Source organism: Cottoperca gobio, chromosome 1 (genome assembly GCF_900634415.1).
Source record: "Cottoperca gobio chromosome 1, fCotGob3.1, whole genome shotgun sequence".
NCBI lineage: Eukaryota > Metazoa > Chordata > Actinopteri > Perciformes > Bovichtidae > Cottoperca > Cottoperca gobio.
In genome coordinates, this window is record NC_041355.1 from 6,552,460 (window position 1) to 6,679,448 (window position 126,989).

Genomic DNA, 126,989 nt, shown 5'->3' on the forward strand with positions numbered 1-126,989 from the left:
GTTACAACAATGACATCAGGCTTTTATCATGGATTAAATAAGGGAGGAGTAGAGCCTTGAACTCTGAAACCTTTGGAACAAAAGTTGAAAGCTAAGCAGACTGGTTGGAGTGAGTCTCCCATGATGAGGATTATCTGATCCGACAGCTTGGAGACAGTGTACCGACAAGTTCAGTGATGTATTTGCTCAACTGGAGTCCAAATCTTGGTCGCTTTGTGTCGAGAGAGAGAGAGAGAGAGAGAGAGAGGGGCTGAAAGTGACCGTTTTAACTCATTAATCCCTCAAAGGTGATTAGGAGCTAATTTAGTTGCCTAAATCGTGTTTCATTATCAATAAATAAAAAAGGAATTGTACTACTGGGAAATACTGACACAAATGTGATATACATTGTAATAATTCATGCACTTAGTAAATACTTTTTTGGCCATTTGGTTTTCATTGATATATTCAATACTTGATACGTGAGCATGAAAGTCTTTAATTTAACTTGGTGAACCCTGCAGCAAACCTGACGTAGCATAAAACCTGTCCATTTTCTAGAGATAAGATGTTATATATATTTTGCCCTTCAACAACATGTTGCTTCATTATAAATATTTCACCAAGCCATAAATATACACAGGTGACTTGCCTCTGGGTCAGCAGCACTGAGTGTCTCTCCGCTCAGGACAGCAGCAGTTGGGTTAGAAGAAGAGAGGCTACTTTATTCATGGGGACATGAATAATTCACTCTGTCAGGTTCTGCCAGGGTTCAGTCAGAAAATAGAGACACAACTGCACCGAGCGCTCAATCTTTGAAAATATTTGATAAATCCAGGATTTTCTGAATAATAGGCTCCTTGTCCACAGTTTCTGTGGTGCATTACACAGCCAGTGGCACAAGGTGATGCATGACCTGAAGTTCAACAGATTATTGATGTTTAGTTTGTAACTTAAGGTTTTTAAAAGATTGTACATAGAAGCAACGTACGCTTTATTTGACGATGGTACATCTTGTTTGAGCAAGAGGCTGGAAGCTTAATGTGATTTTACGTAACAGACCAGATTTATATGGCTTGACTACATTAGCGCTGCAATCAGTCACCTTCTGCCACATGTGAACGATGAACTGCAGTCCTTCTGCTGTTGCCAAGAACCGCTGTACTGTGAGCGTTTGTCTCTGTTTGCTACACGCACCTAAAAGGTGTCATTTCATATCCTCTGTGTGTGAAAAGAGCATTTTTGGCAACACAGCCCTTTTGTCTTTGGTATCTTGGCAGTTGTAGCTGGGGTAGTGTGTGTGTGTCTGTGTGCTTTGTTGCTGAGAATATGCTCAACGCTCAGTCTATTTTGTGTCCTTTCCACTGTAAACAAGACATGGAAATCAGAGAGATAAGCCAGTGCTGTGAAGAGGGTTCTCAAATGGACATGAAGTCCGAGGAAACATACTGAGCTGCTGCACAACACAGAAACACACAATCCAAGTGGTAACACGCCAATAGTGTGTATTTGTTTATACTTCTTGTACAGTTATGTTCATTTATGTATATAATAGCAGCCATGTGGAGATTCTCCTTGGGAGCCATAAACAGGGCCTTGACATTTGTGGTGGTGGAGATGTGAAGCAGTACGGACTCTAAAGACAGGAGAGAGACGAACAGGAAGTTTAAGCATCTCTCAGCTAGGATTGTGATTGGTTGACGGGGAAGCCCGCAAACAAATCCCCAGTTTGATGACGCATTATAAGGATTGATTCCTGCTTGAACTTGTGCTAAAAGCTTCATTAGTCGCTCGATTGACATGAACAATTCAGAAAGTCATTCATCAAGAAACAAGACCAATAGTCTACAGTCATGCCAGCAGCTCTGTAATGATGAGTACTTAAATAACTCAATAAAGTCCCGTCACTGACTGCCGCCTCACCACTGTTTGGACAAGTAGAGATCAAGGTGGTCGAAGGGATCAAAAACAAACATGTCCGACAGCGACGTCCCACTGAGCCCTACGCAAAACGTCTCTCTGCTAACGAGCGTTCCCATGGTAATGATGATGGAGCAGGACTGGCCAAATTCCTTGTGAACGCACCTCTTTGCCCCTACGGTGTCAGTGAAAGACCTCGACTCAGCGGGGTGTTCACTGACCCTCAGGAAATTGAACTGGAAGTTAGCAACAGGGGATTATTATAGCAGCCGGTGGCGCCTTGACCTTCAGCATTACAATTGTGAGTGAGAGCGGATTTTATTTGTTTTGGACTTAGTGGCCCCCTGGAGGCTTGTTGACAGTTACCTCCGGTTAAAATCCTTTTTCAGTCTTTGGGTTTTTTTATAGAACAAGAAAAGAAAAACATTCAGAAAGGCAGTCAGATGTCTGACACGTGACAAATGAAAGTAAAAGACCACGTTAAATGTTTCTGGCATATATTCTCCAAGTCTCTAGACCTCTGCTGGACGGATGAACAACACATCTGTCCAAAATATCTCTTAGGTTTAATTAGATCAAGAACTGGTGGCTGTAAATTCACATCGTTTTAATACTTTTCAACCCATTCAACCCACCAAGTCTGAATAATATTTTGACCTGGGTGTGGTCCCAGTTACCAGAACCCCTCCCTCAGATTTGTCTGGTGATTCCTTGGCAGACCACTGCTGTTGGAGACCATTTAATACTTCCATGTTAACTTTGACCTGCTGATCTGGGCTGTGTTACCTGTCAGACACTAATGACAGTGGGTGTGGTGTCTCTTGTCTCTAATGAAGACTGATGGGGGATGCCTCGGGGTCAACAACAGGTGGACCTTTTTTGATGAAGCGCCACAATCTGTCTGTGTTCATTCATGGCAGCAGGTGGATGTGAAGAATTTGGACAAAGAGGCTGCTTTTCACTCCCTCAGGGCTTTTCTGTATACTGTTACTGACGGGTGCGTTTCCTCTGTGAATCATTTTAGGGAAAGGATGTCAGTTGAAATATAATTAAATGGGAAATACCACAACTCAATCATCACTGTCACAGAGTTGATTTCTTTAGAGAAGCAGGAGTAATGTGTCTGGAGCCTGAGCAGGTTAACTCAGTGCTCAAATGTCTGTTTTACTACATTTACAGAGCAGACAGGAAACACTTGGGGCTGTCTCCATGTGTGTGTTCAGTTTAAAGAAGGGTTTGGCAACTCATTCGCTTTCTTGCCGAGAGTTAGAAGAGAAGAATGATACCACTCTCATATGACGCTACAACCAGTGATGGTTAGCTAGCTTAGCATAGCCTGGCTCTGTCCAAAAGTTAAAATAAATCTGCTTACCAGCACCTCTAAAGCTAATTAATTACCACATTATATTTAGTTTTTCATATGAAAAATGTAAGCAGGAAATCATTTATTGTTTTACGGAACTTGCTGGGACATTCCTAACTAGGCTACTTCCACCTTTGGTGCTAAGCGAGGGGTCTCCTGGCTGTGGCTACATATTTAAAGAAATAGTTGGGCCTTTTAGGAAATGTGTTCATTCGCTTTCTTTGGCGAGAGTTAAGGACTTTACACACCGTAAGGAGGAGCTAGCTTTGGTCTTTCTGAACTAACTTTGGACAGAGCCATGCTAGCTAGCTCACCCTGTTTCCAGTATGCTAGACTAAGCTAGCTGCCTCCTAGCTGTAGCATCATATTTAGCATAGGCTAAGTGTGTTATCGATCTTTTCATCCAACTCTGGAAAAAACGTTTATTTCTCAAAATATCTTTTTAAATCAAGAGAGATAAAGGCAACAACACAGGCCGGCAGACAGTTTAACTCTTTTTGCTCCTGTGTTTGCTCCATCTGTTAGAGTGGCCACATTTTTAGTACCACAGAAGAAGATTACTCGCTGTGAGGTCAGATGTTCTTGTGAATTAGACATGAGTGACGGTGTGGTCCTGCTCTGAGGACGGGACAGCTGAGCGTGGCAACATGAGGCATTTGTGACGTCTGCTTTATTAATTAGTCATAATCTCTGGGTATCGGGTGGAAAAGGCAGCTAACTAACGGGAGGTTAGCACTAAGATGTCCCTAAGTTGTATAGGAGGCAGAGTTGGTTCTAGAAATGACCTGCGAAGAGGCCGTGTTTGATATCGACTATTTATTATTATTGTTCTATCCAAAGATAGTAAATGCCCAAATTATTTTCATTAAGGTAATTATCGCCCCCATCCGTCCCATGCCTCTAATTTATCTCCAGTTATTTTGGCAGAAGCACCATTCATTTCTTTGTTCAGCTCAAGAAGCGTATCAGATCACCGTAGCCTTGTCAACTGTGACAGTGAGTGATGTGTTGTCCTGAAACAGAACCAGTTTCTCTCCAACTGAGAGCGACAGTGCAGCCGCTGATCGACAAAGAGACAGACAGGGGAGGGGAGGTTTTCCTTCTGGTCTGTGCGGTTGTTTTCCTGTACTCATTAACCACAACATCAATAACCACTTATGTGTTAAATATATTACAACAACACACAAACAACATCCAGTACTGCAGTCAGTACTGGATGCTGATTGGCCACCAGTATCTGTTCCTCTGATTTAAATCAGGAAATCTGTCACTGTTGCTTTTCACCTGACTGGAGTTTATCTAATACCGTCTCTTCAATGAATTAATAATTAAATGGAATTAATTAAATATTGTTAGAATTGACAGACATAACTAATTGAACAGATCACCATCAGACAGCAATTCTATTATAACGTATATTTATTTATTTGGCTAATTTAATTATCACGTTTAAGTCCACCTGATGCAAGTACAGTAGAGAAGCTCTGCACTATATAACGCATAACATTGTTAAATGAGACAATTCGTTTTTTGTTTGTTTTTACTATTTGTTACCTGCAATAACTTTCTTTCTTAGTGGCCCCGCTACATGAGAACTTCTTAGGAATAAAAATGATACCTAACTGTGTAACAGAAGCTAAGCTGTGGATGTAATGTCTCTGACATTACACACCCCAGAGCATCACTTCAAAGCCCTTCAAAAGTAGAAAAAAATAGGACTTGCCATTTCCTTCATTGTGATTCCCTTTGACTGGGTACCCCTTCTCTTTTGATCTGTCGCACGCCTTAATGTCCCCTAATTTCAGATTGTCCATGACAATACGCATGACTACCTTTGTATAATCCTGTCCTATGTTGTTTTTGTTGCTCTCATAGCTCCATGGCCATCGCAGCCGCCCGCCCTTTCCCCCTGGGAGGTAACCTTCAAAGGCTCTACTCAGCACGATGGATGACCAGCTGAGTGATGGAGATGGACAAAATCAAAGGACGTGCTCCCTTCATTGTGACCAGATGAAGGGACTCCTACCTTCTTCCGGCAGTGAGGGGACGTACACTGCAGCAGTTTGATGTTCTGCAGAGCCAATTGATGCACCTAAAAGATAATTATTTGGAAATAATTTTGAAAAAGAGGACCCACTGATCAGATAGAGCTCATATGCTGACTGCTTATCTCTGTGATGCTTGTTATGAGTTGTCCATCAGCAACCAATGAGCCGGAGAGCTGCAGCAGCGAGGGAAGCAGCTGCACTACTTCCTCCATCACCACCTCTGACCCGTCCTCTATGTCTGGACACACTCACACCACCCTACCTTCCCTCAGCGATGACCCTGACACCTCTAAGCATGAAGCTCCCCCACCTCCTCCCCTGCCACCAGCACCTCCACCCCCTCCACCCCCAGCGAACACGTCCACCAACCACAGGAAGAAGCGCCGCGTCCGCAGCTTCTTCTGGAAGCCGATACCGGAGGAGAAGGTACGCGGGAAGCCCAACATCTGGACGATGTCGGTGCGGCAGCAGCAGCAGTACCAGATCGATGTCCGCTCTGTGGAGGAGCTCTTCGGGCAGCAGGAGGAGGCAGCGACAGGCGTACGTGGGGCGACGCAGGCCGCTGGAACCTCAACTCGTCTCGCTCGGTCTCGCTCCTTCAAGGAGAGCAGCAAGGATGAGGTGAGTGGTTGGAACACAAGCAACACTGGACATTTTGTCTCAGCAGTTAAGAAAGGAGACAGGTGATGGTGGAGTTCAGAGTGCGGACACAGTGATTATACATCAATCCTCTTAAAAGTAAAGCGGCCCACGTCTGGGAAATAATTCCATGGATTTACTTCAGACCAATAAGAAATGCCCATATTTGTGTTGTGTGCCAATGCGTTCTGCTTACTGAACCTGATGAGTGTTTTACAGGTTTAGGGTTTATGTTTGTCTTATTTAAAAATATATATATATTTCAAAAAACCTTTTGCACCCCATTAAGTCTTAATGACTCTTAAAAGCATCTCTAAACTGAAAAGAAACCAGAAACCTTGTCAGTCACTTACCTTATCTACAAGGTAAGATTCCAAAAAGCTCTAGGATTTGATTAATTATTAGATTATTTTGACTATTTTCTGTTTTATTCTCTGATGCGGTCATCAGAAACCTCAGATTGAGTAAATACACAAGCTTGATTACTGTAAACATGGAGTCCTGATGCCTGCAGACTCTTATATCCACTGCAATTATGTTTTGCAAACATGTGCAAGCCATGCTTGTTACCTCAGGTCCTGAACACACCACTGAGAGGATCAGAAAAGTCTCAGATGCATAACACTACAATGCTACAGTACATGTGTGTGTAGATATCCCTGCAGGAACAAGTTAGGTAACAGTGCTCAGTTACAGCTTGTCTTTGAGTGTGCAAGAAATCATTTGTGTTCATATACAGAACAAAAGCATGTTTGCGTTATTGTTGTGTCTATTTGCTATTTAAAATCCCTACTTAGGTATTGTGAGTACGTACTGTACAGTCACCTGTTAAAGGAAGGCAGTACAAGCCATTGTTAATGAAGGGGGCGTGAACCACGCGGGGCCCTGTGGAATTTTAGTTTCCCATAGGGTGACTATAAGTTGTGGTGGGGGGGGGGGGGGGGGGGGGGTGGACTGTAGGTAACACAAGCAACAACAACAAGGAGCGGTTAGAAGAAGGGAGGTGTGTGTGTGTGTGTGTGTGTGTGTGTGTGTGTGTGTGTGTGTGTGTGTGACTATAAGTTGTGGTGGGGGGGGGGGGGGGGGGGGGGGGGGGGGTGGACTGTAGGTAACACAAGCAACAACAACAACAAGGAGCGGTTAGAAGAAGGGAGGTGTGTGTGTGTGTGTGTGTGTGTGTGTGTGTGTGTGTGTGCGTGTGTGTGTGTGTGTGTGTGTGTGTGTGTGTCTTTTACCCAAACTACAGCAATGAATGTCTTTCATTTGTTCTCAGATCAACATCCTTGACTCCAAGAGAGGGATGAATGTGGGCATTTTCCTGAAGCAGTTCAAGAAGTAAGTCTTCCTCCTGCCTCACTGCCTGAGGGATGAGCTGCTTCTTCTTCTAAAGCTCAGTGGAGTATCATGCACAGATATGTGACACATTAAAGGACGAGTATGAAATGTCTTGGTGAGCCTCCAGAACAGCTTCGATGCTCCTTGGTATCGCTTCTCCAAGTGTCTGGAGTCGAATAAGACCTGTCCTTCCCTCATTTGGTGTTTTGATGATAGTGGTGGAGAGTGTTTTCTAAAGACTGCTTTGAAATGCGTCATATCCCGTATGTCGTTTGATGACCATAGCACACAGTCAAGCTGCTGGGTTGTGCTGATCCGAGGAGCAAATGGGATGAAATTACATTTTCTTTAATGGCACATCGATGAGTCCAGTGAAACTCCAGAAGTCTTAGCGTCAGATCATGAACTCTGTGAAAGAATCAAAGCATGATCCAGCACACTCGGTCACTTGTCATCACTTTATTCATGAATTATTTCTTTACCTGGTGAAGGTTTGAGCACCGAAATGTAGGTTATGATGATAATTTCTGCTAATAGAGCCGCCCTAACTCCGACACACTGGCCCAAGTCAATTTTAGACTCTATTTGGATAAGGATAGGCGGGGGGACTTCAGGTCACACTGTGTGTGGCTTTGCATAGAAAACAATGGGTTTCTGATGGTCCACAGTTATTTATTGAGAGGAGATCAAACATTAATGTTTCTTCACTCATTAATCCAGGTGTTCTTTCCTTTCAACGTGTCACCTGTCTGCAGATACAGTATACTGAATGAATGTAATGAAACTTTCTTTGCTTGTGTAACAGTTTGAAATATGTTATGGTCTTTAAATCCAGATTATGGGGCCACAAAAGTGAAGAATACGAAGTGCGATGAAGGAGGGAGGGAGGGAGAGAGGGGAATTTATGTACGATGTGGCACTTTTCAAACGGTTTTCTCTCTGGCTAAGCAACACTTAGGGAAACACGTATTGATCCCAGGGTAATTTGACTCGGGGACAAGAGAATAAGACGGATCATTTAATTTGTGTTGTCCTACTTCATGTACCACATTTAATTATAGTTAATTTTAGCCGTTCACATTATTGTCCCAAAGATATGAGACCCAACGCTGATGGTCTCTTGAAAACCTTCTTAGTTTCATTTGTGTTTTAGTGCCTGACTGAGAAAAGTCCATTAAAAACCTTTTTATAACCGAGAGAGATTAGAGTCCAAATCTGTGTCATTATTCTAATAGGCTTTCTTCGCTCGACATTGTTTGTAATTAATTGGTTCAGGAAATCTCAAGATGGGTTTGACTGGACTCAGCATTGTGTTACGTAAGTCGTCTGGAGCAGCGTATAAAAAGAGTTCGGTGTCTTTTTGCATCACGGTGTATTTGCATTGGCTCCCCACAGTATTTAAATGACATTTGACTGTCGTGTGTGTGTGTCTGTGTCTGTGTCTGTGTCTGTGTCTGTGTGTGTCTGTGTTGTGTGTGTGTGTCTGTGTCTGTGTGTCTGTGTGTGTGTCTGTGTCTGTGTGTGTGTGTGAGAGAGAGAGAAGTGAACCCATCACAGATAGTGGTTATCTTCCTGTGTGCCTTTTCAACTCCAATATGATTTTATCCTCTGTGCTATATATTATCCTCTCCTACTTAAATTTATATGGTTTATAAATGCTTTTAAATCAGTTTTCACAATATCATTTCATTCAATATATTCAGGCTCAACTATAGCACAACTCTCTTTCATAGTAACAAAAAAACAATATACAGACAAAGATTTGCATAGAAGAAGAAGACACTGATTATTTTATATATATTTATTTATTTTTACTACGGTATGTTGATCTTTTACCAATATCCTCAATGTTCATCAACATAGAATCACGAGTCTCCTGGTTAATTTATTAAACTATAGGTTTATGTTGTGGCAATTGTTTCACTTTGTTTGTCCACTTGGTATGTCGTATGACTAAATACTACAATACCCATGAGCCTTAGCTGCCGTTGCTATGGAGGAAATGCCAGAGCATCAAAGCGTACCCCAGAATCCAAAACTTACTTAAGTAAGTAAGAACGTTTATTTGAGTGTAAAATCACAGTTTCTTATTGTACTAAATACAAAGAACAAAGAAAGAAAGAGAGTTAATGAAAGAGAAGATAATAATATAACGTAAAATGTATTTAAATAAACAACAAAAAGATCTAAACTGCTGGATGTTGTGTCTCTACAAAGTGAAATCTTGGTTGTGATGGGCTCGAAACTACCTGAGTTTTATTTGGCTTTAACACTTAAATCGATCCTCTTACATGGCTTTACATATGCGTTATCAGTTTTCATAACATAGGCAGAATGAATGCAAGCAGCAATCCACAAATGAAGGTAAAAAATAACCCACAGCATTAAACTCTTTATTGTAACAAAGACGTTTTCCTGCTGTACCAGTTGGCAAATCCAAAAATGCTGTCTTACTGTTACAACCCCCACGATCTCAGCCTGCAGTAATAACAACAGAAGACTCTACAATTTACAGTAATTTGATCCAATACAACAATCAAACTGTGGCCTCAAGAGTTGAATAAACATGTATGTGATACGGCCGTAACAAGGGTTGAATACTATAAGCCTCATAACGGTGATATTTATTACCCAGCTGCTGTATTGGGTTGCATCGCATTGTAAGGTGTCAGCTTACTGCATATTGTCCATGATTGTGATGTAATTGGGAATTGTGTTGCAGCTCTACAGACTTGGGTGTGTCATAGATGGATGTTACTAGAAGTAATGAGACACGATTGAGAATAAGAACTGTGATGTCATGTGTATGAAGGAGCATTTAGAGCCTTTGTGCACGCAGGCGAGCCAGCATTAAGAGAGAGCACCTGTGGTTTTTATCATCGAGTTTAATTAAAAATAAACCGTTTGTGTTTCAGGTCCAACCTCTCGATTGTTGAAGACATACGACAAGGACAAGGAAAGATTTATGGAGCAGAGCTGCTCAAAGACCTGCTGAAACTCCTGCCGGACGTAGAGGAGGTCTGTGTTTATAAATGGCCGTGTGGCTTTTTAGCAAATTATGTAATAGTGTTTTTTGAATCAAAGATCAAACTGAGGATAAAAGACAGTGAATGAGGATAGAAAACAAGAGAGCTGAGCTTCCTCTCGCTCTCTATTTCCCCCAACAGATCAAGAAACTCCAGGCGTTTAAAGGAGACCCAGACAAGCTGACGCTGGTTGATTCCTTTATGTTCCTCTTGATCCAGGTGCCTCAGTAAGTTGATTTCAATGGTGCGTACATAGTGTTGTTTCAGTCAAAGGGAGATGTGAAGCCACTTGTTTGACAGTCAATGAAAGACGAAAGGGTTTGCACCGAAGTCGTTTTTTTTGTGAGGATAGGTTTGCATTTTGAGGGGACTTTCCAACGAGCTTGTACCTCATTCACACATATAAAAGTGTTTTTTTATTTGTGTGCATTTATTATTCTGGGGCAGTGCAGATTATGTCACTGCAAGTTTTAAGTTTTGCATTTAATGTATAGTATTTATCATATATGCAGCCTATATTCTATGATCTTTTCTTTTTTCTGCAACAGCACTGTGTTGTCACATATTAAAGTAATGTAGTATTTACTACTGGGGGTATGATTGAGAAGTAATACAATGACTGGGATAACAAATACTACTCGCAGTCGCTTTGCTTTTGAAATGAGTCATGAGTATCTGGAGGTGTATCCATCAGCTGCCACTGCCACTCATCCTGAGATAAAGATATGTTTCCTGTTTCCCCATCCGTCTTCCTGAACATTTAACAGTGAAGATATTGTTATGGCTTCTCTGCAGAGCCTTAACCTTTTGTTAATAGACGCCTGTCAACTCCTTTATCTCATCACAACCTACAGAATGAGATTCCCCTCGTGTCACAGATTTAACCGCTCTGTGCTTCGTCTCTGACAGGTTCGAGGTACGGATCGAGGCCATAGTCCTCCGCGAAGAGTTCTTCCCTTCCTGTGCTGTAATGAGCCGCGAGATTGATGTCGTCCGCGTCGCCACTAAAGGTAATAACACACGGGCTCCGCTGCCACACACACACACACACACACACGCACACACGCACAGTTACACGCGACAGGTGACCCGGATATTTGAGCTGTCAGCGGTGCTGAACAAGAAGTAGGAATGCGTCACCTGATACACAGTAATGTGGGGACAGAGTGGAAAGGCTGTGTCATATTTGTATTGTAATGTTGATTATTTGTTCATTTTATTATTTAAATGATAAAATGTACTATAAAAGTTTTCATTTTCAAGTTCACGAGCTGCGTAGCTCAGCCTCTTCTTTATCAATCTGCTGAGCTGCTACAAAAAAAACGCTAACACGGTCACTGTGAAAATGCTAACATACTGATGTTTAGCAGATATAATGAGTTAGCTTAGCATGCTAACATAATTAGTAATACAACTACACAACACCGTACAACTAAGGCTGAGTGGTTTGCCACTCACCTGCAAAATGAATGTCATCTCTAAGTATTGGACCTATTGCACGATGATGGTGCTAAATAAAAAGTGAATCCTGAGAGGGACGTGAATGTCTGAACCAAATTTCCTGGCATCTGATCTGACCAACATCCCTTGAGCCACGCTGCTAATATGGCTAAAAATGTGCTGCTGAATTTTTCATTTACAGTAAAATAACACACACATTTACAGAGCTCACATGCTTGTGTCCATATCCCCAAACATATTCTGGGTGTTTATGAACTGACCAATAAACCGTTCAACAAAAACCATGCGACCATCATTTTGTAAATTTAGCTGAGTCACGCTGTCCTGCCTCTCTGTGGTTTATTGGATTTTTCTTAAGCCCCCTTCCACCGTACCGTGACCTTTTCACTGCATTGCAGAGCGATCAGTTAAACACCGCCTCGGACAAACCAGGTCGAACTTTTGTGACACTCTTTCATGAAGACTTTCAACAGTGTGTAACATTTACCCGTTAGTCCTAAAAGGGCAGCTGGTCAAAATGCAAACCTTTCTTTGGAGTAAGCTGTCATTCTCACTCCTGTGTGGTGGTGGGGGAGTGAAGTGGTGTGTAATGGGGCTGCTGTGATTCTCCGGATTCTCCTAAGTGAGTTCATATTGATCTCATCCTATAGAGCTGATGAGCTGCGAGGAGCTTCATGCCATTCTGCATCTGGTGCTGCAGGCCGGAAACATCATGAACGCTGTGAGTCCATGAGTTACTGTTCACTTAATACATTAACATCACTCTCCTTCCTGTCGGATTTAAAGGGTATAGTTGGCACTATTTAATTTAATACATTGTTTTATCTAATAAAAACATGTTTGTGCTGCTCTGCCCTAAGCCCATTTATTCCTACTAAGGACATCAATCTGTTTTTTAAAGGCCAAGTCATTTACTTAACCAGCTGGGCACTGAAGTGTTTGCAATTGTTTCTCAAACAGGAGTCTTGATATGTGCCTCTCTGTTTCTCAGGGCGGCTACGCAGGAAATGCTGTGGGCTTCAAGCTGTCTTCCCTCCTCTCATTGGCCGACACCAAGGCCAACAAGCCAGGAATGAACCTGCTGCACTTTGTCGCCATGGTAAGTGAAGGCTTCAGTTTTACAACTTGATGCACACAATAGCATTAGGAGCTGTACTATCTTATGTAATCCAATAGGACACATTAAAGTGGGCCTTCTTGAATGCTGAAAGCTTCACACGGCGGCTGGTTGTTACTTATTGGGCTGCAATAATTGTATTCAGTTAACATTGATGTATATCCTATTACATAAAAATAGTAATATTATAAGTTTCTCTTGCGTTTTTGAAGCCCTTAATGTGTATATCTCACAGGATTTTCACATGTAAAGAAGTTAATGTACTGAATGCGTACTTTATTTATGAGATACATGGAACTGAAGTCATAATAGAAAGTACTGTATGTGGTCTATCCTGATTACTGCAGTTAAATCACACACAACTTCAAGTGTGTTGAAATACAAATCAAATTAAAGTGAGACACTTATTTTAGTCCAATAAGATACACAAATAATTAGTTTTATAGAAATCTTTCACAGCCTTGGTGCTCGAGTAAACTACAGGAGGGCAGGTGGACAGCAGATGGTGACAGGAAACAGAAAAGAGCCTAGAGAGGCCGGCCAAGCACTTACAAAGAGTGATCCTTCACACTGCAATGATGCCACTTCATCGTGCACAGCAACACACTATTTGGAGGTAAATTGTGTGATGTGTCTCTTTCCACGCAGGAGGCAAAGAAAAAAGACGAGAAGCTGCTCAAGTTCCCGGAGAAGCTTCAGGATGTGCAGAGTGCAGCCAGGTAAACTGTTTCACACCAACATCACATGCCGTACTTTGTCAAAGCACTTGAATCTTGAGTGTGAAGTTGGGATTGATGGTATCAAGCGGGCTGGAAGGAATCTTATTGTACGTCTATGAAGCAAATCGGGAAAGGTTGGTCAGTTTCAACAAACTCTATTTGATTGGCGGTTGGTGGTTTGTAGCATTGTTCAAAAACTGTGATTGGCTGGATGTACGTCTGTGCATCACATCTGCTCGGTGAAGCAGGGAGGGCTACTGTAACAGCTTCATATACTTTCATATACTATAGTAGCACCAGGAACTCCCAACATTTACTAAGCTTCGATTCTGTTCTCCATAATACCGTCTCTTTAATGTTTGTACGTGCAGTGACCTCTGAAGAACTAGTCATAAATTAATTTTAAGTATGTTCAAATTCAAATAAGCTTTATTGGCAGCTAGATTGCTAATATTGCAAACTGACTTTTCTCACCACATATATATATATATATATATATATATATATATATATATATATATATATATATATATATATATATATATATATATATAACATGATGGTTCTTTTATTTCTGTGTTCTGTAAATGACCAAAAGTGTGAAATTTGCTCTAAACCTAAAGGTTTAAAAAAAAAAAAAAATTGTTTGCTGAATTGACAACAACATCCAGCCTCATTACTTACGCTGACATCTAAGCAGTACTTTAAGTAAGTGCAGTACTTTGATGGCCATGTTCAGAATGCAGAGTGCTGGTGGCTGTCAGGCTCCGTCAGCTTCACAAGGTCGTCTCTGTGTGGAGACGGTACAGCTCCTGCACCTCCCTTTTGATGCGGGAAGGCGTTTCTCACGGCGGTCTGACATCAGGAAAATGCTGTCGGTTATTGTCGAGCTCAGCAGTATTATGACGACAGTATGTAATCATCAAAATTGTGTCCAAGCACATTTTCCTGATCTGAGTTTTTCTGCTGTGATGTTTTCGTGCAGAATCTCGGTGGAAAACATCGAGGTGGAGTTTTCCTCCTTGTATGTTCGGATTAAGTGCCTGGAGGAGAAAGTTCAAGGAGACCCGGAGCTACTGCAGCAGCTGGAGCTCTTTCTGCAGGTGAAGCAGCAGCAGTGGTTATTTAATACATTATATACACGGACACACGTACAGAAAGTTGGATCCATGCCCCTGTACGTTTCTGCCACTGCCGACTCAAGTGCTATAGATGATGACACCCATAAAAGTGTCATAATAAGAAATGTATGTGCCTGATGTCTCAGAGTGCGGCTCAGACGCTGCAGGACCTGAAGAGACGCAGGCTGGATCTGCGTAAAGAGGGGAACGCTCTCATCGACTTCTTTTGTGAAGACAAGGACACCTTTAAGCTGGACGAGTGCTTCCGCATCTTTCAGGACTTCTGCATCAAGTTCAAGAAAGCTGTCAAGGTCAGTTTTAATGAGAGAATAATTCTGATTGAACAACTTCTCATAGTTCATTCCTACGGGTAATAATAACCTTGTACTAAGTTGATTGCTGAGATCTTGGAACACGTCAGCATCGCTTAAAAGACGTCAGACTGGGCAGGACACGCACACAAAGAGACAATTACACAAGTTTTAAAGAAACCATATTAGTCTATTTTAATTGCAAAAGGAAAACTAAGAACATTAAGATTATACACACATTCTTTCCTTGTAACCCTCCATGACAGTGTGCACAACATCAACCTCACCTTCAGCTGCAACGTTATTGTCCACTGGAGGATAATTGTTTCGCAGCCAGATAAAAATGTAGAAGACAAACTTTGACATTTAGTACCGCCATGGATTTCTTGTGCGCTTGTGTTTTTAATTCCAAATTAAGTGATTTAAATACTGGCTAAAGTTATTTACAACCTTTCTAATCAAACTTAGTTGGGGATGATATTGTTGTAATGATGTCGTGCCCACATCTCGGCATCATGCAACTCATACTTCACACATACTTCACACATTGTCGGACTAACGGAGAAAAGTCATTCATTGTAATCGAGAGTGAGCGCCGGACAGTAGCGGTCTTGTGACAGTTTTATAATCGTGATTCTCATGAGTTTGTATCCATGTATTCCTGCCTGCCTCTGAACATTTTTCCACCTTCCTCTTTTTCTCAGGACAACGTGGACCGTGAGTTGAAGGAAGCAGCCCGACAGCGTCGTCTGCAAGAGTTGGAGGAAAAGCGCTTCGCTTGGTCGGAGGCGGATCAGAGCGGTGGATTTGGTCGCAGCAGCAGCGAGAACGACGTGGAGATGCTCACCAAGGAAGGCCTGCTGGACTTCTTCCAGCAGAGGTCTCAGAGTCCACACAGCCCGCTGGGACGCTCCGCCAGCGCCCGCCGCCACCGTCACACCCTGACCTCCATCGCAGACCGAGAACTCCAAGGATACCTGGAGCTACTTGGAGGCGCTGGGAATCCCACTGACTATTCCAAGTTTAACAGCCTACCTCGGTCGGGCCGCGCCGTGCAGCGGAGGACGACCCCCTGGATCTCAGCCCAGGACGACAACCGTGAGCTGGGCTGCGACAGACAGGTGATGTCCCCACATGCAGAAACTGAGCCCATCAGCCCACTGGCAAGGTTTTCCTCCTCTGGGATAAATGATAATGAACCTTACAACAACAATATTTACTCATCCATATCAGAAGGCAGCGCTCTGCCTCGTCCCTTTTGTGTCTTTCAGACGCTCGCCCAGCCTCCCGACCCAACAGTTACCGGTCACATGAATGTCAGTGTGGAGAAGCACACTTTAGTTCGAGGTCCTCAAGCTTTTGACCTACCTAGTCCAAACAATAACACTAATCATATGCACTTTGTCAACCAGGGGGATGTTGTGGTGAGTGATTTGGAAAAGGAGGCACGGTCACTTCACTTAAATCTGGACCTACTCCTACATGATAAAGATTTAGAAAGAGGAGCATATCCCAAGGCAGCCTGGGGAGGGAAAATAGATCCTCCCGCACAGGACGGGGTGTCTCCTGAGAGAGAAGAAGAGGACAACAGCACAGTTTCATCAACAACCTGTGATACGCCCCTCCCCTTAGATACCTCTGTATCCAATAAGAAACCAACGTTTTATATACCAGACTGCACAGAAACAGACTGCTCCGTCACCTCTGATTACTCCGAGGTTGAAAGCGCGTCTCTCACAAAAGACGGACTTCATATCAGAACGACCGACCGCAGGAGAACCCATCAGGAGAGCCAGCGAGATCCGAGCTCTCTGTCCTCTAATTTTGAGTCCTTGTCTCCCAACGAACAGTCCGTTTCACACAATGAGCTTTCAAAGTCTGTGGACGCAGCATCCATGAATGTGTCTGCGACCACAGAAGAGTGGGACACGGAGAGCTGTGACACCGCCGAGGGGAAACAAGGTGCAGAGAAAGAGGCACAGGGAAGCGGCAGGAAACCAGCGCATGCAAAGAGCAAAGCTAACAAAGCGACTAAGAGCAAGAGCAGTGTGCGAACGCTGACCAGCAGCGAGAGCCAGGGCATGAGGAAAGTCGTGCCCATCAGCAAGCTTCCAAGGGCAGGTAGCAGCAAGAGGGCAGAGAAAGCTTTGGGGACATGAGGGTGGAGAGTCGAGCCGGCCTCTTCGTGACCAGAGCACCCCAGCGAGAGGAAGGAGCGAGAAGGCCTCAAGACCTCCTCGACACTCCAGTCTGCCTCCGGATGAGTCCAAAGCTCAGAGGGGAAGCAGCCTCACAGGCGGCGTTTCAAGATGGGCACGTGATTTGACCCCGAGAAAGGCTTCCGTCCACAAGCCGAGCGCCAAACCCGTGAGGAACATCCCCAAGCCTGTGCCTGAGGAGAAGATGTGCCGCTCCACCATGAGAGCCCTGGCTCAGGCTCAGGCTAAAGGTGGAGCTTCCTCCGACAACAGCAGCTGTCACACGCTCAACGCAAAGAACTCCTCCGACCTCCCGAACTTTGCTCGCAACACGGTAGCTTCAACTTCCAGGACCAAGTTGGAGCCGGCTGCCCCGTCTGTCCCCTCCACCCCGTCACGCAGTCCCTCGCTTCATGGCCGACAAACCCCGGCGACGCAGAACAAGTTGTCGCCCACAGTTCATAGCAGCGAGGAGCGGCCGCAAGGGACAAACCTGCGACGGGTGCAAAGTGTGAAAGCAACCAGTCGCAGCGCCTACCGCAGCGAGACTCCCCCGCCACCTCCTACACGTGAAGATATTCGTAAGGCGAGTATCTTTTCTGAAAAGTCCGTCCAGTCCAGAGACTTGCTGATGGCCAGCAGAGGCGCTAAACCCAGCTGGAAATAAAACAAGAGAGACTTTCTCACTGAGCTTTATGTAAATTGTATCTTCGTCTCCTTCTACTGTCCACACTTATCTTCTCATGTCGTGCAAAAGACAGGAACACTTTGAAGCTATCTCACCTTAAGGTTCCTCCAGTAGCTGATTCTGTATCAGGTTTATGAGTTGCAAAGAGCAAGATGCAATGAACTGCTCCACGCGTTCCTGTTTTGTTGCTATTGTTCTCACAACTTCCCTTTTTCTTCTGAGCGGGGGGGGCATTAACTAAAGTGACAAATGGCAAATTAGTGTTTTTACACAGGATCCTCTTTGCCTGCTTAGCTGTCCAGTAACTGTGTATGCTAGTGTCTGTGATGATGTCGAACACTACTGACTATATGATGCTGCTAATTAGCTCTGACAATTTGAGACTGAGTTTCAGTGTCCGTTTCATTCAGGGTTACAAGATGTTGTACCTAAAGCTGCTGCTGTTTTGGTGTCTTTTTGTTTTGTTTTGTTGCGTCCTCCTGTGTCGCCCCGTTTGCTTTCTGGTTCCTTTAGCTTGATAGCTTCAAGACGGATCGCAGTGGCCTTGTACCAGCAGAGAGAATATGTTCATTCGGCCTCTGCATGATGAAGATGTAGATCTGAGAAATTGGTTTGAACTGCAATGTCACTTTTTACAAAATCCCTGGTATATTATTATTATTATTACTACTACACTATATAACGTCACAGATTATAAACCAGTGTATACCAACTGTGGTACTCGTTGTACCTTGTGTATGTATGTGTCGGTAGTTCGTAAATGTGTTAGAACTCCTCCATAATATCGTGGAGTAGACATGCACGTAGGAAATGTTTCCTGTATACTGTAGGCTAATACACGATTAACGCTAATGCTTTAAAAACACAAGAAGAAGCATCGAACATGCCTGAAACACTGAATAATCATCAGTTATGTGATAAGTTTGACCCTCTGGTCTGATGTTGCTACTGTGAATGTAGTCATCTCATATGTTCTGTAGGCCTTGCAACAATAACTGGTCATCATTCAGCCCCAGTGTGTGCCCGTCATGTATCGCCATTACATTTGAGTCACGGAGCTAAACATCTGCTATTCGGAAAGAAATCTGATCCAGAAGGTGCTTCGACGCACCGCTGTGAAAGAATATTTTCAGCCGGTGTCCCAGGTTGAGAATTCCTTCAGAAAGGTGAAAATGAAACGTGTCGTTGCTCATTTTGATTGTCACAAGATCAATATCAACACGTTATTTAGTGTGGAAATAATACGATGCTAAATCAATATGGACAAAGAAATAACTGACAAAGGTTATAGAGTGTGTTTCACGTCGTACAAATCGAACGTGATGATGCAGCGTTTGGTAGCATGGATTACATATTTCCCTGCACAATTTTTACAATGTGAAACAAAAATAAAAAAGTTATAACCGTCCGTATTGATGTAACGTTGTGTGGTTTTAGATTTTCATACAAAATGTTTTATGTGGTACAAACGAGCAAGCACTACCTGGATAGGAAATATAGTCGCATATCATCATAGAACAGATGGAGTATTTTATTTTAGAACAATTTTTAAACAACCTTCCTGGCTCTGATGCTTCGCTGCGTGACTCCCGATGATGAGAGGCACAAACCTGGGCTAAACTCAGCCCTGTTCACCATTTCACACCACTTGCCTTTCAAAACTGCATTGTGCCAGTTTGCCTCGATGGCAGCGACACTCGCGACAGTGCATTGCCTTAAAGCTTCATGTAGCCGATCCATCACCAGTAGAAACTCCTCGAGTAGAAGCGTTTCCTACATTCCATCACACCGAGCTGTAACCGCGCTGGTTAGTGATACACCTTGTACATAATGTAAAGACATAGTATTTTTCTGACTATCAATATGTTTACATAGCATTATATAAACATGAAGGGTAAAAGAGTAAAGTATGTGAGAGCACAGATATTTAAGCATCCGTATCTTCATATCAGATGTCGACATGCGGTGGGTGTCTTCCTGTTTCCTTGTAATGCAAATGAAGCCGATGAACCGGTGACACAAAAGAGCCAGTGTGACGCCGTGTGTGTGGCCCCGCATGGAGACTGAATGTAGAATCCTTTTGTAACGTAATGGAGGGTTGCAACTAATGACTTCCATTATCAATCAACCTGACGAATACTTGTTCTTGGTTAATCATTAAAAAGCCAGAAATCAGTGAAACATGCCCGTCACACAGTCCATCCTGAAGCCCAAGTAGACATTTTCAAAACATTTGTCGTGTCCAAACCCAAAGATATTCACAATTATTATTCTTCCCATAAAAAATCACTCGTATGATTTTTGCTGATTGAATCAATTCTTTCAAATAATCCAACAAGTAATGACTTTACGTTAAACTTCATTAGTAGTGAGAATCTGTCCAGGAAAGCTACAGCGCATGACTTTTCACTGCCATTCTGCTTAAAATAAAGAGATTCTTAATTAAAGCATTAAAATTCAGTTTAGCACAAAGCTTGTTAGTGAACCCTGAGTTAAGATTGTGATTTAAATATATAAGATCTGTCTGTAAACTAAAAACCACATAGTTGGAAAATAATCTACTGTTTTAAAACCTTTTTATAAACAAAAACTTCAAAGCACAAATAAAGTTGCAATTTTAGGTTTAATCGTGGACTTTTCTTTACATTTGGATCATTTGGACACAAAAAGACTTCAGCTGCTGTAAAGATGCTCTTCCTCCAACCTGGCACAAGTTGTAGAATAAGTCTCTTCGGCTCTCTGTCTGTCCTCAGAGTCGTCCTTTGTGTATCCCACAATGCCCCCTGCTGCCACCTATTTAACAGCCCCCGGGCGTTACAATGGCTGCCCTTTACATTTCATCCGACTGGCTTACAGCAGCAGAGCTGCGGAGGAATTTGAATACTTACTCGCCCTTTTCGCCACAACTTCCTTGTTACAGGACGGTTACCTTAGTAACACCATCAATTTCCATTACTTACTAAAGGCCCCGTAAACCCGAAAGGTCAATGCTGTCTGCAAACGTTTGTCTCATTACGCGGTATTGTTTCAAGTCACTCTCCCCAAACCTCCTCACAATACTCAATGTGACCTCACGTTGTTGAGAGTGAATCTTTTTTTAAAAATCATTACCTGCAGAATTGCTGATTCTCTAGTAGTATATACATATATTACCTACATTTATCTATCACCAAATGATTAAATGTGTCTCGTTTTGGCAATAATTTACCCCCGAGGATGTCTTTAGTGCACTGGAAACTACTTTGTGATGAGAAATCGTCCACATGCCTGCTGTAGTCTTCACACTGCTCAAATAGCAAAATGCTCTGCTCGGTCTTTTACAATCTGAAGTCTCACAATGAAAAAGAAAAGACGACCATCTCGGATCACTAGACCACAGGGCTGCAAATTGTGATGTTTCTCTACTGCAGATTGTATTTCTTACCTCTAAGAAGTAAATAAAGATCACACGTTGCTGTGTAAACTGAAAACTTGTTCTTGGTGTTCCTTCGACTGGTTGTGCCTCGTGAGAATGGATTAATTGTTGGGGGGTAAGAAACATGAATGCAAGGTGGTTACACAAGAAATGTATATCTACACATAAATACACGTATACCGTGCACACACACACACACACACACACACACACACACACACACACACCTGCATGTACTGGGAATGGACTTTCTGATCCTAAACTTGGTCTATTTTTTAAAAAGATGTTTTTTCTGCCGTCTTGAGGCCACAATGAGGAAGATGCTATTTCCAGGCTTTGCATTTAAACTATAATCCCCACAAATCTTAAGTAGTCTGAATAAAATAAAATAAAAAACATTAATAATTCTAAATAAAACATTTTTTATTTAATAATGAAGTGTTGATAATTTATCATCCAGATTATTGTCAACTTTTAAAACAAGCTGATTTTTTTATTTGCAATACATTTTTTCTGAAAATAATAAAAGAACAGGAACTAACTTCCCAAATTAAATGCTCAGTTATTTATCTGGAAACACTCAAAAGTACAAAAACAGTTCACTTGGTGAACCTGCGCCTGGAAACCACCAGAGTGCAGCAGAGTGTCTCGCGTGTGTGCGCGTGTGACTGACCCTCAGCCAGTTCTCATGTGTTTCATGGTATTAGGATGCAGCTGCAGCCACAGCATACTGCACAATATTGTGTCATTATGTGGTTTGTTTATACCTTTTTTGATTTATGGCTTTAAGAAACCTTATTGGATTAAAAAACAAACGAAGCACCATCATGTGACGGAGAGATACTTTCAGATGCTTGAAGAAAGAATCGGTCACAAACTATGCAAACAAGCGTTTTATGATCCGATACAACAGATTGTAATCCTTTAAGAGACTGTAAACATAAAGGTGAAACATTTTGCTTTCTTTCTCCATAAAAGCACAAATAAAACCTTCATCCTTCGTATTTGATCATAATTATAACATACATTTGGATCTATTAGAAATAAATGAATACCAAAATAGACATGACATGTCCAGCATGGCTTAGTGCTATAATGTATAGCTCTACTGCTCAATAAAAGGTATTATGTGTTGTATAGCATGAGACGTCTTCATGAGTTGGCACGTTTATCTCTAGATCAAAGTTGCTGTAGTCATGTGTGAGGGATTACGCTCCTCTCAATCCCTCTTTATCCTGCAGCTCAACATAACACCTGAGGAGTGGGATCTCTACTTTCACTCTGACACTGCTGCAGGAGGCAGGGAGAGGACTTCTCGTTGTTACATCCACAACATATGCATCTCGTGTTTTGTATTTCTTTTAAAGGATAAAAGAGCAGCTGGAGGATGTTCTCCTGCACGTCAAGTAGGTCAAGAAGCAGATGAAGAAGTGGACAGGAAGGAAGCCTCAGCAGCAGCAGTCCTAGAAACAGTGAGTCACACTTTTCAGTGCACATTTACTACAGAGGCCGTTTCTGCAGGTTAGAAGTAACATTACAAATCCTCCAACTCTGAATGTTCATGCAATCTTGAGTTCATTCTTCAGAGACGTTAGCTTTGTAACACCAGGAGACAGTCCATGCAGGAGTTTAAATGCAGTGTCCCTTTGATGACCTTACTCCCTGTCACTTTAAAGGACCCGGTGTCACACAGAATCACTCTGACCTTTTCACATATACAGTATTCTGGGCCAACATGCTGGGATGTCATAGTTATTCTACTACAGCTCCAGGGGATTATCAGTGAGACATCAACACAACACCACTCAGATTAGCAGCCAACTACTGTCCAGACACAAAATCATCCATTTGAAATATGCACTTTGAAATGCTCAGGGTGTCATGGACATGTTTGAGAGAAAAGCTCTCATCCACTTCTTCCTTCTGTCTTCAGATCTACTTGACATGAACACATGGTGAGAGGAAAGCCACCGAGCTGACCCCACAGACGCAGAGAAGTGGAGGAAACATGGGGTGAGACACATCGTATTTTACAGTCTGCATCACAAGTGTTTTCTGAAAGTGAGCAGGAAAGACTATGTACTTAAGCAGTACAAGGTTTGTGATACACAAAAGGTCGCCTCCTATCTTTCCTGCTGCTTCTGCTATCTAGCATCAGAACAGAAACCCTACATGAGTGTACATTAAGAGCAGAGTTACTTAATATATATATATATATCTCCTGGTTACTGTACAGTCGCTTCACTGAGGTGCAACAGCAGCCATCCTAATAACTGTTTGAAAGTCCCATTAATCACCATTTCCACATCAAACTTTCATTACAACTTGGTCCTCAAACATATGTTCAATCAAAACCGCGTGAATGAGACAAAGGAAGTTGGTCAATTATTCAGCCGCCGTTCACAGTCTCTCTCTGCTAATCCCGTCATGCTCTACTGGACTAATGGCAGCAGCAGGTGCAGGCCGCTGGGAGGACATTATTGTCAAACTCTGCTCTGAATATTCTGTTGTTTTTTAACTGGGGAGTAGGGTGTAGCTGGGTTTACACGGCGTGAACAGACATTTGTCAAACATCTGGTGCCTGATTTATTAACTGTTTACATGTTGTTTCTTTTCTTTCCGCTAGGCTTTGATTCTTCATTTGAATCACTCAAGACATTGCTTGTTTTTTTTACCCCATTTAAAGTTAAAGAACGAATTTTGTTTTCTCACAGCTTTATTTCTAGACAAACTGCTCGTGTGTGTCCGAACAGTTTGAATGGATTTAAAGTGTGAGTTTTAAAAGCAGTTACTGTACAAATATAAAAAAGGTGGGATGCTGAAACCAACAGAAATCTTTGCACCGAGCCTGCAACTGTGCACTGCATGCTAAGCAGGTTCCCTTTGACTGGGACACAAAAGTGCGTTAGTTTTCTAAAATAGTTGCGAGGCCTTCAGATGCATCGGGATGTCTCCCTCCCCCACACGTACACACAATAACCCGCCATACTGCCTTTATTTCTATTTCACAAAATCTTTAATGGATAAGGAATGCAAACAACTTGCTTCTGTCTTTCTTTTCTTTTTTAATCTGAAAAGACTCTTTCATGGGCTGCATAATGTAGGGTTGTCTTGGCAACAGCCTCCCTCATAAGGGAGGGGCTTAACTGGAAACCACGAGTTGCTTTACTGGGATGTCCCATCAGGAGCAGAGCCGGAGCAGTTTGAATACTTTACTAATTTTGTAATTAAATTAGTGATTTATCTTATTTGTTCTTGTTTAGAATAGATACTCAGATTGATTCTATTTTAAAATGTTTTAAGTTTACATAACTACACCATGTGATCATCAGAGGTGATGTATATTGGTGCGTTTACTTAAAGGAAAAGGACATTTTGCATCAGCTAAATGAACTGTAATGTAATGTAATTTTGGGAAGCACGCTTATTCACTTTCTAAATGAGAACTTGGTGAGGTTATATTTGTCCGTTAAGTATTAGGCCTCAGCCAGCTGTAGGTTAGCTTAGCCTAGCACAAAGTCTGGAGGGAAACAGCTAGCCTGGCTTAAGAGGTCAGAGGTCACAGGTGCACACAAGGCTAAACAAGAAATGGGTAAAATAAGTCCCACAAAATCACATAATCACTCACTTAATATTAGTAAATATGATAACAAGATATGAATATGACATGATCATGTGAGGAAACAACTCTCTGGTTCAGGAACATTCATGGATCTGTAGAAATCTCCAAAGTCTGCATCATTAACATTTGTTGTTTATAACAAGGAAACATAATTCAGTTCATTTTTTTCATCACACATGACTTAACAAAACAGCCTGTATATCCACTGAAGGGAAAACAGAAATAATGCATGGACACAAAAGCTATTTTTACACGTGAATGAAATATTGATGAAGTTTTTCTTCCTTTTTGCGGGCTGGATTAGCTCTAACTGCATCCGGCTGCGGTTGCCTTTCCCTTTTATTGTCGGCGGATGCCTTTAATAAGTGAGGTGGAAGTGTGCGGAGGCGACTCTCGGTTCAGCTTCAGTTTGTGTTTGCAGAGCAGCAGAGAGCACGCTGCAGGAGCACGAGACAACCACAGCACTTAAACTGGGAAAAGTCCAGTCAGGATCCCCGCAGCCTGTCATCGATACATCCTCGTGCGTCATTGTAGTTTTCACACCGGCAGATAAGAGAACATTTAGGTGAGTGAACCTGAATTGACGGCATGTTTTTATTCTTTAGAAAACACGAGCTGGTACTGAATGAATGTCCAAACTTTGTCTCACTTGATTCTATGTGAGACTTTTCTATTAATGCACAAATGACATATGCTTTCAATTGTATAAAGTGCTACTCTGCCTGTGTTGGTTTGCTAATTTATGAGTTCAATAATCCATTTACAGCAACTGCAGGTTTATTCCCAGTACACTACATGCTGCAGCTTCATCTGTGTGTCAGCATCTTACAACACTTGAATGGATCTCTGCCTACTGATGCACTTGCAGAGTCAAACTGGATCTTGTGCATCACATAGCTTGGTGGTTTTATGTTTTTATGTACTTCAGCTATGTGTGCAGATAAACTGGAAGTAGCTGCCATTGTATTTTTTTTTGTTGCACTTGAGATTGTTTCATTAACTTGTGAGTGCAATTTGCTTTGATACTCAAGTGGAATACAGCTTCTTCACAGCACAGAGAACTGGTGCATTATAATTGCTTAAATAATGTTAATTCAATAACAGTTAGTGTCTGCAGTATCTTTACTGATAAAAATGCTTCAATTAATACATCAGCAGGGGAATGAAATCTTTTCAGCTTCTAAAGGGGAGCATGGTTTGGGAAAAAGCTGTTAAAGGGAATAATTATAAATTGAATTAACAACGTATTCACTTTCTTGGCAATCTCCCCACTACCCCTCTCCTATCCGTGCGCCTGTATAGACCAGATGTAACATGCTTTTTCGTGAACTTTACAGGTGCTCGTGGTCAGATTGTCCTTTTTATTTTTTTTGTTTTATTCAGATTCAGCAGTAAGCTATCTTCGTTTAGTATTAAGACTGAAGAACCTTCGTATCGCCGCCTCTAAAACTCACCAATTAACACTTTGTATCTTGTTTGTTTTAATATGTACTCAAACGGTAATGTAAAGGTTTACAAACGTGTGGTTTTAGTGATGTTTCCCTTTGCTTTCAGTCTTTTTGTTGAGGTAGGCTGATCAACTCCTGGTTCTCGCCGCCCGCTTCAAATGTTAAAAGCCCATTAAAATGGCCATTATCCGCTGTAATGGAGAGCATACACTTAAGGTGGTATGGCGCTACTCTGGCTACTAATTGGCTCAGTATGCCGTTATCTATCGATAAGATGGATCAACGCATGGAGGTGTAAAATCGTTAGGAAGCGACCTCTAGTGGTTGTAGAAATTATTATGACGGGAACAAAGACGGACGTCAAGTAACGTAGTTTGAAGAGCGACAAAGCTCTGTGTCGGGAGGACGTTGGGGTGGATGAGTTAAACGAACACAGGATTTTGTTACGTAACGTAACAAACTCTCGTTTTACTCAAACTATGATCTTTTCATAAACCTAACGTTAACCACGTGTTTAAAATGGCGACGTGTGAGTAGGTGCAGTTTGCTCTCTCTGACACATTATAATGGTGATAACGACTGATAACGGCCATTTAATGAGCGGATAACAATCGAAACGGGTGTTCTCGCTCCATAGTTAGATAAGAGTGGCACCGTTCAAGTGACAGGAACGTCAATAAACACCTTTCCCAAAGTGTTTGTTTAACTTTCTACTTGAACACATAAATCAACTATATAATGAGCATTTAAAATTAATTGTGACATTTGTAGTCTGGATAAGTATTTAATTACAGTGGTTAATTTATAGCAACAAATCATATAAATGATTCAATAAAATGTTGCAGTACTGTTAACATTACTGTCTTTATACAACATGGTTTCAGAAGCACATCATCATCATATTCATGCTATTAGATAAACTGAAAGTGTAGCGTCTCGTCACATTTGCCTGCTCTCCGTCTGCCTCTCTCTGCGTGTGAGTGTGAGTGTGTGTGTGTGTGTGTGTGTCTTCCTTTTGAAGTCTGAGCCCTCGTTTGTCTATGGCAGCTGTTTTTTCAGTCATTGTGACGTTAGAGGTGCTTGAATGCAGTAAGTGATTCTGGGAACAGGAAGTAGAGGGTGATGCAGTAAAGGCTGCATACCTCTCCCACCACTGCAGTACATGATGACTCAGTGCACTGAAGTAATGTAAAGTCATTCTTTTCCCAATGCATTTCATATTATACATCAATGATGCTCAGTGACGTGAAAACTAACTGGTTTTACAGTAATTCCACTGATTTTACACATTTACAGTCTTGTGATATTTTTCCAGAGATGTCCATCATCTCAAAAAATAACCTTTTGAGTTATATCAAGACTTCTCGGACTGTCAAATACTAAACATTACAAGCTAAATGAAGGTTGGATATGTACTGGTGTTAAAACTAAATGTATGTATTCATACTTTGATCCGACAAATTCAGATTATTATTTTTATGTATGAATATTTTAGTTTAGACAACATTAAACATTTGAGAAACTTTGGCTTCTTTTAATGAAAAAAAAAAAGTTAGATTAAAGTAGAAAATCAAGTTTTCACAGTAAGATTTGGAAAAGTATTGATTTAGTATCCGAACCAAAACATCATATCAGCTCTAGTATTCAGATTTATTCCAGGACTGTTGTATTAGATTGTATATGTGAACCATGTAAACTGATGACTGTATGAAGTTACTGAAGATTTGTTGGCAGTGAGCATTTGAGTACCCAGACAGACATCTGTTTCCAATGCAAATGTCGACTGGTGGTGTATTGATGTTTTCCTTCAGCTTGTGCAGTGACTGAAGGCCCTGCAGGCTTACTGCCCTGTGAACCTTTGACCTCCCAGGATCAATGGGCTCGGTGCTGTGAGCTCTACAGCGACGTACGTTTGGTTAAAGCTAATTGATTAGCATTGGTCGTCAGCCAGCTTATTGACTCTACTACTGAGTAGTAGTTCCGCGTGTCTGACTGTGAAGGATTGGGAGAAGTCACGTCAGGTGTGTTAAGGGTTGTAACCTGTAGTGAAAAACAATAGTAACAAGCCACACTTCAGGGTGTCACTGCGTCACTAAGATGACCGTTTGATCGGTGGATACTGCACAAACTGTAGCAAAGCTCACAAGTCTGATAAAGACACAATGCATGTGGTATCGATCTGCTAAGCTAAAAACTCACTAGCATTATATTTAACCTCTTTATTCCATAGTACAAACTTCACAAATTGAAAACATGCATTTGTAGTTTATGGGGGAGCTACGTGTCCGCGGTGCAGTGACTTCCTGGAGGCTAAGATGCTGCACAAAAGTGCTGGGCCGACAGATAAACTATAACAGTTCTGAATTTATTTATTAAAATGAGATACAATTTGTTGTTGGTGAGCTTCAGAGGTGTTTAAAGTTGTATTTCTGAACACTGAAGACAGCCAGACTAGCTCTTTCCTCCTGTTTCCAGTCTTTATGCTAAGCTAAGCTAACAGTCTCCTGGCTCCCGCTCCGTACTTCACGCAACAGACATGTGAGTGCTATCGAGCTTCTCATCTGACTCTTGGCACGAAAGCTAAACTTTTTCTAAGATATTAAACTAATCATCTGTGAAATGTCAAATTGGGACCAAACATTTTCTTATTCAATTATGTAAAACAGAAAATGTGCACATTTTAAGAAGCTAGAAGCCGTGAATGTTTAGTATTTCTGCTTGCTAACTTTGAGGTTCTGCACACCTACACAGGTGTTTTCAGTTAATTACAGTGAACTGCCTGTACACAGTCAGGAAGCTGTCAATCAAACAGTCTGTACATGTGCAGTGAGCCGTGAGAGTAGCTCTAATCAGGTTGATTAATTGAAAACACCTGCGGCTTTGTAGAGACTTTAAACGATTTAGTGATTATCAAGTCAATAAATGTTCTGTTAGCTGCGCTTAGTCAACTCATGGATTTGATTAATTGACTCTTTATTTAAACATTAGTTAACACGCCATAACCATAACATCCAGCTTTGTAATGTCTGGAACTGATGCGGGAAATGTGATAAATTGGCTGTAAGTGGAAACAACCTTCAGACTTCCTTTTCCTGTAGCTGCAAACACTTCCTGTCACAGCTCCATTTGTGTGAACTTGCCTCGAACTAGCACCGTCATAAGGTAAAGTGCAAGTCATGCTCCAGCCAGCAGGGGATCTCCGTGCTGCACAAAAGGAACATGACTCACACAAATAATTACCAGAAGCAAACAGAGAGAATGGACTGATGATGCTGAAGAAAAACAGGTAGTTCACAGCAGCTAATAACTGATTGCACAGTGAGTGTGTCCACACTGACCTTTATTTGTCATCCAGACTGTTTGCATTATTGTGTGTTCTCTGTTCTTCTGCATCTTGCTCAAACAGTTTGTCTTTGTTTTCTTTGCTCAAGTGAAAGAGATAAGCGGTTGTCAAAATAACACCGACAATCTGGTTTTCTTGCTTATCTTCCTTGGTCCAATGTCTCATTTTCTACACGGCGGGCAGCAGTTAATCATTACACTCCCTTTGGTTATCTTTTGTCATTGATACTGATCTATGGCCTAGCATAAAACATAACAAGCCATGTCACATTTAGGCACATTACCATGAAACATTTCTGTTTTTGTTGTTTCTCCTGTACCTTTGACAAGTTTCTTTCTTATCCTTATTTGTATTCATACTCTCAAGGCATTAAAAGTGTGGTTGGTGGTTGTAAATTGTAGGTACAGTATATTGCTGAAGCTCCAAAATGCATGGTTGGTTGTGGATTTAAATTCTTGATCTTTTAGGAGATGTATTGACCCGGTTTTTTACTTGGTTACACAAATGACGCTAAGTTGAATAAAGCATTAAAGCATAGTCTCCCTGTGTCCACACTGAGCCATTCTCTATGCTGAAAGTAATCCAGTTGATGTACAGTGGGAAAACGGATGCATTTGGATAATTACTACAAACATTGTTTGTGACCTTCCAATAAGATTAAAGCTTTCAAGAAATGGAACAACTCTCCAGGGGCGTGTGTGTGTAATGTAGTTTGTGTATGTGTGTGTTCCTGTCTGTAGGAAAGCGTGTGTTTGGGTGTGTACAGCCTGAATAGACAGACTGAGTGATTTTGTTATTGTGGAACCACCTTTGTTTCTCTGCCAAGATGGAAGTATGAAACATGTGGTAACAATGAGGAGGGCTGCCCTCTTGGCAGCAGGTGTCAGAACACGGTGCTATCATGTTTGGGATATTGATACTAATGTATACAAACACTCAGCAATGAGTTACTATTATAAACACTATTGTATCTACTGCAAGCAGGCCTGGGTGTGAAGCTTGAAGACTATTTATTACTGATCAAAACTTGTCCGTAGAACAGAGTATCGAAAAGTCAGGCTGATTTTTCTTGAGTTTTATAAACATTTTGTTGAAAGAAGCTGCTCTGGATCTTTTCATCATTTCACAGTGTCTTCATCCTCAAACTGTTGGCTCAGTTTTTTGGGAATCTTAAATTTGTCTGATAAAATAACCTTATGTGATATGAGTTTCCAGGAACAGCTGAGGTGAGATCGTTTGCTCAACTGCTGTTTCCATGGTCAAGAACGCACTTTCACGCACACCATTTTGCCAGTTCTTGCATGGCTGCCTTGTTAACATCAATTGTCATTGAAGAAATGTGTTAGCTTCAAACAGGACTAAGAGTCTGTAGCTATGCCACCGGCTCAGTGAGGTAGTACTTGGGCACAGCTGTGAGCTAACCTAAGCAAGCCAACATGCTCATAACAGCCATGCGAACATGCTGATCTTAAGTAGGTATCATGTTTAGCGTGTTAGCATGCTAACATAACTTATTAGCACTAAACACAAAGTACAGCTGAGCAAATTGAAAAGTTGAACTATCAATGGAGCTAGATGAAAAGTTAAAGGGAAACTTTTTCCGATTTTCAGCCTGCTTTGTATCGTTGCAATGTGGCCGGTGTGCAAATAACAGTGTTTGGCCTTCTCCTACATGTTCACCGCGCCCTGAGCTGCCCGAGGGACTGCTGGATGCTAAGTGTTCCCTAAAGCCATTAGGATACGTCCTCTGGGGATACTGAATGTCTGTTCAAAAATGGCAATCCGTCCAATAGTTGTTGAGATATTTCATTCTGGACCGAAGTGTGGGACTGCTAGCTGAAAAACATGTTTATATTTCTCAAAGTAAAATAAGTATTTTTTTTTATTTATCCTAGTGATTTGTGGGTAAAGTAGTTCTCTTCCTCTTGTCCCTCCTGATTTGTGTAGTCTTTGGTTGTGTTTCATCATCTTGTTTGGAGAGATACTACAGTAACATATTTGTTTACTTGGTGAATAACTTTAGTTTCACTCTTTTAAACTATCATGTGGTCTGTATATATGAGTGTGTTGTGATCATGATTCAAAGGATTGTTATGGTAATTGTGGCTGTTTTTAATTTGTGGACCAGCTTGTTTCAATTGCTGTATTACAACTTTGGCCTGTTGCTCTTGAATTCTCAGATCAACTTCAACATTTCGGGAATGGCAACGTTAAAACCATGTTTGTTTAACACTCTGCAGTAGATTATACTTTTTGTTCAACTCTTTAGTAACATGCGTTTTTAGCTTTGATAGTTTGTTGTTAAAAACATTATGTCATTGCAGCTTGCTACAGAGAAAAGCTCATCCTTTATTTCCTGGAAATGGAGATAAAACTGTGCACATGACATCAGGTTTCAATTTAATCCTATTTATTTATTTAAAAAAAGTGTCAAAACCGCATTAAGCATTTAATACAAACGCATAGATCATGTGTTTTCGATTGTACCAGGGTCAGAGCCTGGACGAATATTATTATAATGTGGCTCCTGTTGGAAAGTTTTCTCCTCCGTCCCTTCTTATCACTTTCTCCTACATGCTCCTCATGCCTCTGGGACTCTTGCCCTCACTGGGGTTAAAGAGCAGTGCAAGCTTTAAGCCCCACCTCCTCCAGCCTCACTAAACCTTCTGATTGGTCTGTGCTTCCCCTACTACACCACCGACAGTCCCTCCCCCTCCGTCTCCACTCACCCAGTGGCTCCCCGTCAGTCTGTTTGGATTATTGTAACAGCTCAGGGCTCTCATATGCGCTCCCCTCTCTGCCCACTGCACACACTACAGTGCTCTATATCAGAGATGAGGAGGATTAGGTAAGGGCAGTGTTTGTTTTCACCCCAGACAAGAGAGGAGGAGGAGAGGAGAGCGGCCATGGAGTTAAAGTAAGTGGGATGTTTGGGATTTAAAGATGGAGAGGAGGATTGGAAAGAGTGAGTAATAGAGGGAAAACTTACATAAGAAAAGATTTATGATTTTAAAGGAAGTGGGAACTGTACCGAGGTTGTTTTGGGAACGTCCTTTTATGCAGGGTGCAGTGATGACGCATTAATTGTTTGGCTTCAGTAGCAGGAAAAGATTATTATCCAAAGATGCTTCTGTAATTCCAGGTTATTACTCTGAAAGTGTTCTGAGCTAATACTAGAAATACAGGGTAGCTCACATGGTCTCAGGTGTTCAAGTGCTGTAGCGAAATTACTCTGAGCAGATGTGCTTTCAGTGGCTTTTCTGTGCAGGTGTATATGTAATGTATGCTCACAAGAAAATATTTTGCTTTTCTCTCATTTCCTTTTCCTGTTTGTCATGCTTAGTGCCCTCAGCTGGCCTGTCTTGAAACCAAGAAGGTGCACTGTAGCCAACATTTGTTGTGGAAAAAGTCAAACTTATTATATAAGCAAAAGTTTGTCTGCAGGGCTTTACAATATGTTCAACAAATGTGGTTTAAAAAAATAATTTATCCATTACATACAAGTCTAAAAGTATGTCACTGATCAGTGTGAGGAATCTACAAGATGATATTCAACGAGAATAAACAACAATTAAAGCTGTGAGTCAGCTGATGATGCATATGACATCTAGCTCCATCAATAAACTGTCGAGGCAATCAGCATTGTTGACTGAGTTATCATATTGTAACAGTAACTTTTTTTTACTGCTACCTAGTTACTGTATTTCAGCTGTTGTTGGATGTACGTCTAAGCAAAAAGCACAGTGACAGATTTTCACTGGAACTTGGAAATCAGAACTCGACTAACGTGACGCATCACTTCTCTTCTCACTAAAAGGCTCCACCAGGCTCCACAGCTGCTAAAGCTACAGGAAATGTGCAAAGTGTCATATAGCTCCTAGCTAAACACAAAAGTAACATTTGAAACCATGCATATTTATGTATGGATGGACGGATTCTACATTTAAGAGGTGCTGGTTTAGGCAGATTAGGATATCTGAAATATGGAGATCTGTTTTTATATTGTTTAAACTGAATATCATCATGTTGTCGACCGACAAAACAAGACATTTAAAGACAGGCACCTGGGACTTTAAGAAATTGTAATGGACTGCACATGAGTCGATAATGAAAGTACTCATTAGTTGCTGCCCTAATTGTTTAAGAAAGAAAACTATTTTCTGCTAGTATGTCAAGCACCATTGATTAAGGATGAACTCAATTCAAAACAAACTTTTCTATTAGTGCATTCTGTCTAGACACTGAGTGACTGTTTTAGCTTCATTAAAATTCTGGTTGACAGATCTGCAGCATGGACATTTTCCAATGGCCCTACGTTGGCACATCTGTAGTTCCCAATTAGAGGTCAGTTACTGTGCATGCACTAACTCACCCAGACACCCAGACAGGGCATCGTCTTATCTTGTGTCACCAGAATGCACGGCTGGCAGAGCCTGTGACGCAGTGACATTATTTCCTCACTCACTGAGAGTACCGCCGTTTTCTCTGAAACATGTCCAAGAAAGCTTGAATGGTAGGAATGGGGTTGGATATCACTACACGTTGTATAGTTTATTAATCACGTCTAAAAGCTGCTCAAACAAAACCCCTAAAACGGTGTTCATGAAATCGCTTTTGAGGTTTAAAAACCCGTTGCCCAGTAGACTTTCATCTGTGCTTTTCAAAGATGCTGCTGATAGTTGAGACCTTTCTAAGGGGGAGATGGGGGGGGGCGTGCTCTGCCGCTGTAATCTCTAATCACCCGGTCCCCAGTGGATGCTTTATATACGAATGAAAGCATGTGAAGCCCCCGATTCCACTGAAAGCTGGAAAGCACTCCATATACACTGCCCTTTATATAAAGGTGTGTGTGTGTTTCATTATTGTTGCTGCAACTTCCTGCAGCTGCTGCTAAAACATTACAGCATCTGGAGTACGGTAGGCTTTGAATTTGAAGTATTTTGTGACTAAACTGTTGCAGTATTGATGAAATGGTGCGATTACCAGGGTCACCATGGACATAAGCCTTGTAGAAGGACCATCTGGCTTTAGGTGCTGAGAGGATTTAAAATGCAATAAATTCTGAAAACAAACACACTGTCAACTCATCAGTTACAATGATGATGCGTTTCATCGTCTTTAGAGACAGCACAGTCAGTGTAGCATTCGGCCCTTGTTGTCCTCGACATGATTATGGGGATTTCTTGGGTTTGATTGACAGGTCAGAGCTGTTTACTGACTGAAAAATAAATTCCTGTCTTATCTTTTGGCCCCAGAAAGCAAGGTTGGCAGATATACAGCCAAGTGACGCATTGACACTCTTATTCATTTAGAGTACAGACTGTAACATGTGATCAGACAGTTGGATGAGAAGAATGAGAGCATTCTCATGTCTGTGCATTAAGTATGGAGCTAGAGCAAAGATGCAATTAGCCTAGCTTAGCATAAAGACTGGAAGCAGAGGGAAATGGCACGTTCCCCTGAAACCACAAATTGCAGTTGTATTTATGCATGTTGTGGTTACTAAGATTGTAGCTAACGTGACAAAAACAGCATCTTGAATTCGCACAGGCACTCATTTAAGATGTAGAAATTCATTAAATACTGTTGTGCAAAGGATAGGCTAACAAAGTATTATTCACCAAAATAATTCAACACTGATGATAATAAAATCTGACTTCAAATTACTGATGTAAAATAAAGTGACGCGCATGCAAAGAGCGGCAATAAACCGTCCTGTGACTCTCTCAACATGGTGGCCCAGCAGTGAACCTGCATGCGACCGGACTCTTGGACTTCTGACCTGACAAACTAATGAGTCTCACTTCATAAAACCCTATAAAACATTCTATAATATGCAGGTGAAGCGAAACAAACAAGCTGATCTCCATCAGTGTTGCTCCATCAGAAACACGTCATTATCTGAATGAACATGTGTAACAGAAAACCCATCCACCTGTTTATCTTCACCCTGGTTGTTTACATTTTGAAAGCGGTCGTTCTGACTGAGCTGTGTCATTATCGCGTCGGGTTACATGACAATATGCGTGTTTAGCAGTAGAGAGGTGGTGAAAACAGCTGAGGTCAGTGCTCTGGAAAGAGCTGTGTGATGGACACCAGAGGGAGACCCAGAGTAACACACAAGCCATGCAGCCACTATGTAAACCAAAACTTAAGATATACCTAAAAGAACCTTTTTAGAAAACTGTTTCCTCTTCATACTGGTGAGTGGAAATGAGCTGGTTTTACAATTTACATCTTGCCCTAGATTCTCTACATACAACTGTTAAAGTTTAACGTTGGTTGTTTTCTTTGTTGGAGGATGAGCCAAGAGTGCGGTGACTAAGTCAGTTGGAAATGCTGTTTTTCTTTCACTGTAGTCTTTAAAGTGTCTGCATCTGGAGTTATGATGTGGCCGTGAACAGTGGAACAACAAAAACAAGTAACGTGTTTACTCTTCAGTGTGTGTTGACGTGCGTGCGCCCCTGAGAGATGAGTGTCTCTATGTTGTTTTCATACAGGCCTTCAAGGAATGTAATAGTCCTGCTGGCTTCTGTGACTTAACCCAGCTTTTTATTGTTTTGCCATTCAGAGGCTACAACCATCTCCACAATTATTGGATGGATTGCAATGAAATGTGTCACAGATGTTCATGTAACCCTCAGGATAAATTGCAATAACTTTGAATATCTGTTGGAAAAAAGTGAGGCGTGCTACGGACGACATCCTCGACTCGCAATAGTGTGCACAAAGTGCTATTGCTTGTTTATTCAAAGTTATTAATATTGAATAAGTTGCGTGTCCACATTGCACTGCATTCAACACTGCACGTACTTGGGTCCATAGCAATACACCCGCCAAGTGTGAAGTAGATTGGAGGAACGGTTCTCGAGATTCCTTGTTTTAAAGTTAGATAGTTTAGTTTATAACCAATAGGCCTACCTACAGAACTGACATCCACATTAGCCAATTAGCAAATGTAAACATGCTAACATGCTAAACTGAGATGGTGAACATGGTTAACATTAAACTTGCAATGTTGTAATTGTTTGCATGTTAGCATCTTGATGTTAGCATTTAGCTCAAATCACTATTGAGCCTCACAGAGGTGCTAGCATGGCTGAAGAACCTTAGTCTTGTTGTTAACAACATACATAAGTGACGCAGCAATCAACTAAACAAATGAATCAACAGTTTGTGTTTCTTAACTGATAATAAAATCTCTTTTCCTGCTGTGTTAACAAACACTGATGTACTAAAACCTTCAACGGCATCAGGAAACGCTAACAGCTGTGATTTAGCTGCTACTAATGTTAGCATTGAAAAGCTTATCAGTCAGTTTGGATGTTGTAGCGGGCTCCGGTCCTGTGTTTGACTATTTAGCTTACATTCAGATCGCAGACTGAACTTTTTAACAAAGTGAAGAAGTGTGTTGTTGGTCATAGAATCTGCTGTGTGTGTAGCAACAAAGTTTGCGTTATCCAAATTGAAGGCAGCCTCTTTGAAATATTCTATATTTCTGTGATTGATGTTTTGTGCATCTGAAAGTTAATGATGGGCCCTACTCCCACATAAGTGACTACAGTATTTGGTTGTTTTTAATCTTTCCTCCAGAGTTGCACTCTTGTTCTGTGTCCCACTGACTGACTCACTGAGTTTGGCAGAGGTTGAGATGAGATCAGTGGAACGGCCTCGAAGCTGCCAGGCATAATGAAATGTTTGACAAAATATGCCAAGATCAACTAAGGTTATTATTTAAAATGAAAAGTTAGAAACGATGAAAAAATACCTCTTTTTTTATTACTCGTCGGTAGATGGAGAAGCATATGAAAAGATCATTCAAATCAAGCAACATATCGCAGCCTCAGAAACCGATAAGTCTTTGTAAATGTGGTCAACATTTAATGCTATTATTTTAAACTGTCAGGATTAATATACATTTCATTGGTGTGACCTTGTTACTGATGAAGGAAATGCCAAAGAAGAGCCTAAATGTTTTTACTATTACTGTCTTTCCTCAAGTGACCAATTTAGATTCTGGGCAGATTGATATTAATCTGGAACGGACTTCAAATTACAACTATTTTCAAAATTCATGTCTTTAAATAGATTTCCACTGTCCCCATTAAGGGTAAACATGCATTTAATGTTCTTAAAGGAAGATACTTAATGTATTTTAAACTATTTATATCCTGAAAATTGCATTTAATTGCCAATTTTGTTTCACTTCATACATTCAGCCTGACTTTGTGTTCATGGTCACCGATTTCGTGTAGGGAGGGAAAGTTATTTAGTTTTGCTTTAACCAATTAGTGCCGATTTACGTCGGCATGTGTGATGAGGTCATTTTCAGTAGAAAGAGAAGCTGGTTAAAGGCAGCTGCCAAAAAAACAGATTAGAGCAGTTGCCAGAAGCGCTTAACATTTTTCACATTGATCAAAGAAATAAGGTTTTTATGTCTGCATGTGCACTAAAAACTTGTAACTTGTACAGCAGCAGCTAGTTAGCTACGCAGGACGAATATGTTCCCATTCTGATTACCCAACTTCTAAAATCTTCTAAGATTGGTTTGTTTTTCCAACCAGTGGAAACGGCTCTAAATGAGCGCCTGACCTTTTTTCAAACACTGAACAACTCGATTATGTGGGCAGCAATTCAGAGGGGACAGGACTGCTTTCGTACACTGAATTGTGCAAACAAATCCTCTTTTTTTTAAAGTGGTAATTTTGTGGACTAAACACACACGCATCTCTTCTTCCTCCTTGTATGAAGGGATGTGTATATGCACATATACTGTAAGAGTGACTTTTTGTTTTGGCAGATTTTAAGCACTTACATCTTCCCTTTCTGTCATACTTTCATTCCCTTATACTTCATGATTCTCTCTCATCTTTAATATTTTTGCATCATTCCCTCTCCTACCTTTTCTCCCTCTGTCTCTGGAAGTACAGTGAGTCAGCAGCATACACACACCCACACATGCACTCGGAAAGATCCCTTTTGGCTTTAACTCTATTGGCTGTGGAGGGGACCCATAACTGCTTCCCCCCCCCCCCCCCCATTTGTTAGATCACCATCTGTCAGTCAGTACTCGGGCACATACTCTTGATGCTGCACATGCTCGCTGCACTGCAGTGAGCCAGCATTTATTTCAGACAGAGAAAGAGAGGAAGGTAGGAGGGAGATGAATGGATGAGACAGACTGAGCCAAGAATGTAAGTGATGGGAGGAGAGAAAGTGGTGAGGGAGAGTTAAAGAGGGAGGGGGGAAGAGCTGATGAAAAACTGAAATACAATCTGGCTGAATCGCCCCTCCTCAACTTCGCTCACGTGTGTGTGTGTGTGTGTGTGTGTGTGTGTGCGCACACCCATAAACACACGGAGGAGCACACATCTTGTTGTCTGCTGTTTGGCTCGTAGCTGCTACCTGGAGGGAGGCAACATTTCATGTGAGAGCTGACATGAAGGCAGGTTTAGAGGGATTTTAGTGCCTGCTTCAGTCACATGGAGCCAGTGTTTTGGTCTGTGTACCGGAGTGGATGACGCCTGTTGATGCTGCACTGTAAGTCTTCCTGTTTATACTGTAATGAGACAAATATTTGGAATAGATGGCGCATGATGATAACTATTTTCTATTTGAGTCACTACATGCAAAAAAGGTAAAATTCTAATGATTTTAAATATGAATTCCTCCAATAATATTTAGGCTTTTTCATGTGCGTATTAGATGACCGCTCAATCCAGCAGGAATTATTCCGCTTAGCTGGTGCGGATCTGATTATGTAAGAGTGCAGCGTTGTGAGGCTGCTGCGACCTTGTGCACCGTCAGCACAGGGCTGCTTCTGTTGTGGCTGTCTGCAGGATTTAGGAATCCTACTTTTATTATCCGTGCCATATTTGACGCTGTGTGCATCTGCTTAATCCGGTCCCCCGTGGAGCTGGTACGTTATTAACATGTCGCCTAAGACCTGAGCTTTTGTGTTTGTGTATTTCTGTGCTGGCATGCAGTGTATATGTTGTCATTCATTTCCTTTTTATATATGAATACACATTTATGAATGGGGGTTTTAGCTTCTGTGCTGGTCATATTTTTGCTAGATTGTGAACATCTTTTTTTGATGTTTTTGTCATTATTCTGCCGCTACAGTAACTTTCTGCTTTGAATTGCAAGACCAGATTGCTGAAGCTGAACTGAGCTGCTCAACACATAACTATGTGTCATCTGACAGCAAACTCATATTGGAAATGTTGGTAATAACCCACTATCGGCATGACTGCTTCATTTTATCCACCGCTCTCTATTTTCAGGCTTTAGCGAATCACCACATTGTAGTTACAGGCTCTCACATCTGCTTTCAGTGTGGTGAAAGACAGGAGGAGGTTGCTATGAGAGAGGGAGAAAATGGAAGAAGAGGAAGGAGAGCATGCATCGTAGAAGGAATTGCAGTCCCTGAGGGTTTCCTCTCAGCAGCAGAGGTGGCCTGTTTCTGCGCCAGTCTCCAATGTGAAGAGACAATGAAAGCACTGACACACTTTCTGTGTCCAAGCTAGCTGCCAGATATCGTTACAGAAAAGTCAGACGGTAAACAAAACGGGCCGCAGTAAAAGGATGTTTCAGATAAAACTGGAAAGCAACTCCACAATTTTTGAGTCTAATTATGCTGCGCAAGTGTTTTTATTTGTGTATGTTCAGCGTTGTGTCTCTCACTGATGAGTGCTGAACACAGAGTGCCTTGCGTTCACTTTTATAATCAAATATTTATCACTCAAAGTGCCTTTTCAATAACAATCATCCAGACACTCTGACTTTCTGCTGCTGGTTCCCAACATGGAGGTCGAGAGCAGAACAAGATAAATTCTGCTGTTTGTTTTCTCAGATTTTCCTCTTTAGGCCTCTAACTAAAGAATGCAATGATGCCTAGTCCTCGTCAGTACAGGTGCTAATACCAATCTGGTGGATCGTATCAGTGAATCCCTACCTAAAACATATTCAAATTAATAATCTGGATTGTTTGACAAACCTGGATTAACCTTGGGGCGCAAATTTGTTACAAATATGTAATTTAAATAAGTTACTAAAAACAAACTGACACATGACTGTGCCCTGGGGCAGTTGCCCGCTTTGCCTGGTGGGTAATGCGGCTTTGGGTTTGGTTGAATTGCTTGCAACTCCTGGACGTGTGCAACCTGTGGCATTCATGGATATATTCTAGGAACTAGATACCAGACTCAAATATGGCTTTTCTAGGCTCTGGGAATTGTTTTATTTAAACCTCAATGGTCCTCATCCTAATTTCCTAACAGAATAATATCGGAGGTGTCCTGTTTACGAGCTCTTTTATAATGGTGGTCAATGGGGGAAAATGCTTTTATGCTGCAGGTAATGTCTTCCTCCCAGATGTTGTGTCTCGTCCCACTGACTCAATGATAAGAGAACAAGTGACTATATGAAGATACATTTATTGCACTGAGCAAAAGGAAAATTGGTGACCTTCTGATTTGAGGGAATATAACAGTCACTGTCTCTAATATTAATACTTCTGTGTTTATGAGTTCAAGGTAAATCCTGAAGCCACAGGCACTGACTGGTGTGTCTGTTTGTGCATTTGGCATTTCCTCCCTCTGTGAGGGGACGGAAGGAAGAAGGCATTTTGCTTTTAAACTTTGATCTTTACGTCCCACAGATTTCCACCCGCCTTCGATGGGTTGTGCGTTTGATCATACGCCGTGTCTTTTTTTCTTTGCTTTGTCCTCACCATGTCTCCTCCTCCCTCTGTTTCTCTCCGCAGGGTGCTGGGTAAGAGGAAGAGGGACTCCTATGTCAGAGTTTTAGGATGGCCAGTGAAGGCTCCACTATCCCCAGCCCCGTGGTCCGCCAGATTGACAAGCAGTTCTTGATCTGTAGCATATGTCTGGACCGCTACGAAAACCCCAAAGTACTGCCCTGCCTACACACCTTCTGTGAGAGGTGAGTGGAGTTACCATGTTGTTGTATGCATGATTTCAATCCTGTGAATTGTGTATACTAGAAGAAAGAAATGTGGGCAAACACAACTGGTCTCAGACTCAAATGTACCATTTTTCTGCGAGAAAGGGACGCTGCACGACAGTAAGTGGGAGCTGCAGCAATAATACTTACTCAATAGTGTGGTGCTTTTGTGAATGTGAGTATTGTTTCACATGAGATGCATCTTTTCTGCTAACTTGGGTGTGTTAGTACCATCCTCTCTAACAAGCAGCCTTTGTTTCTGACACAAAAGGCAAACTGTGGACTGTCTGCCTGTTTACTCTGGTTGCTTCTATAGAGTCATTAAGTCACATTTAACAATACAGCCATTTTTCTTGTGGTATATTTATTTTACACATGCATGGCTGTGGAATAATTTTACTTTGTTGTAGTAGTAGTAGGAAAGAAGAGAATACCGCACAAACAAATCATGTTTTGTGCAGTTAAAGTTGAAATTTGAATGTTTAATTGCATTGTGCATCTTTTTACATATCTGCCAGAACGCAGCTACCTCAAACTATATTCAACGCTAACCTAAGAATAAAGTGTTATATAATCTGTTAAATCCTTAATGGCAGAAAGGCATTATTGCTCTGATCTGAAGCGTCCTCTACTTCTATAATGTATTTCTGACCACATGATGCATTTGTGACCACACTGGTCTCTAATGTAATGCTGCTCTACATTGAGTTTATTTTTAGCATGCTACATGTGTACAAGCTAATGCAGTCCAATATAACAGCACTACAATAGAGAAGTGAAGATATTACGATGGTGTTGGGGATGTTGCAATATATTGAAAGGTGTTAAATGAAAATGCATTCAACAAAAACAGTCACGGGTAAAGGTTTAAACAGATGACTTGGAAAATTAGCAGAGAGATAAATAAACACAAATAGCAATACTGTAGTGAGTAATTACTTATACTTACTTATTAATTACTTATTAGTGATATACTTACTAGATCTGCTGTCTATATACTGTACAGCTGAATCATTTGACTTTCCTAAGTACTCAATGCCACACACACACACACACACTACTGTACACCTCCCACGCCTTTCTCCGGACGGCTATTTCACAGAACTTTCTACTCTTTTAATACCCCCCCACACACACACACACTCTCGTCCTCCAGGTGCCTGCAGAATTACATCCCGGCCCACAGCCTCACACTGTCGTGCCCTGTGTGCCGCCAGACCTCGATCCTGCCGGAGAAGGGTGTGGCGGCATTGCAGAATAACTTCTTCATCACCAACCTGATGGACGTGCTGCAGCGGGCGCCGGGCAGCTGCGGCCAGGAGGCCGCCGCTCTCAACAAAATCACTACTGTGGCGACAGGACAACTGCTCTCCTGCCCCAACCATGGAGGCAACGTAAGAGTCGTGCACACTGTCAGGTTGTCTGCCTGTTTCTGTCTTTTCATTTGACCTCCTCTCTCTCTCACACTCACACTCACACTCACACTCACACACACACACACACACACACACACACACACTCAGAAAAGTTAGTTAGTTAGACATTAACATTAAGTTCAGACCTACGAGTCATCACATCAGAACGTCCAGCTGTTTGTTCAGTAAACTGGTTTATAGGCTTTGAGGGATTTCAGCACAACATGAATTATTATCCATCTTCTATGACTGGGGGTTAGTTTAAATACAGTGTGACAGCTTTTACTTGTGTGCAGATGTTCACAATGAATAATCATTGTCTCACAAATCAGATAAAGACGTGACAATGGAGAGCTTGGATGTCAAAGTTATCGCTCACTGGTTCAAGTTTTGGTAATTATTTTAAAGGTTAGCTGTCAGGCTAACATTCACTGTTTTGTTTTATCAACCAAAAATATGATGATACATCTACAGCCATGTTAGTGGCTCTGTGAGTCTGTACAAAGGCACTGTGGTGCTTTGAGCTAAATGCTAACAGCATGCTAACATGCAGGTATAATGTTTACAATGTTTACAAGTGTTTTAGCACTCTTACATTTGCTAATCGGCACCAAAGACTAAATACAGCTGATGGGGAACGTCGTCAGTTTTGATCAATGTATTGGACACATGTGTACCAATTATTTCATGGCTCATCAAAGTCAGTAGGTTTCATCCTCTGGTTAACATGAATGTCTTCACAAAATGTTATGGTAATCCATCCAATAGTTGTTAAGATATTTCCGTCATGACCAAATTGGTGGACCGACCAACGTTGCCATCAGCCACGCTGCAAATCAGTCAAAAAATGTTGTACTAAGCCTCAATATCTAAATCTAATCTACCCTTTCTGTTGTTCAGGTCATGGAGTTTTACTGTCCGCCTTGTGAGACGGCCATGTGTCAGGAGTGTACGAGTGGCGAACATGGAGAACACCCAACTGTGCCTCTTAAAGACGTAGTGGAACAACACAAGGCCTCATTACAGGACCAGCTAGACGCTGTCAAGAAGAGGTACAACAGCAGCATTATGTAGACTTCATACTGCACTACAGACCTTATGCATATTGCTCCCAAGTAACGGCCATGGTGGCACGAATTAAACAAACACTATCCTCTTTCATGTGCACGTCTGTCATGGGACTGCTGACTCAATATATGAGAAATATCTTCTCATTCCTCCGGTCCCTCTATGGCTTCCAGGTTGCCAGAGATCGACTCGGCCCTGCAGATGCTGTCAGAGATCCTGCAGCAGCTGACCAATCAAAAGAGCTCCATTGAGGACGACATTCATACTACCTTTGATGAGTTGCAGAAGACTCTGAACGTCCGCAAGAGCGTTTTACTGATGGAGCTGGAGGTCAACTACGGCCTCAAGCAGAAGGTGACGTAACAAAGTACTGTAATTCCACTGACTCATGCAGAGTTTATGTGTTGAGCTTGGATGTTTCGTTTAGACTTTGGTTCCTATCTGGCAGCAGAAATGATAAGTGTTGTGTTTTTTTAATCAGCGTAAAGCACAGGACAGTCATTAGCTACCTCTTAAAGGAATACTTCACGAGGTGTGTGAGAGTTTAACGGATGTTTTGATATAGTTTTGCTGTTTAATGCGGCCATTTTTACGTCCATTCATCGAGACTTTTCTCAGTTTTTGTTTTCTTCGTTCACCGCGGAGGCATGCAAGAAAAATATAGTTTTCTTCAAGGTAACACTGGGTGAGTAATTCATATACAAATGGTCATTTTGTGGGTGGAGTATTCCTTTATTAACTGAGTTTTATAGTATGTAACAAAAGGAAATGATACAGAAAGAAAGAAAGAAAGTGAACATCGACCTAATTATAATCTATTTTTGGAAAGTATTTAACCTATCACAGGCTGCTCATCAGGCTGGGCTCAGCTGGTCTGATAGGAGATTAGCAGGCAGAAAGAGGGAGGCCGGGGGAACTGGTGCACCACCCCAATCTGGACGACCAATCAACGGTCTGGTTAGGAGCGTGCTGCCGCCCACACAGGGAGCGTCATCACATGGGTGGCTAATGATTTACAATTCACTGGGTGGAGTGCAGTCAAAACACTGGAGCCCAGGGGAAAGTCAGAAATGTGACTTTCAGTTGTGTTGTTGCCGGTAGCTAAGATGGAGCCAGTGTGCTGTACGTACATGTTGTGTCAATACGTGTAAAGAGATAGTAGAGGGTGTTTTGGATGAAGCGCCTCTAGTCTGAGATAAATGGCTTAATGGCCTCTCTTGTGGGAGAAGAGGAGTGTGATGGGCAGATGCGGGTGAGTGTCTTGGTGCTTTTAATGAGGGCGTGGTGAGATCCCAGTAATATGGAAGGACAGGGGAAACCTGCTTTGCGTGCATTAGAGACAAAGAGCTTCTTTTTATAACACTCAGATATCATGATCTGAATGTGACTTGTTAGCATAATATTAGCTAAAGTGGTAACAAGTAATGCATGAGTCATGACGTTTAATGCATGAATTACTGCATCATGAAGTCCTATTGTTGAGCATTACAAGAAATTGCAGTTAACTATGCGTGTTAGTTAACACCCTAATGGATCATCAATAATCTACTTTGTACATTGTTTTATATGTAAACTACACCAGTAACTAACAGTAATTTAACAGACAGATCTCTGCAAGTAAACACAGGATGACGTAGCCACAGCTGACAGATACTCATCTGTTTTCGTGGTTCGTCACTGCTAAACGTTGTTAGTTTTTGATATGCCATGTTTATGCCAACATGGACCAAAATGAGCCGAGATTCCACCATCTTTTTGTTGGAAGGTCATGTATGCTTTGTTTTCTTAGTTATTGATCTTACTCTCCATACTGGATTTATCTGTTTTTAGATGTGCTTTTACTACACTTTTTATTTTGTCCATGTTGAAGGACAGTCTCTTTCACCACAAGGTAACCCTGCTGCCCCCTGGTGTATGCATTAGGTGCTTCAAGCCCAGCTGGATACTCTGCTGCAGGGCCAGGAGGGCATCAACAGCACCTGTAACTTCACGGAGCAGGCGCTGAGCCACGGCAGCGAGGCCGAGGTGCTGCTGGTGAAGAAGCAGATGAGCGAGCGTCTCATTGAGCTGGCCAGCCAGGAGCTTCCTCTGCAGCCCGGAGAGAACGACCAGCTGGACTTCATCGTGGAGACAGAGGGACTAAAGAAGTCCATCCACAACCTGGGCACTATTGTAACGACTAACGCAGTGGCCTCTGAGACTGTGGCGACAGGTGAAGGGTTACGGCACTGTGTGGTGGGCGTCCCCACCTCCATCACCATAACCACTAAGGACAAAGATGGAGAGCTGTGCAAGATGGGCAACGCAGTCATCACTGCGGAAATGTCCTCATCTGATGGTAGCAAAGGTGAAGGGGAGACACTGGACAACAAGAATGGCACTTATGAATACCTGTTCTCAGCTCCGAAAGAGGGGACTTTTAATTTATCACTGCGTTTATATGACCAACATATCAAAGGAAGCCCCTTTAAGATAAAGGCCACAAAATCCATAGATGTGTCGGCAACTTCAGAAGGCGTCAAGAAGAGGCTGAAGTCTCCGGGCAGCAGTCACATCAAGCAGAAGGCCATCAAGAGGCCGGCCAGTATGTACAGCACGGGGAGGAGGAAAGAGAACCCCATCGAGGACGACCTCATCTTCAGAATCGGTAAGAAAGCTGCTGGCAGGTTAGATGTGGTGACGGTTAAATATGCACTCGTATACTGTATGTTGTGTATGTTTAAAAAATATAAGTTTGACAGTAACAGACTCGATGCATGACACATTTTAGTTTATTGTATTGACACAACTCAGAGATGCTCGTGCAAAACTGGAGCATTACTTTATCTTTTGTCTCTTGAGTTGGAAGTGCCACCTCTTAACATACTGCAGCATCATGCAAGTAAAACTACATTTTAAAGATGATAAGCTTGACCAAAACCAAACCAAAGTCACATCTTCAGTTTAATAAATGAATGAATTGGATATTTTTTGTCATGACCCATCTTATAAAGTGTATATTATCAACCCCCCGCCCCCCTTCATTCATTGTTATTAATGTAATGAGATTGTTTCTATGCTGTTATTGCTCCTACAGTTTCTGTTCTGTTTTTACCATGTAAAGCGCTGTACAAATCAAATGTTTTATAATTATTAACAATTTAAAATGAATTCATACAGTCTCACTTACTATATATGCCAACAAACACAACAACATCTACATCTATGCACCAATTTGTGTCAATTAATAAATGATCCCTTGATTCAGTTAATATTACAGTCAGTAATCTATACAAAGTACGAGACTTTTATTTATCGTAAATCTACTAATATATTTCATGTTTTCTTTTAGGCACAAAGGGAAGAAACAAAGGAGAGTTCACTAATCTGCAGGGAGTGGCCACCTCTTCTCTGGGAAAGGTGCTGATAGCAGACAGCAACAACCAGTGTGTCCAGGTAAAAGTGTGTGTGTGTGTGTGTGTGTGTGTGGCCTTGATGGTTAAATGTATTGAACACTGAATGGATGCATTTTTATTTTAACCTCCTAAACCTGTTTTTTTTTTATGTGATGCAGATTTTCACCAACGACGGCCTGTTCAAAAGTCGCTTTGGTGTCCGCGGCAGGACTCCGGGTCAACTGCAGCGACCGACGGGAGTCGCCATCCACCCAAACGGTGACATCATCATCGCAGACTATGACAACAAATGGGTCAGCATCTTTTCAAGCGAAGGCAAGTTTAAGGTAAGTCGAGATTTAAAGTTTTGACTGGAGTGAAGGACTATAATATCAGGGACAAGAGTAATGGATATAACCACAGAGCTTCATACCATAAACACTGGTAATACTCTGTACTATATGGAAAACAAACTAGCGTTAATATACATATAAACTCCCTGAAGTTCCCGGTCATGAACTATGTGATAACAGAAAGCCGTTGACTTCTTCAGAACAAGATTGGCTCGGGGAAGCTGATGGGCCCTAAGGGCGTGTCGGTGGACAGAAACGGCCATATCATCGTGGTCGACAACAAAGCCTGCTGCATCTTCATCTTTCAGGTCAACGGCAAGCTGGTCACCAAGTTCGGTAACCGTGGCAACGGCGACAGGCAGTTTGCAGGTACACTCAATGGTAATATGTGCGCTGCCCCCCCCCCTTACGGTCTTTCTCCAGCCAGCTCACACCTGCATGTGGAATGAAGATGAATGCCAAACCAGGAACCATAAAGATCCCATTACCCTTTGACTCCTGAGTGTTTTTCTTCTTAAATAAGTAGATGAGACGGGGGACAGAAGACTGTAAAAACACACGACAGACTTAACATTGCAAAACACGGTCCTCAATCAGCCTGTAGCATCACAGATCATGGTATAAATAACTTTGAACAATCTTGTTTTGTCATTAATTTCATTTGTCTACCTATTAATACGCATGTCATGTCGGTCATGAGGCTGTTTTCTAAACCGAACTAACGCCGTTTGTTTTTGACAAAACATTTCTGAGACTTGTTTTTGTTTTTGTTTTTTAAGGGCCTCACTTTGCTGCCGTCAACAACAACAATGAAATCATTGTGACAGATTTCCACAACCACTCAGTCAAGGTAGGTGCAATATCAGAGCGGTGAGAAAGTGTATTACAATTATGACTAGTCTATATTTTAGTACTACAAATGGAGGCTTGTGAGATATAATGTTCAGACTTTCTTCCATTTAAATGTTTTCTCTTCTTTTGTAAAGTCTTTGTAGTTTTCCCCCTCTAAGCGTCTGATCATCAGATTTTAATTAACACTATTCTTTAGATGATGTATTACTATTGTTTACATCTGCGTTGGCATCACCGTTTTATGATTATTGTCTTCATGCTTTTACCCCCTTTCAAACCAAAACAGGTGTTCAACACAGAAGGAGAATTCTTGCTGAAGTTTGGTTCTAACGGCGAGGGCAACGGCCAGTTCAACGCCCCCACAGGAGTGGCGGTGGATGTGAATGGAAACATCATAGTAGCAGACTGGGGCAACAGCAGGATACAGGTCAGTGCAGAACGTGTCACCTGAACAAGGCTGAAGAAAACACAAGCAGAAGTAGACTTGAACTTTTATCAATTTCAACACCGTGTAGAACAAACGTAGATGTAATGTATGTTGTTATTCAAGTGCCACGACATCTTCTGGAACATATACACACGTATGTACAATATACATATCTGTACGTCATTTTGTACACATTCACATCTAAACTTCACATATAAAGGAATACATTCTTTAAAACAAAATAGTTTTCTAATTTTAAATGACCCCATTTTCAAACAACCACTTTTCAATGTGAATCATCCTTATTTATGAAATCATTCTTATCCTTCATAAAACTAACCAGAGGATTTATTTTGCGCTCTCTTGCTCACAGGTGTTTGATGGCAGCGGTTCGTTCCTGTCCTACATCAACACATCAGCAGACCCGCTGTACGGCCCGCAGGGACTGGCTCTCACCTCTGACGGACATGTTGTGGTTGCAGATTCTGGCAACCATTGCTTCAAAGTGTACCGCTACCTGCAGTAGCCCTTTCTCTCTCAGTGCACATAACTGTACAGTGTACATAAACACACACGCACTCATTAGTATGGAGCGACCGGAAGAATTGCACTCACCCACTCACCTATTCATCTTTGAATCCTGCGGTCGTTGTGCCATCTGTGTGACTGTGACATCCTGTTTGACCTCCAACGCTGAAGAAACAACAGAATTATTTGTAGTTTGAATGAAGTGAGAGGACGTATGATATTCACAGACGGCTGCTGCTGATTGGTGGTTTGAGGGGTCGTTCATAACCTTGTCCACAGTCCATCTTAATAACACTGATTGTTGTACTTTTTTTATTTACTGTGATATGGCAGGACAACTGGAAAAACAATGCTATTGCACTTGTTCCTAAAGTTACTGGTTGGACACTTTTAAGTGAGATTGACATTTTATTTTAGTCACATAGAAATTAATGGGAATTCTAATTATAGTGCAGTGATATAGATTGCAGCTTCCTGTTTAATGCTCTTAAGAGTCCTCACATTTTGCCTGTTAACTATAATGGAAAAATATTCCACCTACTGTAGGTAGCAGGGTAGAGCATGCTTACACATCTCTGTGCATGCTGTTTTTACTAATAACACCAGAAAAGCTACTGTGCACAATATGTATGTTTCAAGCTGACACTTTAACAAAATCACCAAAAGAAACTTTGAATGGAAGCACTGTTTCAATTACAATACAATATGTGGAAATTAATAATCAATGTAATTTGTCATCACTGTAAAATGACACACACCATATTAAAGTATGCTGATGACTTCGGCTTAATTGGTTTTTACAAAACAAAGTGTTTGTGATTTGTGTGGTGATCACAATCAATATGTTGACTTACAAATGTGCTGTGATTTATGAGCAAACGTCTTATAATTTGTTACAGAATTTGAGTAAAAGGTTCGTTCATCATGCTGCAATTCAGGTTTAATTAAACATCAGATGCAGAGCTGTGATCGGCTTCACTCCTGTCCATGTGCTCTTATGTCTTTCAAATATCTCTAGAACCACTAACAAGTTGTATTTTAGTAAAAACAATGTGATCCTAAAAAGATGCATTATGTATTTTAACAGTTTAGGTGTGTGTTGTACAAAATACACTGTGCTCCTATTAGAAAACCTTAGTCAACATTTGTTTGTCCTCAAGCAGTTTTAAATACTTGTTATCCTGAATTTAGCTCATTCATTTTCTACACAATCCTGTTAAATTATTTGTTGTCCATTGTCTTGTTTTTATTTGTAATGCCAAATGGAATTAAAGTGCCCATAGGAAAGAATATTGTGTTTGTAATTGATTTTTTTCAGTGTACTTACTGTATGTTGTAAGGCAGTTTTATTTATACCGCATGTTTCATACACACAGGTAGGGTAAATGTGCTATACAGAGAAGTTAAAACAACAAAGTAATAAGGTGCATTTATTATTAGTTTGCATAGCTGCTGAAAACACTGACTTATAGTTTTGTTTTCAACATAACATCTATCAGTTTGAAGACTGACAGTAATCATGTCAGAAATGTAATATGCATGTTCATGATTCTAAAAATCTGTTAAGGATCGCAGTTTCTTTTAATTTCTCCCTGCGGTAATCAGTGTTTTCAATATGATTGGCGATGACAAAAATCTGCAAGTCTGCAGAGCACACTAACTCATGTTGTCTCCCAGTATAACAGCAGACCTGTTTGAGAGTAAGGGGTTTTTCAACTTTATTGAGCCCATTCATTACATGGATTATAGATGTTTCAGGTTCATTATTTAATTGCAGTTAATATATTTCTTAGTTTAAAAATAATATAAAAATATAATAAATTGTACAAAAAATAACAAAATGTAGGAAAGGAAAGAACAATAACAAAAACGTTCGGGGTCTGCTAAACAATTGGAGTAAATAATAAATATAATAATTTGAACAATGTATTTTATTAGACAGCAGAGGGAGTCAGGAAATCATAAGGTAAAGGCAAACATCGCTCCTCCCCGTTAAAGAAATGTGGCCTTCTCTTGCAGTCGGAAATAATCAGGACTGAAGCAAACACAACACTAACGACCCAAAACAGTGGCAAACATGAACGTTATTCTGCTCAGACATGTGATGTTGCTGCACAATTAACCTATATAAATTAAATCATTATTATCAAAGTCAGCAAAATCACTATTAATTAACAATTTGCTATTTACTTACTGTACACCCCCATATTCATCACCGGTCAGGACTAATTTGGAGTTTACGAGGAGCAGTGAAGGCAGCAGAAGCCCCGTGACAGCCTTCCGCGGGAAATTCAGTACTGGGAAACATAGTAGCGCCATATAACCTCTATTAACGCAAATAATTACTGTCAGTGGACGTTGCTGGTACAATCAACTTAACGAAATGGTAAGCAGATGTTCACCTTTACCTGCAGTTGATGTGATAGTGCTCTCAGAGACGACCGTCGCTGACCAAGCTAGCTGCTAGCTAACTATAACATCAGCTTTAGCTAACAACCGACAATAACGTCACCAAGTTGATACAACATATTGTTAGAGTTAGCGTTAACGTTATACATTTGGCAATACCTCAACCATTTATGTATTAGTGTCAATATTGTTCGTAAATCAAGACGTACATTACTATCTACGGATCATTCATGTATTACTATCTTAGTGACTCGTTGACACTAAGATAAGCAGACGCAAACAAGACAGCAACAAGACAATATAATCGACTAATAAAGAGCAGGAGTGGTGCATTGAAAGGGCATGCAGTCTGTAAAGTAGCTACGATTGTCTCTTAGTTGTGATAAATAGTACAATACCAATGATTGATTAATACGTAGAACAATATTGTAGAAGCATAAACATGTGCAATAAAGAGCCACCACACCATATATTAAACATGCATATTCCAAAGTGCTGCAAACTGTAAGGCTACAGTTTCACGTTTTGTTCCTTGCTTAATACTAGGAAATCAATCCCTCATAAAGTGTTTACTGCCACTCTTGCATATCATTCTATTTCTGTGTAATATAGTGTAATATTAGTTGCTGTTGCTGAAATGATCCAGGACTTATGGTGCATGAAACTATCTGTTACAGTCAAAGAAGAAAGGACTGAGTTTGGAGGAGAAGAGAAGTCGCATGATGGAGATTTTCTTTGAAACGGTGAGTTTTTCCATTTGAGGTTTAGTAGGTTGCTAATATAGATTTAGGCTGCCTTTTTGTGAAGGAGACAAAAGACAACAAACTACTACCAGAGTAAATGTTCCTGTAATGACAGCGGCGCTGCAGAGGTTTTGTTTTTTTTAATTTTAAAAACCTGCAACAGATGCAGAAGAAATGCATCACTTAGTCAAGTGCTTTCTCTCTTTGATGCATATACACATCATCTGCACACACATACTTTTCATAACTAAACTGACAAAGTCTAATTAGAATATGTGGAAATTAAAGATGTTTTAGAACATTTTTATTCGTTAATAATAATAACAATACCCCAGTAATAAAAAGTAAGCTTAAAAGTGCTTTACAAGGGGGGGTTTAAAACATTTCAGCATTAAAAATAGATCAAATCAGACCATTACAGATATTGAATATCTTTATGCTTCCTAAAATATGAATCAAAATACCTGGAACGACATCATGTTACTGTATATTTTAAAACAATTATGAATATAAATCCATATTTTTATTTGATTTCTAGAAAGCCCAAATAAAGTGCAGTCAGAAACGTAGAAACTGAGACTCAGATCGTTAACTAGTTCCCTTTTCTATGATATGATGATGATAACAAGTATTTCCTTGAATATGTTCTCTGATTGTCTTTGCAGAAAGATGTGTTTCAGCTGAAGGACATTGAGAAGATCGCCCCGAAGACAAAGGGCATAAGTGAGTAATGATCCACAGCTTCAGTAGAGAAACTGAATCTTTTCAATGGTCTGTTCACATGTGTCCAGCTGGTCCAGTGTTCAGGTTGGCTGCCTGTTCAACACCATTGAGACAGTGTTTTTTGTGAGTGTCCCATGCTGCTTTAAAAAACTAAACAGATGAAACAAATCTAAAGGTTAGTAGAGACGTCACGGGGATCTGGGAGCTGAGTCTGAACAGGAGACCCTCGAGGGATTTCTAAGGAAAAAGCATAATGTACAAAAATGTTGGAACTTTGTCATTCTTATATTTTCATAATTATTTTATGCATGTTTTAGCCAATTTCTCATTCAGTTAATCTGCAGATTTAATCTTCTGAACAGAGCTATTTGTTGTTGCAGCACACCTTATTTGAATATGCACTTTGATCTGGAAAGTCTAAAATTGTCAACCATAACTTAAGACACCTCAGAACAAAAGTTAAGTTACAAACCTAACAATGTTGGTGAGATCAGCAGAGCAGTCACTTAGTTTTGTTACCTCAACAGGTGAACTTCAAAGATTTGAAAAGGTGGTTTTAATAAATCACAAATATAACCGTAGTGTGTGTAAAAGTCCCATTAAAAGATATAAATGGGATAACGCGTGCATGAATACCATCTATGGTCATTTAAGTAAAATACCGTCCAGTTTATTTCCAAAGATCATACGGTCGGTGTCAGCAGGCACCCTCATGCATTCCTGAAAACATCGTGGTGACATGATTGCAACATGACCATGGCAACCAGGACTAGCTGTTGCCATCTTAACTGTACTCAGTCTGCAGAAGCAGAACCAGACCTATCAACGGCAGCAATCTCATAGGGCAGAGAACCGTTGAACTAAAACACATTCCCTCCATGTCAACATGGAGCCTTACATTATGAGTATGTAAGGAACATAAAAAAATAATACAAACTTGTATTTTAAGTGCTGCATAGGAACAAAGGTGCGTTGCGTATGTTTGGGTGAACCGAGGAGGGAATTGTTTTAAAGTGGACATAACATTATTCTGGAGAAACTGGATCGTGTTGCTGTGATTAAAAGCACATGTTTTTTGTCCCCCTTACTTGGGCATGATGCAGTTACTGAGTGATGGGGGGAGGGGGCAACAAAATATCCGCATTATGGGCACGTTTCCCTGTAGAAGGGGAGAACATGTGAGAAAAGGGGCCAAGGGAGTGATCTCAGCTAAAGAAAAGAGTGGTAATAACACTCGTAACCAATAAAAAGCAGAAGTAGAAAAAGGGCTATTTTAGGCGCATGAACAGAAACGGGACAAAGGACTGGATTCTGAAGTCATGCACACACAGAGCTTGGTTGACCCATCCTTTCGTTTTGGATCCTCGTTTATATTTTTGCTACCGTGCAGCTCTTCACACGGCAGATACGCTCTTTCAGTTTTCACAGTGGACCGGCTGAGCAAAAAACGTGTGGGAGTATCACATTTCACCGCTGACACTGTTCAAGATGGAACTCCTGCTCTATTACATCCTTTCATGCAATGTTCTCTCGGATAAGCGTAAAACGGCCCCTGACAGGCTGCAGATGTCGGGGTTAAGATGCGTGAACATTCGAGCGGTACGCCTCGCCAAATGTAGAAATGAGACCTGATGCTTTCTTGTATTTAGAACAAATCCTCTGTAGAATATCGCATTCTACAATCTAAAAATCACATTTCATATCGCCTAAAGTCTTCTCGGCTTGTAGCGATCACACCTCGTCTATAAACCAGCAGTCCACAAATCAAATCAATAATCCACAAATAGCATCAACTGCTGGGGAGGCAGAGCAATGATGGAAAAAGAAGGAGTGTGGATCTTTAATGTAGGAGGTTTGCTTTCCTCTCTCTGCTGCTTTAAGCGCCCATGAGTGTGAAGGACGTGTTGCAGAGCCTGGTGGACGACAACATGGTGGACTGTGAAAGAGTGGGTACGTCCAACTACTACTGGGCCTTTCCCAGCAAGGCCCTGCACGCTCGCAAGCACAAACTGGAGGAGCTGCAAAACCAGGTGAGGACTGGAAACAACAACAACCTCATATCTGTATAAGCTGCAGATGTTACTGAACAAAACACAATGAATGAAGAGCATTGCGCTCTATACAGCACAGAGACAGAGATGTAGAGCATTTCTCCAGAGCTGATGATGCCTTATTCCATGATGCATACTCATATTATGTGAAAGGAGAAGACAGATTCCAACAGAGTTTGTCCAAAGGTTGTGCTTTCTGTTTTAAGAAGACACTGCTGACTGTAGTTTACAGTAAATGAGGTCAGCATATAACGAGCACGGCCCAGAAAGCTCTTCTGGTAATCGAAAGCGAGGAGAGAAATGAGGAGAGGTAGAAACTCTAGATGGCTTTTAATTATGTTTTCATTTCATATTATTTTCACATTTTTAATCTTGAAAATAAATATAGAAATTCCCCCACAAAAAAACCCCTAAATAATGAGCCCTATTTATAACTTGGAACTGAGAATCTCTCATGTCGCACTTGGCGGCTTTTGCCGACACTCCTCCAACACTGCTCGTCTTTGAATTTCTCGGTGTCCGTTGCGTCCCACTTCCCTCTCCTGTTGCCTGGCGGACAGATGGTGTGAGGGCGGCGACTCCTCGGAGAACGAAGGCCACCAGATTTCTGGAACAGAAGTTTAAACGATGTAGAGTCACAACCCTGCCACCAAAATAATGACGTGCAATTCAGACATTACACAGACAGATTAACTGTAGACTTGAAGTGTGGAATGTGACTGAAAGTTTATTATCTATTAAACCAGTTATGATTTAAAATAAAGAGGAGTAAGGGTCTGTCTGCTCTATAAAGGACGAATGAAAAAGTTAATTATAGAGCATGCTGTAATAAATGAGCCTCTAATGCACTGGTGAGCAGTCAAGTGATTCAGATTTTAAAGGGTGCGTATATGTATATGTATATGTATATATATTGGAGCATGTACATATTTTTCATTGCTAGCAGTTTTGTGTAGAATATGTTTAGCATAAGACTCTTTTTACTTTACAGATTTCTGAAGCAAAGCAGCGCAAAGTGTCTGTGCAGAAAGCGATTGAAAAAGCCAAAGTAGGACGTCACGATACCGTAAGAATACTTTCATATGCTTCCACGCCTTTATTTATTTTTTATAACAAAATAAAATGTCTATTTTGAATGAAAAGCGATCAAAATAAAATGAGTAATCCGTGTTAATTCCAGTTATGAAATCCAAAAGATCTCCGTCTATTTGCAGAAGGAGAGAAGCTCTCTGCTGACGGAGTTGCAGGCTCTGAGGGAGGAGCGGACTCAGCTGCAGGCCGAGTTGGAGAAGTACAGAGAATGTGACCCCGAGGTGGTTGAGGAGATGAGTGAGTACACACACCGTTTCCAAAAAGTCCGTTTTAAGCTTTAGCAGCAATCATGTCACCTGCGACCACTGACCAGAAATGTAGCCTCCTGTGAAACGTAACTCCACCCTGTAGTATAAACTCCTTCTGTGAGACCATCATGTCAGAGAGGTGGAGATTAAACTCCATCATCATTTGTGTATATTTAACAAGGTTGAATCAATTGTTGCCGCTGGATTTAAACGTGTCTATGTCTCGTGCAACATGTATTTTGTGTGAGGCTTTGACAATTTAATTTAATAAGGAGACTGGATTCTAATACATGAGGCTCATCAAAGCAGATGGTGTTTATTCTTTTTAAATCTCCAGTGAGGATCTCTTTATAGAAAGAGAGGCAAAGGATAGAGTTGGTCAACGTCCAAGAAACAAACCACTTGAGGAGCTTCTCTGTGACTCAAACCATGAATAAGTGTTTTCATTCCCCATAATGAATACAGAATTGTGCATTAAGAGCGTGACTATTTCCGTGCAGCCTCCCACAAATCGACACATATAGAAGTGATTTACAAATAAGACTCATGGTACAATTGGCAGAGGTTAACATTTCCCAGCACGTCATTCAACACAGACATACTGTAGGTACATTAATGACACAGAAAAAAACTGCAATTTAAAATCACCTACTTGTAGCGCAAAACAAAACGTACGCAGGACGTGGAAAAAACATACTTCACTCTCTCGAATTCTCTCCTCACACGTTCCTCCTCAACGTTATCTTGGCAGGTGTTCAAATGCATTAAAGAGGGTTTCAAAGGTTCAATGGTGGTCAGGGACACGTGTCCACATTCATATGTACAAAACGTGTATTATGTCCGTTTGGCAGTAGGGTCATAGTTTCTCACGGTTAAAATCAAATGTGAACGAGGAAGTGAAAATTGATCACAAGTGGTCGTCGCTCGAAATGCATTTGACCTGCGCTCTAACGTCAGTTCTGAAATGTCAGCTCAAACCACAAACGGGTTGCACGTTGATACAAGACGGTAAGTGTGAACAGAGCGAACCTTCCTGCTGAGACATTTCTTTTTCTGGTCTGCTCTTAAAACGTGCGTGTCAGTTTTAATTGCGCTCTAAATGAACAGTGTAACCTCTGACCTCCTCAGCTCAAAGGCTTTGAAGTTAAAATATATATATATATATTTTTTAAAGGCTGGAGAGAGAGAGAGAGAGAGAGAGAGAGAGAGAGAGAGAGAGAGAGAGAGAGAGAGAGAGAGAGAGAGAGAGAGAGAGAGAGAGAGAGAGAGAGAGAGAGAGAGAGAGAGAGAGAGAGAGAGAGAGAGAGAGAGAGAGAGAGAGAGAGAGAGAGAGAGAGAGAGAGAGAGAGAGAGAGAGAGAGAGAGAGAGAGTGTAGTATATCGGGACATGACCACAATGGTTTGAAATTAAACAATCAATATGTGCTTTAAGTGCAGACTTTCAGCTTTAATTTGAGTTTATTTACATCCAAATCAGGACTGAATGGTGGAGGAATCACAACACATTTTATACGTGGTGTCCCCTTTTTAAGGGACCAAAAGTGATTGGACAAAGTAACATAATCATAAAGCAAATTGTCACTTTTAATATTTGGTTGCAAATCCTTTGCAGTCAATGACAGCCTGAAGTCTGGAACCCATAGACATCAGCAGACGCTGGGTTTGGTCCCTGGTGATGCTCTGCCGGGCCTCTACTGCAGCTGTCTTCACTTCCTGCTTGTTCTTTGGGCAGTTTCCCTTCAGTTGTGTCTTCAGCAAGTGAAATGCTCACTTGGATTCAGGTCAGGTGACTGACTTGGCCATTGCAGAACGTTCCACTTCTTTGCCTTAAAAAACTCTTTGGTTGCTTTCGCAGTGTGCTTTGGGTCATTGTCCATCTGCACTGTGAAGCGCCGTCCAATGAGTTCTGAAGCATTTGGCTGAATATGAGCAGATAATATTGCCCAAAACACTTCAGAGTTCATCCTGCTGCTTTTGTCAGCAGTCACATCATCAATAAATACAAGGGAACCAGTTTCATTGGCAGCCATACATGCCCACGCCATAACACGACCACCACCATGCTTCACTGATGAGGTGGTGTGCTCTGGTTCATGAGCAGTTCCTTCTCCATACTCTTCTCTTCCCATCATTCTGGTACAAGTTGATCTTTGTCTCATCTGTCCACAGGATGTTGATCCAGAACTTTACAGGCTTTTTTTAGATGCGTTTTTAGCTAACTCTAATCTGCTCTTCCTGTTGTTGAGGCTCACCAATGGTTTACATGGTGTGGTGAACCCTCTGTATTTACTCTGGTGAAGTCTTCTCTTGATTGTTGACTTTGACACAGATACACCGACTGGACCTCCTGGAGAGAGTTCTTGATCTGAACTGTTGTGAAGGGGTTTCTCTTCACCAGGAGAAGAATTCAGAAGTCATCCAACACAGTTGTCTTCCATGGTCTTCAAGATCTTTTGGTGTTGCTGAGCTCACCAGTGCGTTCTTTCTTTTTAAGAATGTACCAAACAGTTGATTTGGCCACACCTAATGTTTTTAATGGTTCAGCCTAATGATGTCTTGCTTCACTGATAGTGACAGCTCTTTAGACTTCATATTGAGAGTTGACCTCAACACATTCCAAAAGCAAACACCACACTTGAAATGAACTCTAGACCTTTTATCTGCTCCTTGTAAATGAACTAACGAGGAAACAACACACACCTGGCCATGGAACAGGTGAGCAATTACTTTTGATCCCTTAAAAAGGGGATACTACGTATACAATGTGTTGTAATTCCTCCACCATTCATCTGATCTGGATGTTAATACCCTCAAATTAAAGCTGAAAGTCTGCACTTAAAGCACATATTGATCGTTAAATTTCAAGTCCATTGTGGTCGTGTACAGAGCCAAGATTATGTCAATGTCCAAATATTTATGGACCTAACTGTATTTGTATTCTACAGCTGTGGCCTGCTAAATGTTCTTTACACTTTAGAACAAAACCAAGAACAAAAAACACTTTTTTTAAGTTGGTGCCAAAACAGGCTTGAATCCAAAAAACACCTTATCCTTTAACATTTTTATTTGGGTCCCAGAGACATTGAACTACACCATCTAATTGTTAGACACTCTGCAGAAACTGTATTCCCAAACTTAATCACTGCAACAGCTGTTGGATTTTTAATCCCAACCCCAGGAACGTTATCCGAACAGAAAGAAAACTGTATTTCTTCCCTAAATATTGAAATGTAAATAAGCATTTAGGATAAGTAGAATACATTTAAGTATTCCATGTTAAGCCATATTGATCGTATGATCATGTTTGAAAATGGGGCTGGCGATATTAGATGTTTATCTTTATTTCCTGGGGGTATATGTGGGAACAAGGGCCTTCCTTTTTAGTTGAGGCTATAGCAAAAGTGCAATCTGTCATCTCTCTCTATATATATCTGTATATGTTCTGCTTCGACTTGTATGTGTATGACAGTAAATGCAGATTCAGCTGATAAACCCATTAGTTAGTGGTACAGAGAAGGGAGAAGCTTTCTCTTACTTTCAATCTCTTGGGCTTTATTTTCACATTTATTCCTGTCTCCACTTGCCTACAGGTGTTATTTTTCTTCTTATTTAACACGCACACGCACACGCACACGCACACACACACACAGCTTTGATACAGATAACAATCTCCCCCCCACAGTGAAACTTGAATTGTGCTCTGAGAGCTGTGTGCTGCTGATTCGATTCACAGTGTATGACTTGATGTTTTGCCTCCTGCTGCTGAGAGGGCTTAGAATGAACTTGCAGAATGGCCTCTGATCTGCACGAACACATCTGAGAGCATCTTAAAGCAAATGTCCGTCGAGACCTGTGCTCAAAGTACATTTAGCTATTAATACTTCTGTACTTTACTTTGCGCCATTACTACTTTTAAGTAAAGGATCTAAGTAATTCTTCTTCCACTAAACCAACATTACTACACACAAACTTTGAACATGAAGTGGTCAGTCAGTGGTTTATCATTCAAGAATCAAAAGTAGGGCAGCTTTAGCAGGCCGTACTTCTTTAATTTGACCTTTTTGTTCACATGAAATTAGACGTACATTATGTTTTATGTGCTGATTATTGGTTATTGTGCTGACTTGTACCCTGAGCATGTTTGACAGCTACACCCATAAATACCAATGAATCCAAAGCAAACATGTTGGCACCAAACTGAAAGTAAAATGTAATTAAAATCGTTGTGGCTGTGTAGTAAGTGTCTAATCCCACACATGCTCACTGTAAATTACCATTTGGAAGATATTAGTGTCAACAAGTGGACAGACAACATTTTTGACTGGTCTAATTGTTTTGACACCGGATACCAATCGGTCTATGTGGCAAAGGGTGGAGTTCAAAAACAAAAACAAAAACCCAGCCCCAGGCATGTGCATGGCAGGTATGACACTATGTGTGGGGGGGGGGGCAGAGTTAAAACAAAGTTGGACATGAATTCCTCTCATTTACATCCATATTGAAGGGAGACAACGACATCATCTTTCTTAAACTACCAGGTTTTACACAGTGGCACCATGTTTATTATGTTGTGTGTATTAATTATATAACTGGTTGCCCTTTTTAACATCTACCCAGGAACAACAGATTAGAAAATGAGTCACAGGTCCATGAGTCAGAAATTATATAATTCCGTCCCTCCCACCTGCAGCTGGTATTTATTCTTGTGGATAGTAATGTATGTTGTTCGTTTGTTTTTCAAGTTTAAATAAACACTAAAATTATCATTATTGACACTCGATGACATGTTGCTGATAAAGTCCTTGGACCAGATTGTTCTTTTGATTTTATAGAAAGGACAAATTGACGAGGAATCTGCCAAATATGCTGTAAAATTAAATAACCTTTAAAAAAAAAAGCTCACATTGGCTGGAAGCCCGGTCTTCTTAGCACTGCAGCCAAATCCGTGTCTGTCGATAGTTAACATGGATTCAACAAAGGGTTATTTAATAAAGCGATTATTCCAGGTGCCTAACAATTTAACGAGGTAACCTGCTGTTGTTTTAAGATCCAGTTTTATGGGTCACTAAATATTTCATTTAAAACTTGAGAGCACTCGCAGAACATTGTTCAGATCTTGTCAGGTTTCTCAAGACGTTTTCCAGTCACTGCTGTCGGGGAGGTTTAGGCTAAACTGTCCGCTTGGATTTAATAGTAAACCGCAACTTGTTCATACAGTAAAGCTGCAGCTATCCAACCATCACATCACTGACCACACTTTCCTCCATAAAGGATATTGTTTGCTGCAGACCTTCATTTATTTTCACTTTCACAGTTTAGTTTCTGTCTTGTGTTCAGAGTTTTCTCTTAAACTAATTTACTAGACTTGCAGTACATTTGTTGCAGAAAACCTTTTTTCTTCTTTGAGGTCAAGAGAATGTCCGCTGAGTCTTGTGCTGTTTTTATTTGCACAGTACGCAAGGCTTGCTCATAAGCACGGGACACAAAACGTACACACGCTGCATGGATTTGCAACACGAAATGGACGATTTCGGTGTTTATACACAGCGTAATTAAGTGCAACTCCTAATTTCACTATCAATCTTTTAAAATGGCTTTGTTGTTGAGTAGGCGTCTTTAAGTTTTAATCAAAGATCTGAGCTGATTTCTTTTTTTGTGCAAAACTGACCCAACGGGATAATGTTTCATTCACCTGATGAAATGAAATAACTTAATATTTTGAATTGCTTGCATGCACTAGTTCCCTTCCATTGGTGTAAATAATAATGAACTCTGAACACACCTTGCATAAATAAGGTTCAATGCACATATTGATCATACCTTTTGTTTTGCAGGAAAGTCAAATGTTGTAGCAAAAGAAGCCGTTTCCAGGTGGACAGGTGAGTCTTATCTTTTTAACACATGCACATTTGATTAATTGAGCTGCACCAATTAGGCGATTTAATCAATTAGTTGATCGACGGAAATACAGTACAGGAGTAACTAAGGCTCCCTGAGGAAGGTCTTATTCCATTGATGACTCTTTAAAGCACTCGAGCTGTACGGGTACTTTGTGTTGTCACCTCCCTGCAGTCGACACTCTCTGTGTGCGTTCATTAATCTCAGCGGTAACTTTGGAGACAGCTGACCTTCAGGGATCATGGTAACCAGCTGGGCCTGTGGTGTTGTGACTCTTTAGGGTCAACAAAGTCAAGTTGCCAGTTTCCCTTGGCACATTTATTTTTGCTTTACTTCCATAGAATTATACTCATTTAAAGAAACTATGAGTCATATGTGCCTCTTCCATGACTTTCCCTTTCCCTCATCTGGTGAGGACACAACTAAACTAATTCATGAAGTGTTTCCTCGCAGTGCCACGGACAGCTTTCTTAGAACGAGTGCGAGCGTTACTACAAGCTGTAATGTTCGCAGCTGTCCTGTTACAAGAACAATGGCGTCAGTTCTGTCACTCAACTGGACTTTTATATCCAGCAGTGAGGTTAAGTTGTTGACTCGGTTTGTCTGTCAGCAGGATTACGGAAAAACTGCTGCTGCGATTTACATGAAACTTGGTGAAAGCGTGGGCCATGGAAGAACCCACTAAATGTTTGGGAGCGGATCCGAATACACACTTATGTTTCACTTTCGTTAACTTTGAGAGATAGGGCATTTGTGGTGTCGGAATGATCAGGAAAATGGGTTCCCGACCGTTGGATGTCAAAGTGTTGTTGAAACGCTCCGAGCAAGAAGAAACTACACTTCTTCTTTGTGCCATGTTGTTTCCAAATTACAAGTTAAATCTCATGAACACACCGAAGTCGGAAGAATAACTTCCCACCCGGGGAAATGAGACAATCCGGCAAAGTATGTGAATACAACATTGGCCTTGGCGGAGGTCTGCGCTCTGAGTGCCATTCTAGTTAACAATTGTGTTACTACTGTGTTGTGACCAATCAACACAGCAAAGACACATCTTCTAGGCTGAAGAAGTGGCTGCATCTTTGTGAGCCTTTTTATTTTAAAACAAAACATTACACATGTAGCTGCCATTATTTCAGCTTCTAACAACAGACTCCTGCAGGCTTATGTAACAGCCCCACTAAATGTATTGAAATGTACTGTTTTGATATACTTTATTTCTGTAGCCTTGTCGCACTGAGACACACCCACACTAAGAGACTAACATACGAGCCCTGACACAGTTAATCATTTGCACAGACTGTATTTTGTCATATCAAATCTGGAGTAGAGTGAAAGGCATTACTAATATCATGAATCAGAGTTTATTGACTTAAGATGTTGATAAAACAGTTGTTTATCTACAGGAAGCTCTTTGATTTAGTTGTTAAAGGAGGGACACGGTCACAGCTTTCAGATTGTCTCATGAATCCTTTTTATAACGCAGTCAACCGAGTTCCTTTAACTAAACAGTTACATGGAAATAGACCGGGTATATTAATATGAAAATAAGTTAATTAGATGGCTATATGTCACAGACTGAAAGCCTGTATATGTAAGGCTTTGCAAGTATTCCACCTGTTGTTGGTTGCAAAACAAATGCAGTTTTAAGTCTCGCTCAGAGAATATTTCTACACACTTCCACACAAATTCCATCTAATGCAGAGCTGTACGGGACATGTATATTGTATTAAATCTGATTTTTATGCAAGAAAAAGTGGTGCACTACTCGCAGTCTGCGTCACAAATTGAAGCTTTGTCACAGAGTTCCCCCTCTCTCGTTAAAACTATCGACCAGATTCACCCTAATTGCCCAAATTATCTTCAGCTGTGGAAAATGTTCTATGTTCAGTAAGTAATAAACAAAATATATAAGCCAAAAATAACTTGAACTTTCACACAAAACAGCATTGAGAAAGAGAGTTTGTTGTTGGATCAAGCATCATTCTCAAATCCAGCCCCAGACTGTGCTGCCTGTAGAGCTACATGTATAACACTGCAAGGCCAAGTGCTTCAGTGTGTTTGGGCTCATTAAAACAAAGATTTTAATTTCTGTTTTCAGACAATGTTTTTGCCATCAAGTCATGGACGAAGAAGAAGTTCAACTTTGACGACAGCCGCATTAATAAAGCCTTCGGGATCCCCGAGGAGTTTGACTACATGGAATGACTGCCAGAGTTCATGATCACAATAAGGGAACAATGTGTGTAAAGCTTCAGTTTGAAGCCAGTAGACCTGGTCTCAGCAGTTCCAGTTTATGTTCTGTGTATGAGCCTGGGGTGGGCTCTGAATAAGGGTGGATATCAGTAACTTTGCTGTGGCAGATGGACTTTATCAGCCGATATGTTGCTTTGGTGAAACCAGAGAAGAGCAGCACCAAACATTAGTGGCTGTGTGTGGAGAGAGGGGGTTCTGTGATGAACACAAGCCAGCACCCTGACTGTTGGGACACCTGTTTGCATGAAAACTGAGAGCCCCAAGTTGATGATGGAAAGGAATCAACACTTAACACATCTGTGTAGCCAATGATCTAATTCATATGTTTTAAACAGATGGTTTGAAATCAAATGCTTGTACACCCAGTCCTCTTCACACAAAGTGCACTGGGACTGATGTTGGGAAATGTTTAGGATATGTTCTGTGTACAAGTGCTGTTAATATTTAAAGTACATTTACTTTTTTGCAGAACCTCTTCTCTCGTCCTGCAAATAAAATGTCCCTTTGAGTTTTACAAGTTGTTTTCTGCAGTTGTATTCATTGCAGAACTGTGTGCGCAGTGTGCAAATGTATTAACGCCAGGCTTAATACATGTGTTTCTTCCTTTCTGTAGAAATTGCCACTTAAACATTGAAAAGCACAACATTGTTTTCCAGAGCTGCACACTCACTTTGTGTATGACCAAAAAAGGAAACGTGTTGTCATGACATGTCTAGATGACTGCTGCTCTGCTTATTTCCTCCCTTTTCCGTCTGTCAAACTAGATGCAAAACAGGTAGTTGTCAGTTCTGTGTTTACTCAAGACGAAACCAATGTGTCTGGGTTTGTTGATTTAAATTTAAAATGTGCTTGTCTTGTCTTACTCCTCAGTTTTCTTTACAGCAGATGAATGCAAACATGTTTTCTGTTGATTCGTGACTTTTTATTTATAATGTTGCTTAATACAAGTTATTCTTCATTTGTAAGCCATTAAAGAAGAACATGTTAGTAGTACGAGACAAATGTTATGTGAAATATATGTATCCTTGCAAACACTGCATCCTACTGATTGTCAGTTTCCTGTTGCTTCTTAATGACATGACGTTATTGTTACTGATAAGGATAATCTACTGCTAAACAAAGGGCAGCTGCAAATGTCTCTTCTTACATGTCGTGTATTTATTACCCTGGTGACTAAAATATATATATATATATTCTAAACGCTCAGCTGCAGTTTTGTGAGGTGGAGCTGACACACCCACAGAAGAGAAACCTGCGTGCACGTTCATGTGTGTACCTGCCCAACCTGTCCCGACTGATCCATGAGTCTGACACGCTGAATGTCTCCTCCAGGGCCGTGCCTAGTTTTAACTCCCTGTCACTCTACTTAGAGAGAACGGTGTGTTGCCGCTTCTTTGTTGATCTCTTGTGAAGACATGTTTAACCAATGCGATACTTAGGCCAACCAAATCTTTTCACTTAACCTCAAGTGTTGGCTAAATAAAAGGACATAACACTAAACTGATGCCTAAAGAGGCTTTATTAAATGTAAGTCCCTACCAAGTAGGGTAAATACAGAGTTGTATTTATTTAATAGTATATTAAAAGTAAAAGTATGAAAACAACAATGTATTAAAAAGATATCAAGTAAAACGGTTATTTACATCTAATGTGCACTTTTACTGTTTGCTCTTTGAGGATATTTTGGTGCGAATACATTTTTAGACCGTGGTATTTATTTTTAATAGAATGGAAAGTACAAGTATGTCAAAACTGTACTTACTACAGTACTTGAGAAGATTTACTTAGTTACATTACACCACTGAGTCTAGCATGAGATGGAAATACTACATTTTAGTGTAAAAAAGTAGTATAAGAACCTCAAGTAGATGTATTTAGTAACTTCCCACCACTGTAGGGTGCATTATACACAGTGGTGGAAAGTAACTGAGTACATTTACTTAAGTACAATTTTGAGATACTTGTACTTTACTAAAGTATTTCCATTTTCTACTACTTCACTACATTTCTTTATTCTTTATTGTACTTTTTCCTCCACTACATTTATCTGATCAATTTAGTTACTAGTTACTTTGTATATTAAGATGAATAATTCAAAATGTAATCAAATATATTAAGAGGTAGTATTATACATTAAGATAAAACGTCACAGATACCTGGGGGTAAAGTCACAAGCTACCCAGAAGATAAAGTATATAGTGTAGCCCCAGCTTCAACATTTAAGTGATTAATGCATCACTAATTATAATCCAGTAATATATAATTCTGAAATGGGCCATTCTGTATAATGAGTACTTGTACTTTTACTTAAGTAAATATTTGAGCACATGACTTGTACTTCTAGGCCGTTATGAGTACCGTGTGCTTAAGTAAAGTACTAGTAAAGTAAATATATGCTATTTAGTAACTTCCCACCACTTTATGATATATATCTTTGCATTATGCTTTTTTGTGTGTGTGAAGTTTGTTGTGCTTTACCTTCAACAACAGACACGTAAACATCCTTGTTGCAAGTGTCAGTGGTGTCTGCATTCACTGTACAATGTGTTTGAGCAGGCGGGGAGGGACAGTGGGAGGGAGCTGCTGCTGCTGCTGCTGCCTCTGCCTCTGCTGCTGCTGCTGCGTGAGAGAAAGAAAGACCAACGCAGCGAAACACACAAGTGGGCTGCTAGCTGAGAGGGCAGCATGGCGGGGCTTCAGGACTTCCAACAAGGCAGCCACTGTCACAGGAAAACGTGGATCAATATACTACTAGGAATACTACAATTACTTTTACCCTGCGTACAGCACGGAGGGGCTCAGCTGCAAGGTTTGTTCGCACCTTTATGTTCCGCGTCTCGAGGTGAAACGTTAACGCGACCGTTGCAACAAAAAAAAATCTTTTTTTTTGGTAAAACGTTAATTTAGAGAGACTGACTTGACAGCAATCGTTACACAGGAAAATGGATTGCAAGCTAAATTATGTACACCGCTTGTAATGTCAAAATGTTAGAAACACGTTATGAATACAGTTTTAAGTAAGCATATTATTATAAGCAGAGCTAATGTTTTGTCAACCTGCTAGTTCATGCTAGCTCCCAGTTTCCTTTGCTGTTTGGGTATACCAAAGGATAACTTGTTCAGACAGGGAAGAGAACGTATTATCGGGATTTAAAAGGGGCACTTAGTGGTTACTGGTGTTTCTGTATTACAGCTACATATTGCTGAAATATAACTCTACGCGGTTAAATAGCCGTGTGTACTGCAGCAGCAGCAGAGATGTTTTCCAAGTTCGTTAGCCACCGAGCTAACCTTCCTGCTAATGAAGCAGCTAGCAAACAGCCTTTGTCAGCCTGCTGATGCGAAGTCATTTCCTCACTTGTCTGTGTGGTTATCACTCAAGCCGTTTCTGTTTATTCATTTGTTATAACCAGTAATAATAACGGCGTCAGTTTGCAGTTAAACAATTATTTTTTTTTACACCGCTTAAATATGCTGCATTTATTTCATGTTGCCCCAATTTCCAAAAGCAACACCTCACTGATAATTGTGTTTCTTGCTCCCACAAAGCTCTGAGTCAGATGTCCACCAGCGTGGTCGAGGTCTGGCAGCCAGAGGATGCAGACCCATTAGTCCATCTCCAGGTGATCCTAATATATTTCTTGCTGTGTGTTTTATGGTGGAGGAATTGAGAGTATCTATATGCACTGCACAGATGCATGAGCACGTGTGTGGGAAGTGCATCCCCATTGTGTTTGGCTCCAATTTGCAGCTAGTTGAGTTGTGCATATTCATTTGTTTATATAAGGAACTATAGGTGACCATACAAGACTATGTGATTATACTATTATTTAAGTTTTGTAGTTATTGAGTTAGTATCCACAGTTCGACTCTGAAGTAAAACCAGAGCGGGAGGCCACCTGCCATGTGGCTCCTCCTTATTTTCTTTTGTACATAGTGTCCATTGTGGAGTTCAGGCACTAGTACACACTGAGAGCATGTTAGGAACTACACAGTCTTTGTACTACTTTGCAGTTATATCCTGCATAATACTTAAAAAAAAATATTTCCTGCTTCTGTAGTTTGCATGTTATGTGTTTTTAGACTCTTGAGTTATAATTTCCTAAAGATTTTCAAGTAGATGGGTGTGATGATTACATAATCATGGAGCAAGACAAACACAAACAGTAGGAGTTGAGTGCTAACTGATAACATGTCATGAGGTCACCAGCTGGCTGTCATGTTACCTGAGGGGGGTGTGGCATTTTCTGCAGCCCGTTGTAAACAAATGGGAATAGCGTTGATAATTTGGTTGCTTTTAAAATGATTATGAACATTACACCAAATTAGTTAAGATCATTCAATAAAGTCTGTCTTTGACTGTAGGTGAATAGTTGTGAAATTTAATAAATATATTAAATAAATAAAAGCAGAATACTATTGTGATTGCATTGCTATGTTTCACAAAGTATTTGAAATACTTATTTTGCAATCTGTGCACGGCCATTATTACCATAGACATGTCCAGAAGAGAGATGACACACGCAGTTGATTCAGCATTGAAGATAATTTGTTTGTTGGATAGAGTAAAGATTGACGATGTTTTTTAAATAAAGGGGAAAGGGAGGATATGTCAGGTTTTTTCCACTCACCATTAGCTTGCAAACCAATTGCCATATGGCAGAATTGTTGACATTGTTAGGTGTCATGTTTAGATAGGCAGCGGTGAATGGAGTCTGTCTCAGTTACATGGACTATGTGAAATAGAGCATGACATGGATGTCGTTCATCTGTTTTCCAGTGCTGGTGGTAGTCAGCTGGTTAAGTAGCGTACTGTATGTTGCTGCAGGCACATTGAGGTCTTGAGCAGAGGTGGTGGTAGAGGAGATACAGCATCATGTGCCATAATGCATAGTAAAACAGATTTAGGCTGCAGAGATCATAACTGAGCAGAGATCGTGTGTATAACTAGAGCTTGCCATCTTCATCTCATACCTCTTTCTATTTTGTAAGCATTGACTTGTGTTTTGGATTTGACTAAGGATCTTATGTTCGGATTGACTGCAAGTCTAAAGAGGTGGCCTCCAGTCCCCCTAGTGATTGTTAGATTAATTCAGGTTTTCATCTCTTCAACCTGCCTATTTCAGTTGTGTGTTTTGTATACAGACCCTTGTCACATGTTTTAAATCCCTGCATTCATCTTAAATTCCCTGCAACTATTTACATTTACAAATGGTGTTGCTTTTGAATACACCTTGTGCTTTAATGGCTCACCTGCTTCAACGGCATGCGTTCTGTCGTTGTGCTTAATCAGGTGGAAAATCTGTTTCGTTTCGTTTACTCAAGCCATTATCCTGCCAAGCTTCAAAGGTGCTTTGGGCATTGTAGGATGTGAAATTGAGTAACACAAGCATACATCAGTTACATCACTTTTCAAGCTGAAACCTGTAACTTTTGCCATGTTAGTCAACATATTATAGGGAGTGTGTGTGTGTGTGTGTGTGTATTATATTATATATGTATGTGTATATATATGTATATGTGTGTATATATATATTTATATATTTATATATATATATATATTTATATATATATTTATATATATTTTTATATATATTATATATATATATATATATATATATATATATATATATATATATTATACTATACTGATTCTCCCTATAATATAATAATATATAACATAACCTTTTTTTATGTATTTGAAATACCATAAATAGATTAAAATAAAATTAAAATAATAATACAAAAATATTTTTTTTAAGTGTATATATATATATATATATATATATATATATATATATATATATATATATATATATATATATATATATATATATATATAATATATATATATATATATATATATCTATATATATATATATATATATATATATATATATAGGCTTAAATGTGCATGGAGATGTCCTTTTTATTTGGCTTAGTCAGTGAAGTAAATGTCTGATAAATGATGATACCATATCACATTGATTAAAAAAAAACCTGCATATCCAATACTGCAATAAACCATGATCTTAGACTTGCAGCATTTCCTGCAATGGCTTAATATAACCAATGACATTTAAGGGGTTAATTGTGGTCTCCGTAGAAACAATACATCATCTTTACTGGTTGAGAAATCTGTATCATCATGAAGCCATGATGGAGCCATAAGGCCCCCACTTGTTCCTATGGAAACTGTATGTTCTTCGCTTGAAGAGACCAAAGTTTATCTCTGTGTAGGCCATGCATGGTGCACATAACCTACTGCACTGTAGTTAATACTGTTAATACAGTTTACTGTGTTGTCATTTTCAGTTACTTACTTAATGAGCCACATTCAGTAAAAAGTTAACACCCTGTATTTATGATAATTGCTTAAGTTTTACATGCAATACTGCTGACGTGTATTTTGAAATATTATTTAAAATTATTGTCATACTGAGCCTCATTTTGCAGACTGACCTTGAAAGTGAAGCGAAGATTAAACCCTATTATCACACAAATCAGGTTTTGATCCAAGCTACGTCATTGTGGCAATGATCATTCAGCTGTCAATAAACTACAGAGGGACATTGCTGGTTAAATGTCCCCTTAACTTAGTACATGCAGTATGTTGACATGCACAGTGTAATCCGTTTAGGCAATAGTTTGAAGTGTGGAACATAGTTCAGCGTGACTTGATTTCCCCAATAATTCAAGTCTATATGATTTGTGATAATTGAGTGAATGTCTGGCAGGATGCTCCGTATTCTGGAGCAAACATGTGATTAGTGCTACGAAGTAAGAGAAAGAAAAATGGAGGGGCTTTATCGATGTCTATTTCCCTCCACTTCAAGCAGATCATTGAAATTAGGATGTACAGATAATGTATTAATCCTGAGGGAATTGTTCTTGTCCTCGCAGCACCATAACCAACACAACACTATATCGTTAACTAATGAATAAAAAGTAGAGTATGTAGAAGATACTTTATATCGTGTTAAAAGCACAATCCCACCAGTCACATCAACGTTATCTAGACTGATTACCAATTACGACTCCTTTTTTTGTGAAGTCACTGATCTTCAGAGATGCTGTACTCATTCAGTAACTGCAGTGCACAGTGTGAGAACATGTAGCTACAACAAAGTGGATGTTTTATTCTGAGAACTACAGTGTATTCTGCCAACACTGGCAGAAATTGCTGCATGCTGTCTCACCCTTGGAGTCGGGGTGGAAAATATGTAATGCCAGTTTTAGTTTCCCAAGGCTATTCCAATTTTCTGCTTGAATATCCTGGTTTATTTACAGTGAAATCTTATTATATGCAAAATAAAACCATTGACATTTCAAGAAATAAAATGCAGATGCACAATGAAACGTATCGGAGCAGTTGGTGGTGTATCAATGTGCGTCAAACCTCTTGTTTATGAAAATCATAGTAGCCAGAAGGCAGATTGGCATACCAGCATCCCACAGAGCCTCTTGATGTGGTTCTTTGTAGGCCACAGTGTGAATGTAGAATAAATGGGTTACAGTTTACTGTTTTGACCATATTGACTAAAGTGTATTTTTATTTACTTTGCAGGTGGAGAAGGAACGAAGAAAAGATGGTCTTTCACTGGAAGACGGGTAAGCTTTTGTTTGTTTATCTTCTGTGGGAACAGCATAAAACTGAACCTCTTCTGTGGGGGGGTTTTCACACATTTGTAACACATCACACAATACACATGTATGACAGCGTCCCTCGGTGAAAAGGTGTTATAGACATTTAAACCATCGCACTTTGCTAGCTCAAGCGTCGGTCAGACAAAAACGCAATCGTGTTTAAAACCAATCCGTTGTATGAAGTTAATGAAAGGATTCCACCTGTGCATGAATGGCACTTGGGAATACGTAGAGGCTTTCCACCAAGCCACATAATTACCAACAAACCAGCACACTGATTGCATCATACTGAAGTGTTTTGTCGTGTATAGTGTAGACTAGAATTACACGGTAAGACACAGAACGAAAGCAGGACTGTGGCGTGGGTGTGGTTTGTGAGCAGCCCAATGGAAAAACAAGCTTACCATCACCAGAGAATGATTATGTGTAATTTACAGACAGGAAGTTTTCATTCAATGTGAACATATTCAACAAACTGCAAATTATAGTAGAGCTCTGTTAAATGATACATTTGATATGCAGAATGTAACTGTAGCTGTGCGACAGCAGGTTTCTGTATCCGCACAGACAAATGACGAGGTGTGGTTTGAAGTTTTCTAAAATGGCTTTTAAAAGTCTTCCCCTGTATGCAGGCTGTGTTGTTTATGTTGGTGAGTGAGGGGGCGTGTGACAGAGAGAGTTTAGTGGGCGTGTGTTAGAGAGGCACAGAACCAAATTCCTGACTAATTTTAGAACTCCTTGAAAGAAAAAGGAGGAGAGGTTTGTCTTTCCCAGCTGTTTTTTGTTCCTGCAGAAAATTGTTAGGAAAAAATAACTCAATCATTTATTATTGTCTTGCTTAAGGAACGGACTACTCTTTAGGCTTGTTTATCCTTCTTATCGATGTTAAATCGTTTTTTTAAAGTCAAATATAAGTGCTCCCTGTAGCTTAACAATGTACATACAGTTTGGCTGACTTGTCTGCAAGTTGTTCGTGTTGCTCTGCATGGTTTTAATAGTACCTTAGTACAGCGTTATTGCAATGCCACGATATTATATAAGCCAACATGACAGTGTCACGCAGTTGTGGTAGCAACAGTACAAAATAAGTTTAATGTCCAAATTCATGAGCACTCATGCAGCCTAGCAAAGAAATGTCATCCCCTACAACTGTATGTTGGAGGACTTAAGACTAAATACATTTGAACAAATCTGAATAAAATATCAGATTCTCTGAATTTAGGCTTTAGACTACACGTTTGTATTTCAAACTTTGGTGCAGAGTTTTAAAAATGTGGTCGTTTACCAGCCAGGGTGGATCGAATGAAAAAGATGCTATCAAGTTGCATTATGGGAAATGTTGGACTTGGTGTTTTTTGAGCTTGACTCATACTAGAGACTAAAATCATAATATTTAGTCCTTTTCTACTTTAATGTTGACCTTTTTGTTTAGTCTCTTGTGAGTTCCTCAGCTTAATGAAAGTTTATAAAGTGCAATAAATCGCTGGATTGCTTCTTTAAAGTGACACGCTTCCAGTCTCGTTATAAAGTTCATCTGGTTCACACATGCAGCCAACTGTTGCTGAACAGTGTGGGAATATGGCTATTTTTAAGTCTAGGGAGGTGAGCGGCAAAGGAGGTTTCGTAGTGCTGGCTGACCTCGAGACCTCCTTCACTGTGGGCTGTGAGGCCTCTCGTGTCGGGGTTATCAGGTACTTGTGAGGCCTGCCATCACTCTCCCCCAGCCTAAAGAGCGAAGCAGGCTGCACATACAGAGGTTAATGATATCTCTGTCTGAGTTCAGTCTTCTGTCAAAAGGTCTGACAAACCTACTCTTTACTGCAGTATAGTGTTCATACTGTGGCACATGTGGTTTTAATTTCGCTGTTACTCCTATTGTTTCCTTGTCTTCCACAAATGCATGTGAACACTAGTTGACCTAAACTCTCCACTGGTCCTAACCTCTCCCCTGGAGCATGGCTGAGCCCTCGGCTAACACTGGCTTTATTTGAGTTAGATCCAGGGGATCAAATAGCGCCAAACATAACTTGTTATTTTTGTACTGTGGCTGCGGACAGAATCCTTGGACTTCAGCTCAGTGGCATGCTTGTTGAGAGGCTGAGTTTTTCTGTAAGGCCAGCTGCTGTTTACTAATGCATATGACAAGGTAAATGCCCTCCTCCACCTTTTTTAAAGAAGCACATAGAAACCTGTCACCTAACCATTTAAGAGAGCACAGTATGGTTTCCACTCTGCTTTTTAACATCTGGTTGTTTTTACACGTGCATTGCACAGTGTTGTCTTTTATTCCAGATCATGATAGTTGTTTATCAAATTAAAAGCAGATTATTATGTGATGTAGAAACTGCTGATTTCAAACAACAATGTCAGATCTATAGAGAACATAATTCCCCCTTTACATTTGAACCCTTATATACTCGCCAACACACGCAGCTTTTCTGCTCTAACAGTTTGAAGTTATATTTTTTGACAAATTATAAATGAATAAACAATTGGAACAGCAGAGAGCATGACAGAGAAGCACTTGTTATGTAATGGAGTATATAGTGTCCCTCTTATCAATTCATACACCACTGCCAGCATATTTGTTCTTTGTGTTGTAGAATTGCATTTTTCTTTTATCATGGGCAACCTGGAGGGAGAAAGAAAGCGAGACACTGGATGCTCATCTGCTCTCATGCTTTGGTCTCGCAAGTTGGTGGCCCACACAGTGAAACATCATAAAATGAAGGGATTTTGCTGTTTGTTGGAAGTGCCTCCCCATCAAACGTGCAAATAAAAGCATGTTTTTAGTGCGAAATGTGATCTACGTATCTTAATCAGAGAATACTTCTCCGGATTTGACCCTAAACAACTGAGATACCCTGCAGAGAGTGTTGCTTGTGAATTCTTGTATTAATCTTATCATAATCAAATAACTTTTGTGCCTGCATGTACACTCCGTGGGTGTCCAGTGACAATATGGGAAATTAGATTTATTTTGAGGTTGAGGGTACAGTTTTCTTTCTGCCTTTTCTATGCCAATTATTCTACCAAGTTACATCCCATTGCTGCCAATAGACATCTATCATCATGACATCTGTATCTGCAAACGATAATGACTTACAGCTTTGGTGGTAGTTGATGTCTTTGTGTATACATTGTGTGTTGCAAGCTCCTATTACCCATTGTGGATAATTATTCCAATTCAGTTTAGCCTGAAGTAAATGGGCGGATCCTCCGTTTTGCACTGAAGCAAAAATCAGCACCTATAGATTGTCCAGAGAGGAAGGAAGTTTAAAGTTAGTTTGGTTAGTTTGAGCATTATGCACATGTTTTTTTTTGCTTCCCTTTTTAATTGACTACAGAGCCTGAACCGCTGAACAGAAAGTGTTCCATGGGGCTTTGGCCCAGGTGGCAAATTATTGGACTATGTTAAATACAACCTACTTTCCTCTGCAGAAATAACCCCTAGTCAATAAATTGGTGGTTTACAGAATCATACATTATTAATTGAGCTCGATGTGTCCAATTTCTTGTTGTCTCCCAGCAGTATGCTGGATACCCTGTCCTGTTAAACACATTAACCAAAACAGAAGATGCGTGTCTGTACACCCTCAGACCTTCCTGTTAACTGTGTGTGCAGGTTTTTATATGTAGGAATGTTTATTTTAGGAAAATGAACGGCAAACCATATTGTAAATGAGATTGGCAAATTGGATTGGTGCCTCAGAAGATTTGCATCTTTTACATAACCTTGTGTACTGTACTCTTCCACGTATGCATGTTCCTTATTGGAGGTCCATACGGCTGCCTGTTTCTCCTGCAACATATATCAAATATTTGGAGTGTTTTGGACACGAAGCTCAATTTGTTTATCCTTGCAGAGAGCAGGCCACTTCAACATGGACTGGTATCGTTATTTCGGTTGTATCCAGTCTATGTTCCTTTTTTTATTGTTTCACTTTTAAAGTCTTGCAAATCCCACAGCTGCTTCCTTAGTTATTCAGAGTTGCTTTATGAGACGTGTTCCAGTAGCGAGAGAATGTGTCGGCAATCGTTTATATTCATGGTAGAGGCTGTAAAATGCTCCATAAGAATAACCTAATGTTGTTTATGAGACAAAGCTTCAGCTGATTTTAACTCCCTTCAAATATGTCTGGACAGGGTTATCAGGAAGACTTAATCAAGATAGTTGCTGTATTGTGTAAAGTGAGTTGCCTCAGGGCGAGCTTTGTATTTTTTACGAAAAAAGCTTGCACATTTTGCTTTTTCTGTTGCCAAATGCTAAACACACGGTTTGTGTTATATTTGAACATTTGCACGTTTAGTATCATTTGGCTTTCGGTTTCTCGCTGAGTGCTCCAGCCCCCATATTCAGGTTTCTCATAAACGCAGTATGGTGTTTACATAAGCAAACACAGGAACGGGATATTAGAACAGGTTATTCATTTCCATGTAAACACAGTCTGAGTCTTCAGCTGTACGTCTTCCACTCGCTTGCTTCGGCCCAGTCTCGCTTTCACTCGTGCACACACATACATGCGCATAACCTCAAATAAGCTGCTCCTTCCCTGCTTCAAGGCGCCCATTCCCAGAGCTCATTAGCACAGGATGTCACACACACACACACACACACACACAGTCACCAATAAAAACACTGTGGCGCTCCAAAAGTAGCTGCTGGAGAAAGACTTGAGAAGAGAGTTTCCTGTTTTAACCCCACTTGTGGTTGGTTGCTTGTATCCAGCGTTCCGTACACACTGTGCAAAGCAACACACTAGATTGTATTTGCACCTGCTACGTTGGTCTACAGTGAGACGTCTTCATATGACATTGATATCTGTTGTGGGTTAAGTACATTCATGTCACAATTCATTTAAAAAAAATAACACCTTTTTCAAGCTGCATGGTTTTTCAATAGAGTGTTAACAGTGCTGTTTATAGTGCACACAGTGCCTGAAGTGGAACAAACCATTGTACTGAGCATAAAGGTATCCTCTGGAAATGTTTTGGTTTTTCTGGCAGATCGTCCGGTTCAAGGTCGATTTTAGCTGTTTTAAAGTCTTGAATGATTGTTCAGGACGTGTTCAATTCTTTGTACTGTGATATACTGTTGTATTTGTTCAATGCAAGTCTTGGTGTCAAATGTAGTGTTTTCTAACACCGTGTGTTTTGTAGTTGCAACCCTCAGTGTAGTGACCTCTAGTATTTGCCTCCTCTGATATTTATCTCATTTCTGTGCTGGCATCATCATAGTCTCTTTGTTAGGCAGGGGATTTAGTGGTTTGAGAAGCAGCCTGGGACAGTTATAGTTTGGACTGTTATAGTAATTCATCTCTGTCATGCTTTGTTGGAACGGTGACACAATGTTCTTGTCTTAAGGTGTTAGTAAAATATGCAAAAATAGATGCTTTTCCTCTCATATTTTAAGTTTTCCCTTGGACTCATGTTTTTTTCCTCTCTTGTACCTTTTTATTCTCTCCGCCAGCTCGTCTCTATATTCACAGGAGAACGGGAGGACCTTGCATTTTCAGCCCCCAGCGTTGGAGTTCGGGACGCAGTAAGTACTCTTCTCAGTTAAATATGACGTGTCTTAACAAGCATAGATGTCATTCTTTTTGTTCGGAGAATGATTAAACGCTTTGTTACACACCCAATAAGATTTTATTTTTTATTTCATCACCTCAGTCTTGAGTGATGTGGAAAACTCCACTGACTTAATTTAACCTGAGTTAGAACAAGATCACAGCCAGTAACCTGTCGCTGTGATTAATGCCACAGAAAAAGAAGATTTCATAAATCAAGGGGCCCTTCAACCTTTTAAGAACAGACAGGATGTCCAAGTATGGCAGTAAGCTCCCTTTCCCAGCATCCAGGCACATACTGGAGAGGGTTGACCCCAGCCAACAGGGTGAAGAGCTTCACTGTTTGCCTCCATACTCTCAAAACAGAAAGCATATCAGACTAAATGCTGTGGTTGGACAGCAGTACCCATTGGTCCTGCTTATAAAAAACAAGAAGTTTCTATTTTGTATCATACCTTTGGAATGTAGAAATCTAATATTACTGGATAAATATGTGGAGACTGAAATATTGCTTCAGGAAATTTGCAGTTGAGATCAAAACAGAAAAATTAGATCAAAGTCCCACAAGTCAGGTGTGCGGTTTTCTTTTTCCTCTGCAATCTGTGGGAACAGTCGTAATTATGCTGTTCAGTTACACCAGAAGTATTGAGTTGTAAGTAATCCTGAAGACGTGAATAAAGAACATATGTTCGAACTAAACCAGGGATATAGATTTGTTTTTACAGATGTACAACGATGCATGATGTTAACCAAAGCAAGACAAAGTTAACTTCAGATGAACTGCAAAGGACCAGACACACTTCAGCCGTTTGTCTGGCCTGCTGATGTTTATTGATTATTTGATAGACATTATCTGCAGCAGACTGCATTATGACGTGGTTAGGGAGAGATCATTTGCATTTTCAATTGTGACAACTAACCTGAAATACTGAACACTTGATAACAGCTTGAAGTTAAAAAATGATTAGACCACTCCTATATATTTGTATCTCCTGATTTAAATTGCGTTGCATTTTAGTTCCTTAAAATAGAAGTACATTTAAACTCTCACAGACAAACAGGAAGTGAAAGATGTGTCAGTTGAGGCTCGATGGAACAACCTCAAATGAAAATGAAGAATGTTGTAATGATATGTTGTAGACTGATAGAATTTATAGTGTGATTTATTTTACGGGTGACATACTCACCTGAAATTGGCCTCCTAAATCATAACGAATGACTTTTATTGTGTTCAAAAGTTCTCAAATTAAAGCGGAAATTTGCACGTCTGTCTTTATGTAAATGTTTGGACTCGAGATGCGTACAGTCCTTTCATATCAGATTATTACACTAAACTGTGCCCATATAGAGTTCCTAATGCAACATAACATTTTAAAAAGTGAAGTTAAACGGTATTTATAATACACTATCATATCAAAATGAAACAAAGCAGTAAAATGCTTCCTTTGTGTTCCTCTCTCTGAGCTTCCTCTGCAGAGAGAGGCACTTGTGTGTAGACAGACCCCCATTGACCCCGCGATAATTACATCAGGGTTTCTCCTTAACCAAACCCCACGTGCTGCTCGGGGTCTCACTGTGTCTGTTTAAAAACAACAAACGGACTGTTGACCCGATCTTAAGCATCTTGATATCATGTTGCTCATTACAGACATGTCAAATATCAGATGACATAAATCTTCTCAGATTAAACAATGAAGAAATACGTACCGTTGTAAAGTTTTCCAATCCCATCCTTCTGCATGCTAACCCACTATGTGCTGTCGCAGCTGTCTGAGCATGCAGAAATATTGCAAACATGTACGTGAAAGTATTTCATCAACATTTAAATAGAATAGTTGTAGACTAAAAGTGCAGAATTGGAATAACCAGTTCTTCTAATAATACTTCCAGTAGTTTGTTGTTAGATTCCAAATATAGTTCCCGCTTCTGCGCTGCCAATGTTGTGTGGTGAGAGCCGTGACCATGAAACATTTATAGATAACATTAAGTGGTGTGTGTGTGTGTGTGTGTGTGTGTGTGTGTGTGTGTGTGTGTGTGTGTGTGTGTGTGTGTGTGTGTGTGTGTGTGTGTGTGTGGGGGTGTAGTTATCCAAGTATTACAATGTCTAGTAAATGCCACTTCAGAACAATCTAGATCTCCAAAATGTTCTTTATGTTCTGTATTCGATGTCGTTCAGTTTGCAGGTGAAGATTGTGTTCTGGTTGAGCCACAACAAAACACGTCAATTTAGTTTAGCTTAATTAAACTTATTTGCTCCAGACAAAAGATTATTAAAGCATGAAAATGCCAAATACTTTTACGCGTCATATAAAAATTCTCTTCATTTTAAAAGGTTATGTTCTGAGTGTGAACACAAACAACTTTACAGCATAATGAAAGGAAACTCTACTAACACTGAACAATGGTAGTTTGTTGGAGGGCTACAGTAGTGGATTGCAATATGTTGTGCAGACGTTCACTGTTATTGTTACTACCATCTGTATGTCCAAAGCAATACAACTATAATTACATAAAGCTATGCACACACTTTGCAATATGCAAGATTATCTCTAAGACCCAGTCATCTTGTAAAATAACCCACATGAAAGAAGCTCGCATCCCACATCAGTCAGCCATACGACGTTGTTAAAACATCCTTTATGAATACGGGCACGCCGTTCAACGGCCTTGTTATTATGTTCCTCTTGGTGCGAGAACACAACAGTTAGAAGAGTTGTTTTTATTATAATTCAATTGGAAATGTAATTAAGTTTTGAGTCATTATGTATTAATTGTTTGCCTTAGTTTGGGTGTCGCCAAACAACAAATGTTGAAGGGTGACACGTCCGTGTGAAAGATTATAGCAGAAGTGGCCAAACCAGAGAGCTCATCATTGCACTGATGTAATCCAAAGCTTTTTCATAACCTCGCTTATGTCTTTAGTGTAGTAAGTAAAACCACATATACCAATGACACGTGAGGGGTTAAAGCTTCATCTAACAATTTTTTATATAAAAATATATATATATATGTGAATTTGTTTCCTAGTTTTGCTCATCTGCAAATTAAATGTGACATAAATTAATGAATGTTATAATATTAATAAAAATTGGTGTTTGCAATGCCGTGTCTCAGCTTGCCGTGGTGCTCCCTGGGTAAATGTTGCGTTGAGAGCCTGTTATTTATGATGCTGTTCTGTGTGTCTCTACAGGCTGCTGGGGCTGCCAAGAGCTGAAACCATATATATACACAACCCCAGCCAGCAAGTTCCTGTGACACTGCTGTCAATGTTTACATCCAGCAGGCATTTTTACATACCTTTCTTTCACAGAAGAGTGAGTGTATATGTTCCCCAGTAATAACATGACGTATTAATGCCGCTCTGAATTGTGTCTTGTTCTTGCCTAAAAAATGCCTAAAATAACGTCTCATGTTTCCTCTCTGTCCTAGGTGATCCCACCCCAAGGGAAGGCATCTTTTAAACTCATTTTCCTCCCGTCGGAGGAGGGCAATGTAGAAAACACATTATTTATAAACACATCGGCTCATGGGCTGCTGTCATACCAGGTCAGTTCTATAAATACACCTCCTTCTGTATAGACTCAGATCACGTTCTGTTGGGACAGTGAAGTCCCACATCGTATTGCAGATGGTCTTTTCCCTCAGTTCTCGTCTCGATACAGTGAAACGTGTTCACATGTTGGATGCGTTACCACAATGTGTGTCCCTGCTAAGTTTACAAAACAAACTAATCCTATCAAACGGTGTGTTTCCTAAAATAAAATGTGACTTCTGGTTTAAGACCGCTGCTCAGAACATGGCTGCTATCCACCATGTTTGATTTCACTTTTCGTCCCGCATGCACAAACTCACAAACAAAGACGAAATCTATTGTTTATCCGAATAGAAAATCTCACATTTCATGATCCAGGACCTAAAAAGTCAATATTTATCACCGGTAAACTAGCAGACCATGTAGAAAAGCTTTTCTTCCTACAGCTTTTATTATGACTTTGTGAATGTTTTTGCTTTTCCTTTAGCTTTGATAGACCCATGTAGAGAACACAGTGTGGAAATGTGCATTCACATGCCTCGAGCTGCGATATCCTCTGGGCGATATCCTCCAGTCCCTTAGTGCCTTGTTATTCCACCCTAACTGATTTTCCTACCACTTTAGGGTTTTTCTGACCTCGGTTTTCTTCAATTTTACAGGCGTCCCGCTTAGTGCTAGTTACGTCTTTCAATTGAAGTTTCTGACATGCTTGTTGCATGTTCATAAGGAGCAGTTGAAATGTTCGGTCTGGGAAAACTGGACACCCGTGACAAAATTCAGCAAACGGTGTCGGTTTCAACCACACGGGAACCAAAGCTTATTAGAAATTCGTACAGCGGTGTACTCTAAACGCATCAGAAATGTGTTGTAGTTGTGAGTTTTGCCCATCTCCCACTAAACTTGCACCACCGTGTTTCTCACACGTAGCTTATAAATGGCCAACACGCCCAGGCACGCAGACACTTGGACTCCCACACACTGCCTGCAACAGTGCCACTCCCTTCACGTGCCTCAAAGACGTGTAAACGTTTCAGTCATCGCTTGTTTTGTTTTTTTATGTTGCCAATGAGACCAACAACACACTTCTTTGATGTCCATTTTGCTCAGACATATATCTGTTGAGTAATTGTACAGTCATTATCTTTCCTTCCATTCCCTTTTCTGTACAATTTGAAATTGGTGCCAAATACATATTTAGTTATATGGCTTAAATTGTGTTTAGTGCTCAGCACTATGCTGAGAGACATGCAATGACTGTGGAGAAGAACTGAATAGCAAGAAATGCAGACTAGTTAATATATTAAATACGGTTAATTTGTTTTTTTACCCCATGCTGTGACCGCGTGCAAAACTCTTTTCCAGAGCCATGTAGCATTTGTAAGTCCTTCACAGCAGTTTGTTTGTGAAATGCAACACCCCGTGGTGTGACATTATTAGCAACTTGTCTTTTTTCTTTCTTTATAATCACCAAACATCAGCTTCCATGTTACAAACTGTTCTAGAAATGAAGTTCAGACCCACTAAACAACACTACTCCTTTTGTTTGGCGTGTTCACTAGCTGCCTTTTAATATAATGCACATGGTGTTGAGAATCCTTTTAATAAACGTCAGCTGTTCCTTTCCAGGTATTTGGTGTGGGAGTTCACCGGGGTTCATCAAAGTCTGTCCAAGGAAAGGATAGTCTGCTAGTATTCCCTCACATCCAGAGCATTAAGCTGACCCAGACTCAGGTATGTACTTCAATGTCTCTGTTTGTTTGTGCATGGCGTGCATAGTAGTGACTAACAGCTCATCATTGGAAACGGCTGATTTCCCCTTTCCTGGCAGCCCCGAACAGAACGCACAGACGCTCTGTGATGTGTGCAGTCAGCATGAAGGATGTCACGAAAAACAATCGCGTTTCTTTTTTCATTCTTAATGTTTTCTTGCAGAGTATAGTACCACAAACTATATACTTAAAATAATACATGCTTTGTACAGTCATCCATTTGTGCTCGTGTTTTCAAAGCCATGCAGAAACACAAATTTCGTGCACAGTTTTAGAAGCATTGAAAGTGTGTGAGAAGCGATCTGAAAGGAGCCCTCGCCTCCACAACAGGAAGTGGGGTGGCAGTTGCAAAATGTCAGCTTGGCCAAGTGCAGAGAGACTTTAGTTCTCATGGTCGCTCAGACTGCTGCTTATGCTGATTGCAGACGTGTGTCCTCTCAGCAAGCGTCCCATCTTTCTAAACATGGATAACAAAAACATTATCCACCTATGCGGTGTACTTCTCAGCATCACTTGCTCCAAATGCATCTTCTATCAGTTTTGTTTCTGTCGTCTTTGTATTTCTGCTTCTTATGGCACATGATGTTTAAGCTGATATTTTGTTCCACAAAGCTGAAGATGAGGCTTTTAGGCATAAATAGGATATTTAAAAAAGTTCTAATAAAATAGATGTGTTGTGTGATCAAACTCTTTGTGCCTATGAGAAGCTGAACGCAATGCACAACTCATTTTAGACATGCTAGTTGTTTTAGAACTAGGTACGGGGAAGCCCTAATGACCACTGACCATGTATAGCAGGAATTGGCCGTGTGGTGTAACATTATTGTCAAAAATGCTTAAAGATAGATGACACACACCACCGCTGTAGTCCTTTTGAGGCTCAAGCGAACAGAACTACTGAAGTGTACATGTAAATGACTGACTGATTAAAGTGTATGCAGTTTAAGTTACACTTAGGATATTTACAATTTGAATCTTACGATAACTCGTGTCTCATTTCAGATGCAGTCGAGTACATTTGTGGGTTTAAAAAAAAAAACCATCTAAACATATGCTTAGCGCTCTTAACCACCCCCACCCCTACAAACTCCACCATGATCAGCATTGGAGTTAGGGGTTTTTCTGGACAATGTTTACATCATGTCTAGAGATTACAGGAGTTACCGACCATAGAGCGCTCACTGGTCTCACTGGTCTGTGTTTGCAGACGTTATCTTGCTCCTTTCACTTTGCTCAATAAGTGACCAAACCCACGGAAGCTGCTCTGAAGTATTGAATTTCTATAATGAGCAGTGCACGACTAGCACCACTAGAGTTCAGTCATGTGTAGCCTTGACGTCACCAGTGATCATGAAGGCCTTTTTATAAAGGAAAAAGACGACCACCCAACTTGCTGATGTTTCTATATATTCTTTAATGCTTACATTAATATGTTAAGCCCCTGATTACATGGCCTGTCATGCTGTTTCTCCTGCAGGAAGATGCCTCCAACATCACTATGCTGGGTCTACTGCTGGAGTGCAGCTTACCCAAGAGTTTGTTCAACAATCCTCAGGTACTTATTTAAAGATCCCCCCCACACATGTTCTTAGATATATTAAAATACTCTGCTTGTTCAAAGAAATGTGGAATTACCTCCATTGAAACTTCTTAAAATGACATTGCCTCCTTACACTTGTTAATAAAACCGTTCTTGAGCATGAGCAGGGAGGACATACAGTCTGGTAGTAAAACACAGAAGTACAGAGGAGAGCATTTAACCATGTACTTTGTATGATCCTGTACCGTTTTTAGCTTGTTCCAGTTTGCAGTGAGTCTTTGTCACTGCTCTCATCGTGCCCACTCCTCTGAGCAGAAGGCAAGCCAGTCTCAAACTTAAACAGACAGCCTGGCTTGTCATCAGAGCACCTTCTGTTTCCTCCAGAACCCCCCAAGGAGGGTGAGATCTCTTGCCAGGCTTTTAATTGCTTTCTCAAGAGACTTTAATTGACGCAGGGTCCCCATTGCTCATGTGGTGCAATACACATGATGCAAGAGGCGCCTGCAGATAACCTAACTATATTGTCATAATTATGCAAACTGTAATCGTCCCGGCATTCTGCTGCATGAGTGTCCCAGCTGCGACCTTTGGCTCAGATTCAAGATCAGCACCTGCTCCTCAGACTTTGCTAACATAATCGAGAACTGGCCTTTGTTCGGTGTCGATACAGCGCTCAGACTAAATGAGCCTTGCAGGAAGTTAGCAGTAGACTTGGTTTCAAAGGATTAGGTTTGCTATTGCATCCTTGAGCCCCGGTGGCACCAAGGCAGGGCATCTGTCTGCAGGTCGTCAAGTGCTGAGTCGCCCACTGCTTCAAGAGGGTGTTAGTCACAGGGCGGGGGGTGGTAGTGAGTTACTGCCTGCTTGTTTTTGTCTGTCAATGTACAGCAAGTATCTGGTTACTCTGTCTCTCACAGCTAAGAAAATATTTCACACTTTTCCATCACCGTTTTGTTTTCTTTCCACCGTTGCCTCAACAACTTGTCCATTTGTCTCTTTAGAATCCGACTTGCCCTCATTCGTCTTCCTTATCTTTGTTAGTTTCTGTTCCTATGTACTGAATTCCTTGATTCTCAAACTTTAATTGTTATAATGCTTGGCCTTCTGTTTGGTGCGTGACTGGTATGTCTTTCCTGTCCTGTCCCAGGGGTCCTGCCTCCAGAGTGAAGAGCGCCTCAGTCTGCAGATTAATCTGTCGGCGCGCGGTGACCGGCCCACTGACCTGGACAAGCTCAAGCCCTACGTCATTGAGCACATTTTGGTGCTGCTGATGGCCCCCACTGCTGGACAGGCTGCAGTAGGTGGGTTGTTTGACTGGATGTCTGAAAGCGTACTCGCTGTGGGAACGCGACAGTGTTGCACAGCGTCACTTAAATACACCACACAGCTTGATACTGACTGACACTCTTGTACATCTGCTTCTTCAACCTCCACTCAAATTACTTCCGTACATTATCTTTAGACCCGTTTCTGTGGTGGACCGCTATTGAAGCGAGAGGTACACTTAATGAAGCTCTCTGAAATTACATGTGGCTGCTTTTCGCTTTTCCCTGTGGCTTAAGACTATTTTCATGATTCTGCTGCTGTCAGATCAGAGAAATATAAGAGGTTCTGCTTTCCTGGGCTCACTGTCCCGTAACTTGGAGGCTAAAGATGAAATCAGCTGCATTGGTGTTCAATTACTGTGATCACTCGCACAGGATACTGTCTGTTTTTGAACTACATCAGGAAACTGACTTTGACTTGGTGTATAGTCTTGTTGTAACGTTTTGTCAAACTGTAAACTGAACATGCAGGTTATTCTTCATTTTCACTTCTCATCATAGCTTGGCCAAAGCAATCTGTCTCTGCTTTTTGCGAGCAGGTTTCAGCACGTTCTCGTAATGACAGTTAAAAAATGTCTTAATAACTTTATTTTCTTTATACAGGAGAACCAAAAATAGGAGTTTATATGTTAAATTCTGGAGGCAAGAAGCTCCATGTAAAGGTGAGGTGTCCTCCTTGGTGTTGCAATATTATGGGTGTTATAGGTAGAAATGTATTTATAGTCAACATGATTTATCTCCCCAGGACATGCAGGTGATATCAAAAGTGGAGGCCAGCCTGGAACTTAATCAGGTTCTTTTGAGACCAGAAGCAAAGAACTTCACAGAAGTGGCTACACTTGCCTGCAGAGGTGAATACTCGTTTAAATTCAAATCATATCTTCTCAATTCATATAATTTCTTCTCAGGGTAATTGCATTTGCCCCAAAATGTGCTGTAATGTTTTTATCAACAGCGGTTCTGTTTCATATACCAGGTTCATTGCCAGGCCACGGAGGGAAATGCATGAATCATATCAGTTTAAAAATGCTGGGAAACCAGACAACCTACATATTCCCTGGGCTGCATATCACTCACAGGTAATGTTGTGCAAAAAAAGCTATTAGAATGAAAGCAAAGCTTGATTGTCCTTCTGTTTTGAAACTCTATGGCTGTAGCACCTGGAAGTGCTATCATCTCTGTTGTGATGAAGATTAGTCCATTACAGCAGATGTTAAAATGCTTAAATGCTCACAAAGCGTCATTACCATGCGACACTGAATAACTCTGTATTATGGCCTTTTTATTGTTTCGTTGTGCAGAAGGACCATGGGGGATTTGTTCAGCCTGTTCCAGATGAAACAAAGACGTGCAGACCAGGTGGAACTGTGGCTGACAAACTCCCTCCTCCTGCCCCTCACTGTGATGAAGGCCAGCCTCTCACAGAAAGTTCAGGGAGTGATGAAGGTATGCACCATGCTCCAGTAATGATGGCACGCAGATCGTATTAGATGATAAAATGATGATCATTTAACTTTGTATTAGTTTAAGCCAATGTAGTTCGGACATGGGCAAAGCATACGACACTTGACCCTGTTAACATATGGACCCCAAGTCCAGGACAGGCTTTAACACTAAGTCTCTGCTGCCCCCTGTCTGCCAGGTGATGAACTTCAGCGCTCCACTGACGTTTCCCCAGGGCTACTGGCATATCCTGTCCCTCCAGCTGCTCAGCAGGACCCTGCCCGTCAACCAGGTGTTCACCCTGAGTCTGGACACCAGCCTGGGCACCGCCCTGCACATTCCCCTTTACTTTCACTCTTCTCCTTTCAAGGTGAAATACCAGCTCCAGTGGCAACAGTAGTCAGTAGTGGTGTGTTGGTTGGTATACAGGAACAGATGTGGTAATAGATGATGTGTGTGTCCGCAGGGGGATGTGTTGTTTGAGGCACAACGAGAGTGTGAACGACCTTGCCCTCTCAGATTGTCTGAAACAGGTGAGATATGACGCCTCATAACCTCTTGTGTGGGAGAATAAGTATTATTTTTAGTGTCCATTTATTAATTTTCTCTAATGTCCCTTCAGGCCGCTCAGAGTGGCAGCGTTCCCTCCTCCCCAACTTTTCCCCCTCGTCTTGGGCTGTTGACGAAAAACTAGCCGCTGAGCTCTGCTCTCGATGGCAGAGCCACACAGACAAAATGTCTTGCAGGTCAGTCTTTAATGCAACACACGGCTCTCGCTTCATGCCATTGTGTGTCTCGTAATCAACCATTACACGCCAGAAACATCATTAATCGTGTAAATCGTTTTGTGTTCTCAGGTGGCCCCGACTCCCCGTAGAGTCGTCCATTCCTCTGGACTTTGGTGCTACACCTGTCAATGAGAGCAAGGTGAGCAAAACTTGTTTTTTAAAGCTGGATTTCTAATTGGTGACGTTTGTGTGCAGCAAAAAGAAAACAAATGTTTTTATTTGTTTCAGGTGAAGACGTTCATGCTGAAGAATCCTTCCTCTTCAGTGGTTTCTGTAGAGATTCGAATCCTCTCCCTGTACCCTGCCCCCCTAGAGGCTCTGGACCTCCTAAACAAATGGTACGCTGTCAAAAGTATACGTTTTGATATTGCACATTATTATTCATGTACAGCTGTTTTGTACCTTGTGGCTTCAGCACTTCCCTCGAGTTGATTTGTCAAACTGTTTTCTCGCAGGTTTAACATCAGCCCCCTTTCTGTCAACATCAGCTCCACTGAGTTTTCTCTGTTGGCTTCTCCTCCCAAGGTAAATCCTGAGAACACCTGAGGAAATAAAGTCGTGGCACTGTTTAATCTTTTCATATTTACTCATTGAGTTTTGGCTCCCAACATGTAATACTTATATAACTTTTATTGTTCCCTTTAATGCACGGACAACACCTTCATTCTCACCTGTGTTCGTGTGTTCATGTGTTGTGTGTTTGTGTGTTTGTGTGCTTGTGTGTTGTGTGTTTGTGTGCAGGCGACTGAGATCGTGGAGGACAGAACAGGTGAAGGTGTCCTGCGTCTGCTGCTGCAGCCCTGGGAGGCCAGAGACGTTGCTGTGCTCTTTACTCCCTCTGAACACAAACCCACCACCACCATTCTCATCATCAGGTACTGATTCATATTAGCAGGGCGAGTTTGTTCATGGCTTTTTCAATGTGTGTATTCGGGTTTCACAGACCTTTTTCTGCATAAGTGCATTGTCGTGTGTATCGCAGGCATTACTTTATGATATATTTATATATGTATTTGTTTTTATCAAGCATGTTGAGTACAACGTTCTGTGAAACATGGTTTCTGTTTGTCTCTTTGTTTCAGGAACAACCTGACGGTGTTCGACATGATGACGGTGCAGGGCCACGGGGCCAAAGAGCTGCTCAGAGTCGGAGGCAAACTGCCCGGCCAAGGAGCCTCTCTGCGCTTCAATGTTCCTCAATCCACTCTAATGGAGTGTCGTGATGGTGAGATTAACGTTTTAAATTCAACATCACTGCATGACTGTGAAGTTATAAAGTTTATCAGTGCATGTTTACTTTTTAACCGAAAGATAAGGCAGTGGAACAAACAGAAGGAAAACAGTTACCGCTTGTCACCCCTAGGCCTGCGCACCAACAAGCCGCTTTTCGCCATCAGAAAGAGTTTCAAGGTGGAGAATGCAGGAGAGCTTCCTCTGACAGTCATGTCCATGAACATTAACGGATATAAGTGTCAGGGATTTGGCTTTGAGGTCTTGCAGTGTCGCTCCTTCAGCCTGGACCACAACACCTCCTCTGAGATCACCGTCGCGTAAGTGGAATTTAATCCTGCTTAATGGGTTTACAGTGGATGGATTTTTTAGAATTTTTATCTTTGGCTCTATTATTCAACCGTAGGCAGTGGCCACATCTGTCCAGGGGTGATCTGCTCTGTCTCTTCCTCTTTTACACGTCATTAAATCAACCTTCCTCTTCCTTGTTATATCTCTTTCTATGTCCATTTCTTTGTCTCTTACTGTCTCTACCTGTGTGTCCTCAGCTTCACCCCAGACTTCACCTCATCCTGGGTGATCCGGGACCTCACCCTGGTGACGTCACGCGGCACCTCTTTCCCTTTCACCCTCAATGTGACGCTGCCGCACCACATGTTGCCGCTCTGCGCTCAGGTGGTTCCAGGCCCCACCTGGGAGGAAACGTTCTGGATGGTCACTCTCATTTTCACATGGTTAGTACCTTTTTGTTTAGTGCACGATAATATCGGCTCAGTATCGGCAGATCATTTCTTTACAATGAAATATCGGCCAGAAATGAACATTTCCTCCGATATGACATAAAAATAAATGTGGTACGTCTGTTTTTTCTGCCAAATTTCTGTGTTCAATTCCTCTGTTTCAAACATGAAAACACAGCCACACAAACCACACATCTCTAGTTTCTAGTTTCCAGGGTGTAGTTTAATCCGTTACATCTGTTTGTGTTTCAGCTTCTCTCTGTTTGGCGTGTGTCTGATGGCGTTCCATCAGGCCCAGTATATCCTGAGTGAGTTCTCCACACCCAGCGTCAGGAGCAACCATAACTCTGTCCTGTCCCGGGATAACGGCCCCGTCAATAATATCGCACCCAATGGATTAAAGTATGTCCCGTGTTTGTTTGTTTTAGTAGTTTTGCACCATGTGAGGCTGTTAACTATTTGCATAAAGACAAATCCTGCAAGTGGATTAAAAATACTTACATTTGTAATTTGTGTGTCTTGTTTGTGCAGTAAAACAAAGGGCAGCTGTAAGAGCTATGTGGACACCTGTCACACCTCAGACAAAGGTAAGGGGCGTGGCTCTCCAGCCTTGTCCAACAGCCCCGTCCAGCGACCTCCATCATCCTCAAAGAGAGGCCCCTTAACCACCCCGTCCCAACCGCAGAAGAAACACAAGGTTTCACTGTATTACACCAAATACAAGTCCAGCTCGTCCACAGCGACGCCCGACGCCGTGATGATGGATGAAGAGCACGAAGATCCCGACACCGGACCCTTCCCTGACCCCAGACCCCGATGTCTGCAACAACAACGAACCCGCTTTCATCAGTGAGCTCGATAAAAAGACATCTGTAGACTATAAAGAAGACCCCCCCAGCACTGTAGAAGATCGAGCGCCAGCAGCAGTTATGTTTCCCATGGAAATGCCTGCTGCTTTCCCAGATAACGTCATAGTAGGTCCAGGACCGAGACCCGGCCTGTTAGTGTGCAGACCTGTAGAGAAGAAGTGCACTGAGCACTACGCAGAGAAGATCAACTCTGAGAAAAGGGACGGCTCTGAAATCGAGGTAAGGAAGATGCTGAAATGTACTCTGCCTGTAATTCAGTTTGTCTTTTGCTAATCTTATAATCCTAATGGCTTCTCGTAAAGAAACAACAACGCATCATTACTTTGTTTTCTTCTGTCTCCAGCTCAGAGAAGATGGCAAAGGCCAGAAAAAGAAAGTGCAGAGCGCAGAGACTGGCACTGCATCAGGAAATAATAAGGGAAAGAGGAGTCGCAGGAAGACAGAAAATGTCTCCAGGTAGACCTCACGTCACCTTTTTACATTTATTCAGATATTCCAGAGTAAAATACCAACAGTGTAATATAACTTACATCCAGCAGCGAGACAACATGTGCCAAACGCTGGGATGAGATGTGTTCTCATTGTTTCTGTTTGGCCCTAGCGCTCCTGAGCACAATGTGGTCGTGATACCAGAGAGGGAGAAAGAACCTGATTGGAAAGCAGTGGAGCGTAACGTCTAGTGGACCCCGCAACAGGAACCGCTGCTGCAACATCTCCAAGTCAGAAGCACCCGTGCCTGGACTGAGTGTTGAGAGCCCCCTCAAACAGACCGGTGGGCGTCCTCCTGACTTATCTGCAGCTTTACTCACTCATCAATAACCCAACACTTTGACTTTAATCTCTCCTGCTTTGTTGATGTCTGGCAGGTGTGTGTCCTGCTCGCACTCGACGGAAGTGTGCTACGGAGCGGCGCGGTGGTGGAGTGTGTGAGTCGGGTTCGGACTCCGGCAGCTCGTCGGGCAGTGTGAGGGCCAGCAGAGGCAGCTGGGGCAGCTGGAGCAGCGCCAGCAGCATAGAGGGAGACAAAGACCCCAACGCCCGAACACACGCCTACACTACCTCGTCTAGAAAAAGTAAGGCACTAACTTCCCTAACATTATGTAAACAAATAACAGACGGTATCTGTAGTTGTATCGCAGATTATCACGGTCCATTAGGTTATTTTGACATTTGTGCAAACAGATTTTTGTCTTGTTGATTTTTTCCAGGGGACTCCATGCAGTACAGCGTCTACCCAGCAGAGAGAGACTGCTACCAGGCCATGAATACAAACTACAAGGCTCTCAGGTAACACACACACACACACACTCACACTCTCTCTCTCAAAAAGTCAATGTGAAATGTATTCCATTTGTACTCAGCACTTTTAAAAAATAAAATATAGTAAATAAAAATGTACGCAATGAACTAAGAACTTCTAAAATATGGCAATTTCAAATGTACAGTCATGTTGCACAGGAATGTTTATTGCATCTATTTTATTAGTGTTTATATTTCCACTAAATAGTGTCGCTTAGATTTTCCTAAAATGTGGGAATTAATGAATGATGTGTCTATTGATCCACTTTGCAACACGACAAGTCCACTGATAAAAAATAAAAGATTTCAGCTCATAATATAGAAAATCTACAATTGTGTTTTTATCTGTTTTCCGTTTATTTTGTAACTTTATGCCTTTTCTCTGTTTAGCATGAACAGCTTGTACCGTAAAGACGTGTGCCAGAGCCCAGATCCACCAGCGTCCAGCTTTGCCCCGAGTTTTGCGGCTGTTGCTGCAGGAGCAGAGCGCAACACGGGTAAAGACTAAAATAAACACCTGTCCGTGTCTTCAACAAGTAAGATTTGTGCGTTAACTTCTGTTTGTTTCTAATGCAACGTGGTTGTGTGCTCCCTCAGACCTGACGGGTCAGTATGTGCCTGAAGAGACGTGGTCCGCTCCCTCCATCCCCCTCACCAATGAGTTCAGATACAACACCACCGAAGCTCTGCCCTACATACCTCAGCCAGCAACCACCGCGTCATACAACGGGTAAGTGTTTGAATGCATCTTTATTCAAATAAAGCAATAACTTTTGTCTTCACAATGAGTCGCGTGATGTTTGTAATGTAAAGGAGACACTTTTAATGCACCAAACAGCTGACGGTTTGACATTAAACAATCGGAAGAGGCAGAAAATGTGTGACTTTACCCCTCTGTGGAAACTGCTTTATTAATGAGATGCTGTATATATGTCCTGATATAGTAACTGATAATGGTTTAGAGTTTGAATAATTACCTCCCCAGTGCTGCTGTGATGCGTCTTTGTGTTGCAGTTTTATCTGTCCCTGTAATGTTTCCTTGTACCTGCAGGTTTACTTGGAGTAACGCCAACAGCCATTGCAACAGTCCCTACACCTACAGCGAGGAAAGCAACTACATAGGTACAAACTCGTGACACGCACTTTTCTTATTCCTTTATCCGGTTATGTGTTTGTGTCGCACTCTGAACTGCACTTACTGCAACGAGCATGGACTCTGCTTCTCTAAGGTTTCTCTGGATGTTTGTTCTAATCCTTTTTTCGCAGGCAATGGAACGTTTCCGAGTGGTTTTCCCGCTCACGAGGCCCAGAACGCACACAGCAATCAGGCCAGCTGGAGTGAGGAGCAGCCTCAAGAATCGCCCTCGTCCTGGGACACAGCAGCCTGTGTGGGCAGCAAGGTGAGGAGTCAAACTATTAAAATGGTTTAAATGGGGCCAAGTGATCTGGCTGTTCTCCTGCTGCAGCTGAATGGTGTTGATCACAGACATGGGGGGGATACATCTAGGGTTAGGGTGTAGGGCTGCAACTACCAATCAGTTATTATCGAGTAATCTGCAGATTATATTATCGATTTTATTTACTTGCAGCTGTGTTGTGCTGCAGGTAAACTGACTCGTCCTGGTCTTGAGGCTGCGTGTTGTAAATAACAGTGCCTCCACCATCAATATCCATATTTGTAGTTTGTAGAAATAAACCTTACATAAGTACATTTCCCTCAGCGATGCCCAGTTGCACTTAAGTACGGATGTAGGGGCTTAAGTCAAACGATAAATGTAGTAGGTTTCCGTAAATGATGGTTAAAATCATAATATAATAATAATAATAAGCTTTATTTGTATAGCACCTTTCATACATGAATTGCAGCCCAAAGTGCTTCATAGCAAAAACTTAATTAGTACAAAAATAGACAGAATAAGAGCATTTACAGTACAATAATCACAGTGTAGATGTACATGAGTCTGAAGTACCATTATAAAAATAGCTGAATTAAAATAGCAGATAGGTCATTTAGAGGAAGTTACATCTCTTGTACTTTCAGCAGTTTTCTCTGCGTGGCAGCAGAAAGGAGGAACATGAGTGTTTGGTTTAATTGACTCGGTCAAGTGTGTAAATACAGACTTCTCTTTCATTCGCTGCTTCTCCTTTTCGTACAGTTGTCGGTCATGCACATGTCGTGAGCACTTCATCAAAGACGCAGTATATTAGTATCAGTGTGTGTTTTTTCAATACATGTTCAATAAGCTGCAAATGTACCTTTTTGATTATTTTTAATTTAATGGAAAGTTCTCCAGCTGGATTGAACAGGGGACGTTGCTGTTACATGTGTCTTAACCACTAGTCACTACTAAGAGATGACTATTTGTTGCTGAAGGGGGGGGGGGGGGGAACTAGAGCGGGAAGGTCATTTAATTTTAGCTGAAAAAGAGAGGCGAGATTAAAAAGCAGAGAAACGACAGCCAGGTCATCAGTGCAGGGAACAGACAGCCGGTGGTAGCAGAGCACAGTGACAGGTAAGGTTAGAAGATGTCAGAGATGTATAATGCTGGGATACAACAGCACACGCAGTAGCTACAATATCTCTAACGTCTAATATGATCTCTCACTCTCGTCCTCCACAGCCATACTTCTCTGGGACCCGCAGCCTCTCCCCCATGTCCAGTCTGTTTGGATCCATCTGGACGCCTCAGAGCGAGACCTACCAGAGCCACTTCCAACCTGAGCGATCAGCTCCGATGTCCCCCGTGTCCCCCATCACCCCGCCTCATTCTCCCTTCAACCGGGAGGGGACGTGCGCGCCGATCCAATACTCCAGCTTCAACCCCTTCGGCCCACACATGAACCTGGACATATGGAACTCTTCCTCCAACCGCAGCTCCAACTCGCAGCTCTCCAACGACTCTGGCTACTGTGGAGATGTTTAAAAATAAAAAATGAAAACACAAAGCGGAAAGACCTTAACAATAATTGCAAGCATATAAAAAACATTGATATGTAAAAGAAAGGAAATAAAAATGAATGTTCTTTTATCATTAATGGGGAAAATGTGAATATTCCTTCTCTTTTATGTTCCCATTTTCAAATGTTAAATGTTGTGAAAGGTTAAGCATTTGTTGTATATTTTTCTAGATGTTTTGCAGTTTTGATCATAGAAAATAAAAAAAGGTTTTGTACTTGAACAACAGTTTTTATTTAATAACGTAATGTAGTATTTAACTTTAGGTTCTCAGAGCCCACACGTCCATTCGTGTGTCATCAGTTTTGTTTTATCCTTTTGCTTTATTTTCCACACAACACAGGCGTAAAGATGTTGCCCTCTAGGGCGTCCGCTGGAACAACGTGAAGCAGTGCTACGTGTATAGGCTGCCCTTTTTTATAATTGTTTTGGCCCTGCCCCTCAGACAGCCTGAATCCCCCACAGGTTGTGTGTGTGTGTGTGTGTGTGTGTGTGTGTATAAATATTCCCAAAACTAGATTAGGAAAGAAGAAAAGTATAGATTCAAACAGGGATTTCCCAAAATGTAAATGTCTCCTAGACCCCGTTTAAAAAAGAAAAAACTTCCTCAAACTGGTTACGAGTGAAATATAGATAATTGTGCCGTTCCCCTTAAATATACATGACAATGTATTAATATCATCAAAGTCACTTCTTATGATTTATCCTCGGGAATATCAACAGCAAAATGTTATAAGAAACTGTGTTTAATCTGCAGATAGCTTTATGTAAAGCAAGTATTCGTTAAGGAAAGTAGTTAAAATACTGTGTCAGGTACACTCGGTCTTTAAATAGAGCCTAACTGATGCGTCTCTACTAGAGCTGGTTCATTTAGTCTCAGCCACAATTGAGAAGCATTCACATTAATGTTTTTTGACGTAGATATTTAGTTTTTTCTTTTGTTTTAAAGATAAAAGTGCACAGTAGTCATGTGGCAACCTGACAGACCGACCTGTGAGAATATCTAATCCCAAATCTCTGCCAAGAAACTGTCATTTGTATTTCTGTCACTCTACTTCCTAATATGGTCGATTGCACAACATGGGGAAATATTTGCACGAACTAGAGAAGTGCTACAGCAACGTATGAACCAGTGAATACATCTGTCTGGCACGACCGAAGAAGAGATTCCAGCTGTAGGTGAGACACAGACTGATCAAGGTATGTTCACCTTATTCATCATATTGTGTGGAGGCTGCAGCAATTATAGCCTTTTTCGGCTATAATTTATATTTATATTTATATATATATATATATAGCTTTTACAAATGGATTTGTTTGATGTGTTTTATATCCTGCATCTGACATGTAAATGGAAAAAAAAACACTTTTAAACATTATTTTGAGATTTCATTTGAGATTCACATATTAACACATCGTTAAAAGACAGAAACGACACAATACAGTAGAATTTTTAAGTAGCATTGAGTTGAAATGTGCACATTCATGTAATCTATAATTGTTTTCTTTGATTTTCTTTCTTTATTGGTTTTATATCACGCCCACAGAGAATTCCCAATTCTGATTGGCTGGCAGGTGTGGATCATTTCTACTAACTGGACACCTGTGACTCAGGTGTTTGCCATTTTAAATGAATGTTCAACCTTTTAGGGTCTTTTCTTTTGTTTAGTCTGGCTCGCTGTTGCACTGACATGGCCTACTGGGACCCTTGAATAGAACGGAGCCGTTAATAATGATATGAGTAGCACTTGTGCTTTTCCTGCTATTAAAAGGTCAAAATGTTTGTATAACTTAGAGAAACTGGATGTTGAAAGCAGCTGTATTTCACAGATTTTATAATTACCCAAACTGCCCTTTGGAAGGAAGTAATATTTCTAAAAAGTTTTATATTTATCACAGATGATGTAGGAGGAGTTTGATAAATTTGAGTTTCTAGAAAAGCGCTATACAAATGTAATGTATTATTATTATGATGTGTATATCAGAGCTACAGCCAACACTTGTATTGTTTGTATTTATAGATTGCTTTGCTCAACAGTTTGCAGGAAAAGGCCTGATGGTTGGTTTTCTTTTCTTTTTTTTGTTTTACAGGAACTCAAGATGAGAATCGTGACCGTTCTCGTGTTTGTCCTTCTGCTAATGCATCGCAGCGTCTCACTCTCCAGCCCACAGTGTCACAGCTGTGAACAAACATCCTGTATATGCTCCAGACAAAACCTGACGACGGTCCCTGCAGCCCCTCCAAAGCTCATCACTGAATTCGATCTCTCATTCAACAGACTGCGGGAAATAACGAGGAATGACTTTGTTGCATTTACCGGTTTACGCTCCTTGATCCTGAATAACAACAGAATCCAAAAGATCCAGGAGCAAGCATTTGTCCCGCTGACTGAGTTGGAGAAATTGGACTTGTCCTTAAACAGACTGGTTACGTTGTCAGCTAGATGGTTTGAAAACCTTCTTTCTCTTCGGCACTTGAATCTTTTGGGGAACAAATATACAATGTTGGGTGAAGGAAATCTTTTCCAGTCGCTGAAGAGACTAAAGATCCTACATTTTGGAGGACCGTCCCTTCAATCTGTGAGAAAAAGTGACTTTTCTGGCCTCAGTGGTCTTGAAGAGGTTGTTTTTGATGGAATAAATCTGCAAGTCTACGCGGAAGGAAGTTTAAAACAAATTGGGCCAATGAAATACGTAACACTCGGTCTGAATGGTACGTTTTGTAGAAATAAAACTCTAGTAGGAGCCATACTGTCTGATGTAGTCCACCCAAACACAACCCTGACTTTCACCCACACAGGGTTCTTCTCAGAGGATCAAATGGTCCCATTTGAAGTGGCTCGCAATGGTGGAACTACAAGTATTATTTTTAAAAACGTTAACATGACACTTGAAGCTTGTATGGCATTTCTGTATTTGATGTCAGACTCTAATTTAACTATTTTGGTACTTGAAGATGTTAAATTCAACTTAAGACATTTGGGTCATCGTGGGTATCCCCCACACATGGACCGTTTGGAGACTCTTGTCTTAAAAAACCTTGATGTCCCTCAATTTTACAGATTCCCAGTCCTCTTTATCCTGGCTCCTTTGCTGAACGTGGTGCGACGGGTGTCTGTCCTAAACAGCAAGTTGTTCCTCATTCCTTGCAAGTCCTCGGCTGATTTTTCAAAGCTGGAGCATATGGACGTCAGTGACAACTTGCTTAGTGATCTGACCCTTAGTGAAATGATGTGCGACGGCAGAGGTGGGCTTTGGAGTCTGCAAACCATCAACATCAGCAGGAATCACCTGCGGTCCATCAACAGCCAGCTCTTCACCAAACTAAATAAGCTTAAAAACATCGACATGAGTGGAAATGTGTTTCATCGTATGCCTGAGACCTGTGACTGGCCACCAAGTCTCCAATTCTTAAACCTTTCGTCGACACATTTGACAAAAGTGAGCACTTGTTTGCCGGTGAGTTTACGCATCCTCGATCTATCAGACAACGCCTTGACCTTCTTCAACGTCGAACTACCTTTTCTCACAGAGTTGCACATTTCCGGCAACAAGATCAGCAATTTCCCAGATGGAGATTTATACCCTCTTCTCGCTTTTCTCTCCATTCAAAACAACGACTTGCAGACGTTCAGCAGCAACAACTTAAATGATTATAAGAATCTGAAGAGTCTGGAGGCGGGTGCCAACCCGTATGTCTGTTCATGTGACTTTGTAGCGTTCATGACGAATTATCGAGTCACATTTGGAGATGAGTTCAAGTCGTACGTCTGTGACTCCCCTGACGCCGTGAGGGGAAAGAGTGCGGCGGAGGCGAGGCTGTCGGTGTTTGAATGCCACACAGCTTTGGCCTTTTCTTTACTCTGCTCAGGCATCCTGGTGGTGTTTCTGCTCGTCGTAGGTTTGTGTCACAAATTCAGCGTTGTGTGGTATGTGAAGATGACCTGGGCCTGGCTGAGAGCCAAGAGGAAGCCAAAGTTAAAAAAGGGAGATCTTGAGTATGACGCCTTTGTGTCCTACAGTGAGTCGGACTCTGGCTGGGTGGAAGCGCATCTGGTGCCGCAGCTGGAGCAGACAGAGCCTCCACTCCGGCTCTGCCTCCACAAGAGAGACTTTGTTCCTGGAGGCTGGATCTTGGACAACATCATGGACGCCATAGAGAAGAGTCACAGAACTCTGTTTGTGCTTTCTCAGAATTTCGTCAGGAGCGAATGGTGCAAGTACGAGCTGGATTACACCCATTTCAGATTGTTTGACCACAACGAAGACACAGTTGTGCTGATTCTCTTGGAGCCCATTGACAAAGAGACCATCCCCCAAAAGTTCTGCAAGCTACGTAGAGTCATGAACTCCAGGACGTACCTGGAGTGGCCTGATATTGACGACCAGATCCCCAGGTTCTGGCGCAGCTTGAGAACAGCTATTAAAAGACCAAACACTGATAATGGAAACTGTTTACAGTTTGACAATGTGGACTTTTAATTATGCTTTTGGATTTGGTGTTTTTCTTCTGTGCTTTTTTTAATCTGTAACTTTCTGTGTCACTTTCAGTTGGATAAACAGTTGACAAAAGCATGAATGGATTGTCTCAATAAAATATCTGTAGTCATAAATTGTGCCTTCTCAATATTTGTTATATATAATCAGTTCATTCTTCAGACTGATTATCCCGAGCTGGGACAGTTCATAAATTTGGAGCGCTGATGGAATAGGCTATAGACTAATGTTCACTCCTACGACAGATACATAATGTGTGTGTGTCTGTGTGTGTGTGTGTGTGTGTGTGTGTGTGTGTGTGTGTGTGTGTGTGTCCATGTGCTTGTGTGCCTAAAAGTGTGTGTAATTCATTGGCAGGCTCTTGAAAGCTGACATATTGCCGCTATTGATCTTTAGACCTAAGATCAACACAGAAGCCTGGATACTGATGACAGGCAGGCCAGGGGAGTCAGGGTGTCCTGATAACACGCACACACACACACACACACACACACACACACACACACACCACCACATTAATGCTCAACATACACATATAAACAGAAGCACATGCACATATTTACAGAGTTACAGATGTCTTAAAGGTCAGTAAAATCTGGTGAAGTGCAGGACTTAATCAGTGAAACTTAAAATCATCGAATCATTGCTTCCATGATTGAGACGTTCTGCACTCACATGTTATACATCCAGTAACACGCCACACGTTTACTTTATTCTGTGTTAGAAATACAGTATTATCTCACAAAAGCAACATGGTACTTTCAAATATTGTGCTGCTCAACATTGTTATTTACATTTTATTTTAATTGCAATGAAGTGAAGCGTGAGATCATGTAGGTACAGAATATGTTTACATTTGTATATGTTTTATGTTTTATATATATATATAATATATATATATATATATATATATATATATATATATATATATATATATGTTCTTAAGGAGTTTCTTTTGTAGAGAAATGTGAAATCATTCAATCTTAATGACTGGACAAACTTACAGATATTGGTTTATTATTGAAAAGTTAGAAAGCTGAAATGATTTCTTCTTTATTACTTTAAAGCTAGTTTTAGGGCAAAGCCAAGTCATGTTTTGGGGAAACCATGTAAAGATCAAACTGAACGACTTGAAAAGAAAAGATAAACGTGATGCTCTTTACTTTCTCAGCAAAGGAAAAAACCAACAATGATTTCTTCCAAATATAATGTGTGTACAGCCGGAGGCATAATGTTGTCTGTCTGTCTGTCTGTCTGTCTGTCTGTCTGTCTGTCTGTCCGTCTGTCCGTCTGTCCGTCTGTCCGTCTGTCCGTCCGTCCGCCTGTCTGTCTGTCTGTCTGTCCGCCTGTCTGTCCGCCTGTCTGTCTGTCTGCCTGTCTGTCCGCCTGTCTGTCTGTCTGCCTGTCTGTCCGCCTGTCTGTCTGTCCGCCTGTCTGTCTGTCCGCCTGTCTGTCTGCCTGTCTGTCTGTCTGTCTGTCTGTCCGCCTGTCTGTCTGTCTGTCCGCCTGTCTGTCTGTCCGTCTGTCCGTCTGTCCGTCTGTCTGTCTGTCTGTCTGTCTGTCCGCCTGTCTGTCTGTCCGCCTGTCTGTCTGTCCGCCTGTCTGTCCGCCTGTCTGTCCGTCCGTCCACCTGTCTGTCTGTCCGCCTGTCCGCCTGTCTGTCTGTCCGCCTGTCTGCCTGTCCGCCTGTCTGTCCGCCTGTCTGTCTGTCTGTCTGTCTGTCCGCCTGTCTGTCCGTCTGTCCGTCCGTCCGTCCGTCCGCCTGTCTGTCTGTCTGTCTGTCCGCCTGTCTGTCTGTCCGCCTGTCTGCCTGTCTGTCCGCCTGTCTGTCTGTCTGTCCGCCTGTCTGTCTGTCTGTCTGTCCGCCTGTCTGTCTGTCCGCCTGTCTGTCTGTCTGCCTGTCTGTCTGCCTGTCTGTCCGCCTGTCTGTCTGCCCACCTGTCTGTCTGTCTGTCCGCCTGTCTGTCTGCCCACCTGTCTGTCTGTCTGTCCGCCTGTCTGTCTGCCCACCTGTCTGTCTGTCTGCCCACCTGTCTGTCTGTCCGCCTGTCTGTCTGTCTGTCTGTCCGCCTCTCTGTCTGTCTGTCCGCCTGTCTGTCCGCCTTTCTGTCCGTCTGTCTGTCTGTCCGCCTGTCTGTCTGTCCGCCTGTCTGTCTGTCTGTCTGCCCACCTGTCTGTCTGTCTGCCCACCTGTCTGTCTGTCTGTCCGCCTGTCTGTCTGTCTGTCCGCCTTTCTGTCCGTCTGTCTGTCTGTCCGTCTGTCTGTCTGTCCGCCTGTCTGTCTGCCCACCTGTCTGTCTGTCTGTCTGTCTGTCTGCCCACCTGTCTGTCTGTCTGTCCGCCTGTCTGTCTGTCTGTCCGCCTTTCTGTCCGTCTGTCTGTCTGTCTGTCTGTCCGCCTGTCTGTCTGCCCACCTGTCTGTCTGTCTGTCTGTCTGTCTGCCCACCTGTCTGTCTGTCTGTCTGTCTGTCTGCCCACCTGTCTGTCTGTCTGTCCGCCCCATGCTCTCAGGAACGCGTTGAGGGAATTTCTTCAAATTTGGCACAAATATCCACTTGGACTGAAGGATTTTGGTGGTCAAAGATCAAGTTCACTTTGATCTCACAAAACATGTTTTTGGCCATTACTCAATAATTCTTACGCTAATTAGTATAATTTCACACATGTCTAAGAGGATAAAATGATAAAGTGACACCATTTTGTACAGATATGGATGGAAATTGCAACTTCACTGGTCGGCAGAAGTTGTTTTTAAGTCTCTAATTTACTTTTGCGCTGAGGGCCACACACAGTATTTAGTATTCACTTTGTTTTAAAGGAAATTTGTTGAAAATACAAAAATAATTACCGTAAAAAAAAGAATACAAGCCTTATCCTTTAAACTGTTACTATTATTGGTTAAATGGGTTCAAGTAAAATAATGCGAGCAGCTCTGCCATGCAAATGACACTTTGCTCTAGTCTGAAACCTCCACCTGCGTCTGTCTTCACAGCCTTTCCAAAGATTTTATTCAGCAAGTCAGTCAATAGCCACGGGTTTATATTAGGGTACGTCTGCCTACAATCCTCTTCTTGAAGACGAGTTTGGGAGGTTGGCTCTTGTGTTGATGTTTGATGTCGTGTCCGTGAACGCCGTGTCCGACCAGGCTGTACTGTATCTCTGTCTGCTGATGTCGGATCAGAGTGTTACCCTTTAAAAGTCAAAACAGCATATGATTTGATTTCATGCTCTTTTATCCTTTAACTAGCCTGATAACAGGGATGGAAAAAAGCAATGATGTGTGTGTGTGTGTGTGTATAACTACTCTCCATCATCCCCTAGCAGAGGATCCATTAGCCTTGGACCCCCTCCCCGGTTGCCCAGTGATAAAGTAAACAAAGTGTGTTTGGCCAATCCGGCATGCAAATATTTGTTCTGGAAGCTGCCTCATCACACACACACACACACACACACACACACACACGTCTACAGCCGCGTGCTGAGGTATATATAAAGTGACGATCCTGGCGGGCCAGTATTACATATGCACACACACAAACAGAAAAGTGGATCCATCAAAGACCGGGACAGACCTTTCTTTGGACTTAAACACAGTTTCACCTGAACCTGGCGGCTAAGGTAATACAACGTACTCTTTCAATTAATTCTGATCCTGTCAACAAACTGTTTTCCTATTTGATTCTTACTTCCCCCCCTCTGTAACTGTGTCTCCAGTGTTAACAAGCCAACATGGCGGCAGGCGTCATCAGAAACTTCCTCGTCCAGGCCCCGACTCCAGCCTTCTTCCCGCTGATGTTCCAGCACTCTCCATGCAAGGAAAGTGAAGATGTGGAGATGCTGGAGGAAAAGCCAGCGGTGAAGGAAGATGAGGAAAAAAGAGAGGTGGAGGAGGAGGAGGATGAGGAGGAGGATGAAGAGGAGGATGAAGAATCTGAAGCTCAGGAAGAAGAAGAGGAATGTTTGGATGAGGTTTTCTTAAATCCTGCTAACTTGACTTTGGATGTGACGAAGCAGCTGCTGAGGTTTGCAGATCTCATCAGCCGTGACGTCCAGCGGTATTTTGGTCGCTGCTCTGGTGATCAAGAAGCTTGTGACATCTACAGCGACTCGGTCTCCGTCTCAACCAGCGGGCGTCTGCGTTACTACGATGACCTGCTGAAAATCGCAAGAGCGGGAAGTCCAGAGGAGCAGGAAAACAGCTTGGTGACTTGTGCTGATGCTAAGGGCAGCGGTTTGGGGCCCCTGGCTGAACTGTTTAATCACAGGGGCCCGAGTCAGGCCCGCAGCCAACCTATGGTCAAGCGGACATCTCCCGCTCAGTTTCTGGACTGAGCCGATCCCCTGCTGCTCTCTGGTCAGTTTCAGTAACGCACCTGACGTGACGCACACAAACAGTGACACACCTTCACAGGACAGCACACACACAGACACACACATTCACTACAACCCGCTCCCACACCACAACACACACGCCCTCGACAGCACTCAGCCGGACTTCAGTGACTTGCTGGCAAACTGGGATCCAAACCCGGAGCTCACACACACACTGACAGAGAACACACACATGCAGCATTAACAGCCTGCTGGGACTGAAAAAAACCAAAACTTATTTCATGTTCTTTTCATCTTTGATAGAAACTAAAAACTTTAATAAAAAGGAAAAAACTGAAACAAAATCAGTATGTGTTGTACACCTGTGCTGTGATGTTTATTTGATTTCTTTTTTAAAGGGTCAGTTCACACAAATAACCAAAAAACACATTTTCTTTCTTACCTCTAGTGGTACCCAGTCAGCGTTGTTTTTGTGTCGGCAGAACAAATCGTAAATGCAAATTAGTCTGGAACCTCTCTGTTCATTTTACATTTCCAAGAGATGTTATCAACAAGTTATGTAGCGCTGAGTGACCATGTCCATTCTTACATGTGTAGATGGCCAATCACAGCACATTAGTGTGGGACTTGGCACAAACCAGCTGACAAACCAGTTATTTCAATACTGACGCAATAGCAGCTTTAACAGCAAGTTCTACATCAGCTGCAGCCATCTTGGGTGTTTTCGAAAATGATTAAACGGCGCTCCCCTTTACGCCAAAAAACACGCCCTCATTACATAAACAAATGTGATTGGTCCGACAAATCTCAAGTTGCTTCTTCTGGTTCCCAGGCAACAATATTGTTTCTAAAAAAGAAGGAGAAGAAGTCTTCTTCTTTACTTTTTTCTTAGATAAGCAAAACAACTATCAATGCAGTAAAACTATTTCACACTTTTTGTTATGCAAAATCAAATTTTCCAAATGCAATTTTCATTTCAGTTACAATTTCTAGTCTTGTATTATTTGAAAGAGTAACTTAACTCCATGAAATCTTGTCTTTGCTGACCTCCAGTGGTTTGACTTCTCGCCTCGCTGCAGTGATGAACATGCTGCTGGGTGTGGTCACAGGTGCAACAGAGCACATTTCTGATCACACCTAGCAGAGGGTCATTCTTTAAAGTTGAATGTATTGTATTTCTTTCATTTTGTTTGAGCGTACAAGGTTTTTAAAGGGATCAAATATAAACAGAAATGACTTAAAAATATAAAAGGCCCAAGAATAGATACTAAAGAGACCATGTGGCGGTTTCAAGTCAAGAATGAGCTTTCAATCCCAACTTTTAAGACAAGAAGTCCTTTGAATTGAACATGATTTCTGATGAGGAAGATCATGTGATGTAATTGAAAGCAGCTACTAACTGAACCTTTGTGGTGAGATTATTCTGACATGTGTTGAGCAGCGCAAATTAACTTAATTTGACCTCCTTTGTTTTGGAGTGGGGGCAGATATCTCAGCACATTTAGTAAAAAAGAAAACAATCTGCATGATCAGACACCACTAATTTGGATAAACTGACCCTTTAAAGTGAATAAATAAAATATGTAACCATCCCTGGGGCAACACATACTGTAGCAATAAAGAGAATAGTAAAGGAAAAATACGAGGGGAAGAGAGAACGAGTTCTTGCAGTCAATCAGCCAGTTTGCTCAGTTCTGAATCTACTGGGCAACATTTCATTGGGTTAGGCTGGAAAGAGTCTCCCACAGGCGTACCGTGTGATTGGATGAGAGGGAAGGCCAGTAAAATGTTGACACACACTCTGCATCTTAGACACATAAAAGTGTAAAGTTTCAGTGACACATGTACTGTGGGTGTCTGTTCCTGAGCGGAGGTACCAGAGCAGAAACGCAAATATGAGGACGCACACGCTTCTGTCCATAACTCTGCTGGGCCTGCTGCTGTGGGCCTCCTGCACCCAGGCCGACGACGCTGACGACACCGACGCCACGCAAGAAGACACATCGAAGGAGATGACAGAAGAGACTGCAGGAGAGGAGGAGGAAACCACAGAGGCACCAAAGAAGGAGAAAACTACAGAGATAGAAGAGGAGAACAATGTGATGATTCTGCACATCAACAACTTTGCCACAGCTCTCAGCGAGAATCAGTATCTACTGGTTGAGTTCTGTGAGTAGTTATTTCATGCCGAGTAGCTGACGTCAAACTCTTACAAAGAATTTCATCACATTTCTTTTTTTTTGAGACGATACATGTTACATGTGTTGCTTTTTTGTTTTTATTGTCATTGACCAGTTTTGTGTTAAAAAGGTGTCAAAGATTCGTACTTTCCTAAAGAGGCCATGCAGACACTAAGGAGTGATATTAACCTGTAGAAGGTTCAGGAATAACTAACTTACCTTGAGTTAAGAGTATTTATCACAGTATAAATGTCTTTTTGTCTGTTCTAGCCTCATGAACACTGAGGCGTTATCATACAAACGTGCAAACACGTGGCCCCTCCTGTCCAGATGCTCTCTTGGTTCATTCTCCCACAGATGAGCTCAGCACTGCGAGTGGAGAGGTCACGACAAGGAAAAGAGCAAAACGGATAAGGCCGAAACAAACTGCCACTGCTGCTATCAGCTGCTTATTTCCATGTGTGTCTTTGCATATGAGGAGAAGCTGGACAAAACAGAGCCCTGTGGAGGAGCTGCACGTCTGCTGCTTTGGTTATAGATTTTCAGTATTTCTTCCATGCTGTATAAAGAGATTAACAATCTATGTCTGTCTGTGTGTGTGTCTGTGTGTGTGTGTAGATGCTCCCTGGTGTGGCCACTGTAAAAAGCTGGAGCCTGTGTACGCAGAGGCTGCTGGGAAGCTGAAGGGGGAGGAAGCTACGATCCGTTTGGCCAAAGTGGAAGCGACGGAGGAAAAGGAGCTGGCCGAAGAGTTTAACGTCGGAGGCTTCCCAACTCTGAAACTGTTCATGAACGGAGACCGAAAGCAGCCCATCGAATTCACTGGTAAACACGCACACGCACACATATGCACATTCAAATTCAAGTAAGCTTTATTGGCATGACAGATCAATAACCATTTCACTTTTAACATTGACAGATTATTAGTAAAGAAATACAATAATATGCAAATAACAACAATCATATCGTATCGGGAGATGGATAAACTCAGGATACATATAATTAACTTTATAAAACGATCAAATCAAGCAATCTGATTGGTTCTTAGCCGTGGTATAATGAGCGTATATCACGGGTAGAATTGTAGTTACTTTTCACAACAAGTCAGTATCCCTCCGCGTCTGAGAAAAAGCTACACCGTTACAGCTGTTAAATTACGTCCGTTAGTTAATTGATTAAGTACAATTACACACCGACTTGGTACACTGTTCTAAACAAGTCACCACGCAATACAAGTGTTGATTTACATACCGTCTTGCTTCCATTTTAATTAAATCCGCTGTGTGTATTCGCTCAGAACATAGGCGCTGTTTCGCGGGCTTCTGGGAGGGCCGTAAGTGAAGTTACCGTAATGAATCGATATATGCTGTAAAGCGCAGAGTATCAGCTTTCAGAAACCGTTGAAATCTTTTCGATTGTGCAAACTATGACATAATTACGGTAATCCAACATTTTGCTTGCAATTGCCGACACATTCGGTGTTAACGGGAAACAAACGTACAAAGCTTTACTATGGAGGAGTGGATTGATCAGTGCCCATCTCCGGAGAAGAAAGCCCCTAAAAGACGACATGCAGAGCTACGTGAAGAGCAGGTAGACCAAATAATCATCAACGTTGTCTGTCTAATATGTTCGCTAGCTGTTAGTGTTGTTGCATAGCAACCACCTCGCACTATGTTTTGTGCAGAAGGCAACGGAGGGACTATTTTATTTTGAACATCATTATTTAATAATAAAAACTATTTAAATTAGAGTGTGTATTTTTCTTTCATATTGCCACACTTGGTAACCGTTTTATAAAAGCAATAGCTCACTTCAGACCGTGATATATGCTCATTATATCACAGTTAAGGGGGTTGTCGGGCCGAACTACGTCCCTTAACTGTGATATAATGACCATATACCACGGTCTGTCGTGAGCTATTGCTTAAATATATACTGATTAACTAAATATAACTAAGTGTAGACTAAACTAGTAAAGCTGCTGTCCAGCTGTTCAGGATCACAACCACATATGCCTACCTCATCACTAACTGGACAGCCGTGTGTGTGTGTGTGTGTGTGTGTGTGTGTGTGTGTGTGTCTTTACTTTGCCTGTTCACTTCTGAACCTGTCTACTTGTCTTTTACAGTGCATACATTGAGCTTTTTGTTTGGATCGACAGTTTTTCGTGTCTTTAATGTTTGACTGTGCAAATCAGCTGTATCTAGATTTATTTTTACTTCTTGATGTGTTAACAATGACTTTGTTTGCGTTTTCCAGGTAAGAGGTCCGCAGAGGGAATAATCCAGTGGATGAAGCGTCGTGCAGGCCCCGGTGCTCCTGTGCTCGACTCTGCAGACTCTGCAGCTCAGTTCATCGATTCCCATAACGTCACTGTCGTAGGGTTCTTTGATGTACGTTTGTCTATTTGATCGATGCTTACTAATACATCATATAATCACATATTTATATTGACATTCATATTTATATGTTGATTTATATCTCTATTAGAATCTGGAGAGTGAGGTGGCCAAGGTGTTCAAGGAGCTTGCTTTGGATTTTACTGACGCAGAATTTGCTGTGTCAGCGAGTCCGGAGGTTTTCCAGAAGTATGAAGTAAAAGCCAACTCGGTGGTGCTCTTCAAAAAGGTACGAACATGTTGTGACGCTTATTAAAGTCAAGTGTTTTAAAGGAGGGCAGAACCAAGACACTAGAAGCTGTAATGATTTAGCTTTACTGCCATCTAGTGCACACAGTACGTTCCCTTTTGAGGACAAAATAAAGGTAACGCTAAAATTAAATTTCTTGTTGGATTTCAATCAAAAATAGATGCAAAACGAAAACGTTGTTTGCGACTGTTTCAGTCCGAGTGTCTTGATCCTCTTGTAGGAGTGCTGGGGGGCATTTTACACGTCTGTACCAGCGGTCCATTGTCTTATAATCCACTCATGGTTACATGCTATTTATATTCATAATTTATTTAATTTTATTTATTTGAAGTACCGTGTTGGGTTGAATCTGGTGGGGGGGAGGAGTTGTTGTTTGTTTTGTGAATATTTGGTTGTTGTGTCCGACCATCAGTCCAAATACAAAGATATTGAATTTCACATGATGTGACACACAGAAGCAATTATCAAATTAGTTGTTGGGTTATTTTCTGAGGAATGATTTATCAGTTTAGTGTGTGTGTGTGTGTGTGTGTGTGTGTGTGTGTGTGTGTGTGTGTGTGTGTGTGTGTGTGTTTGTTAGTTTGATGACGGCAGAGCAGACTTCTCATTGTCAGAAGAAGGGAAGCTGGACAAAAAAAATCTGACCACCTTCATCAAGGACAACAGCCTGGAGCTGATCATCCCCTTCAGCCAGGAGGTAAAACACACACACACACACACACACACACACACACACACACACACACACACACACACACACACACACACACACACACACACACACACACACTCACTCACACACGCGCAAACACACAAATTAGAATGAAATGTAAAATGACATTGAAACTATACTGTTTGCCTGTGTGTATTTTCAGACTGCAGAGCAGATCTTCACCTCCAAAATCCTCGTGCACAGCCTGCTGTTCATCAACTCCTCTGTGCAGAGTCAGACAGCCCTGATGGACGAATCCAAGACCATCGCCAAAGAGTTCAAGGGCAAGGTAACTGTGTGTGTGTGTGTGTGTGTGTGTGTGTAGGGGAGTGTGTCTTTGAAAGAAAGTCAGTGACAGAAAGATATTAAACTTAATTTAACCTTACTGTCTTTGCTTTTTTATGTGTGTGTGTGTGTGTGTGTGTGTGTGTGTGTGTGTGTGTGTGTGTGTGTGTGTGTGTGTGTGTGTGTATCATGCAGATGATGTTTGTTGTGCTCGACGTGACAGAAGCCCTGTCCCATGTGCTGAAATACTTTGGCGTGTCCGAGAGTGATGTCCCCACTGTACGCATTATCAACATGGACACAGGACACAAGTTCAACACTGCTTCCGGGGATTTCACTGTAAATTCCCTGAGACAGTTGTGCCAGGACGTTGTGGACGGCACTGCCAAGGTAACACACACAAATACACAAAGTGTTATACTTAGTCACACAGCAGCGTTAAACCCAGTAACTAATAATCTTGGTTTGTTGTTCAGCCCTATTACCGGTCTGAGGAGATCCCAGAGGACTGGAATAAAGGACACGTCAAAGTCCTGGTGGGGAAGAATTTTGAGTCTGTTGCTCTGGACCCGACCAAAAACGTCTTTGTGGAGTTCTGTAAGTAACTTTGTCTGTCTGCCTGTCATAACTGCAATTTAGCAAAATCGACAAATCCTTTATCATGAAACTCAAACAAATTGTTAATTTCTCGTCTTCATCGACAATAAAAGCTCTTCGCTTAAATGATGAGTTGAATTAATTTCCTGCTCAGTGTTTACTAACTCATCAAATTACATTTCTTACGAAACACTCGCTGCATCTGAAATCCTTACAAAGAGGGACTGATGTTGGATACAGCCAGTGAGCTTATGCTGCCTCTGCATCATGCAGGAAATACTGAGATCCGACTTATGAATATCAACATTCACATCTGTCAAAATACTTGATTTGCTATGACACATTCAACCTGAAGCTGTTGTAATTGGTCCAAGACGTGGGCCTCAACTCAAGGGCCACTACTGATAGTTCAAACATTTCCGACGAGCACCTTCCCAAATAAATGAGAAAAAAACATAACATGCCAAACAGGAGAAAAACTAAACTGGACTGTAAATATGTGTCACTGTCAGCTGTAATGACCAAAAATAAATATTCCCAACACATCCCGGATGCTTTAATTGCTTCTGTGGTTACAAGGTTTCAGCACCTCATGTGACAGGATTTCACCACATTGGACACCTCGTGCTTTCAACTCAGCATATCTGGCATTATGAATCCAAATGTAATGTATTCAGGGTCATATTCCTTCACCGCACGCTTTGGAGCTTTAACTGGCCCGGCGTTGTCTCCCACAACACTTTTTTCTTTAAAAAAAAAAAAGGTGCATTTTGTGTCAGTGCATCCGAGGCAACGTTAGCGAACAGATTGCCGTGGTGATATTCAAACATAACTGGTCTTTTGGGACGACTTTTATTTTACTTTTTTTATTATGTCAATTCTTGAGCACAATTAAATATAAAAATAACTCTCTTTGTGTATTACAACTAAAAATAATAATAAATAATAAATAATAAATAATTTAAATTAACCATTTGACAGTACCTCCGTTGCCCACTAGATGGCGCTCTGAGGCCCACCAATGAGAATAGTTGCAGAAAGTTCTAGTTTGAAAAAAGTGAAATAAAGCAGGGAAATGTCAGATTTTTAATGCCATGTAGACTTCAGGAGACCCACTGATATAAAACCTGTGTGTGTGTGTGTGTGTGTGTGTGTGTGTGTGTGTGTGTGTGTGTGTGTGTGTGTGTGTGTGTGTGTGTGTGTGTGTGTGTGTGTGTGTGTGTGTGTGTGTGTGTGTGTGTGTATAGATGCTCCGTGGTGTGGACACTGTAAGGAACTGACTCCTATCTGGGAACAGCTGGCGGAAAAGTATGCCGACAAAGAAGACATCATCATAGCCAAGATGGACTCCACGGCCAACGAGGTGGAGTCTGTTTCCGTTGACGGATTCCCAACGCTCAAATACTTCCCTGCTGGTGGCAAAGAGGTACTGACACAAACTTACAAGCAAGCTCTGCACACAGACACAATATTTGTGCGGTTTCTGCAAAGAGCTTTTAAATTATTTCTCATCCTGTCCTCCATCATTTCTTCCTGTTGTCTCCGTCTCTTCCTCCCAGGTGGTCGACTACACTGGAAATAGAGATCTGGAGACCTTGTCTAAGTTCCTGGATGATGGAGGAGTGTTGCCTATAGAGGAAGAAACGTTTGAGGAGGAAGAAAGTTTTGAGGAGGAAGATGAGGATAAGGTTAGTACGGCTACTTTTGATATTTCTCCCGTAATAATAAATCTACTCGTTAGTCTCCCATTTTATTTTTCTCTCTTTCAGGGAGCTGATGAGTCTGCAGAGGTACCGACCAACATAACATCTAAAGATGAGCTGTGATGTCACTTTGGTGTTTGGCCAACCAGGATCAACCTAGCACCTTCCAATGTTTCTTAATAAAATTAATTTGGGTAACAAACATAAATATGTACCTATGATTATTTTGAATGGGCTTTAAACTCTGCTTAGGTTTGTATTAATGTTTGAATTTATTCAAAACCTGATTCTCTAGAACAAAATAGTCAGTGTGTAAACATTACATAACACTTCTATGTAAACAGTCAGGTACATAGTGAAATTTGACTTTTTCAGAGTGATAGAAAACATTTAAAAAACCTAAATAAATGGGCCATACAAGATAGTTATGTTATACATTAATCATTACATTACAGTTAATTTAGCTGACGCTTTTGTGGAAAGTGACTTATAATAAGTACAAACAATCATGAGGATACAACTCAACATACAAAGAACAGAAGCATGTACATGTGCCATGAAAGTCAACATAATCAGAACTTCTGCAAGTGGAAAATAATTAAGGACAATATGCCAAGAAAGAAGAGATTAACATTTAAAGAGACACAACAGGAGAGGAGCTGAAAGAAGCAAAAAAAAAGAACAATCTACCAAATGAATAGTGATGGACAGGAGGACGCAGATTGAAAGATATAGTTGTGTTTCTCATTCCTAAGTGACATCCACAAGACAGACAAGTGTTGTAATTAATGGTGGACTGATCAAAGGAGCTACGAGAAACAAAAGACAGACAGAAATAACATGTTGTAGAGCACAAAGTATTAGCAAAGCATTTGGATAACCCTGATATTTACAAAGTGATCCAATGATTACATATGATAAATAAATGTAAACTGGGAATGTGACAGCTTTCAGTTTGATGGTAGGAGTTTAAATAAAAGGTAAAGAAAGGTTCAATCTTTGTTCCATGTCTAATAGTAACAAGTTAATTACACATTGGTTATATCTGAACGTTTTTACACATTTTACATGATATCAAATGGTCCGAACAAAATGGAAAATAAAATAAAGATATATTCAATGTGATTGGCTGAAAGGTGAGAGGCCGATGACATCATTATGAAATACAAATGAGGGGATTAAAGTAAAGATTAGGCGGTTTTGAGAACCTTTTTAAATTTCACCATCTAAATAAGGTTGAATGAACTAAATAGGCGTTAGCATAACAAATCCTAAAGAAGTCCCATGGCACCTTTGTGGTAAAAACTTGGTGATTACTGCATATATACTACAAGACATTGATTTTTAGCTTTCCATACTAACAATTACTACGTAGTTATCAAGTAAATATACTTATATTTATGTACTCTAGTTCATTTCTTGGTATATATTCTCAGCAAGTATTGCAGATATTACTATATCATGTGTTGGTAAGTGCTGTACTATAAATATAAAAGTGCCAGCAGAGCATGAGTTTGCATACTGATATGAAGGTAGTCAGTAAAGAAGGTGAGTTTGTTTGTTGAAGGGAAACAGGTAGAAAGGGTTTGGTTTTCACTGTGGGAAGTTGAAATGTTTGTAATTCCAGAGGAGAACAGGCTCAACAGGCTGTGATGTGACGACTGTCACCAACATGGGACGTGTTTCCTCCTGCCAGCCGAGCTTACTCATTCGTCTAAGGTAAGACCACTGCTTTGATATTTCTAACACAGCACACTTTTTAATTAGCGAAGGAGGACACGTACCACTCTTTGCAGACAGTTTGTTTATGGCGGAGGCCCGTCTGCGCCCTTTTGTATTAGATAATACGGTTTTGGATGTTTGTTGTTTACATGAGAGAAGAAATCCCAGCTCGAGTTGCTTGGCTGCATTTAGCAGGTATGTTGCTGATACTGTTGGTTTTAGGTGACTTGTTAGCATAAAACATCTTTTAATGTTACATGAAATCACATGATTAGTATTCCCTGCGTTAATATGACTGTGTTATTTTATTTTATTTTAATATTAAAGTAAGTGTTTAACTGAACATTCAAACTGTGTTGAGATTATAGTGAGTATGACCTATTTAGAAATGTGGTGGTGGAATGTAAGCACGTTACTCGAGCACAGTACTTGAAGGTTCAATGTGTCCGAGCCGCCTCTAAAGTGGGTCCATACAATCTCTAATGTTCATATTTTAGTTGTAGTCGTTTGGCATTTTTATTGTATTCTTTATATTGTGTATGAACAAAACAGCTGTGAGGATGAAGCGAGCTGGTACGGGCGGTTTCCTTGTTTCTACCACTTATGAAATATAATCCAATAAACAAACAAAAAACAGATACTGAACTTGACTTTAATATTTACAAGAGTCAGGCAGCTGTACTTGTTCTCCCTCTGTCCTGAGGGCAGACTGCAGCTTCACTGACTCACTATCACCTCTAGAGGAACAAGTGGTATTACAACACAGGACGGAGCGCAGCTAGCTGTTAGCATGCTAGTTTCAGTCTCTGCAACACGATACTTAGACGTGTTTGACTTAACGTCAACACTGTTACCTCTTCACATTCTGTTGATAATGTTAGTTAATTGTTTTAATGTTTTAAGTTTAAATTCTGGCATATCTTACACATTGAACCTTTAAGTACAATGCTGAGGTACTTGTAGTTTACTTGAGTATTTCCATATTATGTTACTTTATACTTCTACTCGTAGAATATGCAAAACTCTGCTTTTTTATAATCTTCACGGTTGGCGTCGGTCTATAGTAATTGCTACCTAATTGTGTGATGTTTACTGTGGCACTTAGTTTATCGGGGCTGTACGGTCATTGTTCACGGACAGATGATGTTGTCTGTTTCCCATCTTTATTCAGCCTCTTGACAACTGAACCGTCTTGATGACAACTGAGCGAACTACCTGTTATTGAAGGCTGAGAGATACGGATGAAACTAAACTAAATACCGGCTCCTCTGTACCTCTAGCTCCTGATGGAACCTCCTTCATATGAAGAGGCCAGTCGCCACCCTTCTGGTCTGAGCACAGTTGCATTCTACATCCCTCCTCCCCCCTCCTACAACGCATCCCTCTACTCCCCCTCGACACCTCCTCCCACTTATGGAGAAGCAGGTAAGATAAAATTTCACTGGTCCCTCATTTCTTCCACAGCTCGTCAGGTGGCACTGAGAATACATCCGCACTAAACATCTTTTGTTTCTCTGTGTCTGTCACCAAACCTGTGTTTTCCTCACCCGAAAACTAATATTTCTGAAAATAGATTACAAGATGGATGAATAGGAAATTCAAACACAGTATATGGAGATTACAGAGATCATAAGGAGCTGAGAGCGAATCAGATTTGCTGTTTTCTGGGTGTTTTAATATGGTTACAAATCATTTCTGATGTGAAGTATGTTTTCAAAACTAGCTGCTTAGTGTGGACATAATAGACACATCTACATAAAGCAGTGCACATTTTAAAACGACTTTTCCGTCCGAAAATGAGCTTTTACATTTCAGTAACACCTGAACAACATAAAATGGCTAAATCTCTTCTTCTGTGGATGTATTTTTTTTTTTCTAGTTACAATCCAGCCGGAACCGTTTCCCGTCCTGACGTTGCCAACTGTTGGAATCATAACCCATCCCCTTACACAAAGTATGAAAGCTGCATCTTTACTACTGTTTCTAAAAGCATACTATAATATTTAATATTAATTATGTTCCTGATATCCTCCCCTGTCCTCCCTGTATTCTCTAAATGCCAGTTGGTGTAACACAGTCTGTCGGCCGCGGACAAACTCTGCCAGCAGTAGTCGTGACGCAGCCGCAGCCTGTTTCCATCTCAGTGACATATCTGGGAGACGTCCCCGGTGTGATAAACTGCCCACACTGCCACCACGTCGTCACCACTAAAGTCTCTTACTATCCTGGGACGGCTGCCTGGTGCATGTGTGTGCTTCTCACGATAATGGGGTGAGACACAGACGCACACATGCATGTGTGTTTTAACATCAGAGTGCTAAACCAGCTTTAACATCTATGTGGTGTGTGTCTGCATGTGTGTGTGTGTGTGTGTGTGTGTGTGTGTGTGTGTGTGTGTGTGTTTCAGGTTAGTCTGTGGTTGCTGTCTGATTCCATTCACGATAAGAAGCCTACAAGATGCACATCATTCCTGCCCACAGTGTGGAAACAAGCTGCACATATACACAAGATGACACCGTCAGGATTAATAAGGCTCCTCTTGTCCTCATACCACTCATAGCTCATTTTTGTCACAACATGGATAAATATCAGTTTGTCTAGGAATGTAAACAGCTCACTGTCCAGAGCTACACAGGGAAACAAGAGTGTACTCAGGACCTAAATAAACTCTTGTTTCCCTGACTTATCATCACCTGAATTTTAGGTTTTATGTATATACAGAACACACTGAAGTTTGAATCTGCGGGAAGATTTGTTGTTTCATTTCGGCCACATGAGCCCAAAGTGGACGACTACCCGTGTTATAAATAGAACTAAAAGCATTAATGTTTTCTTCAACGTTAGTTTTAATTTCTCCATGCACTCTAAACACAAGGTACATATGTTCTATGTAAGCAAGTAATGTCACATTACTGTCATTTCTTACTGTGAAAACACTACACCATTTATTTTACTTGAAAACAAAAATAGCCTGAAAATTTCTAAATAAATAACCTTGTTTCACAGATAAAAGAAAGGGATAAGGAACTTAAAAATATTATCCTGGCAACTTATTTTCACCTGTTAAGTCATAAACACAGGAGAGAATTGTTTTTAGATCAGATTTAGAAAATAAATCACCTGAAACTTTTTTCCTCACTTGCCTCTCAGGGCTTCCATTTACACAAGTATACACCAAAAATATTACGTTTTCTATTTTTAATATGGTCTTTGAGATGTCTTACACATTTTTGAAAATGTGAAGGCACAGGACACACGCTTTTCTAATACATAGAAAAGAAAGTAGACATAAATATTTAAAGTAGACGAAGAAGAAGAGAATACTGAATCTGTCCTTACGTGTGCATATGGCACCATTTTACCACATGTTATAACATTCCTGTGCAGACACAATGCTAAACAGAGGACATCTATGATGATGACAAGATGATGTCCTGTCCAGGGACTTAATTCATAATGTTTCATGTTTTTGTTTTTCATTTATTTGACAATTTAAATGTTCTATATTTATGTTCTTTCTTATTTGTCTTCTTCTAATGTACATAACGCTAACGTCCATGTTTACTGTGATGATTGAACGAGGCAACTTGTCCTGACTTGAATGCCAAGTTTAATTACATTTTCTGCTTGATTCTTATTTTAAAGGTCCTGCACATCTAAACCCACACAAGCGGAAAAGAGTGACCTGGTGTAATTCCAGCTCTGCCCAGCTTCAACATGAGCAGCTCTAATAAACCAGAGTGTGTGAACACACCTGTGTGGGTGCGCAGGGCCTTTAAGGTCAAATCTGTCAAACATTAACGCAGGATTTGAACCTACAACTCAAATCATTCACAAAACTTTTAATACACAAGGCAATACATAAATAAATGTAAAATAATAGTTTTTGGTCACTGTCAAAAAGAAATGTCAGTAAAGTTTACTCATATTGAAAAAGTTGAGAAAAACAAAAACTCTTTAATTAATAGTGTGTACTATGCCTCAATTGTTTATACAGATGGAGTTATTAAATGCTGTGATGCATGCTTTGTTATATCACTTACAGTATGCACAACTCCAGGCAATTAAAAGGTATATCTTATTTCTTTTCAAAGTCAAAACCATGTCATGAATTTGCCTTTTTACCATTTTCAAAGGTAAAATAACCATAACTAGAAATGATGAAGTCGAAGTAGCTGCCCTCTACCTGAACAGATGTGTGTCTTAAAATGAAGTTTGACACTTTCTTGCTGAGAGTTAGACGAGAAGATTGATACCACGCTCATGTTTGTCTGTCTGAGAGTTAGCTTAGCTTAGCATAAAGACTGGACGCATGAGGAAACACCGTACACCACATAACTAGTTTAAATTAGCTTCTTCTTTTGTGTTAGTCATTTGCAGAGGTTTGTTCTAGTGAACAGAAAGTGTATAGCTCCCTTTATTGTATTGAATTATACTCAATTGATTGTATTAGTGTAAATACTGGATTTTATTTAGATGTAACCATGTTTCCAGCAGTTTCTTGACACTAGTTTTTTGCTACTATTTATGCTAAGCTAACCGTCTCCCAATGCTAACCCCTCTGAGTCTATTAGTCTATGCGTTTTTCACGCTGAATGACTTATTGTTAAGAAACTTGTAAGCACATCTCAAGTAAACATAAGATGGTTCTTTGTGGAGAAACCGATCTGTCTATTAATCAACTTATCGATTAGTCGTCAAAATCGTACGAGTGTTAGAAAGTCGAGGCAGCCCTATCGTCTCCTAGCGATGGCTTCATATCTACCATACAGAAACTATATGAGAGCATGGCATCGATCTTGTCATCAAACCCTCTGCAAGAAAGTGAATAAGCTAATTTCTCAAAATGCTGAAGTGTTCCTTGAATGATATGGACTTGATATACTGTGATATCGACCTGATGAACCGGGTCTAGAACAGGACGTGCCGCTGAGTCTATGCACTCCAATGCAATGACTGATTAACACACCTGCTTTACCTGTTGTAATGACGTGTCCCGCTCAGTATCCCTTCCAAGGTTGTTGTTTTTTTTCAATCAAAATATTGTTATATTGTTGTTTATCATTCTATCATGTTGATAGGGAAATAAAAAATGGTCTTGGTTACTTTGACAAAGCCGTGAAGTTGTTGTTTCTTTCTAACATCTGTGCAAGCAGGTGAATTTTGCATAATGTGAGCATAATGGATATGTGTTTGGTAAGTGTGTATGCTTACATTTTGACCTTGCTGAGGCTAACAGTGTTAGGCAAAGGTCATCTAGATATTAGTTGATATGAACAGCAACCAATAGCAGAGATACAGCAGGGCTCAGATAGGAAAGTTAATCAGCTACAGACTGGTGGTGGGTCTAGCCCGCAGATAACAAAAGCATTCACAACTACCAGCTCAGCACTGATACACACACACATACACACACACACACACACACACACACACACACACACACACACACACACACACACACACACACACACACACACACACACACTCACACACACACTCACACACATATATCAGCCTTTCATTTCACCGCTCCCTTCATACCTTCCTGTCAAGATTGCTCCAGTGTCTAGTTTGTCAGTGTTTGGTGAACCATCATGAGGACAGTCTTGCTGCTGGGGCTGACGGCCTTCTGTCTCTGTGCGTTTGCTGCAGCTGACAAACAACCCGACCGACAGGTAGACAAATCGTCCCGAGAGGAGGATGGAGTTTTACAGCTGAAGAAAGGAAATTTCAACAGGGCACTGAAAAAACATAAGCAGCTGCTGGTGCACTTCTGTAAGTTACACACAAAGACTCACACAGCTTAAACTTGACCTACATGTTTTTAAAAGCTGTAAGCATAAAAATTTCACCGGCTAAATGCGCCGCTTTCAAAGTCAAAGCTGCATATCGTGTCATTTTAAATATTCACTTAGTCAGTGGTGGAAGATGTACTTTGATCTTTTATTTAGGTAAATAGAGCACAGTGTAGAAAATAGTTACAAGTACAAGTACTGCATTCAAAATGACAAAAGTATTAAAAATATACTTAAAGTACCATAAGTAGTCATTTTGCAGAATGTCCCTCTTCAGATTCAGAATAATATATATCATATTACTGGATTATAATTATTGCTGCATTTATGTGTATGTCACTTTAATGTTGCAGCTGATAAAGGGGAAGCTAATTTTAATATATCTAAGCCTATATTGTATATATAAAATGTTATATACTGCTGGGAAGTTTCATTTATGTGCAGTAATGATAATGATCATAAAGTTGTCAAATGAATATAGTGCCATCTATCCAACTAACTATCTATCTACCTGTCCAACGATCTACTGTGTGTATCTGTGTCTGTGTGTAGATGCTCCCCTGTCTGGAGAAGGCCATCGTATCTCAACAGCGTTCGAAGGCGCCGCTGCAAAGCTCCAGGGGTCAGAGGTCAAACTAGCCGTGGTTGATGTGTCAAAGGAGAAAGACCTGGCTAAGGAACTCAATGTGACAGGCCTCGCCACAATCAGGCTGTATCTTTCTGGAGATAAAGACAACCCTGTAACCTGTCCTGGTACGTCCAAATAATATGTCCTTCATACGTACGTTAATATCAGCAAACGTTAAGGCAAGTGTAACTAAAGCCCTTTAGTACCAGCCTTACTCTTGTGCCGGTGAGAACTAAACACCTGGGCTCACAGATTAATCTCTTCTATGTAATGTTAAATAATAAATATTAATTATTATAATTATTACACATATAAAGGCTATATGTATGATCTGATTCCAATTTTTTTGATTACTTTAAATATTTGTCTTATTGAGTTAAGTGTTTATTAATGTGTTGTTTTAACATTTAACTATAATATTCCCTGTGTCCTGATTCTGCAAGAACAGACTCAGTGGAGGGAAAAAGTCCAGCATAGAGGCCATATCAGTGTGAATATTGTTAAAGTTACAATCTCTAAGACGTGTTTTTGGTTCTCACTTTCACTTGTTGCCCATAATAACCGTTTACTTGTAACGTTAGCACAGACGGGGAAAAACAGTACGCCGCTTCACACACAAGTGAGTTGAAGAGCAAGTCTGTTGCGTTAGCTCCACCTACTTTCTCTGGCGGACCAACCACTGCTAACTATGGGCCCAGTTCGTAAGACTGACTCAGGGGCCATAGACAGTGACTTAACAGATATTTATTGAAATGAAAAATTGTAACCAAGAGTTAGAAGATCGACACCTCTTTTTAACTTTCGCAAAAAAAGTAAATATTTTACAAAATGTATTTATTATCAAACGTAAAAATTATTTGTTTTCCTGGATTTTGATTAAGTTCCTCAGAGCTCGGCGTCCATCTTGACCTGGCTGAAAAGGAGGTCGGGGTCTGCTGCTGACCTCATCGCTGATCTTAGCCAATCAGAGGCTTCAGAGGAGCTGACGGTGGTCGGGTTCTTTAAGGTAAAAACTATCCATGGGATGTTCCAGCTGCTTATTGGAGTCGTGACTGTATTTGAATAATCTTAATAACAATGTGTTTGTGTGTGTGTGTGTGTGTGTGTGTGTGTGTGTGTGTGTGTGTGTGTGTGTGTGTGTGTGTGTGTGTGTGTGTGTGTGTGTGCATGTGCGTGTGTGTGTGTGTAGGAGCTGCACCACGAGTACGTCCAGGTGTTTTACGCTGCAGTGGTCGACCTTCCTGATGTTAACTTTGCTGTGACACAAAACAATGAAATTATCAGCAAATATGGTCTCACACATGATGTTGTACTGCTGTTCAAAAAGGTAAATACAACATAGACACAAACACTCATTTCTGACAGATGGCTGTATATGTCTGTGTCTCTGTTTTCTCTTTGGATGAGAGAGATGGGATTTAAATAATTAAACCATCACATCAAGCTAGTAGAATACATTATTTATTTATTGCATTCTTACCTGTGTGTGTGTGTCTGTGTGTGTGTGTGTGTGTGTGTGTGTGTGTGTGTGTGTGTGTGTGTGTGTGTGTGTGTGTGTGTGTGTGTGTGTGTGTGTGTGTGTGTCTGCAGTCTAAGCTCATCCAGGCTTACAAAATGATGCCTCAGACATCTAAAGAGATGCTGATCATTTTTATCACCGTCTACCAGATGGACCCTGTCACTGAGTACACTGGACAGGTAGAGTATTTGCTGCATGGCAACATTTTCACACACATACTGTAGAACTGCTCTACTTCCCAAGTCTGGAAATGTTCTGTGGGTTTCTTGTCTTTAAACTCTCTGAGATTGGTTACTTCACCATATCAATACATTAAAGAATTTCTATAGTCTTTGTTAGTTTGTGTTTTGGTTTCAGTTCAACCATCTTTTTGGGTAAAGATCTGAAGTTCAAATGCTTCCTGCGCATTAGGTCAAACATTCCACTTGATTTTGGTGATTTTGTAATCATATTTAAAATCTGCGTCCTAAATGGGCAACCCATCCGAGAGACACAAACAATAAAATTAAATAAAAGTAAAAATTTAAAAATAGAATGGGGTAGATTTTAACTTTTTTAAATCAAGATATATATATATATATATATATATATATATATATATATATATATATATATATATATATATATTCTTGCCCTTTAAGGGTTAAATCTGAAGTATTAAGTAAGTAATCTGTAGTATTTCGTCTGAACTCTTTGTTTGCAGAATCAAAGACTCCCTGTGGTCCTCAAAGGTGGATGTTAGAAGCGAACGTTCTGCTTAAGGTTTTTGTGATGGATCATTGTAAGCAGCTAAATGTGCAAGCTACCGATGGGATCACTTTTGGGATATTTCGGCACAATCCTTTGTTTAGATAATACTAAAAGAAACTTAGATTTCTGTAGACATTTTGAATTTTTCCCCCCATTGCAATTCAACTGTAAAACAATAAAACGCACAAACAAACAAAAAACTAATTCAAGTGTAACTAACCAGATGTTAACAATGTTGTCTTTGATATAGAAGTATTGCACTATAACAAACACTAAAAAACAAAACAAGATAAAAACAACTGTAGACATTGTCTTCTTTCATCTTGCTATGAAAAAGTTAGTTTTAGTTAGTGCAAGAAACTGTACAGCAACACAGCTGAGATTTAATTCAACAGTTTATATATAATAATAGAGATATATTTATGTTCTTCTCTCTTGCAGACAGCCTCTCAGATATTAACATCACCTGTGCTACACCACGCCCTCATGTTTGTCAACACAAGCGCTGCTGACTTCAAAGAGATCCACACGGCCTTTAACGGCGCTGCAGAAGCATTCAGGTTGAAGGTATGAACCCAACAAATTACTTTAAGCAGGCAGCTCATATTAGAAGATGGCGTACTTCCCCCTCACCATGTGTTTGTGTTCAGATTTTGTTTGTGTATGTGAACGTGGACGAGCCTCGTAACGGCAGGCTGATGGAGTACTTCCGGGTTCGGGAGTTCGAGGCTCCTCTCATTCGACTGGTCAACCTGACGGACCATGTGACCTATCACCTGCCCTCTGACACTCTGGATGTGCAGACCATAAAAACATTCTGCCAGTCCTACTTAGACGGCAAGGCTAAGGTAACACTCTCATCAGGTGTGTGATACATAACAGGAACTGAAGGAAACAACCTGATATGAATAATCTGCTTGTGTTAATGTCACAGCCTAAGATGCAGAGTGAGCCGATACCTGAAGGATGGGACGAACAGCCGGTGAAGGAGCTGGTGGGAATGACTCTGGAGCAAGTCGGCTTTAACCCCGACAGGACTGTTTTTGTCATGTTCTGTACGTAAATACACTATTTAGCTAAAAACTACATAGTATGCTTGGACTTTGGAAATGTGCATGTAAATAGACACTTAGACTGGGCTAAATTTAGTTAAAAGTATAATGTTTAGGTTAGATGTAAGCATTGTTTTAACACCAATGTAAAGCTGGAGTGATCAACAAGTTCCTTAATTCAATTAGCTCATTAACTAGCTAGTGGTTTAGCAGCTAAAGAACCAGATATTTCCCTACAAGAGATGGTGGAGACCAAAAACAGAGCTAAAAGGAGGCCGAACATTAGACTTACGTTCTTACGTATGAAACAGGACTCTTTCTCACTTTTAGCTTCAGGTCAAAACAATTAATGTAGATTTAAATATAACCCAATTAGGCCCCTGGATGTCATTTGACCTTCAAATCCATGCCTACTGGGTGACACAAAAGGGTTGAACTCAAAAGCAACAACTCAAGACAAGGTTTCAAAAGTAAAAAGATCTTTACTCAAGAACGTGCAAGTACAACAAAAAAATCACTCAAATTAGGAATAAACGTAGAAGACAGGAAATGCAAAAAACATGAACTAAACTTGACTAAAGGCAAAATTCTACAATGGCTACTTGATTAAAAACCGAACTGGCACAGGACAAAGGGAGACGAGGACTATATATACACGAGGTAATGGGAAACAGGTGGCAACAATCAAACAGGCGGGAAAACTCAAACAGGAAGTGCTCTGAAACGAGAGGGCAAGGTAAGTACAAAATAAAACAGGAAGTGCAATGACAGACAGTGCATGACGAGGCTAGACATGAGTGACTGTAACATAAATCTAAACATAGACTATAAACCAAACATTTAACATAAACCTGCTAGACATAAATACATTAACACACATGACGGGATGTTACAACTGCTTTTTATCATCTACTGCTTTTGTTGTTTTCTTTGTGCTCTCTAAGTTTTCTACTCTTGTTGTTCTATGTTGGTACTTGTGTGTGTTGTCACTTTCTTTCTTTAACTACTAAATGTGTTTTTTCAGATCTACCCTACAGCCCGGAGTCCCGTGCGCTGTTTCCACTTTGGGAGGAGTTGGCCGAGGCCTTGAAGAAGCGAGAGGACGTGGTCGTCGCTCGCATCGATGCCTCAGCCAATGACATCCACATGTCAATGCAGGGCGCCTACCCGTCATTATGCCTGTTCCCTGCTCTACATGCTGAAAGAGTAAGGAGCATAATTACTTGTAATGGATTTGTTTGTGTGATATCTTATTAATATTGTACACATGTTCTGTGCTACACTCAGTATTCAAAATAAGTATTTTGTTGTTGAATGTAGACGAAACAAGAGTTTGTCCCAATTAAAAGTAATTTTTGTCCCAAATATAGTCACACATTATGTATAACTCTCACGCTGGTTTTCTGTTTCTTAATGAGATGATTTGACTGTATTCATGTGTGAACTACTTTTTACAGAAACACAAACATAGAGCGTGTAAATGAGGATTGATTACAGTACTTTGTAATAAATTCCTTTTTGCATAAAAGAAGAAATTATGGTCAGCTGACTGCTAGAAATGTAGGATTATATTTGTTATCTCTGCTCTGTGGGGGAAACTTGACATATATCTCGGTAATAATGTTTCGTATGTGATGTCTGTTCTCCTGTTAGGTGGTGGTTTACACCGGTAAGAGGAAGGTGAAGGAACTGGTGAAGTTTTTAGATAAAGAGATGGAGAAAGCCAAAAAAGACAGAGTCAAGGTAAATTATCGCCCAAAACAAACAACAGTGGTTTGAGTTTGTGTGACTGTGTGTGTGTGTTTGAGAGCTGCCTTTTTTCTTCTTCTTTTTTTATAATCTCTGTTAAAAATAAACTTCTTTTGTGTCTGCAGGAGGATGAAGACAGGAGGAAGTACATCGAGGCTGCAAAAGCTGAAGAGGCAAAGAAACTAAACAAAACCAAAGACGAGCTTTAATACAGAAAGAAAGAAAGTACTGTGTGTGTGTGTGTGTGTGTGTGTGTGTGTGTGTGTGTGTGTGTGTGTGTGTGTGTGTGTGTGTGTGTGTGTGTGTGTGTGTGTGTGTGTGTGTGTGTCAGTACTCTCTAAACCCAGATCTGGTTTTATCTATTCAACCAATCTGTCATTAACTGTCTGTCCAATAATAAAGTCTTCAGTTAAAAACTCTGATGGTTAAGACTTCTTATTACTGTAGACTAATAATGAATAATACAGAGCCCAACCTATAAATCAGCAAGGTTGATTTTTATCAAACAAACAATTGCAATACAAAAATGTTCAGTATAGAGGCTATGTATGTGACTTCCCTGTAGGCAGAGGTCCCTGCGGTTACGTCCACTGAGAGGCAGCGTTAGTGTTCAGCTAGGATGTTGTGAAAACACAAAAGCTTGAGAAAAGAGACGCAAATTATAAATAAAAAGGTGTAATAAAAATACAAATATGTGCACAAATCTGTCCACATACACCAGGATCCTTTAGTGTCCTCGTCAATTTCATTTTGACCAAAAAATCCCACCTTGAAGTGCGACTAAGAGGCGAGGCTTTTGTATGTCGTCAGGCTTTGCTTTGTGTATTTCCCTGTCATATAAATGTCAGGAAAGACGATTCACTGGCAACAAGACAATGACGAGTCAAGCTGCATTTAATTTAAGCAGATAATCGTTTGTTTTACGCCAAGTTTTGCAGTTTTCCGCCAAGT

At 40.9% G+C, this 126,989-nt stretch overlaps 8 protein-coding genes and 1 long non-coding RNA gene across 18 annotated transcripts; 8 read left to right on the top strand and 1 right to left on the bottom strand.

The window, feature by feature from the left end:
* The first annotated feature begins 5,142 nt into the window (after window positions 1-5,142).
* fhdc1 (FH2 domain containing 1) lies at window positions 5,143-21,383 on the top strand. The gene is given in 12 exon segments (XM_029438060.1): window positions 5,143-5,931; window positions 7,223-7,284; window positions 10,200-10,302; window positions 10,452-10,537; window positions 11,220-11,320; window positions 12,422-12,492; window positions 12,763-12,870; window positions 13,537-13,607; window positions 14,593-14,710; window positions 14,875-15,039; window positions 15,744-17,180; window positions 17,182-21,383. Coding segments are annotated over 12 exon segments (3,537 nt in total). The 5' UTR covers window positions 5,143-5,439; the 3' UTR covers window positions 17,905-21,383.
* Window positions 21,384-25,353: 3,970 nt separating this feature from the next.
* trim2a (tripartite motif containing 2a) lies at window positions 25,354-51,027 on the top strand. 8 transcript variants are annotated; one of them, XM_029453571.1, is made up of 13 exons: window positions 32,491-32,670; window positions 40,091-40,313; window positions 41,521-41,699; window positions 42,877-43,114; window positions 44,036-44,187; window positions 44,377-44,557; window positions 46,127-46,850; window positions 47,535-47,638; window positions 47,757-47,924; window positions 48,131-48,311; window positions 48,710-48,780; window positions 49,069-49,209; window positions 49,583-51,027. In XM_029453571.1, the coding sequence occupies exons 3-13, from the start codon at window positions 41,566-41,568 to the stop codon at window positions 49,733-49,735; spliced, it is 2,247 nt and encodes a 748-aa protein (XP_029309431.1). In that variant the 5' UTR covers window positions 32,491-32,670; window positions 40,091-40,313; window positions 41,521-41,565; the 3' UTR covers window positions 49,736-51,027. The 8 variants fall into 8 exon arrangements, 6 of the variants coding, with proteins under 6 accessions (XP_029309509.1, XP_029309655.1, XP_029309431.1 ...); XM_029453649.1 differs by lacking the exons at window positions 32,491-32,670; window positions 40,091-40,313 and adding an exon at window positions 25,354-25,527; XM_029453795.1 differs by lacking the exons at window positions 32,491-32,670; window positions 40,091-40,313 and adding an exon at window positions 29,568-29,696.
* Window positions 51,028-51,965: 938 nt separating this feature from the next.
* mnd1 (meiotic nuclear divisions 1 homolog (S. cerevisiae)) lies at window positions 51,966-66,370 on the top strand. Its single transcript, XM_029432877.1, has 8 exons — window positions 51,966-52,123; window positions 52,824-52,889; window positions 53,555-53,612; window positions 55,494-55,642; window positions 56,655-56,729; window positions 56,878-56,992; window positions 62,838-62,882; window positions 65,003-66,370. The coding sequence occupies exons 1-8, from the start codon at window positions 52,121-52,123 to the stop codon at window positions 65,107-65,109; spliced, it is 618 nt and encodes a 205-aa protein (XP_029288737.1). The 5' UTR covers window positions 51,966-52,120; the 3' UTR covers window positions 65,110-66,370.
* LOC115009116 (uncharacterized) lies at window positions 55,979-57,866 on the bottom strand. The gene is made up of 2 exons (XR_003832365.1): window positions 57,656-57,866; window positions 55,979-56,270 (listed from the first exon to the last, which is right to left on the bottom strand). It is a non-coding gene; the product is annotated as an uncharacterized LOC115009116 (long non-coding RNA).
* A 1,398-nt stretch (window positions 66,371-67,768) lies between the features above and the next one.
* Window positions 67,769-96,085, top strand: tmem131l (transmembrane 131 like). The gene is given in 36 exon segments (XM_029432874.1): window positions 67,769-67,966; window positions 68,707-68,780; window positions 72,725-72,768; window positions 78,275-78,346; window positions 81,562-81,685; window positions 81,801-81,917; window positions 83,530-83,634; window positions 85,150-85,227; window positions 86,360-86,513; window positions 87,141-87,199; window positions 87,283-87,388; window positions 87,493-87,616; window positions 87,839-87,983; window positions 88,180-88,350; window positions 88,447-88,513; window positions 88,603-88,726; window positions 88,838-88,907; window positions 88,997-89,106; window positions 89,224-89,293; window positions 89,510-89,643; window positions 89,851-89,993; window positions 90,132-90,318; window positions 90,547-90,732; window positions 90,991-91,140; window positions 91,270-91,519; window positions 91,521-91,826; window positions 91,951-92,063; window positions 92,209-92,284; window positions 92,286-92,379; window positions 92,474-92,680; window positions 92,816-92,894; window positions 93,297-93,403; window positions 93,504-93,636; window positions 93,958-94,028; window positions 94,173-94,306; window positions 95,528-96,085. Coding segments are annotated over 36 exon segments (4,611 nt in total). The 5' UTR covers window positions 67,769-67,842; the 3' UTR covers window positions 95,831-96,085.
* A 912-nt stretch (window positions 96,086-96,997) lies between these two features.
* LOC115009776 (toll-like receptor 2) lies at window positions 96,998-100,454 on the top strand. 3 transcript variants are annotated; one of them, XM_029434017.1, is made up of 3 exons: window positions 96,998-97,062; window positions 97,410-97,476; window positions 97,954-100,454. In XM_029434017.1, exon 3 carries the CDS (start codon window positions 97,963-97,965, stop codon window positions 100,342-100,344), a length of 2,382 nt encoding a protein of 793 aa, XP_029289877.1. In that variant the 5' UTR covers window positions 96,998-97,062; window positions 97,410-97,476; window positions 97,954-97,962; the 3' UTR covers window positions 100,345-100,454. The 3 variants fall into 3 exon arrangements, with proteins under 3 accessions (XP_029289877.1, XP_029289887.1, XP_029289869.1); XM_029434027.1 differs by lacking the exon at window positions 97,410-97,476 and having other exon boundaries at window positions 97,031-97,062; XM_029434009.1 differs by lacking the exons at window positions 96,998-97,062; window positions 97,410-97,476 and adding an exon at window positions 97,500-97,634.
* Window positions 100,455-106,586: 6,132 nt separating this feature from the next.
* pdia2 (protein disulfide isomerase family A, member 2) lies at window positions 106,587-113,021 on the top strand. The gene is made up of 11 exons (XM_029437911.1): window positions 106,587-106,860; window positions 107,490-107,696; window positions 109,134-109,267; window positions 109,365-109,502; window positions 110,104-110,220; window positions 110,399-110,524; window positions 110,716-110,910; window positions 110,997-111,117; window positions 112,365-112,543; window positions 112,677-112,805; window positions 112,887-113,021. The coding sequence occupies exons 1-11, from the start codon at window positions 106,587-106,589 to the stop codon at window positions 112,941-112,943; spliced, it is 1,677 nt and encodes a 558-aa protein (XP_029293771.1). The 3' UTR covers window positions 112,944-113,021.
* Window positions 113,022-115,828: 2,807 nt separating this feature from the next.
* Window positions 115,829-117,055, top strand: LOC115015335 (lipopolysaccharide-induced tumor necrosis factor-alpha factor). Its single transcript, XM_029442519.1, has 4 exons — window positions 115,829-115,967; window positions 116,422-116,496; window positions 116,606-116,813; window positions 116,950-117,055. The coding sequence occupies exons 1-4, from the start codon at window positions 115,829-115,831 to the stop codon at window positions 117,053-117,055; spliced, it is 528 nt and encodes a 175-aa protein (XP_029298379.1).
* Window positions 117,056-120,139: 3,084 nt separating this feature from the next.
* LOC115013145 (protein disulfide-isomerase) lies at window positions 120,140-126,421 on the top strand. Its single transcript, XM_029439167.1, has 11 exons — window positions 120,140-120,320; window positions 120,893-121,093; window positions 121,850-121,974; window positions 122,158-122,295; window positions 122,559-122,666; window positions 123,679-123,804; window positions 123,888-124,085; window positions 124,172-124,292; window positions 125,314-125,495; window positions 125,943-126,032; window positions 126,164-126,421. The coding sequence occupies exons 1-11, from the start codon at window positions 120,140-120,142 to the stop codon at window positions 126,245-126,247; spliced, it is 1,554 nt and encodes a 517-aa protein (XP_029295027.1). The 3' UTR covers window positions 126,248-126,421.
* The last annotated feature ends 568 nt before the right edge of the window (window positions 126,422-126,989 follow it).

Bases quoted from the DNA above. Each gene is read 5' to 3' on its own strand.
- trim2a (XM_029453649.1), top strand. From the start codon at position 41,566: ATGGCCAGTGAAGGCTCCACTATCCCCAGCCCCGTGGTCCGCCAGATT. The intron at 41,700-42,876 runs GTGAGTGGAGTT...CTCGTCCTCCAG, and splicing joins CTACACACCTTCTGTGAGAG to GTGCCTGCAGAATTACATCC. The intron at 48,781-49,068 runs GTAGGTGCAATA...AAACCAAAACAG, and splicing joins TCCACAACCACTCAGTCAAG to GTGTTCAACACAGAAGGAGA.
- mnd1 (XM_029432877.1), top strand. The intron at 52,890-53,554 runs GTGAGTTTTTCC...TTGTCTTTGCAG, and splicing joins TGGAGATTTTCTTTGAAACG to AAAGATGTGTTTCAGCTGAA. The intron at 53,613-55,493 runs GTGAGTAATGAT...TGCTGCTTTAAG, and splicing joins CCCGAAGACAAAGGGCATAA to CGCCCATGAGTGTGAAGGAC.
- LOC115009776 (XM_029434017.1), top strand. From the start codon at position 97,963: ATGAGAATCGTGACCGTTCTCGTGTTTGTCCTTCTGCTAATGCATCGC.
- pdia2 (XM_029437911.1), top strand. From the start codon at position 106,587: ATGAGGACGCACACGCTTCTGTCCATAACTCTGCTGGGCCTGCTGCTG. The intron at 107,697-109,133 runs GTAAACACGCAC...TGCGTTTTCCAG, and splicing joins GCAGCCCATCGAATTCACTG to GTAAGAGGTCCGCAGAGGGA. The intron at 110,911-110,996 runs GTAACACACACA...TTTGTTGTTCAG, and splicing joins TTGTGGACGGCACTGCCAAG to CCCTATTACCGGTCTGAGGA.
- LOC115015335 (XM_029442519.1), top strand. From the start codon at position 115,829: ATGGAACCTCCTTCATATGAAGAGGCCAGTCGCCACCCTTCTGGTCTG. The intron at 115,968-116,421 runs GTAAGATAAAAT...TTTTTTTTCTAG, and splicing joins TCCCACTTATGGAGAAGCAG to TTACAATCCAGCCGGAACCG. The intron at 116,814-116,949 runs GTGAGACACAGA...TGTGTGTTTCAG, and splicing joins GTGCTTCTCACGATAATGGG to GTTAGTCTGTGGTTGCTGTC.
- LOC115013145 (XM_029439167.1), top strand. From the start codon at position 120,140: ATGAGGACAGTCTTGCTGCTGGGGCTGACGGCCTTCTGTCTCTGTGCG. The intron at 120,321-120,892 runs GTAAGTTACACA...GTCTGTGTGTAG, and splicing joins GCAGCTGCTGGTGCACTTCT to ATGCTCCCCTGTCTGGAGAA. The intron at 126,033-126,163 runs GTAAATTATCGC...TTGTGTCTGCAG, and splicing joins CCAAAAAAGACAGAGTCAAG to GAGGATGAAGACAGGAGGAA.